We start from the raw sequence: 144,179 nt of genomic DNA on the forward strand, positions 1-144,179 counted from the left end.
TTCCAAGCCCACACCCCTCATTTTTTCCATGGTCCCAACACCAAGCATCCATCTCCCAAATCTTCTGCACACAAATCTGCACTGCACACTCTTTCCAAAAAGCACAGCCTCTCAGGAATGACAAACACTTTGGATTGAATGGGGACAAGATGGAGATGTGGACAACAGCTGTTTTTTCTACCTGGAGAACACTTAGTGGGAAACGTGTCTGCAGCCCTCAACTTTCAAATGTATCTGAGGGAACTGATGAGTTACTCATGCAGACTCATACACTTTTGTTAGCTAACTGTAAGTCAAGGACCAGTGTTTATTGAGGTGACAGTCATATGATACTTACATGGACCACAGTTATATGAACTTTATGTGTACTAACTAATGCATAATCTTTCCAACAATATAATAAGATGGTTACTGTTACTATCCCATTTTCCAGATGAAGAAACTTCATAAAGTCAGATGACCTGTTCAGGATTGAACAGTTACTAAGCAGTAGGGTCATCAGCAGGTCCGCTCTGTGTGCCAAGTCCTACGTTATAGTGGATGAGACCTGGTAAGCTGGCAGTATCTCTACCAAGCTAATGCTGTTGATAGGAAGAGTCCTGACAAAGTCAGGACAGGTTTGGAAAGCAAGGAAAAGAGGAAGAGATGAATTCTGGGAAAGGTTGTCCTCTAGGCAGGAAGATAACAGGAGCAAGGGTGGTAATGGACAGCTAGGAAGATGGGTCCATCAGTACAGCATTTGCTGCATGAGCATGAGACCCTGAGTTCAAGCCCCACCACCCACATAAAGTCAGGAGTCGTGGGATACACTTGGGATCCCAGCACTGGGGAACTGGAGACAAGTAGATCCCTGGCATTTGCTAGCAGGCCAGCCTAGTGGGATCCATGAGACCTGGAGTTTCAACTAGAGACTCTGTCTCAAAACACAAGGTGAACAGCTTCTGAGGAATACCACCCAAGAAGTAGGGTAACAAGCCTCCAAACGCACGTGTACCCATATGCAAGCACACTAGCATACGTATGCGTGCACACACACAAGACACTCAAAGTAGTAGTGGGAGAAAATCCCAAGGAGATGGAAAGAGAGTAATAGAGAAAAGGAGACAGTCAGGTCAGCATTTGGACTCTAATCATACAGAACTGTGAGAATAGAACCAATTACTGAACCCTTCTTCTGTTCCTTCACCTCGAGGGGAAATGAAAGCAGCACCGTAGGATTGAAAGGACTGGATGAGACTGTACGTGTCAAGTGCTCCCAAGCCAGCACCCGGCATCGAGAAAACAAAGCTATTCTTGATAGCCAGGACTCTATCTCAACTGTGACCAAAAGGAAAAAGAAAAAGAGATCCTCTCAGATAGAAGTGTTTTGAAAACTTAGCAATATATGCACATCATTTTTACCAGCCGAAGTCCTTCCAGGAAGAGCAGCCTCCTGCCTCAACTACCTCACACTCCTGCGTCCTGCTTCCGGAGGGGCCCATTTTTCAGCTTCCTGTTTTTTGTGTTTGTCTCTGTGTTTCTTTTATAATATTATTATTTTGCTATACCTCATCATCTTGTGGAGGTTGGGAGGCAGAGGTCAATACTAGGTGTCCTCGGTTGCCCTCCATCTTACTTTATGAGGCAGGGTCTCTTGCTGAACCTGGAGCTCACCGGTTCAGCTAGACTGGCTGGCCAGCAACCCTAGGGACATGCCTGTCACCACATCGTCATTGACTGGGTAATAAGCACACTTCTGCACCCAGCTTCTACATGGGTGCTAGGATCAAATTCAGATCCTGATGTTTTCACGGCAGACATTCACCAGCTGCGCCATCGCCCCAGCCCTTGCCTCCTCCATGTTTCTGGCTAGTCCACTTTACTAATGGCTTTGTCTAATTGTACATCAGCACTCTACCTCTGATCTGCTCCTCCAGAGCTTATCCATGGTCTTTTCTTTGCTCTTTGTGTTTGTTTTTCACACTGTGGCATACGAGAATTCAAACCATTTGCAAGCTTCAAGAACATCGGGCAGGCATGTGCACACCATTCCCCTATATCTTGCAGCTATGTAACCATTTTTAAGTTAGCACTTACTGTCTACAATGTATCCACACACAAGCCATGAGATTCATCACAGTTACAGTTCTTACCTTCACAACTTTGTTTTTCCAAGAGTTAACAGTGACTTGCTTTTTTTCTCTTGATTTTCTACAGATCATTAACTCACCCCAATTCTCTGCCGTGTCATGAATTTCCTATGACTAGGTTTAAATGTATTATAGAATGTACACAATATATTCCAATTGTTTGTTTCCTTAAAAACATACGGAATCAGGCTTGGTTTCCCAAATTATTCTGGAATTTATTTTAAACGCTCTGCAAGTATCCTGGAGCCCTCCTTCACCATCCTGAGAATACCATTTGCCTCTTTGCCATACTTCCTGTGTCTTTATGTCTTTTTTCCTTTAATCTCTCAATTGTTACAGCAAAGAGACAGGATGGGGGATATGAATCCAATGCTTAAGCAGTAGTTTGGACTTCCACACTGGAGGTCCGTTTCTACCCCTAGTTTAATATCTTATCTCCGGAGCCTCGCTGAGCACGCCAATGAGCTTCCGCTGGTACTGCTCTCCTCTCCAATACTTCATCCTCATGTCTATGAAATATCAGTCATACTCCTTGGTTGCCTGGGCACATGAAGATTACTCATCTTGAAAACAGTTCTCAACAGTGTCCTATCTCTTCTTCTTTCACATGCATGCTATCTTCTTTGTCTGAATACCTTCACTTAGTTTTAGGTTTCCTCTGCTCTTTGTATCATTTCTGTTTCCTCTAAGTTCATCTCTCTTCCCCTCTCTTCTGTCCCTATCATAATGGTAAATGGCTCCTGTATGGTTGGAGGAAGTCTGTTAACTCATAGGTTTATTTTTGGAGTCTTTGTGCAGTGTTGGTGGTCTTCCTGTTTAGAAAGGGGATCCAGTATTTGAGACCACAACTAATGTATCTGCAGATCTTTTCTCTTGAGGTAGAAGCTTTGAGATAAGCCAATGTGGTAGCAGGTGACTCAAGGAGGTCTCATCACTCATTCTGGAGACAGAAGTTAACCCACAGGGCAGGGAACAGCATCCTTCTCTCAGCTGTTTGGATACTCTATTCAGCCTCTCCAGAGCTTCAAGCATCTCATGAATTGGAGGGGGGGAGGAGAAGAGGTCTTCTCTTGGAAGAACCAAGGTGGTAGAGTCTAAATGATCAACTGCCTTTCATGAAACTTCCAACCAGCGGTCATACTCACAATCCTATTCCTTACCTGAATCCACATCCAACAAGGCAGTCTCTGCCTCCAATAACCAAATTCGTCATGTTTCTGTCCCTCAAATTACTTCACTTCTTGGCATTCTCCTTCCAAGTGGGCACTTCCATCTTCCTGACATCCACTAAATGAGTTTCCATCAATTCAAGTGTTCTCTGGCCTCCAAAATTCTCTTGTCATCACATCTTCGCCTATAGTTTTATTATTATTATTATTATTTAGAATTTTATGCTTTCTCTTAACCTTAACTATCCTGTCAGTAAATCTGAGAGCTTGCAGAGACAAGGCCGTGTGTCCAGGATGTTGTATTTCTGCATTAAGCCTTCTTTGAGATGCTTTCTAGTGAACGACTTCCATCCTATCCTTGGGAGCATTCTCTCTGGAATGCTAACACATGATCACCACTGATTTATCCAGTGCAATATCAGAGGGAAAAGCCAGTGAGCAGTGTAAACCCTCCAATAAAGCCCAGACCCTGCAATGATGAAGATGCACTTAGGAATCTGGATGGTGGGTCCAAGCACAGAGCAGCCTCGGCAAGTGGCCTCGTGTGCCCCATTTTGGATGACTGACAGAAATTGATGGCGACAATATCGGTAGTGTTCTGATGCTTGGGATGGCCCAAGGACTGGCACGCTCTGTGGCTCTTGGTTTCAACCTTTCTAACATCTTCACACCAGCGCTACCAATTTAGCAAGCCCTGGCCTCATTAGGTATTCAGGCAGCATTTGTTTAGCCCTGGGAATGAAGGGGAATAAGTTTCACGTAGCTTCATCTTAATGAAAGTTTATTATGTTGTAAATCTGATGTAATTTCTAGGGCTTGCCGCTTTGCATGATGGATGCCTTATCTGGCCTAAGAATCATAAGAAGTGACTTCATAATATACTCGCCACAAATCCCAACATTGGATAGACCTACTCTATAAATTTGTTGCTTAAACACTGACACTATTTCCTTTAAAAGTGTGTGTGTGTGTGTGTGTGTGTGTGTGTGTGTGTACATGTAGTCTATACAGTTTGTATACCAGCCATATCCCCCTAGATACAACTTGCACAATTGAAATGGTACAGCTGGGCAGGAGTTTCATGGATGAATTGTTTGAAGAAATGGGGGCTGGTCTCAAAGAAGACGGCTTGAGGTGTACTGAGGCCAGCAGTAACTCAGGAGCAAATGCCTCCCCGGGCCTCAAAGAGTCAGGTGAAAGCAGTCATCAGAATCTGTCACCCAGGGGAGAAGGTTGCATATGGGACCTAGGATCATCTGACAAGGGATGCAAACATATATAACTCCCAGAGAGAAGGAATGGAGCCTCACTCTCCTCAGGCCTGCCATACTGAGCCTTTCTATTGGGCCGGCCAAAGGTGACACTTCCTGGAAAAAGGTGGTAGTGTCACTCATCAAGTATCGCTCAGGATCACCAAGGGAACAGCAGCCAGAGGGACATACGCAGCATGTGTGTATACAGGAACCCGGTGACCTCGGACCTTTAAAAACTAGGGACAGCCAGGTTATGGTAGTACATGCCTTTGATCTCAGCACTTGGGAGGCAGAGGCAGGAGGATCTCTGTGAGTTTGAGGCCAGCATGGACTACAGAGTAAGGACAGCCAGGGCTACACAGAGAAACCCCGTCTTTTTTTTTAAAAAAAAAAAAAAAAAACTAGACCCAATGGAGCCAGAGGTGGGGCAGGTGAATGCCTATGTTGCAAAACAACTTTGCAAGGCGTCTACCATCACAACATTTAATCGTTTGTTTTATGTTCATTTTGTCCACTTGGCTGCCCTCAAGAGGGGAATCTTTGCCTGCAGGCTTAGTCAGGACTGACCTCGGTTTATAAACATCACACCAGTACCCAATCATCCCAATTTCTCAGTCTACAAAATGGGAACATGGGAGAAAGAAATTTAACTTTGTGGCATAAATGACTTCAAAGACTATATAACCTGTCTGCTCACAAACACCCTGACATCAGAAATAAAAAGTTCTGGAAGGTACTTTAAACATTAGTATTTTATTATTATTAGTATGGCTGTTATGGTGAGGCAATGTCAAAATAGTACCTGAGGACCAGAGGTGCGGCCATCTTTGGATCATGGCAGAATAGTGGAGAAGTCCCATTTAAAAAGACAAAAAGAAACAAACAAACAAAAAAAAACAACAACCAGTGCCAGGTAAGAAGTGCACACTCAAAAGCACCGTCTATCCTCTGTGTTTCTTGAGCTTCTAATTTCCTCCGTTTCTCTGTCTCCCTCCCTCACCCTTTCTAGAATGGACACTCAAGCCTGCGGCTGCATCACCACTGAGGTTTTATTATAAAGTACATTTCAAAATCACGGCCTCAAGTCTCAGAAGCAGGGAGGAAGACGTAAACAAGGCCCCTTTCGCCCGCTGAATGACGAATTAAAAGCAGCACTCTGCTGGGCTGCCTCGTCTCTCAGGCACTGCACTCTTACAGCTGGAGTTAAGGCTGGGTCAGCACCTCCATTAGACACCCCTCTTTCCAAGGGTTTATGATCCAGCCGTAAAAATTTGCTCCAGGCCAAAATTTACCATGCAAAAGCCTCATTGCTGGGCCAAACTTAGGGACAAATTGAAAACAGGGAGAAATGGATAGACTATGCTGAGGTTTAAAAAATAATAATAATAATAATGGAAACAACAAAATGCCCTCACTGGTGGTCCATCATTCAAATTCAGAATGGGTCCTGAATTTTTATGGAGACTTCAAATGGCAAAAGAAGATGAGAAAGGGAATTAGCAATGTGTTGTTATTTTGTTTCTCTTGTGGAAATCACTATGGGAACACAGTAGCGCTGCACACAGGTAGCTACTAAAAACCAATTTACATGCTGCTGTGGGTTTGGAAAATCAGCTTACATAATGGTGTGTCTTTCCTGTAATAACTCTTTACATTATGACTCAACAGTGGTAAAATTATAAAAAGATGAGTGTTTATGATCCTGACACGGACACCAATTCTGACCTTTAAAATTATGTCTACGATTCCTCCTCCTTTTGGCCCCTCAAAAGATAGCACACTAGAAGAAAGATGGGTGCTATGCTGACCAACTCCAGAGACAACCTGGACGCCTTCTGGGCCCCCTACACAAATTTAACCCACAAATGTAAGCTCCATGGCCCTATTCTGGTAGTGGATATTAACCTGTACCCTGGGTTTGTTTCCTGGTGTGTTAAATCACACTCAAAAGAACAGACAGTGATCTACAAAGTGAACAATCACGTGATATGTGCCAACAACACGCAGCAGAAATTGTGACTTTCATTTGCAAATCAGGAAAGCAATCCTATATCAGTCTCGTCCATGAATCAGGAATGAAGATGACCCATAATCCCTTCAGGAGTAGAGCAGCTTCCAGAAAGTATCTCTTGGAGCTAAGCTTCCACTTACATACCCATTTCAACTGAGCCTGGAGAATGTTAAGTCCTGAACTTGAGGCCAAGTGTATGGATTGGTAGTTCTCAAATCCAGAATGCTTCAGAACTGTTCCATTCACAAATCTTCTGGTCCCTTAAGTCTGATGTAGGCAGATAATTCACATTCCTTTTAAAGTATTTTTTCCTAAATTAAAGTATTTGTGTGTGTGTGTGTGTGTGTGTGTGTGTGTGTGTGTGTGTGTGTGTATGAGAGAGAAAACACCAGCCATCTTCCTCTCTGGCCCTCTACCTTATTCTCTTTAGTTAGGGTCCCTCACTGAACCTGGAGTTTGCTGCCTACAATTAGGCTGGCTTGCTGGCCAGCAGACCCCAGAAATGAACATCCTGCATGCGCGCGCGCACGCGCGCGCGCGCGCACACACACACACACACACACACACACACACACCTGCCCCAGCACTAGGGTTACAGGCATGTGTAGTCACATCTGGCTTTTTTACACAAGGGCTGGAGATCCAAACTCGGGTCCTCATGGTCACACAGCAAGTGTTCTTTCTTAGTGAGCCATCCTTCCAACCTGGGGATTCGCACTTTTAACATAGCCCACTCAGGTGCTGTGGGGATCATGCTTGGGAACACTTTGCTTAGATCTTTCAGATACCTGTTAATAAAAACCAAAGAGCAAGGGCATGCTGTAAATGGTGTGGGATTCTAGACTGTTGTCTTGCCAGGGCTTCCAGAGCGTCCAGCAAGGCAGTCACTGGAGCCCCCAGAACACTAGTTATGTGATCACCATGTATTTAGCTTGAAAACCTTCTCGTTTACAGATGGAAGAATGCCAGGCGATAAATCAGTGGCAGGGCCCACACAAAGAACCAAAATTCCAGGCTCCCTAATACCGCCATCCAGGTGTGTGCTGACCTATGTCAGCCAATGGGCCATTCTTCATAACATTCAATAATAGCATTTGCTGCCTGCGGCTGGTTTGGAGTGGCATCGGGATGTACCCCACAGGCATCACAAAAGCAGTTGGCTATCATAGCCACAGACTCTCTAGATCTGCTCTATCTACGCTCCCACTTTTATGTCAGGCCATTAAAGGGGGGCCTCAAGAAATGTGACATCAACATGGGAAAACAGGCTTCTCTTTCCTGGAGGAGACGGGGTGACCACATGAGCCCAGTGTCATCTCAGTGAAGCACGCCAAGAAAAATTCCACAGAAATATCTGGGTAGCAATAAACATGATCTTATCTCAACACCGAAATGGAAAAGGGAGCTGGCAACCCTAAATCACACAAGTAATGTGCACTGGAAAAGAAAAGGACAACTGTGGACAAACTCGGAGAAGAAAGTTTTATTAATTCTAAATATGCCTTCCCCCACTGGGTTTACACTAGCATTCCCCCTAATGGGGTCCAGATGCTCCACCAGCCTGTAAGTAGCTACCTAGCAGAAAACAGTAGCTCCCCTCCTTTAAGTTAAAAGGGCGAAGTCGTGGAGCTACAGGCTGATTTACAGTTTAGTTCAATCAGCACCCACAGCTCGAAGGGACGGAGAACTGAGGGCTATGGATGAAGGTGGAAACCCTCACTGGAAAAGGCTGGTGGCTCAAGAGTTAATGCCAACCTTTCCTGTGAATGCAGCCCTCTGTGTAGTAGCTAATGAAGGTAATGAAATATGACATGTAGTTTGGCCCTTGACCATGGAGTGCACCCCCCGCCCCTCTGCGCAGCGAACAAAGCCGAAACAGATGTAGCAACTTCTGTATGGTTTGGGGTTGGCGTCTGTGTAACAGACCAGGTCACCATGCACATTCCCAGAACGTTCACTTCTGACACATGCGGCATTATCTGAGAAGATGCCGCCTTTGTTTGTGAAGTGGGGAGAGAAGAGAGAGATGGCGGGTGCAGCTGGCGGGGGGGGGGGGGGGGGGGCTGGGAGAGGGGGGCGGTTGGGAAGGGGGGTGTGCTTCCAGGGATGGTCAGCCAAATTCCTCTCCTGTTCTTTTCTTTGCCCTGGTTCTCTGCCACCCTATGCCTGTCTGCTTCCTCCTTATTCACTGTGAAATGGCAATACAACAACAAAAACAAACCAGTCTATCTTTCACAAGTGGGGGTAGGGGCGAAGGGGGGAGCCTGGCTTCTATAAGAGAGCCTTAGACAAAGGTAGATTTTGCAAGATGTCTCTTCCATGCTCTGACTCTTTCACTGCCCACAGAAAGACAATGAATGACACCCAGGGATGGGAACTGATTGCTGAAGCTACTTTGGCTGGTCACTATGGACAATGGAAAGGTAGCCAGCCATTCATCAGCAAACACCATCAGTATTTCAGGGTTCCCATGTAGGCTGACATGGCCCAAATGAAAACACGCTTCTGGTGTCTGACTAAAATCATGTTGCTGGGCTCTGTGGTGATACTAATTACAGCTGTCATGTGGCTGGCTCCTTCACCCTTGAGGACCACTGGATGAAGTGGGTGTGTGATATTTCCCCCTCCCCAGGGATCTTAACTGAAGTTATTTTCTTTAAAGAATATATCATCAAGTCTTGACCTAATATGGCATCTTGTTTTTTTTCTCCCCAAAGGATCAGACCTTCAGCAAGTTGAGGAAAAAGAGAAAAGGAAAAGAGAGGAAGAGGAGGAGGAGGAACCTTGGCACAGAGAGCCTGTTTCCAACATTATTTACTATCTTCAGCAGACACTGACACGCACCTTTTGAAAGGGGATACTGTACCTTTAACCTTGAGTTAGAATGCATTCTTAATCTGGGATGCAAGCTGAGGTTCTAAACTAAATAGTCTTTGGGCAGTGACTGGGGGAAGGGTGTGGTTGGATTTATTTATGAGGCGTGTGGAAAATTTTGACATCACAAGCTACGGCCATTATTCACATATTACATGACACAAGATTGGCCCTTTTAATGTAGCAACATCACATAAAAATATGATTTTTGTCCTGTGACAGCAGCCTGATCATGTACTGCTCACCTACCTACCCACTGAAATATAATCTGTTTAGGTCAAAGGCCACAAGAAAGTGATTCAACTGGGTGGCTACAGTCTTCCATAGACTCCAGGAAACTGGATTTGGACAAAGCTCACTAAGTAACTCAAATTATAGGAGGGTGTGGCTGGAGCTCTGGGTGGAAAGGAGAGCCTTCCGAAACAGCCCACAAGCCTAACCCAGGCCCCTTTCAGCACTTCACCGTAGCTGCTCATCGATATCTGGGGAAGAAATTGGGGGGGGGGGACTCCAAGAGGCTCCCAATTTTTACAGTATTCTCACTAAGACACACTTTAGCCCAATCATGCAAAGACACATTGCTAATTAAGAAACCAAGAAAGACTCGGGATAGAGGGTAAAAGACAACACTTTGAGGTTACAAAGTCCTTTGCTCAAAGCATTCTTCTTCCCATTATTGTATTTATGACACCAGACAGTCTTGGTGGAGGTATATGAAGCCCATTTTCCAGACATCAACTAAAGGCCTAAAAGAATGTTTTATCCAGAGCTGGAGAAATAGATGTCTCAGTGGTTAAAAGCATGGACTGCCCTTGCGCAGAGGACCCAGATTCAGTTCCCAGGACCTACAAAATCACAACTATCTGTAACTCCAATGCAGGGGATCTGATGCCCCCTTCTGGCCTCTGCAGGCACTGCACACACGTGGTGCACATACATAAATGCAAGCAAATACACATAAAGAATTTTTAAGTAAATCTTTTAAAATTTTAATTTTAAAAAATTGGTTTATCCAAAGTCATATAAATCAAGTGGCTTCCTAGGTTCTAAAGTTTCCGATGCAACCACTTTTTACATTTTCTCCTTAGCCAATTATTCTGTATCTTCCTTGCATGGTGAAGAAGCTATATAAAGGGTTGTATGTTAGATCCTTCTCTCATTTAAACATGGGTTGTGTGTGATCCAGAAATCTTGTCATACATCTCAAATCTGAACCTGTGCTTTTCAAGTTGAGTAACACCAAGGTGAACCAAGGTTCTCTAATTCCAGTGTCTGGTAAATGAGGAGAGGAAGCCCCTTTGCTCTTTATAAAAATAATAACTTCAGACTAGGGGGAGAGCTTGCTCAGTATAGTGTTAGCCCTGGAAGACTGAGACCTGAGATACCCAATACCCATGTGAAAAGCCTGGTGTGGTTTCTCTGGCTTATAATCCAGCATTAGGAAGAAGGAGACAAGTGGAGTCCTGGAGCTAATGTCTAGCCAAGTCTAGCCTCCTTGACAAATTCCAGACCCATGAGAGACCCTGCCTCAAAAACCAAAATGGAACAACACTGAGGTTGTTCTTGGGCACACATACTCCTGCACCTACGTGCATCTACACATACTCAAATGACATATATCCAGTCTCTAAAACTCCAGCCTTCTTGTTCTCTTCACAAATACATGCATGATAGACGCCTGCATTTTGATTAGCCACAAAGCAGTGAGCTCCTGAAGAGGGACTTGATGGGTGGGGTGGGTGCTAGCTCGAAGATACACATACTCGTGGATAAATGGCCTGTGTGTTGTGAGCTGCTGCCAAAGGGACAGCAAGAATGGGGAGAGGTCTCAGGCTCTGACCCAGCGGGGAGTCTGGGAGGCAGGTCATGCACGCCTGAGCATCTGGCTCAGATACACACGCCAAGAAAATTCAATCCAGAGTCCAAAAAGACTTCTATGACCTTGCTTTGTCTAGGAACTCATGGCTCAAACAGAGCCAATTCATTCCTTGTGTTTAAAGGATCCACCTGCTAACTGCCAAGACAGGCTGTATAATAGCTTGTGTTGCCATATTCAGGGCTAAGATCAGAAAACAATCTCAAGCAAGTAGCAAACTGGAATCTGTGTTTCCTGGCTGTTGCATGGAAACATGGGCTTGGCTGGCAAAGAATGACAGCATCAGTAGAATGCGGTGAGGCACACTTTTAATCCCAGCACTTGGGAGGCAGAGCAGGTGGATCTCTGTGAGACTGAGGCCAGCCTGGTCTACAGAATGAGTTCAGACAAGCTAAGGCTATGCAATAAGATTCTGTCTCAAAAAGGAAAGAAAAGGAAAACAGAGAGTCTATGCTATCAAAACCCTAGTAGTATGGCTGTGAGAGAGGGCTTGGTGGGTAAAATGACCGAGTTCAAATCCCTAGAGCCAACATAAAGCCAGCACAATAGTGCATTTCTGTGCACCCAGTATTCCTACAAAGCAATGGAAAACGGAGACCAGCAACCAAGCAACCCCCTAGCACATAGGCCAGCTGGCCTGGCCTGCACAGTTTTAAACAAGAGACGCATATCAAACAAGGTAGAAGGCAAGGCCACACATCCAAGGTTGTCCTCTGACCTAAGACTCACTCTGTGACATGCTCATGTCCTCACACACAGGAAGGTATCTGCACACATGAACACATACAAAGTTTTTTTTTTTTTTTTAAATTTTGGTCATGCTCATTAAGAATGCCAAGCCGTGCCAAGATGCCCTAAAGTGCAGAGATCACAGCCACTTCTGTTATTTCCAGGATAATCTCTTCCTTGCTTTCATATTGCACACTAGTCCTCCCTAACTCAAAACTCCATGAAGAGCTTCATTTCTTGAACGAACATTAAAGAGTACGAGTGACAAGGTCTTTCTGAACATGGCTAACCTGCAGTGCTACCTAGACCCAAGACCCCTAGACCCCTAGACCCAGGACCCCTTCTACGCACTGGAGGGCTTTGCAATACAGTGCTGATACAGGTTGGACTTTACGTGGCTGCCTACACTTTGCTTCAACAAAATCAGCAGATCCACAGGATTCAACCTAATTCATCTGTGAGTTTTATAAACAGGACACACACAACCCTCACGTGAACTGGCAGAGGGGAAACAGGAGGTCTTGGCGGGTTATTTCTAAGAGAAGGAACTAGACACAGAATGTCATCATCGTATTATATACCAGATACCTAATTTTTGACATCTTCAAAAATGCAAAGGGAAGCATTATTATTTTATTATTTGTGGGAAGCATTATTATTTTATTTGTGTTTGGAAACAATTAAAAATACAGTATAAAATACAACCAGAGCCATTCAGTTTTTGACACAGCCAATGTCAACACAGAGGAAAAGATAAAATCTGAGACAAAGGTACCAAGGGGCTTGAAGTCTCCCGTCACCTAGACTCTAGAAGCCCTGACAATCTGAGAAAGCGATGTGGCTGGTAGTAAAGCAATGACCAATCGTACATTCCTGTGGTTGTCTCTTACGGCCCAGCATCCGAGGAAAACAGCCCAGGCTGTGGAAAATTACAGTTTTCCAATACGAGAGACCAACCACAGCCCTGCAGTTTTCACTTGGGAATGAGCACATGTCACATAGGAAGAGAAATGGCAGAAGGCTCTAGAATTTGCCCAGTGCCACTGGAAGGAGGTAAGGGTCTAACACTGCCATAAGCTGTAGAGAGGCTCAAAAAAGGCTGTGCTTGCCTCCACATATCCTAGTAATTGGTGTGCAAGGCAGGGCATCAGCAGGTCGAGGTCAGCTGGAGGTCACGGCACCTCTGCAGATGGGTTCCATAATAGCCCAGATAATGCATGCTTGAGGGAGAGAGTGGGGGCAGCCACATAAAGAGATAGTAATGGAACCCAAAACTGGCTTATGGCTTGTTCATGAAATCCTGTGGATAATTTTAACCCTTGCCTTACTGGGTCTGTCATGTAACCCTGAGTGCTGAAGAGTTTCCAGGATAAGAAACGAGACACAGAAAGAAACCAGATGCTGCTCCCACATGGGCCGGCCAATGACAGGCAAGTCCTAGCAGCCACCAGAGGCAGACAGTTGGTCCAAACTTCAAAGACCCAGGTGAACCACTGGCCCTGTGACCTGTTCCATAAGGGCAAAGCCTCTGTCAACAGTGTTTCCAGAATGTGACAGGAAACAAAAACTGGGACCCATAAGAGCTAAGGGGTGAAGGTGCAGTGTTGTCCAAAACAAACGGATCTCCTCGAAGTCTGAGGCCCAAGAGACATAGCTCAGTTGGCAGAGTTCTTGCCTAATATGGATGAGTCCCTGGGTTCGATCCCCAGCACAGACTAAAACCAGACGCCATGGCCCATGCCTGTCATCCCAGCACTCAGGAGGTAGAGGGAGGGGAACAGGAGTTCAAGATCATCCCCAGCTACACAGTGAATTCAAGGCCAAGGAAAGCTACATGGGACCCTGTCTCCAAAACCAGAACTACCCAGCTAGGGGACATTACATTCTGTGATAGCATGAGCATGGCTGAAATGTTCTGAGCATGATTCACTGAGTGATGATGACAGATGCCACCTGTTGCAATGGCAGGTACAGGGGAGACTCGGGTCTTTGTGGCTATGGAAGGAAAAGCATGTCAAGGAGCTTGTGCTTTGCTCCAAGCTCTCAGAGTCATCTGAAAATTAGAATAACGTGAATGATTGTGCATATTAAATATGCCAAGAAACAGGGAAAGCTGTGATATTTGAGTTGTTGGTATCACTCAAGCACAGAAATGTTAATGCCATGGTCATCACTACCATAATGTTCAGACCCATCATACATACCATACTGGGTTCTATTTGTGATTTTTCTACTTGTTTATATAACAGAATGGAAAAACAAACAGTCCCTGCCAGCATCTAAAATCTTCTTCAGGCAAAAAATATGCTGCTGTTGTTATTTTATCTTTCTGTGAATGTCACACATAAGCATTACACCTACCTCTTACCACTCCATACTTCTTCCAACTCCTCCTGAGTCCCACCTATCCCTTCCAAATTCATGATTGCTTCTTTAGCTATTATTGTTACAGTAGATAAATGATAGATAGATAGATAGATAGATAGATAGATAGATAGATAGATAGATAGATAGATAGATAGATGACAGATGCACACATGTATATACAACCTACTGAGTCCATTTAGTATTGCTCATATGTACACCTCCATGACTGACTACTTGAGATTGGACAACCTATGCCATTTTCCTAAACCAATATCATTTCTAACTGCAATCTAAATATTTATCCTTATACTCACAGTTAAGTGCAGCTGTCCTAGCCAGAGACTTTCAGACATTAAAATCCCACCTGTGTTTGTAGTCTTGGTGATGGAGAGAGGGGCACATCTCTAGGGCTCACTGGCCAGCCAGCCTAGTAAACCTGGTGAGAGCCATGCCAGTGAAAGACCCTGCTCACAAAACAGAAAGGGAAAAAGGGGTGAAGAGCACCTGAGCAGCAATGCCCAAGTTTGGCTCTAGCCTCCACACATTCATGCACACACATGTGCATGTGCACTTGCTCGCTCTCTCTCTCTCTCTCTCTCTCTCTCTCTCTCTCTCTCTCTCTCTCCCCCTGAAGTTTGGATCACACATTCTTTGGGTTCCTCAAACGATCTGTTAATATGAAGCAATAGAAATACACTAACAGAGTGCAACAGCTTGTCCCTATGTTCCAATATCCCCCAAGCACCAAATGTTTCAGAGCTTCTCATGTGTCTGTTCAGAACCTGTGAGACAAGCCCTTTGGTGACAGGTGACGAGGCAGTCCCGAGTCTAGAAACTCTACGGGGTACCTCTCAGCCTCTTCATTCACAAAAGAACCACAGGCAACTAGCTGGAAGGGCTGGAGTGGAGATTAAATGAGAAATAACCATAATCAGTCCTGAAGATAGTAAGACATCGTGTAAGAGGAGACGCAGCTGTTTCCTTTACAAGATGGCTGTGCTCATAGGTCCATGTTTGGAGATCAGAAGCTCAGGCATTTGTCTGTGGCTATGAGGTGCCTGGGTAGCAGAGGTAGAACTGGGCAGGGCTTCTTTGACGTTCTTTTGAAGCATTCTCATCTACAAATGTGAAAAAAGGAGTGGGGGCTATTCATTTTTATGCTGAAAAACTAGTCCCAGATTTCATGTGTGCTTCGTTTCTTAAAATCCTCTCAAGATGGCAAAGACTCTGCCCAGAGCATGAAGGAACAGGACCCCACTTCCTTGAAGCCCACAAAACAGGTGACAGAGTAGGACAACCCTCAAAAGGGTCTCGAGTCTTTACCCACTAAGAGATGGATTCAGGCTCCTCACTGAAAGAATCAAAGGCTCCAGTGTTGATTGTGTCGGTTACCAAGTGCATACATACTACATACACACACACACACACACACACACACACACACACACACACACACACAAACAACAACAACAATACAACAGCAGCAGCAGCAATAGCTCATACAGCCATCACAGCAGGACTAGGACTCCAGCCTTATAAGCCACAAGCCCTTGCTTATCAGTGGCTGTAATCATGGGGCTGGAGTGCCCTTCATTGGCCCATAAATAATTACTATAATTTATGATCTATTTTTTTTCTTTTCCTCTTTCCCCGTTCTGAAGCCCACCCACAAATTCTACTCATGCCAGCTTAAATCAAAATAATGAAACCTCAGCGCTCCTCCAAGGCTACAGCCCCTGCTGCTCTCTCAGCTGGCTTCTCAGTCTGACAGGACCTGGACCCCATCACCCTCTGAGCTGCCTGGCTGAAGCTGCCCCCAGGTACCCGAGCAGGGGCAGGCAGCATCTCTAAGGCTGAAGTTCACGCTACATTCGCCACCAGGAAGACAAATGTTCCTGTCCTTTTGTACGAGAGCAGACCACAGAGTCGAGACGCTGTGCTCGCCAACAATGATTTCTGATGCAGTGACACCATAAGAGACCCATCAGCTAGAGGGTCTCAGGTCTCCAGCCATTTCCCAGCCCTGGTAGTTACAAACCCAGTGTACCCGCCTTTCCCAGCGCACCCACCACACCCTCTCAGTAATGAGCAGCACCAACAGCAGGGCACTGCCTGGAAACGAATGTTACCACTTAGATTCTAATGAAAGAGAACTTGGAACAAGCTGTACCCAGGTGCTTTTTATTTCTGCTTATAGTCAATTATGGAGCACATGTTCTTAGCAGAATTGTTAAAGAGGGATTTGTTTGTTTTCGTGGGGCTGTGTCTTTTATCCTCACTGGTAAAACAAAATCTTCGTCACAGACGCAGTTCCCCATTCCTGGTACCTTAATGAGTCACACCAGCACAAGGGAAGTCCGTAAGTATTTACTGGGCCAGTTCATATTTTCTGAATGAATAAACAAGGCCGGCCTGCCTAGGAGGAAGGCCGGTTAAAGGGGCATGTGTGAGGGTGGAGACAGATCTTGCCCCACAATTAGATGTTGGTTCCACCACCCAAAAATTAGTCTTTAGATAATTCCAGCAAGCAGGGGGACTAGAAGGCAGGAGATGGAAACAACTGGACATATGGATTCAAGGTTTTACCCTGCAAATATGACCTTCATTGCAAGCATATCACCTCATTCCCCTCCCATTTTCACAGCTGCCAAATAAGTAGAAAAGTCCTGATAATCTTTCGATGAAGGTTTATCATTTATGTGTATGTGTATACATATATGGGGAAGGGTATATGCACATGCATGTGAGTACCTGCAGATTCAGAGAAAGGTGTCACATCCCTCCTGAAACCTAAAGCTACAGGTGCCTGTGAGACAGCCAAAATGTGTGCTGAGAACCAAGTTGTCCTCTGACCTCCACTTATATACATCCTGGCACACACATGCAACACACATATGCAAAATAATATATAAGATATGTATCTAATTTTTTGGAACAGAAAAAGAAACAAGTTCTTCAGGTGCATACGTGGTTGTATAGGTAAGTGAAATATGATTGTGGAAAGAGTTCCATCAAATTACCAGAAACAGGAGTTGGAAGGGTGGTGGGAAGTTAGAGAAAAGGTAGGACATTTCTGAATTTTCTTTGCACATGTTTATATGCCTGGTTAGTCTATCACTTCCTGTAGTCAGAATGTAGTGAAATAATAGTAATAAAATGGAAATGGAAAAACAAGAAAGGCAGGAAATGAAACAACAAAAACTTACACCAAGTTCTAGCTGCTTTATTATAAGAATGTACAGTGGTCCCATGGCACAACAAGGCTACTCCCATGAGGTCGATTCCCAACAAATGTTTGATGAATGAATGAATGAATGAATGAATGCTAAACCTACAAAGACATGTATTAAATGCGCTTAGAGGAAGTTATGACTTGGAGTCCAAGGAAAGCTTTATCCTCACACTTCACTTCTCTGTCCTCTAAAAAAGAACAGATTAGTATTTTATATAATTTACAACCCTCTGAGGCCCTTTAGAAACTTCTAGCATCTGAGAAAATGTGAGTTGCTTCTTGGAAAATACGTGGGTCTTATATAATGCCTGCTCTCACCTGGGCAAACTGCAGCTGCTCCCCTTTCCTTTGGGGAGAAGACTGAACACTTCGCCTTTCTGACATTTGGAATGTTGCTGTAAAGCCATTTTTATTATTTTCTAAACTCTGTGAAGCCATACATGCCCAGATCAGAAAGCATATGCACATGCATACCACATGCCTGTCTCCTTAGTACATGATTATCTGAGGCTTCAGTTCTGAAATCAGTGAGTAACTACCATTAGACTATATGATCTGCTACTTGTCTGACATGGTCTGAGAAAATCTCTCACCCGGAGCTCTATCTTCGCACCTGTGAAACTGTTCAATAAGGATCTGTTTGTGTAGCTGGTGTGCAGGCATGCTGGTGTGTGTGCTGGTGTGCTGGTCTGTGCAGGCATGCTGGTGTGTGTGCAGCTGTGTGTTTTTATCCATTCTGACCACCACCTTCCATCTCTGCACATTGTAGATGCTCAGTCACCAGTCACATAATGAACAGATGGTGAAAATCTGATTGTTATTTATTTAGTGACAAGGTGACAAGCACCTACAAAGTAGGGGACCCTGCTCCAGCACCTGTATTCAGCAGTGGATCAGCTACTCAACACCCCTGTCCCAGGGATCTTCTATTAGAGAGGCCAGCCTCAGACAGATGCACAGATAACATGCCCTTTGTGATGGAGCAGTAGGGAGGACGTCTAGCAAAGTGCAGAAATCAAGGTGGAGGGATAAGGGCACTTCTGGAGGTTGGGTGGTAAGAAACAGTCCCACTGAGAAGTGACATTGGATCAGATGCAGGAATGGAAGAAGAAAGGGAACCAGCCACAAGGGCATTGGCAATCTCTGGTACAGAGCACTAAGATAGGTACATGATGGGCAAGTCTGACAAACAGCCAGGAAGTCCATGCGACATCAACAGAGAGAGAGAGAGAGAGATCAGAGACAACCAGGGAAGGTCCCAGGGAGTCCTGATGCCATCCATGACTTGAGGCCAGATGAGTGTCCTGATTGCTTTGGGGCCATCTGGGGGAAAGAGGAGTTGCTCTCCTGCAAATACACACTCAGGTTTTCACACAAAGGGCAAGCTCCTGGCAGGTGGGGCTAGGGCTGAGTTCTCAGTTTACAATATCCTACATCATCAGCTGAGAAGGTGGGGCACGCAGGACAAGTGTGCCCATTTCATCACTGGCACCTCCATTGAATTCATGCTAGCTTCCTTGATGCCTCCTCTGCTGCTTGTAAATCACCACCTGAACCTTCACGATCAATGCAACATCAATACAAAGATGCTACTTTGGGGAAACAAGGCCCAAAGGAAATGAGGCCAAGATGAGCTATTGGCCTAGGTTCTACTTCCCAAGCCCCTCCAGCCTTGGCCAGCTTCTGACCCTCCATGAGGTCTTGATGGATCCTAGACTAGGTGGAATCCATTATCTCATAGGCAAATTTGAACCTAGTCCAAGCAAATGGCCATGCTCCATCCATCCATTTTACCACCAAGTAGTAGGACAAGGAGGGTGCAAGAAACATCACAAGCTTTTAATCTAAAAACAGAATCAACATGAGCAAAATAACTACAACTAAAAATATTTGTCATAGAACTGTTTTATCAAGTATGCCTAAGTATCCTAGACCATGGGTTTTGAAACAGAAGTTATCCAGTTCGTGGTAGGTGAAACAGTAGTGATAGCTGGTGTCTGAGCTTTGGGCACTTCAAAAGCCAGCTTACATGCCTACATCATTTTTAATACAGCCCTGTTCTTCCTACCTGTGGGTACCTATTGACTCATTTCTCTTCATCTCACCCTTTCTCCATCCTTCCCATCTTCCTCTCCTTTCTCCTTTTATTCCTGAAAATGTTCAGATCTCTAGACATCCAAATTTAGAAAACTTCTAGACTCATGTTTTGTAAATAAGTATGACCATGAAGCTAATGGTACCAATAGACTCTAATAATTGCTCTTTAAAATTGCCTACAGTCCAAAGGAAGACACTCATCTACCCACTTATCCTCTCAAGACACTGACATCTCTTTCTAATATATCCTTTAATGAGGCATCATAACAGGCACAGTGCTCAGATGCACACACCCCTTCATCTTCCCAGAAATCCCTATAAACTTGTTTTTATTGTTGCAGCCATTTTATAACCCATGATAATGTGTTCAAAATCACATTGCCTACAGATGGAGGATCAGGGTTCAAAAGTCAGGTTTAGCCTCCATGCCCAGGATATAATCCTCAAAAACCTACTCCCAACATTAACCCATCTATTGAAGGATAGCAGTAGAGAGACATGACCACCTGAACAGTCCAGTTTCCTCTCAAGAATACTTCAGGATAAAGACTTTGGAAGAAGATGAAGTTATTTAAACGCTACCTATGGCTTGTGGGTATCTTTGCACAGTCCACAATCCCATAAACAACTTCTCCTTTGGGAGATCAATCAAGGAATGAATGTTACAAAGAAACTTTTAATTTTACCCATTCAATGTTCGTAGAAAAAGTGAGAGTGCTTGAGAATTTTGTTTTATGATTGTAACTGTAATGGTTATTGCTGTTAAATGATTTTAAATGCACAAATAAGAGATAGGTGTGAAAACAGATAATGAAAGTGGGACCTCTTGTATATAACTTTCCTGGCTAAGAGAAGATAGATGGTTGGATGAATGAATGAATGCATGGTGGGTGGATGAATGGATAGATTGTGAGTGGGTGGATGGTCAGATGAATGAATGAATGAATTATGGTGGGTAGATGGTGAGTGGGTAGATGATTGGATGGATGAATGAATGTATGGTGAGTGGGCAGATGAATGGGTGGTTGGATGAGTGGATAGACAGATGGACGAACATGTAAATAGATGGCTGGTAGATAGGCAGGCAGATGGATAAATGGATAGGTAAATGAATGGATGGATAGATGGATAGATATACAACCCAAGACTGCCAGACAGATACACAGAGAATCCAGCATCTAATATAAAACCTTTAACTACCAGGAATTCATTCAATGCTGGTTGAATGAAATGAAACTGGATAATTGGAAGATAGCATAGAGTATGGGAGGAACCAAGGTATAAGAGATAAAGCTTGAAACACACACACTGGGTTATGTGCCATGCAACCATGTAAGCTTATTACAGAAGTGGTAGCAAAGGATGTTTTGGCCTGAGTCTTCAAAAATCCAGGAGAAAAAGCAGAATTAAGAGTAGAAATGAGCTCATAACACTCAGAGTATGTAACCCACAAGGGCAACAGCTCAGCATTCTGAGCAGCTTTAGAATAGAACCTGCCAGAAAATGCACTAAGGCCTCAGGACATCCACAAGTCAAGAGGGTCCCAGCAAACCGTCCCTTACAGATGCAGAATGTGCAGCATGGCTCGAGGCATGCTGGGTCTGCTCCATTGTGTCTGTTTCCTGGCGTGGGTCTGCTTTGTGCTCCGGTTGGTTTTGCAATGCATTTTTAAGTACAGTTCATGCAGCATTTCCTAAAGAACCAGGGTTTAATGAAAAGGAGGGAGGAGGCGTCAAGTGGCAGATTCCTGCTCTCCTCAGCTGTCAGATGGAGGTGACCCTGCCACCATCCTAAGGTGCCAGCAGATCTCCCAGGGGGAATTAAAAGGCTCTTTAAGGCTATTCAGGAGGCTGAAACCTCTTGTCAGTGACAGAATCATCCAAGCTGTCTGTAACGCAGGGTCAGCTGCCCAGAGCAGATACAATGCTAGATGAACCCACCTCTGGGAAATGGTATTCCAAATGTGCCTGAAAGCCTGCACATTCCTACAAGGGGAAAAGGTGGCCTGGCCTGCAGGCTCTTTCACGGGACTTTGAGTACTGTCCACGGGGTTGGACAGTCCATCACCCAGTCAGATGCTCTGAGATCTGGCCTTGAGGACACATGGAGTTGTGAACTCCGATCCACCTAGCTCTGTTTCCTGGACCCTTCTTCCACCGAGACAACTTCATCATTTAAATTGTTCACAGAAGTATGTTTACTGGGCGTCAGCGGGACCTGGGTTTGAAAGTAGGTGGGAAGGCTGTGAACCTGGTCTTTTCCCTCATGTTTCTCATGTGAATAGTCCTCAGGACCTGTGGAGTCTGGGCTGCTGAATGTGCTCAGGGAGCAGGAAAGGGGATTTTAGAGTTTCTCTTAGAGTCTTGGTTATCAATTAAAAAAAAAGAAAAGAAAAAGCTCCACCCACTGACATCAATCTGGCCTTGTGTTTCCAGGACTCATTACAGCAGTAGCATCCTTTTTACGTCTGATAGAATGTTCAGCTCTGGTCAGATTATCCCACTACCAAGCTGGACTTTTGTTGCTCTGCTTAGCAGAAATTCAAGGGAATGAACACATTTCCTTACAACCTACATACTGCAACACTTGACCCCACGTCCCTCATAAAAAAAAAAAAAAGGGGGGGGGTGGAGGAGAGCAAGTGGTGTTCTGGAAAGGGGAGGCTGTTGCTGCACAGACAGGCCTCAGGGTGTCTCAGTGGGATTTTGTATCTAAGACCTTGTATTTTCCAGATTGCCCTAATTCATGCCACCGCCTCCCATCCTACATTTAGCACATTGACGCCTAACAAGAGTACTGAGATCTTTGTTTGGAGCCCAGCCCTAAAGACTGTAGAGGTGGCTCAGCAGGTAAGAGCACTGCTTCTGCAAGAATGAGGACCCGAGTTAGAATCTCTAGCCAGGCATGTCGGCCAGCAACAAGTGCTATGGAAGGCAGAGACAGAAGGATTGCTGTGGCTTGCTGGCCAGCAGCCTAGCTCCAGGTTCTGTGCCTGAGGGGAATAAAGTAAATACTCAGAGCAGGCCACCAGACATTCACCTTTGACCTCCATGTGTGTGTACCACCCCCCACACATGTGCATAAGCCACACATACACCTCCAGGGTGTGACCTCTCCAGTTACTGAGCTCTCCATCAGCAGAGCGATCCAAATATAAACTGAGCCGCCGAACCTTCTAACTCTAAGATCTTAGCCAGGCATGGTGACACATGCCTTTAGTCCCAGCACTTGGCAAGAGATCACGTCCCTAGAAATAAAAATAGAAGATTTCATGTTGTAAATCTCCGATGCTCTCCCGCCTCTCCTGGGTGCTCTTGTGTACACTTGCAGGTCCTTTCCTCTCCTTGGCGAAACAAGCACCTTTTCTCTTTATGCTCCCAGTATACCGTTTGAACTTCCCCTATGGCATTGGCCATATTGCTGTACAGCCAATCTCATTTCTTCCTCCTCTACGGAGCCTTGCAGACTGGCTGCCTCCAGGAATCTGGAGTGTAAGCATGTTGGTTTGGGTAATAATCATGTCACAATACACAGACGACAGGGAGATCCCTCTGGCTTACTACAGCCCTCACTACTCCCTGCTTCCTCACCTCTGGTATATTACATATTGATACCATTCGCCTGCCTTCTGATGGGATTTAAGGTTTAAGGGTCAACAGTAGTTAGGATGGTCCCTTTTCTGGTACAGACTTTGTGAGGTGCTTCACAGTATCCAAAACATATCCTCCAGAACAACAGCTCAGTGGATGTTTGATGAATAGATGTCCCAACCAGCGAACACATGGGGACTGCCAGGTAGCCTAGAGATACACTGGACACAAGGATTGCAGGCACGGTGGCATTCCAAGTTCCCGGTACACCGGCTGTGAGTGCCTTGACTCCATCTCTGCGGTTGGTATGGTCTGACCCCGCATCTCACCAGGCAGACCACAGGAAACAATAAGCAGATTCCAATCCTGCTGGCAATGCAGAGCTCTGGGCCTCCCAAGAACCTCCCTTCCACAGACCCAGCCATCTTAACGCCAGCCATCATCCAGTGTGGCTCTGCCAACCCCAGCCGTGAAAACACTGTCCTCAGAATCAATCTCTCTCTGTCTGATTTCTCTCCGCCTGACTCCCTCCTCTGGCCCAGACATTTCTAGTCTGTGTAATCTGCAGCTCGTGCTGGGGGAGGTAGGGTTCCCAAGCAGGCAACTACAATAGCGCCAAGAGCTGCAAGGTAGCCAATCACATGGAACAGTGACCAGGAAAGAGCAGTTGCTGCTTTCTCCTGTCCAGTGACATTCTTCTAGGTTGGTTGGTCATTTCAGTGCTAGGGGTAGAATTCAGGTTTCAGATATGCTAGGCAAGTATACTGTCCCCGAGTTGCACAACTCTGCCCCATCTAATGTTCTGTGTGTGTTTGTGTGTGCTGTATGTCTATGTTCTGGTGTGTGTGTGTGTGTATGTGACTGCAGACACACATATGTACGTGGGGTGTGTGCGTGTGTGTGTAGGCCAGAGATTGACATCAGGTGATTTTCTCTCTCTCTCCACAGACAAAAATCAATTGCTCACACTTATTATCTGTATGAGAACTGCAGTAAGACTAAAAGGTGGCACCCAGCAGAACTTAGCATGGCACTGCCTTCCCACCCTTGGCAAAACCTGGAGCCTTCTGCTCATCCATTTTGGCAATTTTGCCAAATGCACAACCACATGCCCTCTGGGGCGCTCTCCTCACAAGCTCCTTGAGTGGCAGTCATGATTATGGCAGCCACAACTCCCCCAATGATTCCGAAGTCAGCTGCACCGGCTGTCCTGGGGGTTGGGAGGGAAAGTCCCTCACTTGCCCTGCGCTCCAGACTCGGCAATTCTTCCCATAGTCAGGGAATCCTTCCCTGTGTAGGGCACAGATCATGGCTATGAGCTGGTCCCTTGGCAGCTCAGCTCCAGGCAAGATTTGTTCCCTTGTTTGTCTGGAGCTTTGGTTTTAATTTGTAATGTTTGCTTAATCTACTATTAGTTGGGCTGAATTTAATTTAACTCATTGTAGCAATTCATTTCTTTCAATCTTCTATTATTGGGTATCACTCTTAAGTTCTAAGTGATTTTTGCCTTCTCCAGTCATCATGCAGGGGTCTGCTGGCCCTGTTATTCCTCTTTGCAAGTAACATTGGCAATTAAAAACAGGAAGAAGAGAGGGCTAGGGAGTCGAGTGGGATCTGCAGCCTCAAGTTTTTCCATTAGCATCTATTTTTAAATGAAATCAAACAAAGCTTCTCCCTCCTCTGCCCACACTGCAGCCAAATGCCAGATGCCATTACCAGGCAGTCAGACCTTCTAGCTGCAAACTCAAAACCAAGCACACAGCAATTATTAAAAAAAAAAAAAAAAAAAAAAAAAAAAAAAAAAAAACTAAACCAAAACAAAGAGCCAAAGCAACAGTACCTCTAGCTTGGGTAAAGCCATGAATACCACATGGGGGTGGTCACAGCCATTCTTGTGTCAGAAGTTACCATGACTGCTTAAAAAAGTGGCTCAGCAGCTGATAAAGATGACCCCTTCAGACGTATTTAACCGAAAGCATTTCATCATGGAAAGTTTGCATCATGTCAGTTCAACTTGCTCCCAACTCTTGAAAGGGAAGTTTGGGGGTTTTTTTTGTCTTTTTTTAATTACTGCATGTAAAAGTAGGATGATAGTTACCAATTTGGGGCCATCTCTGTATGATAGTAAGAGGGTAAGTGGCAGGTAGCACAGGGGATATGGCTACAAACTTAGAGAAAGGTAAGTGTGCAGAAAGCAAGCCACGGGTGTGAGAGTAAATGGGAGTAAGACTCACTATCTTAGACTCCACCATTATGGCCTATACTATCCCATCCAAGGGGACTTCCTTATTTAGGTCATGACATAAACTATCACACTGTGTCTTTCAAAGCTCCCACTTCTAAATAGGGCAGGCCCTCCTTCAGACATAAGTGAAATAATATGCTTTTTACTGGGGACCAGGGGGACATATGTAGCCAAATCCACCACCTCCCACCCCTGGTAAACCTGAACTTAGCTACATAAGGCTGCGTCAAGATACTCTAGCAAAGGCCTTCAAACACCCAAGCCACATAGCAACCCTTTGATCTGGATCTCTCTGGCCCCCCTCCACATTGCATAGTGCTGGGATCTGCAAGAATATAGAAGGAGGCCAGGCTCAGCTAGTGTTTATGCACATTCTAACTGGCAGACCAAACAACCTCATATGAGACAGCACCATGTCTTTCAACACAGGACTGAGAGACTTGGGGAAGCTACTGCTTTTAAATTAACTGAAGTGGGTAACTCTTGCCTTTCCTGGCTCAGCGTCTATGTCTCCATCTATAAAACAGAGAACAAGTTGGACAGAAAAGACTGAAAATCTGTACCTAGACAATGCATATACATATAAAGCCCATATACATGTGTGTATACACATATACACACACATGTATGAAATGGTAACAAAGTCATCTCTCTTGGTTTTGTTTTCCTACACTGACATACCTGGCTGACTCACTTGTACAGGAGATAAGTAAAATATAATTATAGGCATGATCAAGACACACGAAACATTCATCAGCAATGCTTCTAACATGATCTTACATATCCTTCCAAGGCAAGGCACACAAGAAAGGGTTAAATTGCCATATGCATGGTCTTAGCTACACTTCCTCTGGCTGTGATAAAACACTATGACTGAAAGCACTTAGGGAAAGAAAATCTCATTAGTATTCCAGGTAACAGTCCATCCCTGACGATGTCGGGGCAGGAACTCAAGCAGGGAAGGAACATGGAGGCGGGAACTGAAACAGAAGTGATGGAGGAGTGTGGTTTACTGGCTTGTTCAACCTGCTTTCCTATACAACTTACAAGCAGCTGCCCAGTGATGGCACCACCCTCTGGGCCCACACATATCAATCAGTAGTGAAAGAAATGGCCTACAAACTTGCTTATAGGCAGTCAGAATGGAGGCTTTTTCTCAAGTGCAGTTCCCTCTCCCCAGATAGCTCTAGCTTATGCCCAGCTGACAAACACACACACACACACAACCAGGACATGAATCCTTCAGAAGGCAAGTTGCTTCAGATCTAAATCAAAGGGCAGCAAACTAGACCCATGAGCCAAATTGACTACCTGTTTTTATAAATAAAGTTTTATTGGAAACAGCTATGTGTTCACTTTTGCATGGCTGATAACTGTGTTCACTCTACAAAGCTGAAACAGGGCAATGACAGTATGGTCAGAAGCACTGGAAATATTTACCCTCAGGTATTTTGCTCACTCCTGACCCAAACGGACATCACAGAGAGGAAAGAGGAGAACTGTGAGGAGTGACTGACAGAGGAGGAAGGGAGGAGAAGCAAAGAAACAGGAAGAAGCAGAGAAGCAAGAGCAGCTGGAGGGGAGCTGCTGCTGAGTCTGGAGCAATGGCTGTGAACTTAACAGGAAAGAGGACTCTGCAAAGAGGAAGAAGGAAGTGACCAATGGGTTTAGGGTAGATACCAGCAAACCTGAATGGATGGTTTGGAGTAAAAGAGACAAAATGGGTAGAGACTGGACACGTGGCGTGGAACATTGGACATCTAGAGCTGGAAGGCTGGGCTTGATTCTACAGCCGGTCAGCCATAGTTTAAGTGCTTTGAGAAGGCTTGTGACAGGAACAGAGTGAAGAGAAAAAGCCAGCCAATTTGCTGGTGGTTTCACAGAGTTGGTTTTTTGATTTTTGGTTTTGGTTTTTTAATTTCAGGAGATACTGAAGGTTTTGGTGGTCCAGAAGCTACAGCTCTTGATGTAAGGATAATAGCAAATGAGACAAGAGAGAGACTAACACCATGCCTTGTGGTCCCTGTGTTTGGAGATAAGGATGGAAAGAGGCTCTTCAACCATTCCAGGCTCTTCCAGAAGTCTGAGCCCAGGTCACAGCATGGCCGATGGCTCTGCACGAAGCTCACGCATGTGCAGTGACAGAGAAAGGCATGCATCCAAGTCTCCTGCTCTAAACCCAGCCCAGTGCAATTTTAGGAGAAGCAGTGATTTCACTGACAGCCCCATAGAAGCAATACATTGACTCATGTACCAAATACTCCAGAAAGTGGGCAAGGCAGCCATGAGTGCATCTCAGCAGGGTCCTGTGCTGACAGCCCATCCCCTGTCAGCAGCAATCCTTCAGACCTCTCCAGACTCCTTCTGAAAGACTTCAAGTAAATAGGTGGTTATTATCATCTTTCAACTTTCTCTGTATCTTCCCTTTCATGTTATAGACACCTGTTCATGGCCAGTCTTAAAAAAAAAAAATCACAGTTCTGACAGGTAAATTTTGAAGCTCAAATCAGCTCATCATTTTCTCGTTCTGTCTGCAGAGGCATTCAGATATCTTGGGAGCATCCATTTGGTTCCCTTGCCAACAGGCCCAGGCGCCATGACTCTTACATTACACGGCAGCACACCCTGTCCCTCCCAACTAGAGGCATGTCCTGTTGCAAAGTACTCGCTGAATGTGGCTCTGCAAACCTTGTGGCCAGACACTCATTAGTTCCACATTAGACTGTGCACTCCAAGCAGAGCGCCAAGTCCACCTCACTCTTACTTGATGTACTTGAAGGGCCCCGTGAATTTATGGCAGGATAATGCAGAGCCCAGCACCTATTTATGAGTTGATCATTTGTACCAAACCCCCTCAAAGTGCCAAAGGTTACCATTCAACCCGGGCCTGCACTAATGCCACAGGGAGGCCAACAAAGCCAAATGTATGAAAGTTAAAAGCATTAATAAAAGTGTGACTTATAAATTACTTCATCTTTGTCACCCTTTCTGAAATGGGGTGAGAGAGGCCAGGGTAAATTTATTTTTTAAGTGCTTTCTGAGACCCAAATGGGTCAGGCTTCAGATCCTATAGTCTATAAATCATTTTTTGCAGATCTGGGGGATGCAGCTACATCGTAACATTAACAAATATTGGTTTATTTTTATCATTTGCAACTGTTTATGGTATAGCAGAGATCTTACTGCAGGCACAAACATACAAGCACTATGTGTGTGTGTGTGTGTGTGTGTGTGTGTGTGTGTGTGTGTGTGTGCGCGCGCGCGCAACATAACTAACACTCCTGGTGGCTAGAGACCAAACAGATTTGAGGCAGATTTGAGTTTCCATGGGAGTTCACAGCTAGGCGGTTTTCCTCAGGTGAGCGGACATTAGCTCAGCAAGCTCCTGCCTTGTCCCTTAGTGGGTCGATTCCATACCATGCAAGTTTATGTACAAATGACCTATTCAAGAGATCCTCTTCCCAGCACCCCGACACTAGGTGCAGTCAAGATGCCTGCCTGCAAAGCTGAGCCTAGGGAATTGGGGGGGGGGGATGCACCCCTGGCAAATCAGCTGCTGTTTCTATCAAAGCATTAAACGAGCAGATGTCCATATCTGAGCAGCGGTCCCAGGAAACTTCATTTGGGGTCCCTGCTGGAGCAGCGGAGGACAGTTAACACTCAAGTGCCTCAAAGGGAAGGGATACAGAGAGCCGCGCTGTGGCCAACTGCTTACGGCTCCGCCGCCCTTCCCCAAATTGCACTCTGGATTTGTTTTTCCACTTTAACTGCTCACAATTTGGGTCTTTATCTAACAGACGGAGAAGAGCTGGAAACTGGTTATTCAGCAAAGTTCAAGAGATGCTAAGATTTCATTGAGATAAACAAGGACAAATAACAAATGACTAAAGAACCCTGACTTGAGCTCTGACAGTGATTAACACAGTCAAGCCACACGGGGTAGACTCAATGAAATAATCATGAACTGTAAGTCTTGATTGCAAAGGGGGCTACTCTCCATGCCCCAGCAAGTCACCCACATAACTGGGTGCTCCCTATGTCTGCCAACAAGACAAATGGCATGCCAGGGAGCTGTCATGTCATATGGGGATTGCCAATGGCAGAGTGGTGGCTGGGAGTTCCTTCCCATAGCATGGCCTGGGAAAACAGTCCCCCGGTGACAGCAGTAGGTGAGTCAGGAAGCAGATTTCTCAGCTGCAGTGCTGGGAACTCTCTGAGCTGGGTATTTCAAATACAAACAGGAGGGGAGACGGATTTGTTGACTGTAGAGTACAGAGTGGCAGCCCCCACTTCTTCTGTTAACTAGGTGCTAACTTCAACACCACCGCCTCCAGTTATGACAACCAAAAATCACTGCGGTCATGGCCAAGTGTCCCTGGAGGTGAAAGTCTCCCTTTGAGGATCACTGAGTTAGACCAAAATCTCCCTCCCCTCTCCTCGTGTGTGTGTGTGTGTGTGTGTGTGTGTGTCTGTGTGTCTGTGCACGCACGTGCGTGTGTGTGGTCTGTGTGTGTGCAGGTAAAAGCACCTATACATGTGCTTGGGAAGGCCAGAAGACAACGCCGAGTCTTTTTTCTACCACCCTTTTCCTTATTTCTTTGAGACATGGTTTCTCACTGAACTTGAAGCCCTTTTTTTCCCAGCTAGGCTGGCTGGCCACCAAGCCCCAGCCATCTTCCTTCCTGTCTCCAGCCCCCACCCCACCCCCACCCCCGTTACTGGTGTTACAGGCATATGTGGCCAGATCAAGTTGTTGGGTTTTTCTTATTTTTGTTTGGTTTGGTTTGGGGCGAGTCTGGGCATTCCAACTCAGGCTTGCACAGCCATCCCCTGTCCCGGACTTCCAGAACACGAAGATTGTTTTTTCCTTAAGGATTTCATCCTACCAGCAAATCTTCCTGGGCCATAAATTTTAAGACTTGGGTTCTCCATCTATAACCTTAGACTATTGTGTGCCCTAACCCTGGAAGCCAAGAGGCTTGGCAGGCAGATTGTCCCTGCTAATCCTAACCCCTATAAATGGAAGCAATGAGAAGAGACTTCTAAGGACAGGCATTGGCATGGGTTTCTCCTTCTCCTTGGACCCTTGTGGCTCTGTGACTGCTCTGACCAGAGAAACAGACAGGATGGGCACAGCATCAGAACCAGTGGAACTCTTGACCAGTGTCACACCTTCTGGGAGTGCTCACTCACGAGAGAGTCCCTCTTGGAGTTCAGCTGCCACATTCTCTATGTACATGGGGGTGGGCAGGGGGTGGGGAGGGGGAACGACATGGTTTCAAGTCCTCAACCGGTCCAGTCAAGCCACCAAGCTTGAGGGTACTTGGTTAGACTGTGGCGACTAACTAGGCCATGAACCACACATACTAACTAGGCCATGATATTCCTTATGCTAAAGGTAGCCAGCCATGTTACACTATTGCAGACATTGGCGTGACCAGAGAGCAACTTGGGCAAACGAACAAACAGATCTCAATGCCCTAGTCACTGGGGACTCCATACTTCCCATTTATTATCTCCTTTCATCCTTGTACTCCACGGAGGGGCCAACTACTCTTACAAATCCTCCTTGACAATCTAGTGAACTTACCAGGCCAGAGACACGGTAAGTAGAAAAAGTAGTTCAAAGGCAAACAGTCTGCATCCAAAATCCTAATTACACCACTTAACTCAGGGCAGTTCTGAGACAGAAGGGAAGAAACAGAGAGTTCTACCAAATGAAACACAGAGAATCCCACCAGAGACCTCCATCATGGGGTCACCGATCCCCAGAGTAGTGAACTCTGCATTGTCCTTCCCTGTGGCTGACATAAAGGCTACTCCTGCTCCAGAAATGTGGTCAGTGACATACTTGACTGCCCTTGGTGCCAATTCTAAAGGGACAAGGGAAGAGAAAAATCTACAAGGTCTTGGGGGAAATTCGCCATTAGCCCTTCCAAGGCCTCTGCAACTCTGTTTAACTGCTGTTAAATACCCAACTGAGAGGCCTTAGGCAAATTACAAACTCTTAAGCCCCAGAACCCTTTGCTATATCATGGGAATCCTTCCTAGCCATCACAGCCGGCATGACAAATATTCAGTTATCTCAGCACATCCCTACCGGTGTCAGGTATGGGAACTTGGAAACTGCACCCTGGCTAGGCCCTCTGTCAGCCCTGAATGGCCAGAGGTTTGAGGAAATGAAGTTGTAAAACTTACATTTAGCCTCTGTCAAAATAACTGTGGGCAATGTTAGAGCCATGGTGAGCATAAACACCCATCCCTCCAGCTGTACATGACAGACATGGGAGACAGAGAATGTGTAATGGCTGTAATAGCCATTGTTAACTTGACCACATCTGGAATCAACTAAAACCCAAGAAGCTAGGCACTCCTATGTGGGATTTTCTTGATGGGACCATTTGAGACAGGAATACCCACCCTAAATCTTGGTCATATCTTCTTGTGACAGCACACATAAAAGGTCAGGGAAGAAAAATGGTTCTGCTTTTGCCTGCTTGCCCTCACTCTCACTGACAAGTTCATCTATCCTGCTGCTGAGGCATGCCTTCACTGTTACTAGAACCTACTTCTTCAGGATTCCAACCTCTTGGACTAAACAACTATGGGATTTCCGGCCTTTCCATTGAGAGAGAGCTGTTGCTGGACTAGCTGGGTCACAGCATGTAAGGCACTCTAATAAACTGTATGTATATCCGTTCTATCAGTTCTAGTCCTCAAGAGAACCCTGACTAATACATAATACAGAAGGCAGTTTTAAGAGTGCCAACCTCTGTTGGGAATTTAGCTCAGTGGTAGAGCACTTGCCTAGCAAGAGCAAGGCCCTGGATTCAGTCCTCAGCTCTGAAAAAAAAAAAAAAGAGTGCCGACCTCTATGGGAAATCAAAGGTACTCTTGTCTGAAGTAGACACACAGGGTGACCTTTGCAAAGGTACTGCTTATGTGCTTCTGAGATCTCTGCACATCGTAGATCCAAATACATCTTAAAACGTGGATAGAGGGCATTTCACAAGACCTCATCCGTAGATGAGGAGCTACAAGGCAATTAATGGCTGCTAAGAGAATGAGAACCCATTATATATCAGGGATGAGCCCCCAATAGGTTATCCAGTCCCAAGTGATCAGCCCTGCATACATAGACACACAAGCAACACTAAATGGACTCAGGTTATATTTGTGTGTGTGTGTGTGTGTGTGTGTGTGTGTGTGTGCGCGCGCGTGTGTGTAACAATAATTACAGACAGAGAGGTTAAAGTTCAGAGTGAGTGGGGTGCACAGGAGTAGTTAGAAAGGGTAAGTATGGGCGAAAATAATGTAAATATAGCACTCACGTATGAAATTCTGATTCTCAAGAAAATTAACAAAATAAATGCTTAAGAAAAAAAGACTCTTGTGCCTGACCCAGAGGCTTGGTGGTCCTTTCCCTGGGGAGCATTCGTCCCCCTCCTTGTCTACATTTGCCTTCTAGGATAACTCTGTACCTGGCCCATCACACATCTTCATTGTCCCCAAAATGAGTACACTGGCCCCAGTGCCAGCCCAGGTGAGACTTTTCTATTCTCTGTGTCTTCAAGCATGTGTTTCTCACTCCCTTTAAAGCAGTTTTTGTTTGGAGATTTTTTTCTTTCTGTGGATGAGAATCCAGAATTGGGGCGCTAATCTCCATTCACCGGATCACCCTAGGCTAGAGCTTTCTTCCCTAAAAGCCCAGGAAACGCATGATAGTTCAGTTCCATTAGGCTCTGCCAGCCACCAAGTTCGGCTTTCAAAGGAAAAGCCACTATTCATCTCAAATTCACCATGTTATGACTTTTGTAAAAGGCCCTAAAACACAATTAATAGCACAATTGCATCTTAACTCAGAATTTTCCACTTGGTAGCTTTTCTCAGGTCGGCTGTCCTTGAAAAAGTACCCTTTGCTAGCTTTCTTTTGTAATTAAAAAAAGAAAAAGAAACTAAAGGAAGTTAGAATGCTTGACTCTTGGGTGTTCATGTCCAGTTGAGTTCTGCTCTGCACAGATATTGAAGGCCCCCCAAATAGAAAAGTATCCCCGACTGACATTTCCTGTAAAGTTTGTACCTGAAAGTTGTAGCTAAATTCAATTTGAAAAGAAATCAAATATTTGGATTAAAGTGCACGGATGTGGCAAGACATCACCACAGGATGTTACAGCCGGGCATCACATCTCTCGTAGATACCATGAGACACAGTCAATCCACAATTTTTATTCCTTACTTTAGTGAGAACACCTGTGCCAGCTCTTCAACAGAACACTGGGTCATGAATCAATGAATGAATTCCAATCCCACACTGTTAGCTCATGCATTCATTCTTTTGGCAAACAGAGCACTCCCAATACATCAGTGCCTGGGCTCTATGCAAAGCCACCCTTAAAGATCTAGGTGCCTGGAAAAGGGACAAACAATAACTAGAGAGTCATAAAAGTAAGCAGGAGACTTTATTTGAGTCCAAGGGTGTCAGACCCACATAGCTGAGCACCCATAAATGAGGTTTTACCAAGTTCAGGAAAAACCTCAGTAGGCTAATGTCTTGCTTCAAAAGTTAAGGCCTCATGACTTGAGACTTGGGGGAGGAAACGCAGGCAACAAAACTATAGAGGAGACAGAAAGGCAAACTCCACAGAGAAGCAACCCAGACATGGTACAGTCCTGGGTGCGCTGGCTTTAAGATACACACCCAGGAGAGGTGGTGGACACATAGCTTTTCACAGTAAAGCACTAAATCATGTGGGACAGGGGCTAGACCCCCAAGAACAGTGTCGATTCTAAACAGAATCTAGACAAGGGGTAGATAAGCACAGGCTTCCAGGACAGATTCTGCCCCTGCTTGTTGCTCTAAAGTTATGCTGGAACAAGGCAGACCCCTTCCCCTATGAGATGGTGATGGTATGTTGGCTTCTCCCAAAATCATTTCCTAGGAAAGAATGACACAGAGCTACTGTGCAAGAAGTGAACAGAAAACACGATGCTCCAACCAATTTAGAAAATGTAGGATAAAACAAAGCTGAGCCTGTGAGATGTATCAGTGCCTTTCACTCTTTTTTATGCCCTGGAAATCTTCAGAAGAAAAAGAAACTTACATGGTGAGTATCAGTTTTATTTTATTCTCTCCCCCATTGTCTCATCATGCTGGTGATAAGGAAAACATATTTTAAACAACTCATTTCTGAAGATTATGAAGCCTATTCTTTCTTCCTGATATCCTCCCGAACAAAGTCACAAAGATGTTTCCTTTCACAAATGTCACTAGAGAAAAGGATTGGCTATGGCAAGCTAGAAACCTGTTGGTACCTGGGAGTGAATTCCCAGCCCCCAACCTTTCCAATCCCTCTGATTTAAACCTATGGGCTTTGTTCACATTCCTTATCTCATTTCTGGGATTCCCTGGCTTGTTATTTAAAGCTTCTGGCATTTGCCTCTCCCATATTCGACAAATTGTCAACATCAACAAATTGCACTTGGCTCAAAAACTCTAAATTCAAAGCGTCAGTTTATAAGAAATCAATGCATGTTCTTAACTTCTTGAGCCAACTGTCTTACTGTGTTCTGAATTCTGTATGGCAAATTTCTCTTCTATATTCCAAAAGATGCCCTTTCCTGAATTGGAGCAATATGCAAATTAGCAGCAGCCTACCAGTTCAAAGTCTGAAAGCGATTGGTCACAGTCAAGGCAGCCAGCCGACTTGATCTTCCTGCTTGAAGGTCCCCCCTCCCCCTCATCCCCACCCCCATCCCCTTCTACGGACCAAAGGTGGCACAAGTAGCCAGCTCAGAGTTTAACATTACCCTCAACAGTACAAAGCGTTACAAACCAGGCCAGATAGTGCAAACCTGTAATCCCAGCTACTCAGATGGCTGAGGCAGGAGGATGGAAGGTTCAAGAACTCCCTGAACTACAGAGTAAATTCAAGGTCAACCTGAGCAATGTAGAGAAACCCTGTCTCAAAGTAAAATGTTCATCCTGGCACTCAGGAGGCAGAGGCAGGCAGATCTGAGTTCAAGGCCAGCTAGGTCTACAAAGTGAATTCCAGGACAGCCAGAGCTATACAGAGCATCCCTGTTTAAAAAAAAAAAAAAAAAAAAAAAAAAAAAAAAAAAGGAATAAAAGAAGAAATGTTCAAAAAAAAGTCTGAGGATGTAGCTCTGCAGACGTATCCTTGCTTGGCATGAACAAGGCCCAGAGTTCAAATCCTCTGCATCACAGAAAAAGAAGGAAAGAAAATGAATGTTACATACTCCTCCTTCCCCTTGGACACATTCAAAAGACCCAAGAGAAATCCAATAAACATTTCCAGAAGCAACCAGAAAACATCTCAAACACTCCAGTCCCTTCATGGCAAGCAACCCCCATGGTATTCACAGCCCCGGAGAAATGAGTCGTATTTTCCATTCTCAAGGCTAAAGGGATTTGAAAAGGGCAACAGAAAAATCACACCACTGATGGTGTGCCTCCCTGAAGGCAAAGCCCTATTTCAGAGTCTGGTACTGACAACCAGAAACAGCAGGCCATGTGTCCACTCCAAAATCATCACACTTTGGCTGTGGATCCCTCCAGAGTCGGAGTGGCCCTGGGGGCCTCTGATGAAAGGTGCTAAATAAATTAGTGCTCCCGTTTATTAGAGCAGAAGAAACAGATGGGAATGAGTGAAGTGACAGCTGGAAGGAGGTGGTTTGGGAAGACAGTGTGTGCGGCCCTGGGAGCCTCGTCTCCAGGGTGCCCATTAACATTCCCGGGTGCTGCTTTCTCAGCACCCTGCATGGATGCTACAGCCCTTTGCAAATTCATCCCTCGGCCTTCTTCTCTTCACACACTTAATCTAACACCTAATTATAAAATAATTGGCAATCCCACAAGTTTCTACTGTAAAACTATCCCACCAAGAGTGATTATTTTCAACTCATTGCTCCTTGCATCCATGGGGTGAGGGGAGTGGATGAGGAAATGGGAAGACAGAAGTTTTATTATAAAAGGGCCTTCCTTGAGGCACAAAGACAGGCATCTTGACATCACTTTGAGGACAACCACCGTAGGGAACAGTATAGCAATATGGAACACTACTTGACTCGGGCTAGGCACACACCCCTTGGTTAGTAATGCACCTGACAACCAAGGCCCCTCCCCACCTGCCCCTCTCCTCCCAAGGCGCATAGCAACCCAAGACCCTCCCCACTTGCTTCGAGCTGCATGCATGCGCCACTTCCAACAAAAGACCGAGTTACTCATCCTTGGTGACACCCCCCCGGCTCCGCTGCCATTCAGACTCATCCTAGAACACATGCAGGAACGACAGGCAATAGGCCAATCTGGCCTGCACTGGTTTCGGGTCCATGCACAGTGAGGCGTGTGTATGATGGAAATCAGATGCATGGTGGGTAAGGACCTGGACAGTAGAGGCTTCCACGACTGAAGCTTGCCAACCAAAACAGAGGCCCACTTGTGCCACTCCCTCTAGTAACCAAACTCCTTCTCTTGAACCCCAGAAGAGGAAGCCCCAGACCCGGCCCTGAGTAAGCTCCTGCTCAAGTGGCCCAAGGCTCACTGGCTGCATTTTTCTCATCTGTGCTGTTGCTTTGCTTTTGAATAGTTTTCTTGCTATGTTTCTACCCGTGAACCTTTAATTCCTAGAACAAGACACCAAGAGGGTGAAAACACCTGGTCCAAATGCCCACCATCAGGAACCCATGTGTTTTCCTCCCGCCGAAGCTGCTGGAAGCTGTCTGGGGTTTTGTCTGCTCCTGTTGGGTCCTTGAAACAGTCAGTGTTTGTTCACTGTGTCAGTTTCTGTCCCCTAACTTGCCCAGCCTCCCTCTAAGTCCGTACAAAGTTCCAGCTTATTTGGGACAAATAGACATGCCAAAAAAACAGGTCTATTTCCCAAAAAATCCTAACCTATGGTGAGCTCAAGGCAATGGGCCTCAGGAACCTGCTGTTACCCATCCCTTAAGATGGCGCAGCTGTGAACAGAGGAGTCATGCTAGTTTGCTTTGGATTGCAGTGAGCTTGACCAAAAGCAACGTGGGGAAGGAAGGGTTTGTTTGACTTACCATTGCTAGTCCCCATCCAGGAGGGAAGCTGAGACAGGAACTCAAGCAGGGCAGGAAGCTGGAGGCAGGAACTGCAGCAAAGACCACGGAGGGACGCTGTTTACTAACTGGGTCCCCGTGGCTCGCTCAGCTCCAGTTTGTATACAACTCAGGCCCAACCACCTGCCCAGTGAGGCACCATCAACAGGGCCCTCCCACGTGTGCCATTAATCAAGAAAACGGTCCACAAGCCTACAAGCCAATTTGCCAAATTGCCTACAAGCCAATCTAATGGAGACATTGTATCAGTTGAGGTTCTCTCTTCCCAGATGACTCTAGGATGTGTCAAGTTGTTCAAAAACCTAAGTAGCACAGGGTTAAAATGAGCGCAACACAACTCATCTAGGAAGCAGGGTGTTGTTGTTGCTGCTGTTACTGTTGCTGCTGCTGCTTATGCTGCTGTTGATGTTGCTGTTAGTTTATGAGACTGGGCATCACTATGTAGCCCAGGTAGGTTGTTGCCTGCACCTTCCCTGACCAAGTGCTCGGATTGCAAACACCCAGTACCCACCCCAGAAAAAAATCATCTCTTGATATTTAACTTCTGGCCTATGAGCTAATTTGAAACAGGATCCTTCTTAAGCTTTTATCCAGTGCTGTTGTTGTTTTCGGGGGGGCGGGAGGGGAGAGGGTTCCTTTGCTATTTGCTCACATGCCAGCATTATAAGTCACATAAGTGACTGTCTAGAAAAAGGGCTATTTCTTTGAGGACTGTTGCTAAACCATTTTGTTCACAAATTCTCTCCATCCTACATCAGACCGTAAGTGTTAGAGACTCAAGGTGGTGATTGCAGTAGGAAAAGCGGTATTCAACACTCAAGATTAGCATGCCATGAGCTAAGCAAATGTCCAAAACAGACTTACATGTAGAAAACAGAATGGGCCGGAAGGCCTCCTGCTCAGACAGGGCAGGCAAAGCCTTGAGTCAAGATGTCCCCTTCCTGTGTCACATGTGAGGTGCAGAGGCAGGAACGAGCCAGGGGTCCCTTTATCTTTGTGGGGGCACCTAGAGGACCGATGGAAGGAGTGAAGGCAGACCCCCACTGGATTCAGGGCAGCCTCCCTGGTGAGTCTGAGAAGGGGGGATTCCCTCTGGGCCCTCAAGAAAGCAGTGTTTTCATTTCCTCTGGTCCCTTGAAATGCTCAAGGCTGGGTTTGACCTCGCTTCCTGGGTTACTGCTTTTTCTACATCCAGGCTAGCAGCAAAGTGGAATTGAAAAGGAACATGAAAGAAGACAAAGTGGACCCATGAAAATGAAAAGAAATACACTCCCCGTACATGGGAAAGAAAACAGAGTAGACGAGTATTGATTTCAAGGACATGAAAGGCTTCACTCAAGAAGATGAGAACCGAAGAGGGAGACAGAGAGAAAGCACAGCACAGGGAACTTCCCTTCAGAATAAGGAGCTGCCTGGAGTGTCCCCAAAGCATGCGCTCCACCGCTCCCGTTCCACATTAAACCCATCTGCAGGGCAGCACCCACTGACCAATTGCATGTTTGCGTAGACAGCGAGTAACCAGAGGATGTCACTTAATGTCCACAGCAGAAAACACAGGATGAATGGGTATGAGCTCAATCAATTCAAAGTGAGATTCCCAAACACAAAAATGGGGCATTTGGCAGGTTGAGTGGGGGGATATTTAAATGGAGTGGGGCCTTAAAGCAAGAGAGAACAAATGGTTTTCAAACATGCCTGTAGCCATCTGAGGAGCTCCTGGCAGATGTTCAAGACACATTCCAGGCCAGGAAGAGGATCGCATTGCTCCATCGGCTTTTTCTCTGATGTGGCCATGAGTCAGTTTAGCCAATGAAACATGAGGAGCACTGAGTGGTCACATCAGTGCAGAAACCTGAAACTTTTTTGTGTGTGTGTGTGTGTGGTTCACAAGTCTATTTTTCTGCCTCTGGAATTATTGGAGCCTATATCAAGACAGAACTTCTAAAAGATTAGAATAAGGAGTGGACAGCTGTTCATCATCTATGAAGGATGGATGGGTCACATGAGTAGGCACCGCTTAGAATGTTTGGCATCTTTGAAACAACAGTGGAATCTAGCTTCACCTGGCTGATTGGACACCTCCTGTCATGGTTTAGCTGGGAAGTGCTCTTCCCAAAGGGTCATGTGTTAAACACTGGGCTGTCAACTAACTAATGGGACCTTTGAGATAGACTGGCTAATTGTTGTGGGATATAATTTTAATTAGGCAAAGATCTCTTACATTTGTTTATGCTGAAGAATATTACTTTAACTATGTGAAGGTGTGTTACATTTGTTTCTGCTGCCTTTGTTAATGATGTAAAGATGTATTACATTTGTTTGTGCTGCATTTGTTTAATTATGTAAAGATGTGTTGCATTTGCTTCACCTTGTCTGCCTAAGGCACCTGATTGGTCAAATAAAAAGCTAAATGGTCAATAGCTAGGCAGGAGAGGGGTAGGCAGGGCTGAGGGGCAGAGAGAATAAGTAGGAGGAGAAATCTAGGCTCAAGAAAGAAGAAGAGAATGAAAGAGAAAGAGAGGGACACACCCTGGGCCAGAAGCCAGGCAGCCACCAGCCAGCCAGACACAAGAAGCAGTGAAAGTAAAATATACAGAAGGAAAGAAAAGTAAAAAGCCCTGGGGCTAAATGTAGATGAAGAGGAGCAGGTTAAGTTATAAGAGCTAGTAAAAAGCCCTGGGGCGAAACGTAGATGAAGAGGAGCAGGTTAAGTTATAAGAGCTAGCAAAAAACGAGCCTAAGCTAAGGCCGAGCATTCATAACTAATATTAAGTCCGCATGTCATGATTTGGGAACTGCTTGGTGGCCCCAAAAACAGAAAGCCTGCTGCAGCTCATGAAACTTTGACTTCGTCAATGGATTCACTAACAGGGTCATCATGTGAAGGCATCAGCAAGTGATGCAAACCAGGCAACCAAGCTTGACTGGAGAAAGTAAGTCACTGAAGGAATGTCCTTGCAGATGGTGAATGGACCCCAGGCCCTCTCCATCTCTCAGACTCCCAGCTCTAAGCTACCACAACCTCTCATTACTATGCTCTGCCTCCCCACAGGCCCATAAGCCATGAATCCAGTCAGTTCAGGACTGGCATTTCTAAAACAGCAAGTCTCCTTTAAGTCAATTTGCTCAGGTATCTGGTGACAATTATATAAAACTAAGACACCGTCACAACCCTGAACTGCCATTCACTTTTAACTCTTTGAATGTCATTAATCAAGGCAATGGCACTACGTTTCACTGGCAGATTGTAAACTTCCAGTGTCCATGATCCATTCATCACTAAGGAAAAACCTTAGAATTTCTATGGACTGAATTGCTGGGATAAAGACCCAAACCAACACACCAATGCTGTCTACTTTTCAAACCTATTTGCCTTTTCTCAAAGAGCTCTTTCTTGTACCATGGTTATGCACCTTCTCAGAAACCTAGACACATCAGCTGAAGGACATTTTCATTTCCCAACTCTTACTAATTCCTTTTTCAGCAACAGCAGAGAGATGTCACAGCCCCATAAAACCATGGTGAACTGGGAAGTGACATGCCCAGATCTTTAGCACTGACTACTTGACAATGAGTGCTTTTAATATAAGAGTGTTTAAATGTTGTCTGAATTTACCTTAATTTGGTAAATTGTGAATATATTTATGGTACTCTAAATTATTCCAAAAAACCATTATCTTGAGTTTCCCATTTGGGATGAAATTAGCCTTAGCTATAACCACTATGCATCTTCACTTTGTTTTGAAGTTTTTAGTGTTCTATTGAAATAAAATAAATGATTTTTGATGTGATTATATCTTCTGTCATTTTTAATGGACTCTAATAAAATGATTTGTATGGGTGTATCCTAGGGGAAATGTCACCTCAAAAAAAAAAAAAACACACGTAACACCAATTTAACTTATACATGGTAAAAATTGGTTATATGGGGCTTGAATAATGTTCTACACTCAAGAGAACCCCAGTGAATCTTCACAAGCCTTCCAGCCAGCTAAAAGACACAGCGAGTTTAAAAGACTTTTGCAAAGTACAAAGTGTGAGTTATAGACAGGGTTGACAGATGTTCCCAGGAATGGTTCCCTCCTGTTCCAGATGGGAAAGAGGTGTGTCCAGACATTAGCTACAAGCAAAAGCCATGTGTGCTTTGCCAAGATCTTACAAGTCAACTTCAACCATGGGAGCAGTAGGTCAGGCATAGGTGGGAGGTCTCTGAAGTCACGGGGACACTAAGAAATGTCCTGCGATGTTTCACTGACCTACTAGATCAGTTCAAGTCCTAGTCCGCAGGGAAAGCCTGACACTCAGATAGCAGGGCTAGAAGACTAGTCTGTTGTGGTTTTACCAAAACGGCTCTAAGAGTTCCTGTGCTGAAAATTTTGCCCCCAGCTGGCAGTGGTATTAAAAGGTGACTAGATCATGAGAGTGCTAATAACCTCATCAATTGATCCACCCACTGATGAGCATAGCTGAACAGCATATCAGGAGTGAAGCCTAATCAGAAGAGGCAGGTTTCTGGGACTGTGTCTTTAAATGATATGTCTCATCCCTGCTCGCGCTCTCTCTCTCCCTCTCCCTCTCCCTCTCTCTCCCTCTCCCTCTCCCTCTCCCTTTCCCTCTCTCTCTCTCCTCCCTGGATTTCTCCCCTACTCTTCTGCCATGATGTCTCTATCTTGCCACAGTCTTAAAAGCAATGGTGCCCAGACAACCAACCATGACTGAAACTGTGAGCCAAAGAAGCCTTTCCTTGTTTTTATCAAACATTCCATCACAGTCATGGAAAACTGACTAACAGAGCCCCAGAGACAGCTAAGAAGCTCACTAGAACAAAGTCCTCCCAGGAAGAGGCAAGGAAGAACACACTGTACAGCTGCTTCTAAGCTCTGCGAGGATCTCTAGTTTTCCATGCTGAGCAGGCCAGCTTCACAAAAGCAGAGCAATTGTCAGGTTTATACAGACAGTGAGTTGAGAATACACTCTGGAGTCTTTGGGTTACATTTTCAGAACCTTCCTAAGGGGCTTGGAGTACATACAGAGCTGACAGACTGACAGGTAATCCTTGCATGCCCTTGCCAAGGCAATTACAATAACTGAAAAAGTCAAGTTATCCTGGTGAAAACATCCAGTGTGATCCACATATAGAAGGTAATAAAATGTCCTAGGACAACTTTACTGACCATCACTGTGAGTGTCTCAAGTCATCATAATAAGTGATGCACTCATCCTAATGATTCCTGCTGGTACCCTACTATACATATATGACATCATGATTCTATCATCCTATTGCCCTAAGCCTAATCTTGGAGACCGTGATCCAAACCAGCATTCCAGACAGATGGTCCACATATGTGTCAGGTCCTTCCAATTAGATATATTAGCATTTCCTTGTCCTTTGCCTTCTCAGTACCCCACTTCTACAGACCTCAGGAGCCATCTTCCTATCTCTGTGCCCAAGATAACACTCCTCCACACTCAGCTCCTGTAAACCAGCTCTCCTGACCAAGCATCTGGATAGAACAGGACTTAATTAATCTTGGTCTCTCCATGTCCTGCCCAGAATCTGGCACACAGTAGGCAATCACTATATACAACTTTATGCCATACTAAGAGCTATAAATGACATTAAATAACCAAGATAAGGAGAGAAGCAAAAACAAGGAAAATAGTCACCTTTTCTCCAGTCCCCAAAGTCCCCACCACCACAGGAAAAAACATCAGGGTGCATCTCTTCAGTTGTTCACAGTTACGACTCAGCTCAAAGTCGTGAGGCTAGTTTGTGTCTCATAATGCCCTGGATAGCCACCCCAACCTGATTTCACTTCAATACACAATGAGATTTTCCCAGGACCAATCCCCAGGAATTGGCTGGCTTTTTCTTCAATCACAATAATTTCCTTTGATGGGGAACTGTCTTGTTTTTATCATCTGACAAAGGAGTACTTAATGTTCCCTGTGCTCCAGAGTGTTTTGGCTCTAAAGCACATTCAAGGACAGAAGCATTCTGTGTCTTCAGCAAAAAATGAGGCCAGCCGTGGTTCTTGACAACCCAGGTTAATCCCCACACACTCTGAGCAGGGATTGCAACCACTCGCCACAGGTAAAGTCCTGCAGACCAGAAGCTCTGAATCCAAAACCTGCTTCAGATGGGTAAACTGACATGTTCTTCAGTCTTCCTCCCAGAAAACACTCCCCCGGCAGCCATTTCATTTTCCCACCCAGAATGGAGGAGGCTAGATGAAGGGAAACTTTCTAGAAGAAAGAGAAAGTCTGCCCTTGGTACCCCCGGGAGACTACAGGACAGCAGGGAGGGAGACACGCATGTTCTGACCTTCATTCCCAGGCTGGAGCCCTGAGAGGAGCAGGGAGACAATGAAACTCAGGTTCAGTGGGAAAAGAACATGAAGAAAGAGCTTCCTTCTCATAAAACTCACAATAACAATGAAGCGCTAAGCGGGGGTGCCCCAACTCAACCTGGTGATAGGCAAGATGAGGCAGATGGTCTCAGTTTACCTTTCTATAATCTTCATTCCTTGTATGACAAGGGAAGCGTCTATTGGCTGCTTGCTTAAGCCTGTAGAAGGAACCAGATGTCCTGATGGTCTAGACGATAAGGGAAAGGTCTGTGGAAGCCTGAGGGCCACAGGACGCAGGGGAGATGTCCTAAATTGGGAATCTAAGAACTAGAAAGAAAGATGCTCAGAGTCAGTGCTAGGGAGGACCTGGAGCAGCTGGGAGATCCCTGGCTTGGCCAAGACAAGAGAGAAGGGACCACAGTTTCATAGTGGTAAACTCAAGCCCCACTGACAGCAGAGCCCCGGGAAACCTTGCAATTTCACAACTACGCAAGGCCCTGAATGTATGACCCACTTTCTCCTCTGTCACCATCACTGTGAGTTCAAATGCCTCACACACACACAAGAAGCCTTCTTGGGAAAGAGCATAAGCAAGAGAAGAGACCTAAAGAATAAACTAAGGAAAACTTTCCCCAAGAAACTAGTTCAATCAAACTAGACTTCTCTTTCATTGACGACCAGCAAGTAAGGGTTCCTGGGGGAAGAGCAGATCTTCTATGGATAATTTTTAAAGATTATTTGTTTGTCTAAGTGTAGTAGCACATTCCTATAATCCCAGCACTTGGAAAGCTAAGACAAGGGGACCATGAGTTCAAACTCAGTGTAGGCTACGCAATGAGACCCTGTATCCAAAAAAAAAAAAAAAAAAAAAAAAAAAAGCAACCAAAACCCTACATTTTCTTTGCTCATCATTGTGTGCACAGGTATGGAAATGACTCTAATATTATGCCAAAAGGGATGTAGATAGAAAATAAGGTTTGCATAACATCTCATGGTGAAATTGCCTGATGCTGGCTGCCACACAGCCGGAAGCAGCGGACACGGAGCAGGTCCTTGGTGAGCACCAGGGTCTACAGTAGAAAGGGAACACTTTCCTAGTTCAGGTTCCAAGAATTGCAGGGGTGGGGTGGGGATGGGGAGAGTTGAGGGAGAGGCTCCACTCACTACAGGCTGAGTATCACTCATTCAAAATGCTTGGGACGAAAACGGCTCAGATTTTGGCAGGCAAGCATGCTTTGTATATATTTGCATGTACATAGGGAAATATCATGGGGTTGATAATCAAATCTAAGCATGACATTTATTTACATTCCCCATGTATTCCTTTTACCTGTCACCTGTAAGTAAATATATTACTTTTAATAATTTTGTACACAAAGCCAAGTTTCCTGGTATTGAATTTACATTTGAGGCATTATATGAGTGCTAGAAAAGGTTCAGATTTGGGGAGTGCTCCATCTGTAGTAGGAAGATGGAAGAATTGATCTTTTTTTCCCCTTGATGTGCGGGGTTGGGATGCAGCTGGATTGGTGGCTTATTCTCCTAACGCATGCAAAGCCCTGGGGCTGGTCCCCAGTACTCAATGAACTGTGTGCAGTGGCTACACCTGTATCCTCAGCACTGCAGAGGTGAGGCAGGAGAATTAGGAGTTCAAGGTTATCCTTGGCTACACACTCTGAGGCTGGTCTGGGTTACATGAAACCCTCTCCCAAAACAAACAGAACAAAATCCCTGCCCTGCTTTAATTTCACAGACCTAACCTATCTACATCATCCTTAGGTGGAAGTTCGGGACTATATAGCCATCAGATAGAGACGGGTTAGAATCTTGACACAATGTTCCCACAATGCAGTGTGAGCTCCTACTGCCAAACCACTGCCTCTTCCCTCCCCTAGCTCTTACGGCCCAAGAAAGGCATGGCCCCCACCAAATGAGAGTTAGGCCTTTTGTGACATCTAGGCTTCTAGTTCTCCGCCAGCAGAGCCTCCAGTTCACATGGCAGGGATCCACTGTTCTACTCTTGGGCATGCCTTCAGCAACACAATATGTTCAAAACAAAAGACACCCTGATGGAGTGCATGTTTCTCCCATCCTGTGATTTGGATTTCCTTCTTTGTTTTTGCAGAATTTTTCTAGAATAGGTGTCAATTTACTTTGTAAACATTGCGCTTAATTGTTGGTGAGATTGCAAAGTAACTGGCACGGAGTGCAGTCGTTTTAGACAAGAACAAATCATTTGAATATGGCAGTTAGTGGGGCCCTGAGAACAAAGAATGGAGTTTTATTTAAGGAATAAGTCAATCACGCTGAGCGAAAGACAATGCCAGGGCTCCTTCTGTGTGCAGAGCTGAAAAGCCCAAAGTTTCTCTGTTTTAAGATGTGTGAAGATATTTGGTACAAAGGGCCCGGTTTCAAACATCCATGAAAGAAACGGAGGAAAACTGCTGTGGCTCACAAAGAAACAAAGCCTTTGCCACCAACAAGGAACTGAATCCTATGAAACCAGGTCCTTCAAGATGACAGGGTCAGGTTGTACAGCCGTCCACAAAGCTGGGCAAGTGACACAGAAGTTTAATGTGAACTAACTTAATACACAGCCCATCAAACACATTAGATGCACCAAACAAGGACCCATAAATACTGAAAACATGCAACCATGGCTCAGGAAAGATGGTGTTCCTGGGGCTGGAGAAATAGCCCCAGGGCTAAGAGCACTGGCTGCTCTTACAGAGGACCTGGGTTTAATTCCCAGAACCTACACGGTGGCTCACAACTGTCTGTAACTCCAGTTCCAGGAGATCCAACGCCCTCTTCTGACCTCCAAGGGTACTGTACACATCGCATGGTACACAGACGTACCTGCAGACAAAACAGCCATACACATAAAGTAATGTTTAAAAACTGTTTTAAAAGATAGCACTCTTCAGATAATCTGTTTTCAAACCCCACTTTCCATCCAGATTCTCGATTTTTTTTTTTTTTTTGAGATGGAGAAGATTACTTAAAACAAGATTCCAAACCATCAATCAGTAAACATCCTATAAAAAGCCAGACAGGGCCGGGCGGTGGTGGCGCACGCCTTTAATCCCAGCACTCGGGAGGCAGAGCCAGGCGGATCTCTGTGAGTTCGAGGCCAGCCTGGACTACCAAGTGAGTTCCAGGAAAGGCGCAAAGCTACACAGAGAAACCCTGTCTCGAAAAACCAAAAAAAAAAAAAAAAGCCAGACAGTAAATACTTCGGGTTTGCAGGCCAGGCAGCCTCAGTCCAAGCTATTCAACTCAGCTGTGCCACACTTGAGAACACCACAGAGAAGTGTAAACAGAGAAGTGTGGCTGTGTTCCCATAAAACTTGATGGAGAATAGTATTGTTTAAAAATATATAAAATATATTTTTTAAAAAATTTGAATGTAAAACTTAAGCCATTCCTTGGTGGTACACACCTATAATCCCAGCACTAAGGAAGCTGAGGCAGGAGGATCACAAGTTTGAAGCTAACCTGAGCTACCCAGAAAAAAAAAAGAAAAAGTTGTGTTAAAAGAAATCAGACCAGAGATGGCAAGATGGCCCAACCATGAACAAGTTTGCCTGCAAGCTTTGGGACAGAAGTCTGCTCTCTAGCTCCCACAGAAAAAGGGCCAGGCTGAGCGTTTGTAATCCCAGTTCCAGGAGGATAGAGACAAAAATCCCTGGGGCTCACTGGACAGACAGCCCAACCTAATTGGTGAGCCCCATGGCTAGTGAGAGACTATCAAAGGGGAAAGGGGGGGGTCCCAGTGAATGATGCCTGAAATTGATTGCTGTCCTTCCACATGCGAACCCCATATATAGTGACATACCACAACACACAACACAAACATACTCAAACAGAAAAGGGGGAAAGTTACCCCAGCTGACAGGCCATACAACATCAGGTGGTGGGCTGCCAATAGCCTGTCCTTGTTCTCTAGCCTTCAATGACCGATGGGACACCACTACTACCCAGGCACCCAAAACTGGGCTTCCAGGACACGTTCCAGCAGAGTCGAAGCCTACGGAGATTTGGAACCTGAAGCAACAAGCCCATGAAGCATAGCAGTAGAGAAAGAGGAAAATCAAGACGAAAGCAACGCATGGAAGGAACCACATGTTTAATTCCCAGGCCAGGGAAGAAGTGTGCCATGGAAAGGGTGGAGCAGAACTGCTTTGTTCCTGCCAGGGCTGGAACCTGACTGAAGATGGAGTTTGAGAAATGTGCCGAAGGAGGAAACATTGCATTGCTAGTATGAAGAGAAAACGGAAGGAACAATAAGAAAAGGAGGTCGTGAAGAAAATGAAGGTTAATAATAGAGGAATTATTCTAAATATTACATATATATTCAGGTACATACATTGATAATCTCTTAACAGCCCCATGAGTCATTCTTACCAATCCCACTTTATAAATGAGGAAACTGAGACCTGGGATATGTAACCAGTTCAAGGTATGGATGGGTGGTTATAGAGACCAACAAATCAGTGAGAGGTATGACAGAAAGACAGGTGAGAGACATGACAGGTATTAGATTATACATATGGAAGATATAGATAGATTAGATAGATAGATAGATAGATAGATAGATAGATAGATAGATAGATAGATAGACAGAGTATATGCTAGAGAGAGATATAACAGAGAACATGTATATGAGATATAATAAACAGCAAATATATGGATAGATAAGATGATAGACACATATAGCTAGGTTGATATGCTCTAAATTAGATAGACATGAAACAGATCTCTATGTACCAGAGAACAGAATGATGGCCGACAAAAGATATAAATAGGTACATAGATAATGATAGATATCAAATAAATGATACAGACAGATGATAGGCAAAAAAAAATAGATGATGAAGATAAGTGATGGATATATTTATAGATGATAGATAAGTCATCATGATAGATGAAATTATAGACTATATATGATAGATGATGCATAAGTGATAGATAATACACAGCAGACAATATATGACAGATAAAAGACATAGATGATAGACAAATATGTGATAGGCATGATAGATGCACATTAGACCAAATTGTAGCTACGAACACAGAACACTGAACCACAAACCCTGCTCTCTCTACATGCATGACTTCATGATGGGAAGTTAGGAACAGGCCAGAATACACAAGTCCTCCAGGAGTGAATGACAGCAGGAACTTCCTGCTTTATAAGCAATGGTGCACTCATGCCCTCCACTCCTCGAAGAGGTTGGTCTGAAGGCAGCCTTCTGAAGAAGGTGAGTTTGAAGTCATTTTGAAATGACTGAAGGAACTAAATATTGAAACACGCAGGCAACCGCAGGAGCCCGACTGAGGGCCCGGGAACAGGAAAAACAAAGGTGCAGAGGGGATTTGGAAGTGTGGAGAGGATTTGAAGAGCTAGACATGTTTTCTCTCAGATCTAACGTAGGGACAGATTTTCAAAAGCACGGGTTCTACAAACTGTCTCTCTTTGATATCCTGGAGGAGCTCATTGTTAATGCAAAGGAGCAACTCCGGAGTACCTGCCTCCTCCCAGGCCACCCTACATGGCCACCACAACTGTGGCTGGCTCTCACAATCATGCAGCTGGAACCCAGCTATTCAGAGGTCACCAGAAGCCAGGACAACAATTGACACCAAACTGTATATACGCACAGTATCACTCATTATCTCCAGCTTATACAACTCCAGAATGGGAATTCTGTGAGACTTGGTAGCAAGCTGTACACAGACTTTGAATCAGCAGAACAACTTGGTCCAACAGAACTCCTGAGACCTCTCGCAGAGCCCAGTCTCTTGCCATTTGTCCTTTCTCTCTCAAAATACCATCTTTTTCTTCTCTGTAAGGACAGGGACATCTCCTGCAGATCTATGCCCTTGGTTTTGAGGGAAAACAAGCTAAAAAAACACTTTGAAATTATTCTATACTTTGTCATGGTGGTACTTAACCCATTTCCATGTGTCTGTCAATAATCATGGACTTGGGCACCAAAAATTAATACGACCATATGCAAAGTGTAAGGAAAAAGGATGAGAGGGATAGCAATTAGTAAAGTGCTTGACACGCAAGCATGGCAACCTGAGTTCAAGACCCAAAACCCAGGTAAAAAAAACAAAAGTGTCAGGCGGCAGTGGCACACACCTTTAATCCCAGCACTCGGGAGGCAGAGGCAGGCAGATCTCTGTGAGTTCGAGGCCAGTCTGGTCTACAGAGTGAAATCTAGGACAGGCAGCAAAACTACACGGATAAACCCTGTCTTGAAAAGAAAGAAAGAAAGAAAGAAAGAAAGAAAGAAAGAAAGAAAGAAAGAAAGAAAGAAAGAAAGAAAGAAAGAAAGAAAGAAGAAAAGGTGATTAAAGCCAGGCATAATGATATGCATTTGTAGTTTCATACCTAGGGAGGCAGAGATACCTGCATCCCTGGGGCTCACTGGCCAGTCAGCCTAACCTAATCAGTGAGCAACTCTATCTCAATAATTAAATATGTAAATAAATAAGGCAGATGCATGCTGAGGAACCATATCAGAGGTTGTCCTGTGGCCTCCATGTACACGCATAAACATGGACCTGCACATATCAGCACAACTATGTATGCGTGCACACACACACACACACACACACACACACACACACACACACACACAAGAGAGAGATGGAATAAAAAGAAAATATTGAAATTTTCTCACTGGATATAAAAGTCTGCACGAATAAGCCAATTAGAGCTCTTGCTACTGGGGGACTGGCAAGGCCTATCCTTGTCACTGAACTAGTTCTGGTTTGAGCCTACAACCAGTGGGTTGCAGGCATCAAGCTGTGACGCTGTTTAACCCAAGTGTTCCCCCGAGGCCCTCCTTGGCCGTCTTTCCTCTCCAAGCCACAATTGAGGCTTTGCAAGTGGCCCTATAAACACGCTAATGAATGAATGGACAACTAATTACCTTGTAAATATGCATGAATAAGCACAGCCCAGATTCCTCAGCAGCAAATACCCGGGCGCCCTCTTGCTTCCTGCTTGGGCATGAGAAAACTTGTGACGTGCCTACAAAGGGAAACTGGGAAACTTACCATCCCTGGAGGCTAATCTTTCAACATGGAAAGAATACTAACAGCATCATTAGGGCCCTGTAGAAGATGACTTCAGGCAGAAAGAATGAGACACCCCAAGTTTTACACCACAGCCATCAGTAAGTTCCTGGTTGAAACTTTTTGGCCAGGTATTATTTCTTTATTTTAAAGACATTTTTTTTTCTCTCTCTCTTTTTCTCCATTTGCTGATCTTTGTTTAGAACCCTCTCTTTGGTTCTCAGAGATTTGGGGGCCTTAAAAGATCTAAAGAAGGGGGATCACTCTCTCCTGTCCCAAGAATGATAATGTCACACTCTAGAGGCCCACGTCAAGAGTGAATTAGGGAGATGGGTTACAGCTCAGCTAGGAAAGAGCTTGCTATGGAAGCATGAGGACCTGAATTTGACCTCTGGGAACTCATGTCTAGAAAACAAAAACAAAAACAAACAAAAAATTAGGTATGGCGGAACTTCCTTACAGTTCAAGAACTGGAGAGATGCACAGTCTAGTGGCCGGGGCTCACTAACCAGACAGTCCAGCATAGTCACCAAGCCCCAGGATAGTGTCTCAAAAACAAGGTAGATGGTGCTTGACCAGCAATGCCCAAGGTTGCTCTTTGGCCTCCATACACCTTCGTGTGTATACACAGACACACACACACAGACACAAACAGTGAATTAGGGTGGTTCCTAAAACTAGCTTCCTCACACAGCCCTGGTGTAAAACAATTTCCTAATCCACGTGGAGTCATCCAGTTGGGGGAGTTGAGGAGCCAAGTCCATTAAGAGTATGACTAGAGTTCAGATACTAAAATGAAATTCTAAAACCACCCTTAACTGAGCAAACTTCCACAAAGTATTTAGCTTCCTGAGTCCTCAGTTTATTTATCTGTCCTATGGGACAAGCAAAAACTTCCTAGCAGAGTGAGGAAAGGTTCAAATGACATAATGTATATAAAGTGCCTAGCTCAGTGTCGGACATACCTTTTAACTACTTGATAAGTAGTATTTATCACCCATGGCCACATGAGTGAGACCCAGAGGAACAATAGGCTAATTTTATTTCAATTTACTTCTCCATGTTTCCCTACATATCAGCTGGAACTGGATCTGTGCCCACACTAAGACAACATGAGCGAGAAACCCAGGACCAAAGACGACAGGCCTAGCGAGCCTGATGAGACCAACAGTCATGTATTTCTAATCTCGTTTTTCCCACTGTCTGTGTTCCAGCTCAAATGCAAGGAAAAGGCGATTATGGAACTAGGTCAATGCTACTTGACACCCCAGTGGACAAAAACAAGACCTGGCAACTCCCTGGCTCAGTGACTCCCACAGCATATCCCACCAGACATGCAGGGTATCTCTCTGCCATAGCTTTCTACAATCAACTAAGTTCAAGACATACTCGTGTCCAGAGTGAAATGGATATTTTTAACTGAAAACTAAACACTAGAATTTATTGTGAGGATTTAAGAATCAAACTCTTCCTCGGGAGATGGGACAAGAATCTACTTACCCCGGAGAGGTTATCAACAACAGACCTATGTACTATTCCACCCAAGTCCAACTTAAAGAGATGAGTTCATTGGGCTCTCATGGATATGCAGAGTTCCCAAAGTATGGAATCCAAATGTTCTAGTCCTAAGAACCTCAGGTAAAATTTTAACCTGTACTTCAGGTAAGTTATTAGTTCTCTCCGGGTTTGAGAAAGTATGGTTTCCATGGTTTCATATAAGCTCCTACTTTAAATTTTAAAAAGTAACGGTGTCTCTGGGTTTGGAGTGATTATAAAGAAAAGGCAGTTCTCCTTGGTGTAAAAAAGCTTGCTGAGAATGGATAATCAACAAAGAATACTATACCAGCCATTCCGTGTTTCATCTTCAATGGAACATGAGTGACATTGTCAATGTCCTGGATATGCCAAATCCCAAGTGTTCCTTCAACCTCCCATATAGCACTCTTATTTGAGAAAAGGGGCAAGGAGGAAAGGAAGGAAGGAAGGAAAAATAAGAAAGAAAGAGTTTGCCCCCCAAAATTGGGAGTCCTTGGCTTCCATTGCCAATGGATAAATACCCTGGGGACAAGGACATGGGCAGGAAGAACAATTCAGATCTTGAGTTCTGAAATCAAACTCCATCTCCAACATCTAATAACCTGCATGTTGTTAGGCATGTTGGTGCACATTTCTAAGCCAAACCAAGAGATGTGAGTGCACAGAGGTAAGTGGAATCAGACAGAACAATAAAATGGTTCTTGTTTTTAAAAGTAGGCTTTGCTGGATGTGATCGGCACTCAGTATGGCTTCCTTCTGCAACTAAGTCTGGCCTGGAGCTGCTTTCCCAGGCAGCATCTCTAGGAGAGAATGTTTCCATGTAGGAGCTGCTGAGTAAAGACTCTGGACAAGGAAATGAGGAGAGCAGAAGAGAGGAGAATCACAGCAGAGGAAGAATGTGGTTCTGGATGAGATAGAGCTGCATTCTCACCCCCATAGGACATGAATTTCAGGATAACTTGTGTGGCCATGTCCCCCACCCCCAGCCCCCATGAGGACAGAGAATAGGCTGTCTCCCACTCCACTGCATTCAGTAAACTACAGGACACCAGAGATAAACTCTCAGTGCCTCCTGGCCAATTACCTAGGGAATGTTCTAGATACGAGCAGCAGCCTCCTTTGTAGCAGCTGAGTGGTAGGGGGACAGGAATCCAACCTGCAAAAGGGATCTCAGAGATCATCACCAACACTGACCATGGAGATGTACCAACCACGCCATCAAAACCTAGGACCCTTGCTGAGCATGGTGGCACACATCAGCAATTCCAGCACTTGGAAAGTGGAGGGTAGAGGACAGAGTTCCAAGTCAGAGCTGGAAAAAATGTCCTGGCCTTTAAGGACATTTGCTGCTCTTGCAGAGGACCTAGGTTTGGTTCCCAGAACCCACATAATAGCTCGCAACTGTCTGTAACTCCTGATACAAGGGATCTAATACCCTCCTTCTGGCCTCCATGGGCACCAGGCATGCACACGGTACACATACATACATGCAGGCTAAACACTCATACACATAAAATAAAACGAAAATATTTTTTAAAAGAGTTCCAGGTCATTATTAGCTACACAGAGAACTGGAAGCCAGCCTGAGCTACATGAGAACATATCTCAAAAGAGACCAAAAAAAAAAAAAAAACAACTTCCACCCTACCAATAGCTTTGACCTCTGGGGCAAAACACCAAGCTTTATACTGTCTACAGGATCAGATCATTTCTTCTTTCCTCTTCTTTCAAAACTTTCCCTTTATTGAAATATATTGTGATTAAGCACAGTTATAAAAGACACAACAGCTCCACGTGCTTGTTACAGACTGTCTTGTTGCTGTCAAAACATGGTTACAAACTAGTTTTTTTTTTTCCCTACCAAGAGCTCAAACATGGATTAAAATATAAAGCTCACTACGAGGGGTGGGAACCAACCACTGGAACACAGTCCATAGAACAGAACCTACAAGAAGGCCCAGCAGGGAAGATCATCAAGAGCCCATGTGTTCTCCCAGAGATGGGCCACGTGCTACATGTTCTTGAAGCGTATCATAGGACTGCCTTGGCATCAGGTCATAGGAAGAGGGGAAATCCAGCAGCCTCACCCTCCTGAGGTTAACTTTGTCGTGGCAGCTGCTCTATCTAGTTCATCCTTGGGAGGCAGACACACTCGAGGTTAAATTTTACTTTGATTTGATCCTCAGCACCAACAAGAAATTACCCTGAAACTCAACAGCTAAGTTGGGTTTGGTTTGGTTTTTTTAAGGCTCTGACTTACCTCACCTCATTAAGTCTCCATTTTCTCATTTGCTAAATGGATAAAATAATATCTTTACAAGTTACAAGTAGAACCAGACACGGCAGCAGGAGGAGCCTGTAGCTGAGACTAGAGGATTGAGAGTTCAAGGCAGACCTAGGCTACCTAGTGAGTTGGAGACCAGCCTGGGCTATAAGAGACCCCCTGATTTTAAAGGAAAAAATCCTAGGTGAAACCGAGCTGGTGGTTCATGTCTGTAATCCCGCACTCAGAAGGCTGAGGAGGAATACCACAAGTTTGAGGTTGTCCTGGGATATAGTGTAAAATTCTGTCTTGAAACAATCACAAAATAGTTACAGGTAGAACTTTAAAGTATTTTAAAACTGCTTGAGCTGGGGATGGTAGCAGACATCAATAACTTAGCATTTGGCATGTCCAGGCAAGAAGATCAAGAGCTCAAGGCCAGCCTGGGCTATATGGTGAGCTCCTATCTCAAAGGCCAGCCTGAGCTACATGGTGAGCTCCTATCTCAAAGGCCAGCCTGGGCTACATGGCGAACCCCTATCTCAAAGGTCAGCCTGGGCTACATGGTGAGCTCCTATCTCAAAGGAAGAAAAATAAAAATGTTTAAAAGTCTACTTGGTTTTCTGCTTGGTACATGTTGAGTTTTTTAAAATGTAGCCTGCACTTGTAAGATTCATTCAAAAGTGTCTTTGGCAAGGACACCTGGATCATTATGATGGGCTACCTTCACCACTGTATCAAAACCTACGAACATGGACTATCCTGGCATGTCTTGCTCTTGAAACTGACACTGTGATAGCATTTCTATACTTGATCCGTTTGAGTTTAAATATTTTCTGAAGTCTTGAACCATTCACATCTACAGATCTGCATCCCTGAAATTCCTTCTCGTGCCACCATCTTCCATAATGTTTCCTTTCATCTCTTAGAATTTGCTAATTCTGATGCTCATGGTGATGGGAGATGGGAACTAATGACAATGGATAAGTATGGGGATGTTAAACCCCACACGATCTCTTACTATGAAAACCTGTGCCACCCACCTTCTGTACAACTTACTAATAATATTCTATCAATCCCAAAGTAGCACTGTGTTGATAATGACGTAAACCTACCTTAAGTTCTTCCACCCATAAACAAACCACCCAGCGCTCAGTGTGAGCATAATGCATCTTCCAGCAAAGCAGTTGACGGTCTATCAAGGGACAAATGCACGGAGTCCCAATTAGACTCTATTAAGAGCTAATTACCATACCAGAAAACAGCTTAATGAAGCCAGGCCCCTACTGCAACACCCATAACCCCTCAGCCTGAAACTGCAGGTGCCCAATTCATAGGGAGTCTATGTGTAACCAAAGACACGGGACCTCATTATTTTCCATGGTGGCCATCCTGGCATTTTCAAACTGAAGTAGATATGTCGCTGTAAACCAGTTACCTTTAATTTTTGTTTTATATCATCATTGTACTCTGAACATGTTTTTTTATACTTACACAAATGGGTAGTTCAGACTTGGTGTTTTCGGGAGAGTAAAGAGAGCAGTACAAACTGTTTATGAAAAGGTGACTGTTGGCTGAGCCTGGAGCTCCGCTGGCAGAGTGGCTGGCCCCGAGGAAGCCCTGGGTTTTGTCCTCAGCACTGCACACACTGGGCAGGATGGGCCACTCCTGTAATGCCCGCACTACGGAGGGAGAAACCAGGAGGGTCAACAGTTCAGGAACGCCTCCCTTGGCTGCATAGCCAATAAGAGGCTGGTCCCAGGGGAAGAGAGGAGACAGTGAGATGACTCAGCAGGTAAGGACACTTGTCCCCAAGCCAGAGTCCCTTAGTTCAGAGCCTGGAACCCACACAGTGGAAGGAATCAACTCCTGAGAGTTGTCTTCTTGACCCCACAGGCCATAGCATGTGTGCGCATACATGTCAAAAACAAACAACACTTCCCGTCAAAGACATTGAAGCACTACTGTGATGTTTTGGCACCTGTTCTTTTCAATGAGATTTCTTTCTAGGAGTTTGACCACAGTGAAGCCACAGGCATGCTCCAGCTGGAGAGGGGCATCCAGACACAGGCTCCCGGTGTACAGCACGCAGGCAGGCGAGAATCTCTTAGTCACTAGAATCTCTTAGCAACTGAGTTCCCCACCCCCAGAGAAAGCCCACGTGTGGTTCAAATCCAATGTGGAACAAAAACTAGAAACACAAAGTACCTTAAATTTTTCTGAGAAATTAGCATCAACAGAAAGAAAAACAGCAATTGCCTCTGTGGAAATAGCAACCCCTCCTTGCCCGCAGCCATTTGGATCGGAGATTGTTTGCATTAATAAGGCGTTAGCCTTTTTTCTCTCCCTCTCTCTTGATTGTCAAATGCCAGCCGTTCAATGTCCCACATTTGCCGTGAAATTCAAGGCAATGAGGCTGACAGAATGTAATTTACTCGCATTGAAATATGCCAGGCCCACGATTTGCTTTTGCAGCCTTCCAGGCTGGGGGTCACATTCAATGGCCTTTCTGAACTCTTGGAGAAGAAGCCAACTTCCCTGAGTCACAAACAGCAAGGGTGTGGCAGGTGGGTGGCCACAGGAGCAGATGGCAGAGCCAGCCGCACTGTGACAATTTTGCAGAGGAAGAGCACTCCTGCCAACTTGAAACAAGTGGCTAAGCTCTCCTGGAGTTGTGAATTTGTCCCCTTTTATCGTCTATACCTTAAAATGAATGCAAATTTATAGGTCAAAATGAAACACTCAGATTTATTCATCTCTGGAAAATGTAAACGAGCTGAGAATTTACTAGAGCATAGAACTAAACTGAACTTCATAAATAACCTGAGTGGATAAAACATTTCATCATCATGCTGAAAAATTTTTGAAATGGAAAATAAAAGCCCGGAGAAGTCAGATCGCATAGAAAAAAAGCTTTGAAAAATGGGGAGGGAGAGATTGGGGGCAAGATTTTCCATACATATAAAATAGTTCTGTATTAAAAACCATTTATGGAATTTATGTTCAAGGCCATCTATCATGGAATTATTTGAAACATTAAGAATTTTGGAAGAAAATAAATGCCCAATAACAATGAAATCTGTTAAATAAATTATCAGCCATCTATACAATAGTGCCAATAAAAAAAATTCTACTATAAAAGTGTATTTAATAGCATGGGCAAATATTTCCAACATAATCTTAAATTTAAAAAGCAGTTTTCACCTTGATTGCATAGACTGTGTACTAAAGTGTATGTGTGTATGTGTGTGTGTGCATAAGTATATGTATATATGTGTGCATAAGTGTATGTGCATGAATGTGTGTGTATGTGCACATATCTATATGTATGGATGGAAGAAGAAGAATACAGTCTTTAAAGCTAGCTGTGACTAAATATACTTGGTGAGACTACATTTTATTTTGTGTGTTATTCTCTGATTTAAGAAAATGTTTTATATGAACAATCTATCTTGAGAAGAGAAAGGAAATCATTAGAAATTAAAATAGTCTCACTTCTGAGGAAAATTTAATATGCAGAAGTTTCAACATTTCCTAATCTATATTCCTTTAAGTAACACCCTCCACCCCATGTTGGCAAGAATAAAAAATTCTTAGAAAATCTGGAACACGGATGAGATTAGCAGAGGCCTCCACTCTGAAGGAAAACCCTCACATTTGTTTATATTTTACTTGTGTTTGTGGATATAGCTCGTGTATGCATATATGTTCATGTGTTTGTATGCACACGTGCATTGGGTGCACACAGACAGCTGTGTACCTGCACGTGGAGGTCAGAGGTCATCAGTGTCTTCCTCCATCACTTCCCACATTTCTGAGACTGTATCTCTCACTGCCTGGCTAGCCAGAGAGCCCAGGGACCCATTTGGGTCTGCATCCGCAGCACCGGCATTACAGGCACATGGCACAGCTCCCTGCTCTTTTTTTTTTTTTTTTTTTTTTTTTTTTTGGTTTTTCGAGACAGGGTTTCTCTGTGTAGCTTTGCGCCTTTCCTGGAACTCACTTGGTAGCCCAGGCTGGCCTCAAACTCACAGAGATCTGCCTGGCTCTGCCTCCCGAGTGCTGGGATTAAAGGCGTGCGCCACCACCGCCCGGCTCCCTGCTCTTTTTGTGAGTCCTGGGGATAGGAACTCAGGCCTTCATGCTTGCACCAGCAAGCCCTTTACACACTGGGCCTCCTTCTCAGTTTTGTTCTTGTCTTTTAAACTCACATTTAAAAAATACACCTAGGGCTGGAGAGACTGCTCAGAGGGGAAGAACATTTAAAAAATACACCTAGGGCTGGAGAGACTGCTCAGAGGGGAAGAACATTTAAAAAATACACCTAGGGCTGGAGAGACTGCTCAGAGGTGAAGAGTGCTCGCTGAACAAGGACAAGGACCTGAGTTTGACCTCAGGTGAGAAGCTGAGCACGGACAGACAAACACCCCTATAAACCCAGCACTGTGACCAGCAGAGAAGGAGGATCCCTGGGGCATCTAGCCACCAGACTAGCAGAAAGTGCAAGCTCCAGGTTTAAAGACCCTGTCTCAAACGACAAGGGTTTAAAGTGATAGATGATGACATCTTACGTTCATACACACACACACACACACACACACACACACATTCGCACACCAAAAATACATTTCTATAACTAAAATAAGCCAGCCCCTGATTACTAACACGTTTGAAAAAATCTATTTCGCAATGTCAGTAGCATCTGAGACTATTTTATTTACCAATTAACAAGAGTATGGTTTTCAGAAGTTATTAGGGATGATTGACACTATCAGAGCCCAATCAGAAACACACCCACTCTTCTGCAGTTTATGATAGGTCTTGATCAGCTTGACCCCCACCCCACCCTCTGCCCCAGCAAATGAAAACAGTAATATCTAAGACAGAGACTAACTACACAGTCCTCACAGAACCCAGAAACACGAGAAGGCCTGCCGGGGAAAAAGGTGGACTTACACCATTATTGTCTGGACAGAGGTGAATACAGCTTCCTCTCAACCAGTAAGGAACAAACATCCAACTTATAGTCCAGCCCAAATCATACCAGCTTGACCAATCAGGGAGTAGCACAGACACCAAAACCTGTGGGCAGAAGATAGAAAACGCAGCAAGAGCCTTTCCTACCAATTAAAGGTAGTCAATATTGATTATCTGAGGGATTGCCATGCTCAGAAAGCAAATTAGAAACTCAATACCTGAACTATTCCTAAATGCAGTTATCAACTTCAGAGTTTTATCTCATAAAACCAATTCAGCTTAGAGTTTAATTCTATTAAATTAGGGCTTAGAAATAAAATTTGCTCTAGAATGAATGCATCATTAGCTTTAAAATGCAATATACTGAAACCCAAAATGTGCTGTATTACAGTTTGAAGAATAAGTGAGTAAAGATGGCATCTAAACACACTTTTCCCTAAATACATTTACAAATACAAAAAGCGACGGTCCCTCAAGAATTCATAGAGAATAACCTCTCCCCGGTCCTGCGCTTTGCTTACAGTTTGCTCTTTGCTCTCAGACCTCATAATTCCAAAAAAGAGAGAATTCTATTTCTAAAAAGGCTGGAGTGTGTAAACTCTTTCTCCATTGTTCTACAGTGGAGCCATATAGGCTACATGAGTTGGGGAGGGGCAGGGGGGTTTGTTTTATGATGAGGCCTCACTACGCAGTGCGGGCTGGCCTTGAACTCATGATTCGCCTGCCTCAGCTTCCCACAGTCATGTACCATCATTCCTGGCTAGTTGATGGGCTCCATGGAACAAGGTAAAGAAGACAAAGAGAAACACCATAAAAGAAATTGCCTCTCAAAGCCAGAGCCTTGCACACACCAGGGAAGCACCCCCCCCCCTTTTTTTTAATAAGGCAGAGAATCCCTGAGGGATAGTCAGAAAGAGGGTCCTTTGTCCCTATCTCAGCAGCTGATATCACTGTAAACATCTTGTAGAACTAGATGACGAGACCCTGACCAAACCTAACAAAGGGCTCCTCCTGGGTGCTGCTCCCCAACCTTTACCACAGAAGGGTTGGGGCAAACTAAACAAGAAAATCTGGGTGGTCATACATCTGCTAGGGATATCACAAGGCCAAGAATGGTGAAGAAAACAGAAAGAGGCTGTGACTGTGTCAGGGAACACAAGGAAGACCTTGCGCATTGAAAGCTACACATGCTGGCAAGGCCTGCTGCTGATCTCGATATGGTCCTATACCATATCAGTCCATACATCAAGATGCTCTGATGACAGCAAATGACCCTGAGTCACGTTCTTCAGCCCTCCAGTATCCTGTAATAAAGTCACACAGTCTCAACCACTGTTAGAGAAACCAGCATCACAGTGTCTTAGAAACAGCTGCCATGTGGGCTCGTGTGTCATTTGTGTCTGGAAAGAATTTTAACATGAGAGTGAGGTACAGCTCTCTCAGGAAGGGTGTGCAGGAAGCTTCCACAATGGGAGGAGTTCATTGCTGTGGGATGACTTTCTGTGCGCTGTGAATATGTGTTGCTCTGATTGGTTGATAAGTAAAGCTGCATTGGCCTGTGGCAGGGCAGGATGGAGCCAGGTGGGAAAATCCAGGAGAGATAGTGAAAGAAGAAAGGAGAATGGGAGGAGACACCAAACCACCGTCCAAGGAGCAAGACGTAATGGGACACAGGTAAAACCACGGAACACATGGCGATACATAGATTAATAGTTATGGGTTGAGTTAAGTTATAAGAGCTAGCTAGTAAGAAGCCTGAGTCATAGGCCATATGATTTGCAATTAATATTAAGCCTCTGTGCAATTATTTTATAAGCAGCTGTGGGACCGTGGGGCCAGGTAGGACTGAAGAAACATGGGGCCACAGGGCCCGGAAGGACCAGAGAAACTTACAGAGACAGTTCATGGCCTGAGCTGGTTTTGAAAATAGGGGTTTCAGGTGAATCCTATCAAGTTGATGGAGTTCTCAGTGCCATAATAATGTGCCATTTTCTGTACATTACGAAGCAGGTGGAATGCAGAGCAAAGGAAATCTCACTTCGCTCTGACTTCTGACTACTCACAAACCTAGTCTCCTCCTTTTCAAAGTCTTCTTATGTCTTTCTTTGTACAAACCTAATTAGCTATTGAGAAGAGGGGAAAATACCATCTAAGGGGATGTAAGAGATAGACATCCCTTCCTTTCCCTTGGGGGAAGGTAGCTGAATGGCTAAATAAGAGCATTTCCCAATTTCCCTCAGAATGGGGAGTGATGTTCAAAGGTTCTCTGAGGACAGTTAGTAGATTCCAGGTAAGGACTCATGTCCCCTGCTGTCTGAAGTAAACTTGGGGAATGTCCTTAACCTCTTTGTAAAAATGAGTCATGCAACCACCAACAATGTTGAGAGGCTACAGCTAAGCAGTGTCCTTCCAACGCCCAGGGAACAGTCAAAAGTCAGTCAATTTTATAAATCAAATCTTTGAAGACCCACCAAACAGCTGTCATGTCCTCACTTACAGCCTCTCTCAGCCTGTTAGTCACATGAGAGGAAGGTTTTCAAATTCAACGTCCACAGGCCACTGAGGAGATGTGTGACCTTGAAGAAGTCCTTGACTTCCTCCACCATCCAGCTTCCTTCACTTCTCCGAGGAGTGGAATAGAGGATGGGCTTGTTCCTGATTTGGGAACTTGCAGTTCCAGTGGTGAGCAGCAAAAGAAAGCTGGATAATTAAAGTCTGTACAGTCTCGTGATTCCAGCACTCAAGGGGTAGAGGCTGGGGGATCAGAGTTGAGGCCAGCTGGGGATACACTGTCTAGAAAAGGGGGCGCTGCAGATGTAGTTCAGTAGTAGACTACAATGAGGACTAGCATGTCCAAGGCCTTGGCTTCCATCCTAAGTATTAGAGGGAGAAAGGCATTAAAGAGAAAAGCAACTGTAAGAAAGCAGTTCCCACAACTGCTACAAGCCAGCAAGAGAAAGTCCTGGGAAAGGAGAAAGGGAACAGGGAGAAGCTGACTCATCGGACTTAAGACTTGAAGATAACACTGCTGGAGTCGTCACTGACTTTCAACACAAAACCCTCAGGACATCAGCAAGGTATGCTTTGGGGCTCAGCCTTTCTAGAGTGGCCCAGTCCTGTCTACCAGGGCGTGAAGATAACGTCACAAATATAAAAGCATCCCAGCACATGTCCACTTCATGTGGCTGGAACGGCCTGCTGGCAAACACCAAAGAGACAGGAGCCGCTAATTTAAAAAATCAAATGCAAAGTCGCAGGGCCCGGTTCAAATTGAGTTTGACAGTGAAGGTCATCACATCTTTCCCCTGCTGTTTAAAGACACAGCCTTGATCACCGCCCGATGCAGACAAAGACACCACAAGGAAGACAGGCCGTCCTGAACCAAAATTTCTCAAAGTGCCTTCCCCCAATAGCTTTCTTCTCTACATAAAAAAAGAAAGAAAGCTCACGAATTGCCAAACAACTAACATTCTGAAAAATGAGAAACAGAAATTTCCTTCGTGTGTATCACCACATGAGCAGTAGCCAAAATGTCCTGAGAGGCAGAACGAATCTGCCTCTGCAGCCAATGCTCCTCCAGTGTTCGCAGCTGCTGCCACACTTTCATTTTGTTATCTGCTTCTTCTCCTCTTGCCTCTTTTCTTCCCTTTTGTTAATTTTTCTAGTCCCACCAACCATAAGATGCGGCGAGGCATGTGAGTTTTAAGAAATTGTTCAAACCAGCTGTAAGTTTCATTGTCTGTAAAGAAAATGACTTTGGCCTCCAACATGTGTTTTCAATACAAATGCATCACGTAAAAAGTGAAAGACCTCTTGTCTACTACAGCGATTCGCAAAGAGCCTTTGGGTCTTTACAGAGTGCTCTGACTTGTCGCCCAGTGGGGGTGGGGATGAGATAAAGCAGACGCCCTACCTTCTCTGGGTCTGTTTTCCATTTCTCCCATGCTGTCTCCTGAAGATACTAGCACTTGATAAAAGTTCAGACCCTCTAAAAGGTGCAGAACTGGGCTTGCCATTTCTTTGCAAAGAATGAAAGCCGTTAGTGCAGGGCCAGTGCGATGATTCGGAGGGTAAGAGCACTTGCCCCCAAACCTAACGACCTGGGTTTAATCCCTGGAGTCCACGTCGTGGAAGGAAGAGCAAACTCCCACAAGTTGTCCTCTGACTCCCACACAGCCATGCCTCTACCACACACATGAAAGAGACAGGCAGGAAGAGGGTCAGAGGGGAGAGAGACAGAGAGATGGGGTTGGGGGGCAAGAGGAGAGCACAACTTCATTAAAGTCAGAATAAGCATCAGAAACCCTCTATGTATTGCCACATGTTCCGTGGCTTTACATGTTGCTCCTTGGGCAGCTGGCTGGCATCTTTCTCTCCTTCTTCCTGTCTCTCTCTCTTTGAATTTCCCACCTGCCTCTAAGCTACCTTGCCACAGGCCAAATGGCTTTATTAATCAACCAATCAGAGCAACACAAATTCGCAGTGTACAGAAAGACATTCCCCCATCACTTGCCCTTTTCTGTCTGAACATGGCCACACCCAGCATTTTCTTCACATGCATGCAGGGAATCCAATCTCAGGTCCTCGTGTTGGCACAGCAAGACTATTAGCCCATGAGCCTTCTCCCCAGCACAAGACAAGGGTTTTGTAACTTTCTTATGCGGTGCTTTCTCCTTCCCTAAGTTTCCCAAAGGAATGCCTTCCATTTGGCATGCCCCAAACACCCTCAGGAGCCCACTGCGTGCTTTGTCATCCGGCCCTGGAGCCTCCCACTTTTAACTCACTGTTTGACTTATCACTGACGTCCCCAAGCTTGCACAGGAGCTTCTTCCGCCTTCTGTGTCTGTTTCCTAGAACTGCCAAAATGAGTCCTGGTCAGAACTCAGTTTTAGGCTTGTTTCACTCTCTCGGGGAACCTGGTTGACTCCTCCACACCGGACACTGTGCTCCACACCAAAAGCTACGCACAGAGGTCAAAGTGGAACACACATGAACAGGATACCTACACCATGAATGGCGCATTCAGCCTAGTGAGGAGGTGGACAGAGTGGAGGGAGAGAATAAAAAGGGGACCTGACATAGCCTAGCAGAGGAGTTGTTAGGCACCCCTAGGGAAGGGAGGGGTGCCATGAACTAGAAAGGAAACACATTTGTTCTTTCAACTCCTTTATGAACTCTTTGTTCACCCCTTGAATCTGACATTACATATCACAGGCTTGACCAATAAAAATCTGGCAGAAGTAACAGTACGTGAGCTCTGTGCCCAGGTATTAAGAGTCCTTACAGTTCCTCATGCACTGAATATCTCTGACATCACAGTCAAAAAAAATCCAGGTAGGCTTCCCTATAAACAAGAGGCATTGTAGCAGACAGGGATGGGCATCCTTGTGGTGATATTTTATCTGTGTCCCCCAATAAAGTTTATCTGGGGATCAGAGGGAAAAGCCAGCCACTATAGTAAACATAGAGGTCAGGCAATGGTAGCACACGCCTTTAATCCTATCACTCAGAAGGCAGAGATCTGTCTGGATCTCTGTGAGTTCAAGGCCATACTGGGAACAGAGCCAGGCATGGTGGTACATACCTTTAATCCCAGCACTAACCATAAAGGCCTGGAGGTCTGTACAGACAGACAGGAAGTGACAGAGCTGGACAGGAAGAGGAAGTGATGTAGCTGGGTGAAGAGAAGAAATGAGTTGGCAGAACAGAAAGGCATATAGGTGTGGGTATACGGAAAGTAGGTCTCGTTAGAAGCTGCGGAGTTGGTGAGATGAGGTTAGCTGTGGCTTTTCCTATTCCTCTGACCTCTTAGGTTTTAACCCTGATATCTGGCTCCAGGTTTTTTATTTAATAAGACCTTTTTAAGATTCGTGTTACACATCCCAGCTGTCATTAACTGAGATCTTAGACAAAGAAGCTATTCATTGTCAACACTAGCAATGGGCCATCAGATTGTTGGTCCATGGAATCATAAGCAACTACAGGGTTATTTGTGGGGGTAGCTTGTTACACAGCTAGCACTAGCCAATACAGTTGGGATCCGAAACTGATAAAGAATTAGCCACCTGAAGTGTCTGAGGAAAGAGCAGTCAGGGTAGAGACTAGGAAGAGTAGTATGAGTAGAGACAAAGCACCTGCCCTGCAAATGGGGAGACCAGGGTTCAGATCTCTAACAACCATGTCAATGTGGAGTAGCATGCAAGCCTGCCTGTAATCTTACCACTTGTGTGGCCCAAACAGCAGAACCCCCAAAGTAAGCAAGCTACCTAGACTAGCTGAAGAGGCAAGCTCTGAGTTAAGTCAAGAGACCCTGCCTTAATGGGTGAGGTACAACATGATGGAGGAAGAGACTTAACATCAACTTTTGGCCTCCACAGGCCTGTGCACACACACGTGTGCATGGACACCTCCATGTACACACATGCAAACACATTCACACATCCATATACATCACACACATGTGCAAAGAAAAAAGGAATAGTGTGGCAGAAGCAACTTCCTAAAAGAGGCGCTGTGGAGGTGACATCTGAAGAAACAGAAACAGTGTGATTAGAGTGCTACAAGAGAGGACAAAGCACCCCTGTGATGCCTACAGGTCATGTGTTCCTTCCTACCTGGGTTCCTTAGAGCCAAGACCTCAAATCTCCCCGGTTACTGTCTGATACCCCACAGGGTTTCTTTGCTGTGTGCATGACTGACCACCTCAACATGTTTATTCCCTTCTGCACCCTCACCCTCAGTCCCAGACAACTAGCATAGAGTTCTGAGTCCTGACCGGAAGGCAGTCTACCAGGGCTCAGAGATGCATCAGGTGTGTCTAAGCACATGCCATTGCCCTGGGCATGCTCTCTCACTGTCTCAGCCTTTCTCTAGGTGGTAATGAGGCCCATCACTTCCCTGTAACATGAATCTTAAAAGGTCTTGACAACTTCTCAGCTGGTCCTGTTTCCTCAAACTGGAAGCCTCTGAGTCCTCATCCGAATGGATCTCAGCTGAACTGCTGCTAAAAGCCTAAAAGCTTAAAAAGCCTCTAGTTTCTGGTCCTCACGCCTTATATACTTTTCTGCTTCCTGCCATCACTTCCTGGGATTAAAGGCATGTGTCTTTTCCAAGCAAGACATGAGATCTCAAGTGCTGGGATTAAAGGTATGTGTCACTATGCCTAGCTGTTTCCAGTGTGGCCTTGAACTCACAGAGATCTGGATGGATCTCTCCCTCCAGAATGCTAGAATTAAAGGCCTGTGCTACCACTGCCTGACCTCTATGTTTAATATAGTAGCTATTCTGTTCTCTGACCCCCAGATAAGTTTATTGGGGTGCACAATAATCAACCACACTTCCCCTCCCTCGAATCCCATGTAAGGTCCAGCACCTTGCTGGAGTGTCTGGCCTTGTATTGTTTTGTCTTCATTCTTTCATTGTTTACTCGAGACCCCCAAAAACAGGGAGGAAACAAGAACAATGAAAAACATATATATTTATCAAGAGTTGATCCTTTAAATTTTCAGTTGGCTGTAATAGCTGTATGGGTTGGGCTCCCCTCAAAAGCACAGCTTGACTCAAAGACATAGGAATGGAGAATTTATCTGGGATGTGATAAATTGGATTAAAGGCATGTGTCTGGAAGGACATGGGAGGAGGAAGGGAAGGAAAGAAAACAGAACTTGTGCCTTAGTAAGGAACTGATAGAGCCTTTGCACTGTCCCATCAAGGGCCTAGCAGGTGGAAAGTTAGTCCCCAACTCTACCCAAGTCTCTCCTCGGTCTGGGGCTGGCCTATGCTTAGCCTGGCTATATGCCCACAACCCAGTAATTTCTGCTCCTCTCAAAGGCAATCTCAGAAGAAGGGAGACTGTAGGTCATTTGGAGCTGTTGGTCCTCACAGATGAACTCAAAGATGGACCACAAACTGTGAGGTGAGGCACAGGCAGCCTGCACTGAACCGCTCTGTGGGCTGTGGCAGGCGTCCTACAAGTCATCTTGTGCCTTTTCAAGCCAGTGCTACCGGGTTATTCTGAGCACAGTAGCCAGAGCCTTAGCCTGGATCTGCTTCACTCAGCCATGCATCTCAACATCAGGAAGCATGGGAGAGAATTTACCAACATTCCCCAGAATCCTGGTGATTCTGGACATGACAATCACAACATCCTAGAAGGTCCAGGTAGAGCTTGCTACCCACATCCAAGTCTTTTACCTCCTGGTCAGTCTGGCTATTGAAGATAATAGTTGGAAGACTGATGTCTTTTTAATACTAATCCACATGGCACTTAATTCCTAGCATGTGTGGCATTTATTTAATGAACTACATTAAATATGAAGGTGTCATGGACACCTGTCATTTTTCTAGGTATTCCACCTAACCCTTCCTCTCCCAAGTGCACTCTGATTTTCCACAGAGAACTGTTGCTGCTCTGTTAGGAAAGGTTCCTGGAGCCGGCAGGTCCAGGCCCTTAATTCTCATTGGAGAATCTGTACTGGTCTGTGGCCTGATCTTGACCAATCAAATAGTTTCTAAGACTTCACCTCTTGAGCAAGGAAGAGAAAAATGGAAAAAGTGGAGAGTCTTTCATAGAAACAGCAAGGACAGCCCTACAGATTGTTCCTACTGAGGTTGGTATGAAGCATCTTGTTCAGACCTCCAGCCTCATAGCATCCCTGGCCTCTGGTCCCTAACCCTGCCTCAACCCTGGCTCACCAGCTTCTAAGTAATGCTTGTTGCTCCCTTCCTGTTCCTCCTAATAACCTCCCTTTTGCTGAATTTCCCAGAATCAGCCTCGGCTTGATTCAAGCCTCGGCTGAGTCAAGCTGATGATGAATCTGTAGCTTCCTGTCACCCACCATAGGTGATAGGATTTACACACACACAACACTGCTGGGTGGCATCCCTGCCAGTGCCTACTGCCCCCTTTGGAAGCCAGATGTGACTACAACAAGTGACTATAAAGTTTACTTGCTGGGCACGGGGAACTCTTCAGACAATTGGACAAACCTGAGCACATAAACTAACAGCATACTCTTCATTAAAATGTAGAAGCTATCTCAATTTACTCAGTGCCCTCTAAAGGGTGTCTCTATGGCCTCCCACATACCTCCTCCTTCTCTTCCTCCTCTCCCCTTCTTCTTCCTTTCATTTCTTCCTCCCCCTTCTTTCTCCACTTCCTTTTTAAAAAAATTTATTGTGTGTACATATATATATATGTGTGTGTGTGTGTGTGTGTGTGTGTGTGTGTGTGTGTGTGTGTATAAAATGCCTATGGGTACTCATACCACTGCTTGAGTGTGGAGACCAGAGGGCAACTTTACATAGCCAGGTCTCTCCTTTCACCTTAATGTGAGTTTCAAATTCAAGTCCTCAGTCAAGGCAAATGCTTTCACCTGTGGAGCCATCGTGTGGGCCTGGCCCCCTTCCTCTCCTCCCCATCTTCACCATAATCTTCTTTGTTATCTGCCTCTGGAGTTCTTCTCCTGCCTCTGCCTTCTCCTTCCCTCCTCCTCCCCCTCCTCCCTTTCCTACCTCTTCTCCTTCCCTCCTCCTCCCCCTCTTCCCTTTCCTACCTCTTCTCCTTCCCTCCTCCTCCCCCTCCTCCCCATCTTCTTCCTTTCCCTCCTCTCCTCCCCCTCCTCCCCTTCTCCTCCCCTCCTCTTCCTCCTCCAGTGAGCTTACTCTTCTCTCTTGATCCATCATATGCCTGATGCCCATATTTTTATTTCAATACTCTGCATTATCAGTTTATAATCTAAGGGCTTTCAGCCAGCTATTGATCTGCTTTTCAGAAACACTTTCATTCTTTCTTAGGACTTTATAATCTTCTTTAGACCATTTTTCTCTGCCTTGGAAATTCTATCCTTTGAAAATGGTAAATATTGTCCTGTTAAATTTAAATTAAGATGAAAGGCTCCAGCATTCTAAAGAACCTTATCCAGGTCAGTGTCCTGTAAGAATACATCACATTAACCTCCCCGGTCACCTGACATGTTTCCAGCGCTCTTCTCAAACCTTATCATGGTCAAGACATACATTGATCGTACAACTTTGGAAACACAGTTGGGAGAAGTGCTTCAGATTCGAAGTCTAGCAAGCTACAGGGTGTTTGAGAAAAGACAGCATTTTAAATACAACTCATGAATAAGCAAACAGCCCCTACCACCCAAATCAACTTGAAGAGTAAACACAGAGGGAATGTTTAGTTGAATTTTAGACGTCATTTGACTGGTGAAAAAGGCTGAAACTTATCAGTAGAGAATAAATTATGTCAATACCCCCAAAATGATGCAACTGCAGAGAACTGTCTTCAAGCAAACGTTACCCAGGCAAAGGGTAACTGTTTATGCACCACAGATAAAATACACTACTACAAAGGGCTTTGCCTATGTAAAAGATAACCGGGAGATGCTTTCGAACAGGGAGGATGGATATACATACAGATCTTACTTGCATATTTACAGGACTGTACTTAAGGCTTGTCATGGGAAATGAAAAGGTGCTTATATATACACTGATACTAAAAGAAAAAAAGAAAAAAAGAAAAGTCAATGGTTAACTCATTTGTAGCTGTAACTAAGTCTAATCTCCTGGTGTGGAATAAACATCCAGGGGGCATAAACAGTATTCCTTATGCTTGGGAGGTAAATAGAAGGCAGGGAGCATCTCATGGTTTCTAACCCTGCTTCCTGCAGGCTTGGAGAGAGGCAGAGGGCTCTGCTTGATGCCAGTTTCGTGTAGACAGAGAGAGATCATGGGGCTCTGCCTCCAACAACAAAGTCAATATTCAGTAAACATTTGTTTCATCCAATCAACTCTTGTGTTTTCTTTCCTAGCCCAGCCTCCAAATGGGCATTGGATAGTTCATTCAAGCCTCCTTATTGTCTAGAAGGTAATGTTGAGCTACTTTCTAATACGAAGTGTTTACATGAAGGTCGAATTCTCTTTTCTACCTCCCCCTATAGATTTATTTGTACATCATATTTAGAGATAAAAGTGGGTCTCTGACAACCAGTTTGTACACAATTGAGGTTTGCCGCTACCATTTCGAAGAACTCAGGGACCCAGAGGGAATCTATACCGCTGGGCATCGGACAAGCCAGGTGAGTTAGATATTCCCTGTCAACTCTGAGGCTGAAGGCGATGCCAGCAACAAAGCATCGCCTCCAGCCAACCCTTGGAGCCAGGAAGCAACACTCCACTGAGCAGAGCAGGTCAGACATCTGCTAGGTCACTCGAGGGGAAGACAAGCTACTAGGAAAAGGAAACCACAGCAAGAGCAGAAAGAGGACAGAGCCCAAACAGCCTTCACAGTAACCTTCCCCAAACCCCAAACCAGCTCTGTTTCCTAAGTTGCAGGGGAACCCTCAGAGAAGTAGCCAGCCTTCTCCCTGCAGCTCTTAGACAAGGCTTGACCTGGAAGATGGCATTTGGAAAGGGCTTCACAGCAAACTCCTTTTTCTTTGCTTTGCTCACAAAATCACGGAGGAGAAAATGCATTCTGAGACACAGGCCCCTGTTCAAATCAGGCTCAACGTCAACTCAGGACCTGGGAGTGTTACGGTTTCTCATTAAGTCTTGGTAGCCAGTACCTACCCTCCCCTGTCTTTGCTAGATTTGAACATGAACATGAGCTACCAGGCGGTGGTTCTTATATGGAAGAAAAGCCTGACACATACATACTTGTTCTAAACACTCTGGGTAGACAAACAGCTGTCTCCCCACTCCTTGTTCAGCCTATATGCTCCTTCCCAGACCACCAGGCTCTCTGCAGTTAGAGCAGAATTATATACAACTAGCTAAGAGACACAGGAGGGAGCGATTGAAACTGGATAAGGGTCCAGTAACCCTCTCCTACCGGTCCTTCCATGAGGCACGTCAACAGCCAATAGACCTCACGATGACATGGCTGCTCTGATGGAGATGATGTACTGTTATGCTCAGCCCTATGCAACAATTCTTCACTGCATTCTCCTTAACATTTGTATTTAGTATCCCATAAGATCAACTACAACATTACTAACATTTCCTTTTCATCTTAGAAAAATGTCGCCCATTGGCTCGGCAATGAAGGGAGAACGCCATCCTTGCCGGCCTCCCTTCATCATTGCCCTGTATTTACCAGCGGGCTGAGGATTCCAAGAAGGCCACCCGGCCGATGGAGAAGAATGAGTCTTCAAAATCACTAGTTCCAATTGTTTACCTTATTGCCACAATGCACAGAAAGCCACTTGTTAGCAGAGTCAGCTCTGCACTTGGCACTGCTGTGGCAGATTTGAGCCATCATGTCATAGCCTGCCTAGGAAAGAAGAAATGCTGGGATCTCATGCACCAGGAATGAGCAGCCTATTAAGATCTGAAAAGCTGTCATGCACACTGAAAGGACTTGCATCAGCCACCCAGGATATATTTTAAACTGCCTGTCCACAAGAGAACTTTAATAATGCAGCTTTGCTCTGTCTTGTGAGAGGAGAGGCGATTTTACTTCTTCTATTAACCCAACGTGATTACAATGGCTTATTTCATGGAATATTAAGTTCAAATTCTGCTCCCTAGGAGGACAAGAGAGAGAGAGAGAGAGAGAGAGAGAGAGAGAGAGAGAGAGAGAGAATGTGTGTGTGTGTGTGTGTGTGTGTGTGTGTGTGTGTGCGCGCTTATGGCTTTGCCCAAAATAGCCACAGGACCACGGTACCTTGGTGCTTTAAGGCATCCAAGCCATCATCTACTGTAATTCGATAATGGTGAAGTAAATTAGTGGCCAAATAATAACCTGAAAAATATGAGGAGATGGAAAGCAAATGTTTATCTTCAGAGAGGAACAGCATAGCAACGCCCATGGCCATCTCACACCAATCCCTCTTTCAGAAAACCAAGTCCTTATTGGAAACCTTTGATGGTAGTGGTTTCATTGTGAGATGTAGCTAGGCTAGCCGACCAAATCAATAATCAGCTTGAGAGGCAACACACAGCTCCAAAGCTTCTGAGCTAGAGCGATGTTTAGGGGCATAAAAAAGGGCTTCATCTAAGAATTCCCAAGGAAAACTACATCCCAAGAACTCTTTCAAAGAATAATTGCACTAATGAACAATGGTGGGTCCGTCATAATGGGGGTCACCTGGAATTATCCCTAAGTCCAACTGTAGGATCTTACAGCCAACTTTGTGACTCATATGCTCCTTTTTATTGCAAATGAATAATTGATTGGAATAAGAGCTATGGTTAGCTACCCAATAATCCTAAGAGCCAATAGGTACCCTCCATCTGGTTCCCAGAAACCATGACCAACACTTGCTCTTAATGGCTTCCAGTCTCCATCCAAAATGGTTCCTGTCCTCCAACTAAGTATCATGGAAAATGGGAGATCCTTCCAGGGTAAATAGCAGGAGGCAGGAAGTCCACTCTCCTTGGCTCTCTGCACTATTTGAATCATGCATTAAATGACAGAAGTTGGACAATTATCTTTAAGAAATGTAATTCACATCATTCATGACATGAAACTATTTCTCCATCTGGTGTTCCCATGGACAATGTTAATTTCACAGGATGGGAACCACAAATGCTTAACTATTTGTGGTGGTCATGATGCTGGTAGTGGTGACCAAACTAGCCAGGCCTACACCTCACTTGAAAACATCCAAGTCGTTAGAAAAAAATCCTTTAGATGCATGGGAAATAAAGCCCTCTCAGTCTCTGTATGTGCTTTTTTTCACCTCAATGTGGCATTTTAAGATAAAACAAGGTAAGTGAGCAGACACCAATGGCTCAGAAAAGACTTATTACCTCACGGGTGTGATTTGTCACTATTTTTATTTTTTATAGTGGGGGGAAAAATTACATTTACCTTTAACGTTTTTATTTAAGAAATGCAAATGGTAAATGGAATTATAATCAAAAGTCAATGAACCCGAGGAACGTTGGAAGTGAAATAGAAAGATAGGGCTATGGCTGTGAAAACGGGTGGGGAAACAGCACAGGAGTACAATAACGCTGCTTTCCACTCTCTTTAGCGGAGCCCTCTGTTTGTGGCTCACGTGAGGAAATCATCTGATAAGAAGAGCAGGACTAACGGCAAACGGCAAGCATCCCGTCTCGGTGCGTTTCCTCAGCCCTGACCTTCAGATCAAAATCGTACAGAAATCTGCAAAACCTCCCCATATCCAGCACCCCACACTGCCAACATTTTCAGACACAACAGCCAGGAGGAAGGGAGGAGGGAGAGGGAAAAAAAAGGCAAAAAGAGAAAAGAAAGAAAGGTACAGCTACTGAAAACCAGTTTTTTGCCTTCAGCGTGTGAGGATTAGGGTCAGCTGAACAAGGGGGCTGCTCTCGCCATTTCTTCTGCAAATGTGCATGTGAGCAGGCACGTGTGTAAAGAACACACGTGTGTGTCCATCATTTTTATATGTGTGTACAATCAGGATCGAGTGTGGGGGGAGTTCACAGGAGATATATTATATACATACTGTGTGCATATTTAAGACAGGAAAAAAAAGACTTCAAACGGTAAAAATTTATTGCACTGTGAAATTAGCTAAAATTATGACAACTGTAAGAAAAAAATTATGCGGGCAAAATTTGGGTCTGGTGGAAGAATTCTTTGATGTCTGGATTCCAATTTAACCCCCGACTGAGTTCTAAGAATCAAATGAACAAAGTATATCATACACCCCAAGTCTGCCTGTCAACGCTAGTCATCATTTTTTATTTTATTCTTTCCAGCTGCATGTATTTACAAGACTCTTCTGACATTTCCTCCCCTCAGAATGTACACATTGACTGCTACGGGCAGTTGCCAAATGCATTTGTAAAACAGCTCAGCCCCGTGTTTGTTTATTCATTACGCGTCTCCATCAGTCCCAATAAATATGTACCACTCTAATTTTTTACATTTGCTATTATGTCAGACCTTCGTATATTTGACTTATGTGTTTACGTGCGAATATAAACAACCCACATTTTTAAAATATCTGAAGGACAAGCTGCAAATAAAATGGCGTATTCACATGCAAAAATTCACATCGATGCTCGCCTGACTGTCTAGAATAGAGTCAAAGGATTTTTTTTTTTTTAATGATGAGGGTTAGGCTGGCAGAGTTTTCAAAACATCCCTACTCATACAAATAATGTAAGATTCCTGTCTTGAGCCAACACACTGCTCGCATGTAACTGAACATATGCACAAATGCATGTTTCGCACACGTAAGGATAGCAGTAGTGGGCAACAGTGCTTACACTATACCGCAGAACTGCTTGCCCATACCACACACAAACACAACAGTACCCGGGTATATGCCTATCAAGTGAGCTAAGTCCCCAAATATTTTAAGGCAGTTATAAATATTTAAAATGTTAATAATAAATCTAGGTTGCTTAAAGAATATTTCCAAATAACATGAAATATTTAGTTTCCCCCACCCAACCCATAAAAAGATAAGATTTATCACAAAATGTTTGAGGAATAATCAGCCATTTTGAGCTAATATATTTTAATATTTATACACATGACACATGCTGAATATAAATGATACACTGTGATTTCCCATAGTGTATGGAATTTATACAATTAACTGCGAGATCCAATGGCTTCAAGGCACGTAAGGGGCAAACACAGTTACAAGGTTTCGCTGATTATTGTTATAAATCTTATAAAGCGTAAAAGCATTAAAGTATATTCTGTTTACACCATTCATTACTAAGCACAGCATATAAAAGTAGTATTATTTCTTATTAAAAGATTTATATTTTTCTGGCTTTTTTCTTTTATGAGGTAAATTTATTTGCCAGTATTAAGGGAAAAAAAAAACTTTCTATTTTTCCACCTCCAAATACATGTTTGAAATATATCCTGAGTTTCAATATCAATTTTCTAGTTATTTCTCAAGGGTTATATTTGTGCACAATAATTGCAGCAAACATTCAGGAATTATTCATTTGGTTTCTCCAAAGTGTTTAAATTGAAAAAAAATCAAATAATAAAAGCATGATGGGCCAAACTGCTTATTTTCCATAGATCTGATAGCCATATACATATGTATGCACTTATACATGTCTATTTCAGTACACCATTAATCAACAATGACAAAACCATGTTATCAGTCTATCTATGCTGGACATTAGATGTTTTAATATTCATTTAAACCACGTCAAAAATATATGTGTGATTTTGCTTTTCAGAATAAGAGACTCAAATCTTTCATGGAGATATTTTTCAATGGGTCTCTCTATGCTTTCTTAGCCCTGTATAATGTTTAAATATACCTGTGACCAAAAAAACAAAAACAAAAACAAAAACCCTGCAATGAATTCAGCAACATGCTTCAAACCTTCCAGTGTCTGAATGTTGTTGTTTTGAAAGAAGCCAAAGCCAGAAAGCTCTGAAATGGGAAATGAAAGCATCCCAGCATCTGCCGGCATGATCCAGGACTTGTCCACCCAGGAGGAAAAAGGAACGAACCGGGTTCTACAGCTGCTTCTCAAATCAGCTTTCGTTCCTCAAGTGATTCCCTGCTGCTGAGCCTGAGTTTGTAGGCGGCCAGGAAAAAAATATCCGTAAGATTGATCTACCTCTGAGGGAGAACCTCTGGAGAGACACAGAAGTTTTATCAAACCCATGTACACTTACATCACCTGAGGACCTATTACCTACAGGAACGCTGGTGTGCACATGAGCACAGGCTAATGTCACTAATGTATTTACCTGCATTGAGACACATACAGAGTAAACGCCCTGCCTGGGTCTTGGGGACAGGATCCACAAACATTACCCGGCACAGGTATTCATTAATCTGCATGTCTACATGTGGGAAACAGCAAGATCGGGTCCTTTTCTTTCTGCTTTCTGCTGTAACAACTCTGGTTATCAAAAAGAAGGAATTGCACAAGTAAAGAAATGCTTTCCTTTCATTCCCTACACAGTTCACAAAGGTGGGGGAGAAATTCAGGACCTTTCTTTCCCCCATTCATGTGTCAAATCGGAATGCTGGAAAGAACTGGAAAATACTGCTTCCTCTTGCTGTCCTTCACCATGTAAAGCAAAGGTCTAGATTAAGCTTTGATTCTTGTTTCAAATGGGCCCGGTGTTTTTTCTCAGTCACTCACACACACCCACAAACCCACCAAGTAGCTTTACAGTCCACATCTGGCTTCCAAACTGTCACTCATTTGCAAGCAAAGCAGCTTAAATATTGGAAGCCAATTTGGACTTTAAAAAAAAGCTATGATAGGAGAAATCAAGCTAAATATGAGCCTTGGTAACTTTATTTTCAATAATGACTTTCAAAAAAAAACATAAGGGAGAGAGATCAGCTGGGTGAGTGTAAAAAATTGTTAATCTTAAATTTCTACAAACCGGAATGTCAGAGTAAGCATGTATGGAGCATCAAGCATAACAAAAAGAAGCTAGGTGGGGGGAAGGGGTCCCCCGCACTTGCTTCCTTGAATCCCTCTGAATACATTTCACAATTCATCAGTTTTTGTCTTTCCTGCCTCGAATGAGGACAATCAGACCAGACACCCATTAGATTTTTCATGCAATTTTTTTTTCTTGTTCATGACATGTTGGCAGGGAGGATGGCAATTCTGAAATCTTACCAAATGAGAAAAATGTCAGAAGCTGAACTGACAGCTAGTGGTTACTATGGTGATCGGTGATACTGGAAAAAAAAATAAAATAAAATAAGACTCGGTTAATTCAAAAGGAATCAAGTTGGGTATTTTTAAGCCAGTTGATAGAGATGAGAACTTAATCCTGATATTGGGACATTATCTTTTCCAGCTAACAGCCAAAGACACCATTTAGCTTAAATAATAACTAAATACATAGCTCGTAATCTTGTGATTAAAAATAATGGAAAGAAACGGTATTGATAAATGGAAGTCAAATACTATTACCAAATGACTATCAGAGAAATATAGAGTATATTTAGTACAAAGAGGATTTGGGGTGGGGTTTGTAGGGGAGAAATTTGCAGTTTTAGAAAAATATTTTTATAAGAAAAAGATGGGAGTCTCATGGAAAAAATAAACTTTATGGCATTATAGAGTCAATTAAACACACAGACACATAAGTATAGTATTTTCCTTGTCAAAGTTCATCAAAACAAAAAGAAAGAAATGTAACTCTGTTTCGATCCCAGTTAATATAATCTAATGTCTTTCGTTTTAAAGGGTATTTACAGAAAATCTTACTGTGAGATCTTTTTTCAAGCATATTTATTCTCCATATGATCGGTTCTCTCTTTTGTTGAAATCAAGTTTCATGTACTGGTTGTTTTTCTGAGCCCCTCACTACCAGTCTGCAAACTGGTTCTCTGATAGGAAGAAGAAATCACCCATAGGCACCTTTTTCCAACACCAGGCAAGGACAACAGTGACTGGCTCAATCAGTTACTGCTGTTATTTTTAGGCTCAATGGTCTAAAAGAAGGAAGACTATCATGAAGATAATATTTACAATTAGCTAAAAACATCATTCAATTTTTGGTCTACATATAATATACACAGACTCCAGACAGATGATTTTTGTTAAAGAGAATTTTTAAATAATCAGCTTACAAAGAAGTGAAGTTTGTCAGGGGTCAGTCTAAAAAGAACTCTGCACAGACGGACAATCTCTGCTCTAGAATAAAACTTTATCAAGGCTTTATCATGCCCACACTAAACTATTTAGGATATAATGGGTTAATACCAAAAAGGTGGACTTCAGAAGACCAAAGCAGCTCTCATTTTGAAACAGTGTCATCTGAAAATATTCTATACTTGCATATCTTATCTATAGCCCACACTCCCAGATCTAGCCCATATATTTTTTTCATTTGCTATAGCGACATTAAATTATCTACTGCATCTTTTTTCCTCCTAAATCAAATCTTTTGAGAGTTACAGGTAACTAGCAATAACAAGATTCTTATTTATAACCTCAAGGTAGTATTTAATGCAAGAGAGGGGGTGTTAGTAAGGAAGACTCGGGGGGAAATCATATATATATATATATATATATATATATATATATATATATATATATATATATGCACAGTCCTATTGGCTAAGGGAAGCACTTCACCACTGAACAGACTACAATGCCATCTACTGGGAAAGTGTAGCTCAACCTCATAGTCAAAAGCAAAGCTAGTTTAAAAGGCTGCTAGATAAACTGGAGAGCCACCCAGTCCTTTACCCTTCACAGTTCTAAATAGTAGGAAATACATGTGTGTATCATACACATACACATGTACATATGTATGAATGTGTATGTGTATGAATGAAACATCAGTCCCTACTATAAACCACCGTGTTCTTCCTCTGAGGTCTCCTCCCAGAATTTTTCCTTTTTAATTTTCTACAAAGTCCTGCTGTCTTCAGGTCCCTTCAACTACTCTTCGGTAACAAACCACACCCAGAAAATAGAATCACCAGTGCGTGAGTAACCTTGGGGTCCATTTCTACAATCTGTAGCTTGTGAATTTTACAAGCAGCTTGTGTTACAATCCACTCTGCAGAGGTTTAGTTTTTTGGATTTTTTTTTCTCTGTGTAAAATAACAGCAGGAAAGCCAACCATCCTGGTGCAGTGGGAGGGGGTGAAGAGCCAAGACAGAGAGCCCTGGCCTCCTAAGCATCAGGTCTCTGAACGTTCTTTAACTGGGTGGGATGCAGCGTCCAAGGTGCCTCTTCAAACATCAGCATCTGCCCAGGTTCCAGTTGCTCTCACATTTCTGCCTGCACATCCTTTACTCATCTACACACCTCTCTTTCATTCCGTCCTCCCTGGGACACAGTCTTCAAAAATGAGAAAGAGAAAGGATGTTTAGGACCACCGTTTCTGATTTTGCACACAAAGCTGTTATTGCTAAGGGAAGGGAGCACTAAGAAGCTAGACAAGTCAGCTATACCTCCAACGAAACAAAGCTATGTTCTCACAACTGCTTTGAAAAAAAAAAAAAAGATAAACTCAGTGCACACCCAAAAGTCTCTGACATATCCCAACTGCAGATAAAAATATAAGAAACAGCAGGAATACACAACCTGATGTTAGGGCCAGGAGTTTCTTTACTACAAAGGGTCATCCTATGTAGTATAGGATGACAAACAGAATCTCTGGTCTCCACTCAATAGATGTCACCAGCCCCACCACCACCCCACACACATGGCAATAATGACCAACTAAACTCTCCAGACGCTGCCTGTGGAGGTGGGGTGACAGAACCGCCCCTCCCCACTGGTAACACTACTACAGAACACCATTTAGAGGAACTATTGTCCTGCATGATGTTCTAGCTGACTTTGAGTCATAGTGATGCACAAAACGATGCTTTTTTTTTTTTTAAGAGAAAAGACTGGAATAGAATCGGTGTAAATGGGAGTCCAGAAAGCTGCATCATGTAAATTCTTTTAACTGCAAGACTAACTAGAGATCCCAAAACTTTTCAAATGTCTGCCTGCAAAGTTCTAGCAGTGGGGAGGAAATGGAAGGTCACCTCATGGATGGGAGCTGTTAGACATGTTCTCAGAAGAGCAGGGGGCAAATGTGCCACCATGACAAGGTCTCAGGGAACATCATAGAGAGGAGGTAAGAGATGGGAAAACGTCAGAAGTTATTATTATTATTACTATTATTATTATTTATTCAAAAGTGAAAAGAAAGTAATGTTTAAATATGAACCCTCTTTTGCCCCTAAAATAGGAAGATCCTACCAAGAAGTAACAAAATTTTAATTCCCTAAATTAGGGATATCATTAACAACTTTGTCTTGAATTTTAAAAACAGTATCAGGCTGGAAGAAATAGAAGAATTAGAATCAGGGGAGCCATGGGCAGTACGTTCGGGAAGACTAGAAAGTGGGGGTGTACTCAGGGGTGCAGCAATCACCTAGGTCCCTAGCACAAAAATAAAATACAACAAGCCGTGGGAGAAGACATCAAGATCAGGCACAGAAGAGCACCGATCCGTATTAATCTGAAATGTTTGTGGCCAGGAGTGAGCCCTGCCAGGTACTATGTCTGAGTGTGCGGTGTGTGCTTTCAGTCTCCCCCATCAAATGCTACGCACTTCCAATGTGCCCTGTCAGACGCACACAGCTGCTCCTACTGCCTCCTCAGATCTACCAGAAATCTCTGAGGTTGCCGAGTGGGAAGTTTTCCGCGGGATAGTAATTCTTCTGTGGGATCCACACTGGACAGCTGAGCACCCGTGTCTGATGCTCCTTTTAGCAACATTTCTGTGGGATACGCCAGTAAGACTGAGAATACGTTTTGTACATCTGACATTTTTTTCCCCAATATTCTATAATCTTGCTTTTCCTTGCTGCAGGAGAAGGATGTGTGGGAATCAGAACGAACTGAATAGATGCAAAATATATTCACTCTTTAAAAAAAAAAAAATGCAGTCACTGGTGCCACCTTCTATAAGGCTGGTGGCTTTGTGGAGTGTTTCTTTCTTTGAAAGAACTGGACCACACATACGCCCTCATTCACAGTGACTCTATAGATGAACTGTCTCTGTATTTTTAAAGAAAACTCAGCTTGTGCGGTCTGCTGATAGCTTAGAGAAACTCCTGAACTATTTTCCCATCTCATTCACATAGCGGATGGGGCCACAGTGCAGAGCAGAAAAGCCCCCTGGAAAAGAGTTCCATTTGGTGGTGACATACAGGGAAGTCCCTACGGCGTCTGTGTTGAGTTTCTTAAATGAGGCTGGATCTCTAAGGCAGTGCTCAGGGGTGACACAGACCCAGGAAGTGTTAACTGAAAAAGATCATTCACACACACACACACACACACACACACACACACACACACACACACACACAGGGGCGGGGGGAGCCTATCTTGCTATAACCCTAAGGCAAGTCTTTGGCATCTAAAGAATAAAACATCCATTGCTTCCTAGTCCCCCTTTTGGACATCTTTAACCACACTTTGAAATTTCAAGACTCTTCACATGCTCTTGCTAAGGCTGACTCTCCTAAGTTGGCCTTTACATTTCATTTGTTCACCTTTTTTATTATTTAAAAAAGAACCTGGCCATTACCTTTTATGGCTGTCCAGGAGTGTATCCCTTCAAAGTTCTGTTTTGTTTTGTTGGTTTGGTTTTGGTTTTTTCTGTCCCTTAAAGGGATCACCTGGTCAGCACCCTGTAAATTGCCCCACACCTGACAACCTCCACATCCCTCACCCCCTCCTCTCCAGACAGCAATCCGTCTTTGGCTCCATAGGAGGGGGGGGGGGGGTGCGCACAAACTGCTGGTGGGATCCAAGCTCCTTCAGCGTCTCAACTTTCATCGTCGGTTGCTAAATTAGCTAATGATTAATTAGTTAATGTTTTCAAAGCATTTTGAGGATGAAATGTGTGGCCTGAGTGCTAAGTGTAAAACAGCATTAGTTACCCGACTCCACAAAGAGTAATTAGCTGTGGGTGGAGGTTCCCCCCACACTGATCAATAATGTCCCTGGCATTGTATAGTAGGAGTGTAAGACCCACCTCACGTTTCAAGGCTTTTATGCCCGAGACAGGCAGAAATCCCTACTGTGGCTCATTGCTGGGTAACTCTTGGCTTTCAGTGTGGCTGGAGGGGGACAGTGATGTCATCTATACAGAATGCAGCATTTTTCTGTTGGAAAAAAAAAAAGCTTGAAAGGATTATTTAACAAAGCTAAAAGTAAAACTAACTCTTGGAAAGCGCAACAGAGATGCGATCAGTGAACTTGTGCTTAAGAAGAATTAAGCTTTTAAAGTTTTTTCCCTCCTCTAAAAAGCTCTTTAACGGTGGTTCTCCAGGTGGCCTCTGGATTTATTGTGAGATTTCACTTTGATGGCTATGAGTCCTCATGGGGACCATTATGTCAATAATTTCTACGGCAACATTTTATTCCAGGTACAGAAATGACTTAGAAGATAGAGACAGGGTCTGGAAATTCCAGGATCCTATTTTAAATGGCCCATACCAACCTCTACAGACCGAAAAAAGATAGCTTTCACCATTCCCCCAAGCCTCTTTGCTGCCCAAGCTGAATGCACAGACCTTTCTGTAAAGCTTCTTGGATGCCAAGGGACTGGACAAACGCCTCAGAAAAGTCCAGGACTTTCTTCTGTTCATTTTCCGAGATTTAAATATGTAAGGCCGTGAAGATTATAAAGTTGAGACAGACAAGTGGATACTATCTTTCTGCTGTCTATCAGGGGTCTCAGTCATAAATACTGAAGATTTGGGTCGCTCTCTCTAATGCCTGAGATTATTATTTTTAGCCGAGGTTAAGCAAGCCATAGCCTTCCAGATTAAAGAATATTGCATGGTTTTTGTTTGCGTAAAGGCTGGGGTCTTGCAGCTTGGAAATTTGTTTAGGTTTAGGTTGGCGGCTTTTTTTCCTCCGAGGAGAGCAATTTCAAAATGATACTACAATGCTGACTTTCTGAGACCATCATATAAACACTATTAAGGTGTCAGTCTCCAAAGAGGCAGCATTAACAAATGAGCCTTACCTGCCTAGCAAAGCATACAGACCACTCAGCTTAGAAAATAAAAAGTTAACCTAAACAAAAGGAATTTTACACATGGGAGAATATGTTCCCTGTGTATTCAGAGTCTCCAGGAATGAATTTACATGTCAAACAAATACAATGGCCCAGGAACCACATATATGTATATGTACATGTATATCTATCTGTGTTTCAAACAAGTATATGACAGGTACATACAATGACTCACACACACACACACACACACACACACACACAAAAAAAAAAAAAAAGTATGTATATCAATAGAGCATTTGCTCAACAACAACAAAAACAATTCCGTGTGTGCAGATTCCCAGAAGTAAATATTGGGTACCAATACCCATAAGAGCCTTTTGTATATTCACAAAAATCTATTTGCTAGAAAACAGCAGAACCATCTGGGAGCAAAATGAGAAACTAGCGTAGGGGAGAAAGGGGTCCCACTACCAGAGGACTTCTTCATTTCCTATGAGGGTATAAAAGAGCAGACACTTGAAATAATTTGCAAATAACAGTAACCCAGCTCCTTAATTTTCTTAAATGAGTAGGATTTAGAAGGAGATCTACTCAAGCGAAGGGCAGCTCTTACTTCCAAGGTCCCTCCAAGTGGGTCGGACAAGGTAAGGAAAGAGAAGTGGACAGACAGTCCAGTTTGTGACTGGAAGTTGGAAGTGAGGTTCCTTCGGAGATTTCAAGGATCCTTTAAAATTCTTATCTAAATCAGGTCTTTCTGACTTTCTTTTTCTTAGAATTGAACAAGTGTTTAACTGTATCACGCTGTCACAGCCGTTCCAATACATGAACCGCGCTCGGAGTAACAGCTTTCGGTACACGATTCTGTGCCGAGGAGTTTCCATGCATTGTGATAAAAGCCCTCCGAGTTTGGTACTGCCTGCACGCTGAAAATAAACCCGGCGTTTTTAGATTAGTTTTTTTTTTTTTCATCTGACATGTATGATTTTGGCAAGACAACGGGTGCTTGTGATTCCATACATACTAATCTGAATACAACATCTTAGTTTATTATTTTTTTCAATATTATCTCCCTCTTTGGAGCCAGACAAAAATAAAATTTAAGTTGGTTCAGCAAAGAGGGCCGGAACAACTGTTGTGTAGCTTAAACAAATCATTATCCATGGCCAAATGCTAATGCAATTTTTTCACTTCTACAATATCTTTGTGACAATATATCAAATATCTAAATATTCTATGGGGCAGAGGTCATGCAGTATCACTTGGTGAGAGCTGTTAAAGAAAGAAACGTGGGAAAAGCATGCAGTACAGATTTTTAATTCACTTGTTTTGTTTCAGACTCGGGAACACTTGGTCATTCAGCCCTGAATGGCAGTGGGGTGTTTCCAACCACAGGTGACTGACTATCCCTGAAATCGCCACCACAGTGTCTGACTTCAGCTGTCCCTTCCAGAAATGTTTCCTATAGGAAAAACCCAGAAATTACAAAGTGTTTTTATCTGAACCAGAATAAACAGACAAAACAAAGAATAATCACGTCTCCTTCCAAATGAAAAGGAGTGTTTGTCTGAACAGCTTTAAATGAAATACCCACATGCCATTGTTTCAGCCACTGTGAAGGGAATGACTGTGACCTCGCTTATTGTCCTCTGTCACAGCGAAATCTTCCTCTGTGGCAGCTGCCTACACAGTCTCCAAGTCACCACCTTTTCCAGGTTGCCTGGAATCCTTCCCTCTTGCTGCCTGAGCCCCTGAAATGAGTGGACTCGGTGTTAGTCCCTTGGAGTGCTGCTCTGTTCTTTAAATTTTAATAACAAACAGAGACACCTCCTGTCTCTTTATATTCCACAGACCCTCCCTCTTTTCTGCAAACTGAAGGCTGTTGTTGAAAGGATTGAAAACCTGGAAAGAGTTTGGGGTGGACTGGCCAACCCCCTTTCATGTCCTTCAGATGTTTACAATCTAGCACCTTTCTGAAGACAAAGATGGAGGGGGGCTATTTTTCCCTTTGACTGAAGGGTGAGACAGGGGGGTATTAAAAACTGATCAATGTAATTTTTTTCTCAGAAGTATTTGCACATCTGTGAAATAATGTAATTTCTTTACAAAAAAAAAACTTTTTATATGACATTCATGATTATAGCCTGATCTGGAGAATTACTCAAATATAAAATTAAATGTTCAGAAACTGGCTGTGCTGTGGATGGCTGGGCTTGCCCCAGCTGTGCATCAAACTTATGCGATTCTATTAAAAGTCTAAAACTCAGACTTGCTAGATTGCAGTGAATCCCAAAAAAAGAGGAAATGGTGTTTTAGAAGGAAATGTGAGGACCTACTTCTTTTTGGTTTCGTTTTCTTTGAATGTGCCTCCAGGGGCCTGAAGAGACTCCAGCTAACTGTTCAAAACCAATAACAACAACAACAATGGACAGAGGAGGGCCCCAGCAGGATGACAGCGGCTGATAAAGCAGGGAGCCCCTTGTGTTATCACAGGGTTCAGAACAATCTGTGACTCGGAGAAAGTTCCGAACCTTCAAAGTTAATTCTTTTGTTCCAGTGAAATTGCTTCAGTTTTAACATGAGCCATCTGTCATTTCTCCTTGGCTGCTGTATTCCACACGGCTTTCATTCAGTTCTCACTCTAGACCCCCTATCCCCCAACACTTGGACCCAAACTGCTCTTTGGACTGATAGGAATCCACCTCCTTGGGCACAGTCTTTAAGAAGCCAACTCTCCCTGACCCCAGAGTACTGGACAGTTTTTCTTCTTGTGTACATGATCCTGCAAGGTCCCCTCGGAATCCATCTGCCTCTTAGAGATTTCAATGCGGTTTTCCTCACATCCAACCTCATCCCGTGTCTTGCACCACCAACTCGAGGTAATGTATCAATGATATAGAATATAATAGAGACCCCAGAAAATAAAAGACGTTTACATCCCTTTGAAGTTATAAACCTAGCCCTAAAGTCCAAAGTCTGCTACTCACCACATCTGGTTCTTTTAATAAAATGAATTTCTAAAATATTTACTGGTTTAAAAATAAGCCAGAACCTTTTATGAGTTAATACTATTCAATTTTAAGTGGAAAGAAAAACACAATTCTCAATAATTTTATGGCAGGAATTAATAGCCAGATGATCTCAGGATGGAGAAAAGGGGGTAAGAAAGGGATATGTGGTTACTGTTCTGAAAACCAGGCAACGACTGAAAGCAGGGGATATTGTTTATGCTGCCGAAGACAGACAGACTTTAATAACACTTAACAGAACGATACACATAATGATCTCAGAAAGCACTTCTCCAGCCTCATCCATCATGCCGAGGAGAAAATGAAGCCTTCGACAGCATTAGGAATTATTCTGGATCTTGTCAGTAATTCTCAGCGTCTCTCCACTATCACAACACAATGTGCGTGTGTGAGAGACACTGACCATTAATCTACACAAGGTTCCAGGTGTGTGTGTGTGTGTGTGTGTGTGTGTGTGTGTGTGTGAGAGAGAGAGAGAGAGAGAGAGAGAGAGAGAGAGAGAGAGAGAGAGAGAGAGAGGGGAAGAGACTGACAACAGCATGCAGAGAATGTATTACCCCTTCCATGGAGGAACGGCACCCATGAAACCACGCTAAATAAGCCAAAGGAAACTAGAAAACTACATGGGTAGAGAAACAGGACCTTAAGAAATCAAAATGTTTTCTGTCAAAAATGAAAGAGAACAAGGCAATGAATGTGCCCAGTGCAGTGCTCTAGCTAGGCCACTCACCAACTGTAAATGTCATAGCCAGGGAGCCAGCCCCTCCCTGATGAAAAGTTTCTATGAAGTTGCAACACACTGTCAGCATCCCTACGTAATAAGACCTTATGTGATGAGAAAATGATGGGTTTCCCTTTGCTGCTGCAAAGACATGCAAAAAGGTCTACTTTCTGTCCTTCAGCCGAGCATCAGACTGAGCACCTGGGCTGCTTGCTTCCCTGGGCTGTTGGTTCGTTCACTGTAAAGTTCTCATTGATTCAGACAGGGTGGGGGAGAGGGGCAGGAGAATCGCAGAATTATTAAATAACCAGTTTATTCACAGATACATCTGGCTTTGACAGCGTATCACTGGTAAAACCAATTTGAATTCCCAGTTCTCCTGAGAAAACAAGCAACAGCTTGAGAAGCAGCCTCCTCGAAGTGAACTCTGCTCTCCCGTGGCCTGGTGGCCACCCTAAAAGAGACTCCCTTCCCAAAGAAAAAGCTTATAAATATCTGCAAGACAAATTCTCCCAACGTTCATCTGAGTCCACTCCCAGCTGATCTCTCTACACGCTCTGCAAAGGCGAACGTGTGGGGCTGGCCAGGTTATGATAAATTAGAATGATTTAACTTCCAGAATCATCAGCTCCACACAGCACGCTCCTGTGGGAACTCTGGGAGCTAGTCAACAGTAACACCCGAAAGCAAAGTGTGCTCTTGTCCGATGAGTGTATTGCTGAAGAGGGGGTGAGATAGAGGGGGTGCAGCGGAGGAGGGCCAGAAGGAAGCCAAAGGAAGAGCGGGGGAGGGAGAGGAGAAATGCAGCAATAAAAATACACAAGTGAGGAAATGCCATTATCAGCTACTAGGAAGTTCAAGGTCATCTGAAGTATCAGCCAGGACCTTTCTTTTTGATGGAGTAAGCTGAAATACAATGAACGAAAGCCCTTGGAAACTGGCCTTTACTGATAAACAGTTATGTCTCATTTTCAACAATCAAAATTTGAAAGACTGTTTAAAAAAAAAAAAAAGAACTTTCCTGCCTCTTGAGTAGCCAATTCAAGAGCAAAGACATATGTTAAGTATTCAGTTTAGGCTGAGATGTGTGACCCGGCATCCCTTATCCCCAGTTGGAAAAAGAGATTATTATTCACGAGGGACAAATGCACTGCAGGATTAAACCCAGCTCCCAGGAAGTGGATGCAGCCTGGTCCCTCCCCTCCATCTCCACCCCAGCCCACCTTCCCTGCCTCCCCTCACCCCACCCTGCCTCTCCCCCCCACCCCCGCCCCCGCCATCCCCAGTGCAAGCTATAAAGCAGAAATGTCACTCGGAGCTTCATCGAGGCCTGGCAGTGGACAGATATTTATACTGAATAATGCTCACGTCAGAAATGAGTAAAACCAGGTTTAAAATTGAGGTTTTCACAAAATAATGAAGAGGAAATGTCACGCTGGCAGCGGTAACGGCATAAATTGTGCTTATTTATTCGTTATCCTTTCTTTCCTCCCCTTCCTCCGTGGAAACGTGATTTTTATTTTTCACGATCTACTTGCATGAAACGGAATGGAGCTTTCACTCTGGTCCTTGCTTTCTCGGAGCCCAAGACCAGAGACAAAGATGATCTTTAAAGATTTAAAAACACAGCCGTAATAAAGAATGCAGCCAGAACACATTTCCTTCTAGATTTCAGTTCAAAGAGACAAGGTAAATATGATTCGCCCAAACAAAATTACCTGCAGCTTTAACTTTTACCTTATCTAATTGAACTACAGAGAAAATATCAGGGAAAAATGTCACTTGCCCAACAGTAAATACACTGCTGGGAGCAAGGGGGGGGGGCAGTGGGGGGGCGCACGGAATGCAGACCATGAACAAAACAACGAGAGAGAAGACACTTGTGCTCGAGGTTCCTAGGGGCAGCTTTCCTGGGAGATACTGGGGGCCAGTTCCCACTAGTAATGACTAAGACAAAACAGGGTGGGGTTTACCTCGGTAGTCTAATCAAAGGGCATGCAGCTGTCAGGCTCAGAAAGAAGGCCCACAAAGACCCCTGTTTTCTCTCACACACTCTCCATCACCTCCACACCCCAAAATAAAACTTCAGCCAACTCTGGCATCTGGCAGCAAGCCTGTAAACCCAGCGCTAAGATAAGGACCGATCTGCTCATCACACACCTCCAGGCTCGGCCATCTAATAGGAACAAATTGGCAATGACTGCCCAAGCTAGTAACACAGGCCTACTGATTTGTAGATTGATACGGACGCCTAATGATCCCCTTGGGCAGATCAATAGTAACAATCCTCATGGCTGCCTTTCTTCTTTATTGGCATAGGAGACTAAGGCAGGGAGAAAGCAGGATGCTGTGGAGGCCACGGCCTACTTGGGGAAAGAAAGGAGAATAAGGATACAGGTGTTGAAGTCGTAGGGCCAGGACTCAGAACTTTCACTGCCCTGCTCCATCACACATTATGTGGCAGGTAAAGGGTATAAGAATGGGAGTCGATGTGCTTTGCTGCTAATAGTGTCTGGGTGTGGCATCCACTGGGACCTGGTTTATAGTTATCATAACTGGGTAAGAGAAGAGAGATGTCAGAAACCCAGCTCACCTCCAAAAGATGGACGTGGGGGACAGGAAACAGCTCTGACGGCAGCAGCTGAGAGAAGGGAGGACCCAGGATGCTTGCGTCTTAGGAGAACTGCGGTTGGGATGAATCTGAAGTAGCTATGATCAACAAGGACCAGTAACGCCCGGCTTTACTTTAAACACGACAGAAAGAAGGCAAACGCATCCTCCGCTGTGTTGTCTGAACATTTTTAAGACACCCATCTGCCTCCCGCAGGCCGGAAGGTCAGATGGCTCTCACATCCGTGCTGTTCCCCGGCACCCTCTGCCCTTCTTAGCATAGCACCTGAGCGGGTCTCCGTGAACTTGACCCTGCTGCTTCGCACTGATGATTCTCCTTCCTTCTGCCTGCCGACTCCACCCCCACCCCGGAGTCCGGGCTTGTTTTCCATCTGTGTATTATTCTTTGTGAATAAAATTATCCAATTAGGAAATCCATTTAAAGCCCTTAACAATAACAAGGGAGGGGGAAAAAAAAACTAATGGAGTTGCTTTGGATTTTCTTTTTCAATAAATTAATGGTAGTGACGTCTGTGAATTCCTGAGTGCTCGTGTATACCATTGGGGCTACTGCAATAAGGACAATTAGTTCCAAGTTGCTACACCGGTTTCCTATACCTTAGGAAGTCCAAGGTGCAGGACACCAGAAGGAGCTAAAGGAAACTTAGAGGCTCACAGGATGAATGTGATTGAAATAAAGCTCCAACTCTGAAAATCTTTGGAGTTTGTATTTATATTCTTTTTTTATTTTCTTTTTAATCATACACACATTTTTTTAAAAGGAAGGGAAAAGACTCTCTCCTTTCCCCCATTTGCAACTACTGCATGCACGTTTTCAGGTGCTGCAAACAAACCAGGCAGAAGGAGGAGGGGGACGACGTCCCATTTTTGCTGCTTTTCGGACCTGCAACCCAGCCGCCCGGCGATCTGCTTTGTTCGCAATCAGCCTCGTTTGGTTTTGTTATTAAAGGGAGATAACACTGAATGCCAGAGATGAAATTGTGTTTCCTCTATTGTCGATGGTGAAAACCTTTGCCACCCTACCAATATAGTGAAAGATTCTCTCTCTCTTTCCTCTCTCTCTCTCTCTCTCTCTCTCTCTCTCTGCCTTCTCATAATAAAAATGTTTTTAATCTCCTTTCCCCTCCTTTTTTTTTGCATACTCAAAACCAGAACTGCAGCCACATAAAAGGCCCTGTGCTCCAGCTTTCTGTGTAATATTACAAATTAGTCATCTTCTCTTTCCTGGAGGTTGCATCGTCCTTTTCAAATAAAAGCGAACGCCAGAGCGGTGTTAGATTTTGACAGTGAAGGGTTTGCACTGATGGACCAAATAATCACGTGCACTGGGGGGGGGCTCTGGCACTGACCACTTAAAATTCAAATTTCACACTAACGCTAAGTGTAATCAGCTCAATCAGCACCATCACCATCATCATCATCACAATAAAAAAAAGATGCGTTCCCAGAGCCGGTGACATCAATCAACCACGGTGCAGATCAGAAGCGGTGCTCCCCTCTTGCTGGCTCACTCTGGCTGTCTGACACTGGTTCCCCCCTCCCCACCTCGCTGCCCCCCCACCTCACCCCCAGCTTGGGAGAAGTGATCACATTTAATTCATTACATCATTATGTCATCCCCATCCTAATCTCTGCCCTCACACCTCCGCCACTTTGACATGCAAATGAGCTAGGGAAAAAAAGCCACACATTAATATAAAAAAGTCACAGCAATCTTGTCATGATTTCCTCCCTCCCAGCCCCACAACACACTCCCTCCAATCTCCACCTCCCCCCCCCCCATCTCTCTTTCCAGCACGCTGTGCTGGCGATCAGAGGAAACAACAGCAATCTGTTGAAGATCAGACGCTGAGACAGGGAGGTGGGGGGGAGATACAACACATACACGTGTCGGCAACGCAAGCGGCCAGGAGTCCCATTTGCATATTCACATGAGTTCCATTCTCAGATTGCTTAAGCAGGGAAGAAGAAGTTAGGTGGCCCCCCCCACCCCCAGCCACCCTCCCAGATCCAGAGAGAGACAGCTACTGGGGGAGAGCACATGAACGCAGGGAAAGGGGGGTGGATATGAAGAGGGAGGGAGAAGGCAGAGAGGGAGACACACCAGCAAGAGACAGAGAGAGGGGGAAGAAAAGAAAAAAAAGAAAAGAAAGACTTTCACATCTACCTTACCTCAGCTAGCCTGCTTTCTGTGGCTCTCAAAAGGAATCCCCTGTGGTTCCTTTACAATTTTTGAGACCCATCCTTCAGGGTCTCTCTCCTTCCCCTCTCTCTCTCTCTCTCTCTCTCTCTCTCTCTCTCTCTCTCTCTCTCTTTCTTCCTCCTCCTCCTCTCTCTGTGTTGTGACTGGGTTTTAAAAAAAAATAAAAAAAGACAACTCCATGTTGAGCTCCAGTCAAGGAGGCATCTTGAAGTCCAGGGCTTACTGGGGGCGGGAAGAGAGGAGGAGGGTCATAGCTAATGCCTTACAAAGGAGAACCTGGGCTCTGCTTCAAAACATCCCCCTCGCACAGTGACTGACAAAGGCAAAAATATAGGGACTCCATATATACATGGAGACATCTGTACGTTTCCACCAGTCTCCCAGATGCCCGGAATATTCAGATTGTGGGGTGAACATATGTAAAACAATTAGGAGTCCCTTCAGGAAACCCCATGGCAGACCCACTTGGCTTGCTGATTGCAGAGGGAGCCAGGCAGCCAGGGGCTTTATTTGCTGAATCACATTTGTGGTAATACCTGGGTAATAATAAAAGACGGGCTGGAGATGGGGGTTTCAGCTGCCGCCGTGGATTTACCAGCTTTGATCACTTTTCAGCAGTACTTTCCTAGTAATGAAAATGTGTGAACATGTCCGCAGATTTCTCTGAGTTTTTTTCCCTCTCCCTCTTGAAATAACTAAAAAGAAAAGAGAGGAAAAGGAGGGAGAGATGGGAGAGAGATTATAATGTAATATATATCTACAAACTAATAATAAAAGCCATCTCTATATATTCTTTATGAAGAGCAAGATTGGTATGAACTGAAAACACGGAAGGACCGATGCAGACACATCTGATTTCCTAGTGGCCTACTGTATAACATTACCCTAATTGACTTTATTAGCTCTGGTGAGATGCCGCCAGCCCTCCAAGGAACCTGCCTTGGAGGACAGCGACACACAGCACTGAGGAGCTGCAGCTGATACCAAGAAATTAAGTACTGTTCTATTAAAGTGAAAGGAATAAAAAACATTTTCAAAACACAGTGAACAGTGCGGAGTTGAGATCTATCTATCAACCAGTTTATTTCAACCAGGAAAAAAAAAAAAGACATCATATGTCTGAGGAACCTTTAACAGGAATCTGATTCTGAAAATTGGCCGGGGGGGTTACGTTTGCAAATTGTTTTGCAGCATCAATCATAAACTTAAATGCTATGAACAGTGTTAAGCTGAAACGGGGAGCAAATACTCTTTTGGTGAACGTGTAAGTCCTGTACAACATATGCAAGTGGACATTCACCAACTAATGTGGGCATTATAGAGAGCAGGATAAGTTTAGAGTAATGTCAATATAGAGATTACAGTGTGTGTGTGTGTGTGTGTGTGTGTGTGTGTGTGTGTGTACACAGACAGGAGGACCCAAAGGCAGGTCATTATCTAAATGAACACACATGTACGTACAGGAAATTAGCATTCTGTATCTACAACTGATGTGAAGGAGGAAGGGAGAGAGGGAGGGAAGAAAGAAGGGAGGGATGGGAGGAAGGAAGGATGTTAAAAAGATGTTACCCTTTATAGTAATAAAGAACTTGGGAGTCAGTGCCTGGGTGTGGTGACAAAAAAAATGCTAAAATATGAATTGTTTCTTTATCTACAACAGAATTCTTGGTAGATACACATGAGAAAGAAATGAATTTATCTGTGTCTCTCACAGAAACCAGGAAAAGAGACTTTTTTTTTAATGATCTTGGTCTGAATTTGAAGAGGGAAGAAGGTAATGTTACAGCTCTGACCCCAGTACTTGGGCTACAGCTCTGCTCCAAACTGATGAAAAATATCTATGACAAGACTCATCACCAAGTCTCTGAAATAAAAAGAAAGAGAAAATAGCCACAACATTAGACCCAGCAACGTTATATTTCAATATTATCATATGAATTAAATGTAATCCTTGAAGCGACCAGTCCCTGGGGTCACATATTAGGCGTCCCCTCACAGCCCCCACCTCCCCCTTTTTTTTTTATTTAATAGAGGTCACCCAGGCTGAAAAGCAAAACCCAAATGAAAAGCATCTTCGGTGTGCTTATAACACGAGCGGCAAGGGGTCAGACAGCGTCTTGTACGGCCTCATAAAAAATACATAACCAGACAGCCTAATAGTATTTCTTTGCATTCATTTTTGGATGGAGAATGGGAGCTGGGGGCTGGGGCTGGGGAGGAGAAGGGGTGAGGTGCTGAGCTATGATGGAAAAAATCAAAGACAGCACAGAAGTGCGTGTGTAAAAGGGGGTGGTTAGCTAACCCTTTTCTTCTGTGAAAAGCTGAGAAGCGTGGGTCGTGGTGTGATTGATTTACACTATCCTATGGATTTATAATGTTCTAAAATGGGACTGATCTTGATTTTTGAAGACAGTAAAAGGTGTAGGCATGTGTATCTATATTCCTTCTTATTTCCTTTGGCTGGTCCTGTTAATTGGAAGCTGAACTACTACGCTGGATTCTGTTCCCAGTTCTCTCTCTCTCTCTCTCTCTCTCTCTCTCTCTCTCTCTCTCTCTCTCTCTCTCTCTGTGTGTGTGTGTGTGTGTGTGTGTGTGTGTGTGTGTGTGTGAGCATGCGTGCATGTATGTTTCACCAGTGTAAATATTCATTTAGCTATATATTTATAAACGCTTATTCAGGGGTGAATTCTACAAATGAAACAAATAATGAGAAGTGGAGCATGGCCAGGATTTCTGTTTTAGCGACACGATGTAAAGACGGAGAAACTACCAGGGGAGAAGAATGGGCAGTTATGGGGAAGGGAAGAGCAGGGCTGGACTCAGAACAAGAATAGCACATTGGAGGAGAAGTGAAAAAAAATAGCCGTAAACGCTAGGAAGATGAGAGGTCCCTGAGATCTATTCCTTCCCCTCCCCCTCACTTCTTTCTTCCCAAATATAGTCCAGGCAGAGTGGTCCTGCTGGGGGGAGATGGAGGCAGAGAGGCGACCCTGCACTGACCAGTCTGTTAGAACTAATAAGCTGTCCTCCTAAGCCACTCCACGGACATTAGAGTCTCGTAGAGATCCCTCTCTTTGTTATTGCCCATCCTCAGCTGGAAATTTACAACTCCTTTGCATCATTAGAGAGACAGCCTGCATCCTCTATGGGGCAGAGAAGATTTGGTAGAGATAAATAACTCCGCATTATTTTTATTTAAATGTTATGTTTGTACTCAGTAGTTCAGATATTAAAAATCGACGATTTTACAACATAGCTACGTGAATAATCTGCTGGTGGGGATCCCACTGAGATAGTAAACACGTAAGGAAGGAAGCCTGGCTTTATATTTTTGAGCTCTCTTTCCTCTTCCCCTCCCCTCACTGCACGGCTGGGGTGTGGGTTGGACAGGGGAGGTCAGGGAATAAGAACTATCATCCAAAGGTATTTGTTTGGGGTTAGTATGTTCAGTGTGACATTGGATTATTCATGGATATCACCAATAAAGTTTCCATAAATGATACTTATTCTGTAAGCTTGTGTCCCATTTAGAACCTTGTGGCTCTTAATAATAGCTAAGGGGTATAAATGTTTAGGTTATTTCCATAATGTTTTTAAGGATGCCATTTCATGTTCTCTTAATAACTTGGTTTTCTGTTAAGAACATGTTATTTGCAAGTCCTAAAGAGATAGAGAAGACAGGCACTATCAGCTTCCACCCAGGTTAGTTTCCTGGAAATGTAATAATAAATAAATAAATAAATAAATAAATAAATAAATAAATAAATAAATAAATAAATAAATAAATAGAAAGGCTTGTTTATGGCATGCCCCAAGAGCAAAAGTGTTTCTTAGAACTTTAGACAAAAGTCTTCCAACAAATGGCTTTCTTCCAAGATAGTTCATATGCCAATGTCAGAAATGGATCTTTCTAAATAGTGACCATAGGAACAGTTGACCAAAGAGTGTTAATTGGTAGTGAGCAGGCATAGGGAATAGTCTGTGACCTGCAAGCTTGGGTGCTGCAAACACTGGTTACTCAGGGCCCAGTTTTGTAGATGATGGTTTAAGAACAGCCAGAGTATCTCCCCAGATCTTACCGGCAGGTCCTTCCCTAGAACTTTGCACAGGTGCCATGTGGCCCCATGGAGAATGCAGAGGCTGTGAAAACTGGGAGAGAGAAATGCTAGAGAGGAAAGTAACTGTTGGTCAGGTTGTTGTTCTCTGAATGATTCTAAAACTGGAGCCAAGAACTGTCAACACAGAGAACCAAGGGATGCTTCTATTTCATCAAGACATGCAATCCGGACAGCAGAGCTTTCTAATCTCCTGGTCTTTGATGACTTCTTCTTCTATGCTGATTTCCTTTCCACTGTGTATCATACATAACAAAGCACAATGCCTTACCAACACAAAGCCTTCCACTCTACTGGAAGCAATGGATTGATTTAAAATAGTCTCCACCACCCCCTAAATGATGTCATAATCTTGAGTTGGATGATAACACAACTTGACAAATTTAACAATGAAGAGGAAGGACTGCAAATCAATAAACATATGCTGGACCAATGGACAGTCAACAATCAATCAACTGGAGAAATTACAAACTGCAGGGAAACCAGCGTGACCCAACCAACTTGGGAAATGGACACATCTTGAGTTCTGTTGAACTAGCTATCTGACATCACAATACTATGATGAACTCTATTTATTCTTCAATCTAAATTTGTAGGGATTGTTTATACTATTGGGGGTTAATTTCTGTGCACTGAATGTCAGCCACTTCAGGGTACCTTCCAGATTCTTCTATCATCATGTAAGCCCATTTAGTTGATGTCTAGCTTCCAACAAATGATCATGACTTCTATATTGTTCAAGGCAAAGTGGATAATTGCTGTAGGGGACTTAGACACAATTGTAACTAGAAAATTAGCATATGTAAAGGAAGACATCTCATGAGTTGGCATCTTCAAAAAAGATGTCTAAAGAGTAATGAGATGAGCTTCCTTCCATCTGCTGACCAGCAGCTTTACAACATCATACATACTGTGGAGCAAATTCACTGTTGGGCCTACTAGTTGAAAACTAGCTTGGGCAAAATGCTAAATGGTATAGTCAAAACCCATGAATGCTGCCATAGAGTCAGGGGTCCTGGGCTTTGGCACTACTGTATGAACTTGATAGTTTCATTGTATCTCTCTTGCCTCCAATTTCCTTATGCCAACAATGAACACTCATCAACATTATCATCAGTTTCCATTTCTTTACAAAAATAAGTAAAATAATACATGAAATACTCTTCCCTTCTACAATGGAAGGGGCCAAGAGCCTCCTGGCATATGTGAATAAAGTCTGGGGTCAGTGAAGATAAGTTGCAGATCTTCTGATCCTAGCCCATTGGTCATTAAGGTTCCTTAACCACTGTATAATTGATCCTCAACTCCTTTGGCTATCATGCAACACAATACATAATGACCAGGATGTTTGGTTAACCAAAAGTCAAACTAGGGGGGTTAACGAAACAGGATTTTATGAGACTAAAATAGTAATAATTGTACCAACAGTTTAGTAAGTTTGTAGGACACACTTATTGATCAAAAGTCTTCAGTTAGTGTGTGTGTAAGTTCAGATACACACATTCCACTGAGTACTGTGGAGGTCAGAGGACAACTTTTTGGAGCTAGTTCTCTCCTTCCAATGAGGGTTCTGGGACTCAAACTCAGGTTGTAGGGCAAGCACTTTTATGCACTGAGCCATCTTGCATACCCACAAAGTCTTATATAGCATCCATACTCATTTGCTATTTGAAAGGATGCTGAAGTGTATATATATCCACATACACATACATACACACACAATTATACCCAGTGTGGATTTTTCTGGGAATTTTCAGTCAAAATTATTTCTTTGGAGAAGGGAAAACCCAAACTCCGATGTCATCATTTAAGTCACAAACATCAGGATTATAAAAATAAATACATTTTTATAGCATAAGAATCTAAGAAATTTAAATATCAGATCATGAGAGCAATTTTCCTCTTTTTATGTTAATCCACATTTCAATTCCAAAGTTACACTGTGAAAATAATGTCATTTTTCCATTTATTTTTTATCAATTCATACTTTTACTTTTATGACTTCTCTTATGTAGATTTTTCAAATATTTATCATTCCTCAAATGAAGAAAGGCAAAGTGTGTTTTTATATACTCTCATTAGTGATTATGTTAAAATAAAATGTATAATGCAGTTCTTAATAATGTACTGATCTAAGATTAAAGTTTTTGCTTAAAATTACCTCTTCATAATATATCATGCAAAAATGATGAGCTGATTTTAAAAATTCCTAAGAGGGTTGACAACATTATAAATTACTATGAAAATGATCCATGGGTCAAAAGGGTTGGAGATGCTGATCTCAGGGGTCTATTTCAGCTCCACAGGTCTCTATTTTAAATGAGACACCTCTGACTTTTCTAAATTAGTGGAAAGTAAGCTCACGGAGACTGCCAAGTCCCCCAACCGTCCTACTTACTTCTTTCAATTCACCTGAACAGAACAAATCATGCCTGAAAACTTAAACACATGAAAATATGGAAATGTGGGAAATAGATAAATGCATTTCAAATGTGAGTTTAGCCACTGTGCCTTCTCCTTCCTCATTATGGATTTGCTGGCTTGGCCATTGATTTTATTCAAAGTGCCATTTCAGCTTAAATTTGGAGGTGGGGGTGGAATAGATCACTCAGTCTGTAAAGGGTTCACTGCCCAGGCATGAGGACCTGAGTCTGGATCCTCAGACCCAATGTAAAAAAGCTGGGCAGGATGGCAGCTGCTTGTAGTACCAGCACTGGGGAAGCAGAGACAGGAAGCGTCCTGGAGTTCTCCGGCCAGCTAGTCTAGCCTAGTCAGCAAGCAGTGAGTCCCAGTGAGAGATTCTGTCTCAAAAGGAAACAAGATAACGGTGGTGTAGCATCCACACACCACTACACGCTGCTCGTGAACTGGATTTAATATGTACCAAGATTCCTAGCCAGCTCTTCAGTGACGCCATTCCAGTAACCCAGTCTCAAGATACTCATCCCTTTGAACTCATAGGTCAGAGTAGAAGAGGTAACCCTGTCCACTAACAGGGGCACTGGGAGCTGGTGAGTTCTGAACAAGAGAGTTTTAATCAACAAATACCATCCATCAACAATCCAGGTTCTAGAAAAGACTGGACTGTAATTAGCCCTGGAGTCCAATGATATATTGACGGGAAATTTTTCAGATTTTGTAAGCCACACAGTCTTTATCCCAACTGTTTAACTGCCCTTGTGGTGAGAAAGAATAGTTCAACAATACATAAATCATTGAGCATGGCTGTGTTCCAGTAAAACTTTACATATAAAACAAGCAGTAGGCAAGACTCAGCCTACTGGTCAACCCCTGATCTACAATAACTTTTTAATACAATTAAAATATGGAGAAAATGGCACTATCCACTAAAAGTGGGACAATTGGAGAGGCTTGTAAATGCTGGTACATGAGGATTTTAATCTGTATGATTTGGATTTGGGGGAAGGGGTCCATGCTCAGCATGTGGTTAAGTTTTGTTCCTTCAAAATGAAGTAAACACAAACAATAGCAATTCTCCTTGCTTGTTCTCAATTTCACTGTCCATGGTTTAGACACCACAGTTACCCATAGTCCAAAAAATCTTCAGTGAAATTTTCCAGAATAAATTCATAAGGCTTAATTGTGTACGGTTCTAGACACCATGGTGCAATTATGAGCCACCACACTCCACCCTTTCCTTAGTACATCTACAAGCCCGACCCCATGGGTAGGGATTATCAGACTGAGCATTCACCTGTTGCACGGCCTATGTTGCAGTGACTAACCCTTACAGAGTGGCCTAACTCCCTGTCACCACATGCATGCCATCTGCTTCAGTCCACTTCATCACACAAATAGTATACCATCTCATCGCATCACAAGAAACAGCTCAATGAGGTATTTTAAGAGACCTGCTGTCCAAATAACTTTGATCATAGTGCACTGTTATGTTTGTTCTCTTTTATTTGTTCCTGTTAATTTGTTATCCTACCTAATTACAATTAAGCTTTAGCAAAGATACATGTATATATAAAGAAAAGTGCCTAGCCATGGTATAAGGTGTCCACTGAGGGAATTTAAAATATATTTCCCATGATAAAGATTACCATACCTTGCTCTCTCAAGGTACAGATCGGCCATGTGAAGCCTGTTTTGTAGATAAGGAAATCCAAGCTTCCAGACCTTAGCTTTTCCAGTGTTTCTGAGATGGCACTAACTTTCAGAGTTTCTGACATGTCTGATTGCTGCATCAAATTATAGTATCCCTTAAAACACATTCATGGCCAGGCATGACGGTTCACATCTGTAATCCCAGCAATCAAGAGAAAGAGACAAAAGAATTGTAGCAAGTTCCAGACCAACTTGCCGCCATAGCAAATTCCAGGCCAGCCACAACTACATAGCAAGACACTAAAAATGTGTTCTCAAAAACCCAAACCAAGCACATGCACATACACACACATATACAATTATACATACACGCAACATGTCTTGAAAACAAACCAATGTCGTTAGGGGTGTTGGTGAGAAGCTTAAGAAACAACCAAAAGTAGCAACAACTTAAGCCAAGTTCTGAAGTACTGATTGACAAAATGGGCTTAAAGAGCTGTGGGTTCAACTAAACCATTTGCAAAAATATCTCCATTTAAAATGAGAAGGGGTGGGCATGGAGCCAGGGAGACAGCTCAGTGGGTCAAAGTGTTTTCCACTCAAACACCAGTACCAGAGTTTGAATCACCAGTACCCATTTAAATGGTACTGGTGGGTGGCCACTTAGAACCCCAGCACATGAGATGTCAACAGGGAATCTGGGGACCAAAGTGGCAAGCTACACTAGATCAATCAGTGAGCACAGTGTCCAAAGGAGAGATCCTGCCTCATAAATAAGATGGAGAGAGGTCAAGGAAGACCTTTAGCATCAACCTCTAAGCTCTACATGCACACCCTCATCCACACAGTCATACATACCACCTACCTATACACGAGAGATTACAGTACTCTTTGCAACAAAGATGACTGTTTGTCCTTCAGAACATCAATTCTGTGTGTGGTCAGATCACAGACATGTCCATTCTACAGTGGAAGCCCCTCCCATTTTCACTCTCTTTTAAACTTTTCATTACATGTATTCATTGTGTATACGTGCACACTCATACGCACATGTATGCTTTGTTGATGTGTAGAGTTTGGAGGACAACTTGTAGGAGTCGGTTCACACCATTCACCATGTAGGTCCCAGGGATCAAATAGAAGTCATCAGGCTTGACTGCAAATGCCTTAGCCTTACAAGCCATCTTATTGTCCCCATCTCTACTTCACTTTTTATCTCTGCCTCACCGTGCATCCAAGTACAATAGCCACATGCTACTCTAAAGCTTTACACAAATCAAAGCCCCACACATAAAACAATCATATCACGTCTATCATGGCATTCACATGGAATTCTTTATACTATAGTGACAAAATCTCTCTTGGCAGTGATAATTACCATTCAAGAGCTGTTTTCATAAAATAAGACGCAGATTGTTAAGTTATTTAATAAACTGAGTGTTTGATTTAGCATCATGAGAAGACAGTGGGGTCAGTTGATGTATCTTAGTTTATTTTCTATTGGTGTGACAAAGATCATGACCAAAAGGAACTTGGGAACGAACAGGTTTGTCTGGCTTACAGTTTACAGTCCATCATCATCAGAGGAAGCCAAGGCCACAGGGGATCCTTGCTTCCCGGCTTGCTCTTCATGTCTTGTTCAGATTGCTTTCATATAGCAACCAGGACCAGCAGCCCAGGAGTGATACTGCCCACAGTGGGAAGAGTCCTCCAACATCACTCATTAATCAAGGATACACTCCCCCCCCCCAGACTTGCCTATAGGCCCGTCTGATGGAGGCATTGTCTCATTCCCCCTTCCCAGAAGCTTGCAGAAAGTTGACAAAAAAAAAAAAAAAGAACTACTCAGCACAGATGTGTACCTTAATAGTTTGACCTCTAATGGGGGAGGAGGGAGCAAAGGCTGACTTATTCTGTGATGTGTATTTGCCAAATGACTGCTTAAGGCATTGTAGGAATGCAGACTTGTGGAAGGGAAAATGAAGAAAAACAGTGGCAAAACCACGACATCACAGGGCACACATCAGCAACACAGGCAACCAGACTCCAGAGAACCTTTGTGTTAATGGCCCCATTGTGATCTTCCTAGTGGGTACGTGTATGTGCAATGGGGTGGGAGACTGCACGCACTGATAAACACATAAAAGTCAGGGAAGAACAACCTGTGTTCTGCTCTGTCGCTCTCTGCCTATGCCCTTGACACAAGAGCCCTCTAGTGGAACCGGAGCTAGCCTGGCAGCCATCAAGCCCCAGAGATCCTCCTGCCTCTGCCCAGCACAGCACAGCAGTTATAGGTATGCGTACCAGGCCCCCCTTCTTTATATGGGTGCTGAAGATTTGAACTCCAGTCCACATGCTCTCACAGCAAACACTCACATGCCATTGCTCCAGCCCTAATTCTCCAATTTTAAATTAGTAGTGGGACTCTAATCTGTATTTCTAAGGACCTGACAATTTATTTTCAATAAGCAGGGAGAATAACAGGGAGGAATTTTTCATTTAAGAGCACTTCCTAATTTCGCAACACTGTATTCTAGGGTGCACTATTCAACTGATAGGCCCATCAAAATGATGGATCAGTGATTTGGAGTGAAGCCAGATATAAAAGGAAAAAATAACCACAATAATGAAAATTATTAAATTGATAATCCCATCAGGCTCAAAAATCCAAAGAATCAACTTAATAAGTAAGACACCAAATAGGAAAAACGCAGTTTCTTCTACAATTAAATCCAGCAGCAGCACCTTGGTTCCGCAAATATCACACAAGACATTAAATTAATGTTGCTAATTTGAACTTTAATGCATTTTATAGTAAATTTATATAGAAATCTGTAAATCTAGCTCAGTTTTACAGCTGGATAAAAGCTAAATGCATAGGAAATTAATACCTAATTCAGTGTTTGCCCAAACTTAAATAATATGCTAGGTAAAAATCACTAAAAATAATTTCCATCAATTCCAGGAACCTAAGGACATTTCTGTTTTAAGAAACATTACCTTTATAAGAACCAGATGGGTTCCTACAAAGAACTGGAGGTGCCCAACTCCATCCTACCAGGATTCCTTATGCTGCTGGAATGGAAGGAGACTTCTTGGAGCCATGGAGGCTGGCTCATTAAAAGTTGTACTTGGCATGGCTCTTCAGCTGCCCTGAAATAGTCTTGACAACAGGTAGAATCTTTTTGGCATATCTCTGGATCCCAAAGGACCCCCTTGCCCAGTGCATATGTCTCCTGTATCTAAATGATGATAAGCATTGCCTGATATTCACAAACGAAGACCACAGAACAAGATGAAATTAGTATTACTTTGTAACTTTAGATAAACTCAGCTCAGTGCGATTCACTTCTATGTATACAAGCACTTATTAGGTAAAAGACATTTATGAGGCATTAAGGACTGGCAGCTAAATTAAGTTACAGTCTATGCTAAAATGCAGAAGCAATGTTATTCAGGCTATCCGGTGACTTCTATGACGTTTTAAGTGCTGGCCTGGGGCTGAGGCTCAGAGCTAGGGAGTTCGTCTAGCGCTAGCAAGGCCTTGTTCCCCATAACCAGCACTGAAGGGAAAAAAGAATCTGGTAAATTCTGCTCCTATAGGAGATGGCACACACGGCATTTTCATAAGAATTTGGCCTCAAATTGTTAACCCTTGGAAATGGCATGTGTAGTTCATTCAAGTAAGCACACAGAGGCCCAGGACCACAGGGCAAACAGACGGATGCTGGCATCAGGTTAATTCTCTACCTGGCTGCCCTCCTACCAGGTCATTTTTCCTGGTCCTCCTAACATCCAATTGATCGCCATTGATTTGGGTTGCTTCATTCGGAGCTGTAGCTAGAGATGGCTACTTCATCGCTTGTCATTTTCATTTGGTTTCAATAGAATCCACTCAAAATAGGTCATAAAATTAAATAACTTAAAATCCAGCTATGGGTTAATCAGACTTCTGCTTCAGAAAAAAAAATAGATCCTATTTTTAAAAAATTAATAAGAAGAAAAGAAGGAAAGAAAAAAAACCTTGGAAATGAAGTCAGAACTTCATTTCCCTGGATTATACTTTGTAGCACATTGACTTATTAAATATTAAACATTTCTGATAAAACATCAATATTCTTTGTTTTACATCAGAATTCTCCTGCCTGTAAAATGTCACCGCCACATCTTCCTTCTCTCTCTCTCTTTACATTGTGATATTGACAAAATGAAAATGGGATCACTATATTTTTGGCCCTCTGCAGAGTGGCTGGTACCAAAATTATGTGGCCCCATCTAAAAGATGTTTTCTCTGAGCACTGCCATCCCATTTGGCAGGTCCCCTCCAGCAATCAAGGAGCGTGGGGAACAGATGGAGGCCCGCAGAGCGGAGTAGGGATGGCAAAGACATTTCAATGATGAGCCGTGGGAGAAGGAGACGAAGCTAGAAACTGGAGTTAAACTCCAGATGGACGCAGGGTTGGGGGTTAGAAGAGGAAATAATCAGTGGATGAATGGAAAGGAGGGAATGGGATATGGGAGGAGAATAAAATGCAAGAGACACAAAGGGCCATGGTCATCAACGATGGGCCCTCCATTTGAGGACTGGCACAAATAGATTTTTATCTCAATATGCAGGCTGCTCCACGTATGAGCTCTTTAAAGATTTGTCTTTATTACTTTTAAATATTTATGTGCATTTATTTAATGTGTATATGTGTGTGCCTGAGTGCATGTGTGTGTACCCTGTTTAGACATGATCCCATGGCAGCCAGATCCTCTGAAAATGGAGTTACAGGCAGTTGTGAGCTGCCATGTGGGTGCTGGGAATGAACCTGGGTTCTCTGTAAACACAGTAAGCACTCTTAACCACTGAGCTATCTCTCCAGTCCCCACCTTTTTCAAAATTATGTGTAGGTGTGTGTCTCTGCTTGTGGGTATATGCACATGAGTGCATATGCAGGTGTGTGTCCCTGCTGTGGGTATATGCACATGTGTGCATGTGCAGGTGTGTGTCTCTGCTTGTGTGTATATGCACATGTGTGCATGTGCAGGTGTGTGTCTCTGCTTGTGGGTATATGTACACGTATGCATGTGCAGGTGTGTGTCTCGGCTTGTGTGTATATGCACATGTGTGCATGTGCAGGTGTGTGTCCCTGCTGTGGATATATGCACATGAGTGCAAGTGCCCTGGGGGGCCAGAGGTGTCAGATCCCCTGGAACTGGAATTACAGATGGTTGGGAGCCACCTGATGTGGGTACTCAGAACTGAACTTGGTTCCTCTGTGAGAGAAGCAAGTACTCTTAACACTGAGCCATCTTTCCAGCCCATGGATGGATTTTCAGAAGATGAGATCTCGACCTGGGAAGTTGTATCCTAACAGGAAGACCACTGAGCATCAGAGAGTTCAAAAGTCTTCTGAAGTACTCTGCAAAACTTGGGTGTGTGTGTGTGAGTGTGTGTGTGAGTGTGTGTGTGTGTGTGTGTGTGTGTGTGTGTGTGTGTGTGTAGAGTACAGAGCTTCCAGTTATCAGAGAATCCATGATTTCAAGTAAATTAAGAATTCCCACTCTAGAAGCAAATTCATATCTGTCTACCTCCCTCAGACAGGATCCGGAAGAACACAGTGACTTTTAGGAATGATTTTCCATGCAGCTGTCCTGACCAATCTTGAGACTCATGTGAAATCAATCACAGGTCATTGACTGTATGGAAAGCATGGTCACATTCACCAGGACGAAAACTTTGCCTTAACTACCCACAGTAAGCACAACATGCAAATAGATACTTTCAGTGGCATTTTGATCAAAACAAATATACTCTACAGAGTTGAGTCAAAGTGTTGTCCAGTCCAGAAAAGCTACCTGAAACTTCTTTCTCTAGTAGCTACCCAAAGACATTGGGGTAAGACCTGACTACACAGCTCTCCTAAGTTTGGGGATTGCTTGTAATAGACTGCCATTTCAACAACTCACTAGAAGCCTTTCACCTCATAACAAACAGTATTTCTGTCAATGATGGATCACCTGCACCAAATGATACCATAACATTATATTGCCCAGAAACAAAGAAAACATCTTAGTTTGTGTAAATGACTCCAGGATGTTGGCACAAGGATAAAACTTACCAATAATGTCTTTCTCACAGTAGATCTTCATCATTAAGCGACATGTGATTATTTTTATATTGGTCCAGGAAACAGATGATACTAGTTAACTTGTATTCTCTATACTGTTTCCCTGTCTTCTCGGACCATACCCTGAACTACCCTCAGTAGACCTGACCCCAAACAAGTGTTTGTTGTCAGCACTTAACTCCTACCCACAAACACACATGCTTACACACCAAGAGGTGGCATGCCTAGCCAAGGTTTTGAAAACCAGATGTGGATAATAAAAACGGTACCTTTCTAATTTTGTTTCATCTTGAGCTCTGAGACATTGTGGGGCAATCTCATTCCTTCATTTTGTGCTAGCTGATACCCTGAAGCTCTCTTGGAGACCCCATTTAGTATTATTTGACAGCATCCTTCCCAAAGAAACCCCCTAGAACAGTAGAGTAGGTATATATCAGCCATACAGACCCATCAGCTCTTTTGCGTGCCAAACTAAACCAGCTTTCAGCACTGCTGGAGCCCTCTCCGAAGCGTGTGCACATATTAAATGCCTAGACCTTTCAAATGTTTGAACAGGAGATTAAGGCTTGGATTTCACACTCTCGCCAATTTGAAATATTCATGTGAAAAGAGACCGGGGATGAGATAGCCGAGAGTTCTCATCAGGAAATATTTGATGACATCAGAAAAACCTCTGCTAACCTGCAAGTACTTCCTACCAGTGTGTACCAGCCAAGAACAAAGCTCCTTCTCTGCAGAAATGCAGACGGGAACCAGACAACTTCTAGCTAGAGAAACAAATCTAAATTGCACATGAAAACATTATTGTTTGGGCTCCTGAAATCATTCAACTGTGACGTTTTTCAAATTTAAATTTTCCTTGACCAGAAACCCCACTCAACTAAACTGTAGGTAGAAATGACTAGCATCAAATCCAAAGGACAGGAATGACTCTACCAGTGTGTTATTGAGTCACCTCAGCAAAGGCCTCCTTCTTGTGTGCTTTCATTGAACCATGAAGACGTCCCTTTCTGCTCCCACTCCTCTGTGTCACACTGTTGCTCTGTGGAGAGAATCTAACAGCAGCCAGAAGACAGTATCTGGTTTAATGAGCTTTGTGTGTGTACAAGTGTTTGTCTGCATATGTTTATATGTACCACATGCGTGCTTAGTACCTTGGAGGTCTGAAAATGGCATTATATCCCCTGGAAGAGGAGTTACAGAGGTTCGTAAACCATCATGTGGGTGCTGAGGACTGAACCCGGGGCCTCTAAAGAGACAAATGCTCTTCAGTGCTGAGCCATCTCTCCAGTCCTAATGGTATCTCTTTTGGAGATCTGAGAATTTCCACACATTGATCATTTCTCTATTTTATACAACCAGTCATCAGATTCCATTGAAATTCCCTTTTTTGTTTCAAGCTGTTGAAACATTTGTTTCAAATTTATTTGAATTTTTTTCATTTTTTTTTTTACTATCCATGAGGTTTATTCACTTATTTGTTTATAAGGCTTCATAACTGGCCTAAGAAATTATTCATATAATATTTGTGTCAATACATATATTTTTATTCTCAAGTAGTATCCAAAACCACTTTCTCACATTTTCTTCTGGGACCTTCTATAGTTTCTTCCTTTTTATTTCTCAGTACCTTGTCCTGTTTTCCAATCTTGAAGGAGAAATTACCTTATTTTTCTCTTTAAGGATTCAAATGGAAATATTTTCCCAATTCAAAATCAACTCACAGGTGTGATATAAAAACTATAAATGCCATATTTAACATCACAAGCTGAGCTATCCAAGGAATCATGACAGGAATCCTCCAACATTGTGAGGAATGGGAAAAGTGACTAGGTTTTGTGCTGTCTGAGTGACCTCGTTCTTTCTGGGCTGTGCCGCTGGGTCACTTCTCATAGCATGCAAAAATGCTTGTGTTAAGGAGACGGCCATCTTTTTTTATTTATTTTATAATTAATTTAATTTTACATATCAGCCACGGATTCCCCTATCCTCCCTCCTCCCACTCCCCAGCCTTCCCCCCCAATCTACCCACATTCCCCCCTCCTCCAAGGCAAGGTCTCCTCTGGGTCTGCCTCAACTGAAGCTACCCGGAGATGGTCATCTTTAAAGAGCTAATCCTTTCACACATCGCGGCTGTAAGGGGACAACAGCCCAGTGGAAAGGTGGAAACCCAAGGGCTTCCCACGCAGAAACAAAGAAATGAGTTGGTAAGCATGAAAAAGGAAATGGGGTGGGCACAAACGAGAGAAAAAAGGAGAAGGGACCAGGCAGCAAGAGGACAGACATTAGCAGAGAAAGGGAGTCAAAAACCTCTGTTAATTAACCAGGGTCTTTCCAAAATACAGACACATGATAATGTCACTGAGCTATCCGTAATCACTGCAGATTTTGTAAAAGAAAAAAAAAAGTTGTTCCAACACGTTTTTTTATGAGCGGGATGGAGGGAAATGAAGTCAAATGAAGACTGGGATATGGATGGCGCTGTGAACTGCAGAGAGCAGAGCCAAAGCCAGGCAGGGGCTGGGGAGCTGCTGGCTCAGCTGGCAAAGTGCTTACTCTGCGTGCACGAGGACCCCAGTCCAGATGCCAGAGCCTGATGGAAGGAGCAGAGCATGTCTGCAGCCGACAGGAAGACAGGACGACCCCTAGTTGCTGCTGGCCAGCGAGTCCAGCCTAATGGCTGATCTCTAAGTTCAGTGAGAGAATCAGCCTCAAAAAATATAGTGGAGAGGAACTGAGGAGGACTCCTGATGTTGACCATACATTCAGATGCAAACATACACAGATACACACACGCCAAGGCTAGGTGGAGTGTGGTTAATGTAAGTATCAGAAATTCACTGGAAATACACACTTAGATCTCAGAATGCGCCCCACCCCCAAGCTAACCACATTTCCAGACGATTTCTAGATTTTCCTCAGTATGTATTGTTGAGCCAAAGAACTGAGGGGTCAGGGAGATGACTCCGCAGGTCCAAGTACTTTCTCTGACAGCGAGAGGACGTGGGTTCAAATCCTAGCAGCCATATAAGAAGCCAGGCATGCACACTGTGTCTGCAACCTCAGTATCTGAAGACGGAGACAGAGGGACCCCCAGTGTTCACTGGTCACCAGTCCAGCCTGATTGATGAACTCCAGGATCAATGAGAGACACTGTCTCAAGGGAGGTAGATGGTGTTCCTGAGGATATCCTTCAGCTTATGCAGAGAGAGAGAGAGAGAGAGAGAGAGAGAGAGAGAGAGAGAGAGAGAGAGAATAAATAAGTAAATAGGATGAAGTGACAATCAGTTGACTTCTCTCTTTGTGCCTTTGACCTTCCCTCTTAGCCTTATCTAAATCAACAGCTCCTTCACTCCAACCAAAGTATGCCCCCCTCCCCGCAACCTAAAGTGTAGGTCAGTCCAGCTGTGTCCTTGCCTCTTATCACACATTTGAATGTCTCCTCTCAGATCTGTGAGGTGCTCCATTTCTTATTAGCACCATGGAGAAGTGGAAAAGCCTGGTCTTCATTGACTTTGGCCATGGTAGTCTTTGATGAGGATGTTCCTGAACTGAGAAAAGTCCCTGGTCACCAAGAGCAGCATGGCTTTTAACCAGGGGCAATCAGGTTGACCTCAGGTCCGGAATTCACAGTACAAAATCAAAGCATGTATGAGCAGTGTGATCCCTGAACCAACTGTGTACCCCAGACCTACACCCACCCTGACAGAGCACTGCAAAACCCACTATTTCTTTTTGATCAATCTCTCAATAGAATTGGACCCCAGCTTACGGCTGAAAATGAGAAATAAATTTATTATGGTTTCTGTCCCGTGTATTCCCTCGTACTTCTTGCTTATAATAATATGGAGATAAAGATTCATTGTGTGTGTAAAATTGGCTTTCCGACAAATTCCATTGCTCTTGAAATAAAAATAAGATTCCCAGGGTAAGAAGAAAAAAAAAACAGTAATATATGTGCGAAAGAAAACAACCAAAATGGGAGGAAATAATACAGAAAGAAAACAATAACCACCCCTAAGGCTCCGCATTCCCGACCTTGGCTCTGTTTTCCCTGTGAATTGAGAGTTAGATGGGTTGGAATTGCACTGTGGCTTCTCTCTGGATAAAGCCATAACGGAGAGACAAGGTGTTGGCCCGGGCGCCTCCCCTATCAGCGTCATTGGCAGCAGGTCAAGTGTAGGAAATACAGGGGCTGGTGTGGGAAAGGACCTTAGACCTGTCCACGGAGCTAGCCAGAGAGGAAGGAATCCTGGAAGCTCAGTAGAAGAGCCAGGATGCTCTGCCCTCTGGTCAGGACATTCAGAGCCTTGCGTGGCAGGCTTGGGTGCACACCATGCTTAACCACCCTTTTATAGACTAGGAACCGGAAGCTGGCAGGAGTATGAGGAAACAGAGAGAAAAGGTAACCAATGGGCGCTCTGCAGAGGTGGGCCCTTTCCTCAACACCTCAGAATAACCAATGGGCACTCTGCAGAGGTGGGCCCTTTCCTAAACAGCACCTCTGGAGCACGGTCTGGAGCTCTTGATATATTCGTCTGTCAGCTGAGTCTTAGAATTTCTGGGGCTGGAGAGATGGTTCAGTGGTTAAGAGCACTGGCTGCTCTTCCAGACAATCCAGACTCATTTCGGAGCTCCCACATAGCAGCTCACAACCATCTGTAACACCAGTGCCAAGGGATTTGACACTCTCTTCTGCCCTCCGTGGGCACCAGACATACACATGGTGCACTGTCACATCCATACACAGAAGATAATAAAAAATAATTTTTAAAAACTTGTTTTTGAAAAGGAGTTCTAAAGATCCTTCATTAGGCTTCCCCACCTATGCTGGGCATATGGAAGAGGCAATTTAAATAGAAAATGTGATTTTTTATTTTTACTGACTTATGTCAGTGTACAAAGGTGGGCATGTTTGTAGGTGGTCCTTGTGGGGTGTGCACACATGTGTAAGCAAGAGGACAACACTGGGTGTCAGTTCTTAGGTATTGTCCACTTTAATATATATAATATATAAGTATATATTATATATATATATATTATTATACGTGTGTGTGTGTATATATACACATATATATGGTCTCTCCTTGTCCTGCATCTGGCCCCACAGGCAAGGCTGGCCAGCCACTGAGCCCCAAGGACTTGCCTGATTTGGCTTCCCCACACACGTCAGTCTGCTCAGTTTGGGGTTTTGTTTTGTGTGTGGGGGTTCTGTGGATGGAACTCCAGTCTTCCTGTTTAAACAGCCATCACTTTACTGAGAGCTATCTCCCCACCCCTGGAGGTTTTCATTTCTTTGGATTTCTTTGAATCTACTTTCAACTGCAGAAGTCAAGCAATATAGTAATGATTTAACTATGCATCCAGGATTACCAAAGGAAGAAAAGGTGATGGGCATTTGTCATTTGGAGGGATCAAATGAAGACTCTCCTGATCTTTTCCTGTACCAAAGGGCGTCGAGGAAAAGGTCAGAGAGAGGAGCTATGAACACTCGAGGTGGCGCTTCATGCCCCGGCCCTCTCCTCCCCTCCGTGTGTCTGCTGGAATAGATGAAGTATAGTTCTGGAGAGTAAATGATGCTTTTAAATAAGGGGACCTCTGACCAGGAAGCATAGTCACCCCCACATTGCTTGCAAACTCTGACTGCATTTGCACTTTTATGAACTCCCAAAGATATCAGGGATCTCAGGAGACATGACAGGCAGATCTGCCTGAGACAAAGGGCTATGCAGTGTATGAGTCCATTTACAGAAAATGCCTAAAGGAGGCAAATCCAGAAACACAGGAAGCAGAATAACAATTGCTTGAAGCTTAGAGGATAAAAGTTGTGGTTTGAGGTACCTGAGTGCCAATGGCTGGGAGTTTTCTTATGTTGGATGTTGAGCATGCCATGACGCTCATACCGCTCTGTGACTGTACCAAAAGCCACTTATGTGTGTACTTAAAATGGGTAAATCATATTGTACATGAATTACATGTCAAGAAAGCTGTTGTTATTACTTGACCTATCAGAAATGTACAAGTCAGCCCCTCTAGAGGAAAGCAAGATCTGGAGAATCGTCAGAGCTGACCCAGTGGATAGAATGGCAGAGACAATAACTACAGAACCTCCTTCTTTATCAAGGCAAATCCCACAGGGAAAGCAACATCTTTGAGCCTATAATGACTTGGGTTGAAATTCGCCATCTTACCCGGACCAAAGACCATTAGGTTGTGCTGACCAGAAACTTTCATTAGCTTCTGTGGTACCTTCGCTTCTAGATATCAAAGCCATCCTCAGCTAAAGCCAATGATAGGAGCTATAAGGTTCACACAGTGGTTAACTCTTAAAAGAAATCTATTTAGCATGCTTTCTGGTAGACAGTGCCTGCCCCTCCCCAGGCAGAAATTGCACAGTATTATCATAGTGTGCTTTCGGTTTTATTAAGGCTGGAGTAATTGTTAAAAGTTACACAGTATCTGTCATAACCATATGTTTTTTTCCATATGGATAAAATTGCTTTGGAGTTTGCCTCTGGAATAAATTTAAGCACCAGTAAATTGATGGCGATTTAAAATAAATAAATACATGTAAGTATTTTTTTTTAACTAAGCATGAAAGTATCAAAATTCAGATGATGATCCTTTACAGGTAGCCTCAAGGAAAAAAATTTTCTGTGCACACATCACTATGAAATGGCAAGCTCAAGATTCCCTTTCTTGTCTGGTGAAAAGGCATCAGAGAATCTCCAAGTTCGGTGGCATATACCCATCATCTCAGTTCTGGGGAGGTCGACTCAGGAGGATCATGTGCTTTAGATCAGCCTGGCTGGTTACACGGTGAGGTCTAGGCCAACCTAAGCTATACAGTAAGACACTGTCTCTAAATGACACAAAACCAAATGCATAAAGAAGAAGAGAGGAAAGGTATTGGAGTGGGGAACAGACAGAAGACCTTGAAAAGGTAGTGATGTTGTATAAGTACCATGTGCTAACCAATTGTGCCACTCAATCATCCAATTCCTAAGGTTCCAACACCCTCACACAGACGTACATGCAGGCAAAACACCAATACATGTAAAAATAAGTAAAATCTTTTAAAAAATGGTAGTGATGTGACATGAAGTTGAACCAATTTTACCACCTTCTTTATAAGCAGACCAGAGCAATAGGCAGATGCCTCACAACGATTTTCATTTTCTTTTTTTTGTTCATCTCCATCAAAGCCCAGGCAGTGTGATTCACATTCACCCCTCTGTCTGCACACAAAAAAACCTTCAACTTTCAACATTTCAGTTCCACAGATAGTTTTAGGGTGTTATCAATTAAACAAACAGATTTTCCTCCCAGTGTAGGATGTGGGCTTCAAGATAGTTCTGATTTATATGCAGCGGGGTGGGAGAAGATGGGAGAGAAGATGGAAGGAGGGACTCTGAATTACGACTTTATCAGGACCACAGGGAAATGTCATCGGGTTACAGCTCTATAGAATCCAGCATGTGGGTAGACAGTCAATGGGGAAGACACCAAGACTGATAGCAAACAGACTCACGTGTGTTCGCTCCCTTGTCAGTCTGAGAGAAAAAAAAAAGGGAAAGAATATGGAAGCCGTGGAAACTTTATATACACAAACATCTTCCCATTGGGTAAGGACTCCTGCTAAGCTATGAATCCTGAAATATTTCCTTCTAAAGACAAAATTAGAAAGGGAAAGCAAGGCACCGGGTTTTACTGTCTCCACAAAGCTCCGACAGCAACCATTTACAGTTTTCTCCCGGCTCGTCCTCTGCACCCACCCCACAGTGCCTGCCTCTCCAGCTGCCACTCTTCCTCTCTTTCCTAATAACTTCCCATCATGTTAGTTCATGCCTAATATAAAATGGTGGTATGTGGAGGAATTTTAAAAAGAAAATGAGAGGGGGGGGGAGGAAAAGAGAGGCAATATGATTAGGAAGAAGACAGGAGAAAGAGAGAGATTGAGAGAGATGGAGAGAATGTCAGCGCCTGGCGCTGGCATTTGCCTATTTAAATGCAGTCCTGCAGCCCTGACTGAGCTGAGTTATGAATTTCTGATCAGATAACTGATAGGTTATGGGAGGGGGTATAATCCCATTGAGAAAGCCTTTGCCTCTAAGCAGGTCCAAGTAATTGCCTGCCCTTGAGAGACAGCCCCCTTACATTACCCTTTGTATGAATGTGTGTCCATGTCCATGTGTATGTTTGTGTGCATGCATGTATGTGTGTGTGTGTGTACAGCTTCCCACACACATGCACATATACACATACTTTCCCTTTCTTTAAAAAAAGTCGAAATCATCATTTTATGATGACAAATACGTATTAATAATTGATGGTTGCTCGTATCAAAAAGCAGGCTATCCCTCAGCAAATCAGACAGGGTCACCAAGTAAACCACAGTCTTCCTTTGCTCACTAAGTGACTTCTCTGCTTCACCCACCTCAGTCTGTTATCCACGTTGATGACCCGACAGCAATGTGGGAAGACTGGGGGAAACAGACAACACCGTGCTTACACCACGTGCTGTGGCTTGCTTCCTGGTCGGTATTCTGCCTGTAGCTTCAAAGCAGGAGAGGCGCACACAATGGATCATGTGTTGCATGTACAATACTTGAAGAAACCAGACTTCCTATTCCTATACATGGGAAACAGACTTGAAGTCGTTTTGTGCAATCATGGCAGCCGACCATGAGTCCAGCTGCCATTAACCATTACACTAAGAGATTTACAGGTTCATTGAAACCTAGGTAACATGGTATTAAGTGTAGAGTGAGGAGTCCACAGGGGCTCCTGGCTATGGCACAGTAAAGTTAGAAGCTGTAAACCTGGAATGGGAGCTGCTGAGGTCCAGGGTATTGACTGCCCCTACATCAGCTGCAGACATGCACAAAAGACCAGGGCCAATCTAACACATGTGGGGAACGGGGGGCGGTGGAGCATTTCAAGTCCTCTGAGTGCAGTGGGTAGAATAACAGAGAAAGGTGTTTGGGAACGAAAGGGTAAGCACTGTCATCACATTTAAAGAACAGCAGTTGGAACTCACCCCGGCCCCGTTTTGATATGACACATCTTAGGATGTGCGCAGCATCTCATGCTCTTGTTTGCCTTCTCTGGCCAGGAGGAGGCTTCTGACATTCAATCGAAAGGGGAAGGAACCTTACTGACCTGCAAACTGATTTGCCTGGCAGTACAGGTACCTTCCTGGCAGAAGCCAGTGCCCCTACAAACCCGGATCCTGTTATGCCATTTGGGGGAAGGGGTGTTGAAACAACATCCCATCGAGACTTAGGTAGGTATGGCTTCCAAAACCAAAATCCACCATGCCTATCAATACCATCCCACTGTCAAAATGCCCTGCTCCTCTTTATATCCCACATACATGTCGAGGTAATTTCTGTCTTCCTTATTCTATGCTGTAGTGGATCCATTAAGCAAATATGGATGGTAGGCAGGGGTGGGGTATAATCTGAGAGTGCAAATTATTACCTGATTTAGATTCATTACGGGCAGCCCTGCTGTCTGCATCTCACCAGCTCTTCAGAATGGGGAACTTGCCGAGATAGAGTATTATGTAAATCTTTCTGTCACAGATTATTGCCTCTATACATGACTTCCACAACGCACATTCCACAGTGCACATCTGCTTTCCTTGCGTACTTACTACACACACACACACACACACACACACACACACACACACGCACACGCACACGCACACGCACACACACACACACACACACACACACGTGCGCGCACACACGCACGCATGCAGTGTTTCTGGTTTTTTAACCTTCTTCTTTGCCATTCCCCTGCTTCCTCCAACACTCATTATGGGGGAAATTACCTCCAACAGGAGGCTACTGCTTTCCTTCCATCCAATTTGCATAATTGCTGTTTTGTTGCTTTTGCCGTTTTAAGTGGATCCGCTGCTCCCCAGAGGGAAGTGCGGATGGTGAAATTAGCTGGAGCTCCACTCCAGGTTATGAGTACAAGGGTGAGCCTGTGGGGCATTCTGGGTCACTCCGGATCACCAGCATACAAGTGATTGCCAAGGATTACAGCTAAGGTTTTCAGCGATGGCCAACAACCCAGGTCAAATACACAGGCCAAGGACAGTGGAGATGGCTCAGTCTTAGTCTCTCAAGCACGAGGACCTGAGTCTGAGTCCCAGAACCCACATAAAAGTACAGGCCTGGTGATGCACACAGCCCTGGGAAGGCAGAGGCAGCAAGACCCTTGGGCTCACTGATCATCCAGCCTAGGTGGTGAGCTCCAGGTAACTAAGAGAACCTGTCTCAGAAAATAGATGGATGGCTCCAGGGATGTGACAGTGAGTGGTCAATTATATCCTGCACATACACACCACATTCATGTGCGCACACACACACACACACACACACACACACACACACACACACATCATGGGCTACTAAGAACCACAGAAAGTGCTAGCTTTGAATCAGTGCCTTGTGAGTTTTCTGTAACGTATTGTATCTGACACAGCTCTGGGTGCATCTGCTAAAGGGGGACTGTGGGAGAAAGCCAGCCTGTCCAGACATTCTCTCTCTGCTTCCTGGCAGCCTTAAAGTAAGCCACTTGGTGACAGCCTAGAACTTCTGAGACAGTGAGCCAAAATCGTTTCTTCCTCCTTGTCCTGTTGAAGTATTTTGTCTCAGCAGCTCTAAGTCTGACTAATATGAATACAAAAACAAAAACAAAAAACAAATAAACAATAACAAAAAAACAGGAAGCTACCTTATTTGGCAGAAAAAAAAAACTGTAAATGAAAGCAACTTCTGAAAAATGCAACATTTTAAGGCCTTTTCTTTGTGCCATTCCCATGTGAGAGTAAGAGATATAGAAACATCCCTTTTCATCTTAAGTGTGGATATATCACACACTCAGAGTAGTATAAACCACACATGTGTATTTGAAAGAAAATCTTATAACATATATCGTGTAACCTCCAGGCAGATTCAGAAGATGAGTTTGCCTGAAATGTTCTCCCTAAGAACCTCTGCCCCCCACCCAGCAGTTCCCTGAGATGGACTCTCGCCATGATCCCATCCTGCTTGCAACCTTGTAAGTGATGTCTACCCTTTCATTTATGAACTCGGCCTACCTGTGTGCTTCTATCTACCTCTACATTATCTATTCCTTGCTTTATCCTTACACCAACAAGACACTCCATTTTGCCTGTTTCATGCTAATGGGCTTGTGATTCTTCAGTGTTTTTTCAACGTAAGTTCACCCAGAACAGGGAAGAGGACTCAGTAGTAAGGTGGCCACCAAACAAACATAAACAGCTGAGTTCAGATATGCAGAACCAACATAGAGAGTCAGCATGGAGACAGAGCGATGCCTAAAACTCATTGGCCAGTAAGTCTATCCAGGTCAATGAGCTGAAGGCTGGATGAGAAATTCTGTCTCAAAAAAAAAAGGTAAAAAGTCACCAAGAAAGGACAGCTAGCAACAACCTCAGGCTTACACACTTACAGACCTACATACCCACATGCACAAGTACGCATGTAACACAATACACAATACTACACACATACACACCAACAAAAGGTTACTCATTATGACATCAGTAATATAGCACAATCATTTTTCTTACTGTGTAGTATTTCATTTCATGAATCTACTAATCTTTTTGGTCTATTTCTACTCTTGAGGAATGTTTTGAGTATTTCTAGTATAAGGCTATTATAAACAATGCTACTGAGAACATTCTTGTTGATGTCTCACATTCAAGGCTTCCTTTTGGTTATGTAGGCCAAGAATGGAGACACAGTGTCCTAGTACATAAGTAGGTTAAGCTTTATCAAGGAAACCCAACTTTTTCAATGGCTGTCTAATTGACATTCTCTTTAACAAATTTCCCAACATGTTCACCTTTGCCAACTTATAAAAACATGGCTAGATACTCAGTATATAAACTCAGGATTTTCTGGTTTTAATTTTTATGTGAGAGAAGTCAAACATTTTATATATGTATTTCCTGGCTGATTGGTTTTGTTCTTTTGTGGGGGTTCCCAGATTTCCCATCTATTATGTGTTTGGACACTACTCTTTGGCCAGTTGTGTATATTGCAAATATCCCTCTCTGGATGGATGTTTTCCTTCACATTATCTTTTCCTTTTCAGTGATGGGGACTGAACACAGGGGCTCACACATACAAGGCAAGCACTGTACACTGAGTTACATCCCTGCCCTGTTTGCTTTTCTTGTGGTATCTTATAATAAATACAAGTTAGTAGTTTCAATGGCTTGCTAGTCTATTTATCCTTTATGCTGGGATTTGTGCCTCATTTAAGATACTTCCCTCCATCTGAGGAAACAAAGAGATTCTCCTCAGCTATCTGCTAAATGGTTCACCACTTTGCCAGTTACATCTTTATGTTTTGACTCCACTTAGAACTGGTCATCTCAAACACTAGGAACTGAGTAACCAATCACATTTCTTCTTTCATACAGATGAACAACTGTCACCATTTATTAAAAAGTCTTTCCCTTCCTCACTGATGAGCCAATCAGACAGAGAGACATACCGACTGCTTGTATTTCTGGTTGCTATTGTGTTCTATAAAGTCCATGAGTTAATAACTACCTGATGGCTACACCAGCTTGAAGTGTAGGTGGGCCAAGAATGCATCCTGACATACAGCAAGATATTCCCTGATATATTTCCTTTGAAACCTCTTGGAACTACTCCACTCTTCACATTTTTGCAAATGTACAATTCTTGTTTTCCAGTTGAGATCATGGTCAGAACCATACAGGAGCTTCAGGTCATTTTAGGCATCAGAGAATTCTGCTGAGCCTCATTCCTGGTTTCTTGATATTTTTATATTCTTGGAAATTGTCTGTTTTTTATTTTAATTCATTTTCTGTTTGTTGCTAATTTAAAGATACACAGTCCATTTTTCTATATTGATTTTTGTTTCTGGAAACTCTGCTAGATTTTACACATTTTAATAATTTGTCCAATGATTCTTTTCCATTGTCTAAATCTACAATCAGATCATCTGTGAAAAATGACACTTTTATCTATTCCTTTCCAATTCTGGGTTTCTTTTCTTGCTTTTTCCTACAGTGCTACACTAAAACACCCAGTACAAGGGAATGGAGTTAAAGGAAGTGGTGTCTTAAAAATAACTTTTTTTCCCCATTATTTGTCTGTAAGAATGATGTTTATTTTACAAGTTTTTACATATTAATGTGATCACTCACAAGGAATGTTCTTTCTAACCTACATTCCTGACAATTTTAAATGACTATAATGACCTTTGTCAAAAAATGTTTCTGAATCTATAAAACGTGATCCTATTATTTTTCTTCTTTAAATAATTACATAGAAGCCCAGTATGACCATGACTATAGTCTTGACTACTAGGAGGCTGGAGGATGACAAGTTGGAGACCTATCCAGGAGCCTGAAAAGACTCTACCCTCAAAATAAAATCGAAAGAGCCGTGGCAGCAGCTCATCGATAGAGCACTTGTCTGTCACACACGGGAATACAGGGTCAATCTCAGTATGCCAATAGGAATAATGGAACAATCAGTAAATTACATATTAACTGATTTTCTAATTAAACCAACATGTGTTCTAGGAACAAGCCCAAGTCATTCAATAATATTCATTGTATGAAATGCTGCATCTGAGCTGAGGATGTAGCTCAGGTAGTAGGATGTTAGGATGCTTGCTTAGTACTCACAGGTCCCTGGGTTCATCCCCGTCGCTGCATAAACAGCCTTTGGGGACAAAGGTCTGGAAACACAGCACTTGGGAGGCTTAGACAGGAGAATCAAAAGCCCAGGGTCATCCTTGGCTACATAACAAGTTCAAGGCCAGCCTGGGATGCATGAAACACTGTCTCAAAAAGCAATTATAAACCAATCAATCAATAAGTAGTTGGATTTGTGTTCGTCACCTCTCCAGTGCTGTGACAAAATACCTGAGAGTGTCACTGAAGGGAAGAAAGAGTCACCTTGGCTCACGACGTCAGTCCGTGGCTGGTTGGTCCCACTGTTCAGATCTGTGACAAAGCACAAACATCATGGCGGAGAGGCCTGGTGGGAAACCGCTGCTTGCCTCACGGTGGCCAGAAATAGAGTGGAAGAGCGACAAGTGGGAGTTTTCAATGGCAGCCAAACCTTTCCCCTGTGGCCCCTCACATGGCACATCAGGCCGTGACAGTTCGGCTTACTAACCTTTTGTTCTTGATTTTGCATCTGTGTTTCAGAGAAAGGTAGACTTTAATTGTCTTTTGTTGTTGTTGTTGTTGTTGTTGTTGTTGTTGTTGTTCTGTGAGATCTCGGTATCAAGATCTCATGCCAGCCAGCTTGACAAAATGAGTTGCAATGCTTCCAACACTTTGGGGTTGGAATGAGGTAACTGCTAGGGGACAGGAGACTGTGGTACTTTGCCTACTTCAAGCCCACTTCCTGTTCTGCTCTTCTTTTTCCTGTGAGAATTACTCAAGGTCCAGACAAAGGACACTGTACCACTGAACAGGAAAGAAAAGAAAAAACACAGACCTGTTAACAGGGCATGAAGAAATTGTCAACTAGCTAACTGAAAGAGAAAAATAATTCCAATCTAACAAGCAAATGTTTTCTACTCTGGAATTGGGAGAATAAGGCAAAAAGGTCAGGATCGTGAGAGTAAGGAGTCTGTGGGAAAGGCTAACTTCGGGACTTTAAAAAGGGTCTTAGACGGCCAGCCCCAGTGTACCGAGGGAGATACAAGGAAATTGCTTCTGAAGACACCAGAGCGATGCAAAGTGGATTTATTACCACTGCAGAAAGAAGTGTCCCTGGACAGTTACAGTACAGTGCTGAAATGATAGTGACAGGGACAGAAATGTTGCAGGAGTCTCACTAGAAGCAGAGCATCCAAAGGACATTACTTCCTCCTCTCTACCCCTTCCATATCCTTCTCCGGGGTCCCCAGTGGCAGAATATACAGAGAAGCCTGCTGGCAAAGCAAAAATGCACCTTGCAGAGAGCTCCTGCCCTAGAATCACGAAACAGGATATGTAAGGTTGGGTTTACAGCCAAAAGATAATCGCTTCATAAATGGCACACTACTAAATATATTGATGCTTGCCAGAATAGACGAGCTAGTGATGGAGAAGCCAAGGCCATCACTGAGAATCACACAGCATGGCTGAGCATCTCGATGATGCATCTGGGTTTCCGGAGCCCAATGTGGAGGCCTTCACTATTGCTCTTCTCCCATTACAGTGTTAGAACATTGCCAAGTGAGAACAAATGCTCCACATCCACACCCTGTGTGTGAGACACTCACCTTTTCCCATCCAGGATGAAGTATTGATTGTAGTATTAAGGCAATTCCACGTAGTTAAAAGAGAGCTTTATACTGTGGGGTAACTTACAAGTAAAGGGATAGGTTACAGGGTCCAGGAAAGGTGTAGCTCAGTCTAGCAGTGTTCTCTGGAGAACTCTGCTCGTTCTACCTCCAGTGTCCAGGATCAAGGAACCAAGAGAGCCGGCACATCCGGGTCTGGGGTCTTAAGGGCTCCTGTCTTGGCCCCACCTTGTAGGCATGACAGTTACTGAAGCCTCAATGGGGGTAGTACTTCCAGGCCAAAGCTGGAACAGCTACCCACTACAATGAAGTGTCTCTCATTCCTTTACATTGAGGCTTGAATATCATCAGGTCTGATGGAAGCTTTAGTTAGTGGAAGATTAACAGCATGATGCATTTAGAGGCTCAGAGAGTACTTCACCTTCACCTTCAAAGGAATCAAATGCAAACCTGTGCACTGGCCTCATAGGAAAAGACAGATCCCACAGGAAGAGGCCCCATTAGTCTCAGTATTTTGAGCCATTCCACATGAGATCATAAACGTGCAAAGTCACCCCAGCCCACCTAGACTCAATCAAGCCAGCACCAACATCATTCCTCATAAGTGTAATGATTGATTACTCACTGTAATCTATTACCATACATAGCTAAGAAGTATTAGGGTTCACCACTCAGTGGATGGGAATGAAGCCATATCATTGTCAATCAAGCTAAATTCCTGTTCTTATTCCATAGACTGACAGCATCCTGTGCTTCCTTTTCAAAGCTTCTCACCCACCCACTCACCCCTCTAAAACATTTCTGATACTCTCATCACAGATCACTTGTCCCTTGAAGAGTAGCAAAGCCATGTGAGTGAATATTGCCATGGTCATTGCTCTTGGGGTCCACTGGGAGAAAGCTAACACTTGGATCAAGCACACTTTCTCCAGACATTCCAAGAGTTGCCATCTCTGAGTGCTCCCAAAACTATGAGCTCTGGTTAAAAAATGGCCAAACCTTCCTCTCCCTAACTCCATGCTCTAACTTTCCCATGGGCACTCATAAGTCCAGATTCCCCAAATCACAGAATAGCAAACTTCGTGTTCCACTTCCATTTGTAAAACTAAAAAAAAAGTAGCACACGTTTGAGTGAGTCAGAAAGAGTTTTCTAGAACATGGTTATGTTATCCCACCCACAAATTGAAATAGAATAGTGATATTGTCTCTTTTCAGATTTTTCGACTGTCACTTCCTGGGACAGATCACTGGCTCCATGTCACCCAGTATGGATGTATGAGTCAAAGTAAAACAAGAAAACAGGACCACTCTGGTAATCTCACACAGAACTGAACATGCTCCAAATGGCATGTTCTGCTTCTTTAAGAAGTAGAGCAGTGAAAATTGCCCAGTCTGTAAATTGCTCTTCATGTAAGCCTGAAGACCTGAGTTTGATTCCCAGCACCCAATTAAAAGGCCACTGTGGTTTTGCACATTTGTAACACAGCACTGGGGAGGCAGAAATAGATCCCAGGGGGCTCACTGACCAGCTAGTCTAGTCTAGTGAGTGAGTTCCAGGTCTCTGGGAGATGCTGTCTCAAAAAACAAAGTGAATGGTTCCTAAGGCACAACAGGAAGGCTGACCTTTGGCCTCCATATCCATGTGCACACAGGCACCCATGCACCTGCGTACACACACCCTAATACATTCGGGTGTGCCTGCACACACACACACACACACACACACACACACACACACACACACACACTCTATTCCATAGATGTGTATGGCTGCTGGGAGAAACGATGATGGAGAATGAAAATGAAAAGCAGTCCTCTTCTCCCCATAGTCAGTTCTGGTCTCTGAGGAAGGTCACAAATTATTATAAGTAGAAGGCAGTGAACAAAATAATTGAGACAAGTCACTTCAAAGTCCAGGTGTCCCTCGCATATATAATAAGAGGACATAGCAGGTGAGAATGGCATTTTGGAAATGGCTCACAAGTGACTGGCACAATGGCATTCAATTGGAGGGGGCGGTAGATACATGCCTGTGAGGACATTACCACCAACCACAACATATCCATCACCTCAAAAGACTAACCCGTTAGCTATGAACGACTTACACATTCAGCAGGAAGCCACAGAAGTAGAACTGAGAGTCTCAGAGATGCTTTGCTGAGCTTCCTCCATCTTGAATAATCACTACACAACAGCAGACCCAGGACTTAACATTGACCCAATGAGTGTGTACAATGCTCTGTTCCCATGATCAAGTCTGTGCTGAAATTGTACTGATTTTTCCCATCATGCAGAGCTCTTCTACTTCTCTTGCCTTTTCAAGTACATTTATGACTATTCATTCTTATTGAGAAAAATATTGCCAAGGGTTTATAGCAAGTGCATTAAACATATATTAGTATCAACCTCAGGAGAGCTGGTGCCTTTTCTGCGTCAACTCCTTGAATCCATGAATATGGTATATCTCTCATTTATTTAGATCTCTGGCTTCCTTCATCAATGTTTTAGAGCTTTCAACATCTAAGTTCTACATTTTGCATTAGATGCCTACCTAAACATTTTTTTATAAATTACTAAAGGATGGTTTTTGTTGTCATTTTATGGGTGATTTGTTTGTTTCTTTGTGATAATAGGAATCAAACCCGGGGTTTTATGCATGAGAGGCAAATACTCTTCTGCACTATTATCCTCAGCCCTATCAGATGACTTTTGGAGAAGTTTTAAGTTTACAAGGGGAAAAAAATGAGTGGAACTACAGAGTTCTCATACATCCCCTGACCTGACCCCTCTGCCATTTCGTTAGTCTTGTCATGTTAGCACTTTATGAATGAATGTTAGTGTTGTGCTACATTGTTACTGTGCATGAGCCAATACTAACATGTTATCTAAAATCCACAGTCTACACTAGCATCCACTCTTCATGGTGTACCTGCAGTGGGTCGGTTTTCAACCAATATATCCACTATTATAGTAATTTCTGCACCCTAAAATCCTACGTGTTCCAGCCACTCATCCCGCCCTTCCTTCCTCATTCCCTCAACCCTACCACCTGCTTACATTCTGCTACCTTATAGCTTTTCATTTCCAAGAATATCATATTGTTGAATTATATGCTATGTATCTTTTCAGATCAATTTCTTTCACTTAGAAATGTATGCTCAAAGTTTCTTCTAGACTTCTTATAGCTTGAAGGCTCTGTTTTTACTGTTGTCATTGATGACATTCTTTATATGGGTACACTACAGTTCATTTAACCATGCACTTTCTAATTGAGGTTACATGCAAGTTTAAATAACCAAGCATAAACCTGCTATAATCACGCATGTGTGAGTTTTTGTATAAATGTCGATTTTTCAACTCACTTGGGTAAATACCATGCTGTGTGATTGCTGGATTGTGTGACAAGAGTATGTTCAGTTTTGAAGAAAAGAAACTGCCAATCTTTCTTCAGTCTGTCTGCACCCTTCTGCATTCCCACTAGAAGCGAATGGGAGGTCCTGGTGTTCTACACTCTTGCGTCAGCATTTAATGTTACCTATTTAAGATTTTAGCCATAGATGTGTAGAGGGAGGAGGTCACTGTGGTTTTAACTGGCAATTCCTAAGCAACCTTCCCAAATGACACTGAGCATATCTGTGTATGAGCTTTGGTGAAGTAGTTCTAGATGCCAATTTTTAATGGGGTCATTTCCTTTGGTATTGTGGTATCCTAAACATTCTTCACAAATTTGGGTATCAGACTATTTGGGGGCAAATGTTATTCCTGTTCATGATTTGTCTTTTCATTCTCTCCGTGCCATTGTTTGTGTTGCATTTGCCTGCATAGGCTGCTACTGCATAGAAATGCAATTGATGTGTTTGATTGCATCTAGATGCCTTGCAGTATTCATTCACTAGTTCTAGAGAGTTTGAACAACTATTTCGTCTATAAAGGTCACAAGTTGTACTTCCTGCTTTCTGAATTATATACTTTTTACATTTTATTTCTTTTTTTTTCCTTTGTTAACCCCAAGAATTTATTACCATGGTACTGAGCAGCAGCAGAGCAGGGCGGAGGTGGGGGCGGGGGACAGGCGTCCTTGCCTTTTCCCGACCATGGGGAAAGCATCCAGTCTTTACACATGAGATAGCTGTCAACCTCTTGTAGCTGCTGTCAGAAGATGACCCTCTTTCTTCACAGTTGTATCAGGCTGATTTTTAAGTCACAAATACGCACTGAATTTGCTTGCATGGCCAGCATGTGGATTAATCATAATACAATTATCTTCTCCAACCTATTATTATCACAGATCAGGTTTACTTTAAATTTTCATCCTGTATTCTTAGAATGACTCTGTGTATGATTCTACTTGTCTCCTGCCGCATTTGCTTGGTATCTTAAGCTTGTATCTTTGTCCAGGCGTGATGCTGAGCTGTAATATTTCCTTCCCCTTTCTTCAGGGAGTCCTGTCTTTAGGTTGGCTACCACGGCACCACTGGCTCATAATTGTTGCTTCCCTTTTCTAATTTTTAAAGGTTTGTGAGTAATTGGAGTTAATTCTTCATATATTTTAACAGAGTTATGAAGTGAAACTATCAGAACCTGGATATTTTTCCTTTTCAGAAGAAAAAAAAAACATAAATTCAATTTCCTGAAGAGTTAAAGAACTATTCAGATTACCCATTTTATGATGAGACTTAGCAGTTTGTTGCCAAATTTGTGTGTACAAAATTATTTCTACTATTTTCTTCTTCTCAGGTTGTTATCTGAGGACACGGTGGTACCCCTGCTTCTCCTTAGATATTACTAATTTGTGTATTCTCTCCTTCTTCCTTCATCTGTCATGCTGGAACTTTGTTGATTTTATTGATTTTTCTCAATGAAGCAGTTTTTTGTGGTATTGATTTTCTCTACTCTACTGCTTTTTGTTGCATTGATTTTTTTTTGTTCAAATCTTTATTACTTCCTTTTTGCTTTGGATTTCTCTTAGGCTTCTTTTTCCAGTTCATTGAAGTGGGAGCTCAAGTCCTGAGACTCCATCTTTTTATAACAATATGAGCATTTAGTGCTATAACTTTGCCTCTCAGAATCGCCTTAGCTAGATGCTCTGTTACCGTGGGTTATGGTACTATTCCCACTTATTTCCTTGTAGCTATTAATATAGATTAATTAATATACAATTAATGATAGATGTGGCTTAGTTTTTGAGTGGTGAATGTCCTGTCTTCTTTCTGTCCAGTTACTGACTTCTCCTTTGATTTCACAGTGAGCAAACAATATTTGCTAATTTAACTCTCTTGCATTTGCTGAGGTTTGTACTGTAGCCCAGGACATGGTCCATCTTACCATCTATTCCATGGGTGATTCAAAGTACGAACATTCTGTTATCACTGGGTAGTGCTCCATAACGGCAACCAAAGCCTATTGGCTAATGGTGTTTGCTTTGTCTTCTGTACTTATGCTGTCTTCGGCATGTTCCAGGAAAGGTATTGATTTCTCCAATTGTAACTGTCAGCTCATCTATTTCTCCCTTCTGTCCTGGTACCTCCGCCACTGGGTTGCTTACTACATACACACCAAGGAACACTGGGTCTTTCTTTTGTGATTTTTGTAGTCTCTCTCAGCTATACTAATTCGGCTATTTGATTTATATTGGCATGGTATATCTTTGCTGATCCTGCTGCTTTCAATTTGCCCACATGATATTCCAGTAAGTCTCTTCTAGACGACATACACTCAGGCAAAGCAGATTTTCAAATTCAACTCTGCCGATCTCTGCCTTTTACCTGTATGTTTAAACTGTTTATATTTAGTATAATTATTGACATGTTCAGACTTGGTCTTATATTTTCTTTAGTCTGTTTCCCCCACACCCCCTGGGTCATTATGATTTCCCTGGTTTTGTCTTGCCCATGTTCATCTCAACTGTACATGCCTGCAGATTCTCGTCCTTTGCCCAACCTGGGAGTTTGAAATGCTTCTTCAGTCAGTCCCATCTCTATTCTGGATTCCTCCCAGAACATTAGTGGCTTGGATGTCAGATCACCTTCCATTCACTCAAATGTCTCTGAAGCCCTTTTTTCAGGTCTCCATTCTCCATTTTTCTGATTGGCTAGCTTCTACACATTCTTTTCCCAAATGTACCAGCTCCTTTGTCTTCCCTCTCCATCCTTCTGTCGGGCCCATCCATTGAGTTTTTATTTTCTTTACCTTAGTTTCTAGTTCTAAAGGTTTCATTTGGTTCATTTTTCTACATTGATACTTTGTTTCTTTGTTCACACTTGGCCATTGAAGGAGTTTCAGGATATCCCCTTCCTATCCTTGTCAGAGTTCAGCCCTCCGACTCACCTCAATAGTGTCATTTTCATCTCATTTAAGGGGAGAGGTTTATGGTTCATTTAAGGTTCTTACCATGAATAACTTTTACTGCTACCTGGATATTTTGCATGGTATAAGACTCTAGACTATGTTTAAGTCATCTGGATTAACAAGCCACTTTAATACCACACCAACAGAGGAAAAGAGATGATATCTTGATATTGTCACCACATGAGGAAAAAAGTACGAATATTCTGCTTTGTCTCTCAGCTCTTGCCTTTCTTCATTTTGTTTCACTTCTTCTTTCATTCCTTCTTTTTTGCCTTCCTTCCTCCATTTCCTTCTGTTTCTCTCCTTCCTTTCCTGCATTTCAGAAGGTCTCACCATGGCAGCTTAGACTCGAGACTCACTCCAGCAGCTCAGACTGGCCTCACTTGAGCGCTGGCAGTGCTGGTTCTTCAGACGCGGGTCACATGACCAGCCCTATAGGTTTGTTGTTGTTGTTGTTGCTGCTGAGCATATGAATTAAGACTTTCCACCTGTCTCCAATGCCATTCTGCTTGGACAGAGACTCACTGCTTCCCAACGGCCTCCTCCTTCTCACTTTCCAACACCCTGCTACCGTGGGCACTGGAGGGAATTCTTATGCTCTGTTGTGCATCCTTCATCACCATCTTAATGAGGACTAGGGTAAAGTGGGAGTCCAGCTCCCCATGTGGTTTTCACTGGTGACAAGGAGTCTAACTCATTATATCTTCACAAGGCAGAAGTACCAGCCCTTCCCTGACCTTTGCCAGTGGGGGTAAGGGAAAGTCAGATATCTATGATGTAGTTAGTATCTGACCGGGTTTGAACAGAGTTGTTTCCAACTTCATATGATGAAACTCCACCCTCAGGACCTCAGACAGTCACCATATTTGAATGTAGAATTAAAACAGAGGTAATCCATGAAAATAACACCACAATGGAGAACTGTAACTCAAAATGACTGGCATCCTTATTCACAAAGGTACAAGATGGGGGTGGACACACACACACACACACAGAGGGAAGACACCGGAAAGAAACCCCCAACAACTCAAGGAGAGGTGGGCCTGAGGTGGGCCCTTCCCTCACAGGCCTCAGGAGGAACCAGCTATCTGGAAGATTGACTTTGGACTTCCAGCCCCCAAACACTAAGACAACGAATTTCCGATAGGCTGCCTGCTCACCAGCGCTTTGTTGTAGCAGCTCTAGAAAATGGACCCGCCTTGCAAATGTCCTTGACTGCTCCTTTGGCTGGACAAGGCAGTCTTTTCTCGGCTCCCCCTTTTCCTCTGTGCCCATTGACATTGCTAGGTCACTAGTTTCCACACTTTCCACTCTGAGATGTAGGAAGCCAAAGGAAAATAGAAGAAACCAATTACCACGCCTGTCTGTGAATCCCAGGGTCTTTACTCTGTCTTCTTTCTTCTCTGTACTTTTCAGAGTCTTTCCCAAGACTGTTACATATATCAGATAGATAGATAGATAGATAGATAGATAGATAGATAGATAGATAGTAGATAGATAGATAGTAGATAGATAGATAGATAGATAGTCTGATTGATTGATTGATTGATTGATTTAAATGCCTTGGGGTTTTATCTGTACTCATTAGGAGTAGCCAAAACATGTTTCCACTTCCTTTTTCCACAAATGAAAGTTCCATAACATCACTCTGCCAGGGGAAGCAGGTAGGCTAACTACAGATCTTCATCTCTCCCTCCTCTCCTACAAGTCCAATCCCCCAGTCTCATCCCTAGCTCTGAAGCAGACCACTTGCTGCAGCCTCCCTTTCCCCCTGCCTCCATCTCCAGTGAACACAGATCTTGCTCCAAACTGCCCCCACCCACACTCACTGCTTTAACCCAGCCCCTAATCTGGCAGGCAATCCCTGGGAACTCACAGGTCACTCTAGCCAGGATAGCATATAAACTAACTGCGGATCTTCACCTCGCCCTCCATTCTTTCAAGTCCAGTCTCCCAGTCTCATCCCCAGCTCTGTAGCAGACCTCCTACTGTGGCCTCTCATCGCTCTCTGACCCCATTCCCACCAGAATAACTAAGCAGATCCTGGTGGAATACCCTACTTTTCTCCCTCCTGTGAAACCTCTAAGCACCCCCCTCTCCTAGCCCATCCCCATTCCTAAATGTCAGCTCCCAATATCTAGAAACACATTTTACCAATCTAAGGAAAGAGATATAAGAAGTATACAGAACACCAAATAGATTGGACCAGAAAAAAAAAAAGTCCCCTTGGCACATAATAACTAAAACACTAAACATGCAGAACAAAGAAAGAATATTAAAAGCTGCGAGGGGGTGGGGGGTGGGGGGTGGGGGAGGGCCAAGTAACATATAAAGGTAGACCTATTAGAATCACATCTAACTTCTTAATGGAGATTCTAAAAGCCAGAAGTGTTTGAACATATGTTCTACAGATTCTAAAAGATCACACATGCCAGCCCAGACTATATCCAGAAAAACTTTCAATCTCAATAGACGAAGAAAATAAGATACTCCATGATAAAAACCAAACTTAAGCAATGTCTTTCTACAAATCCAGCACTACACAAGGCACTAGAAGGAAAACTCCAACCTAAAGAGGTCAACTACACCCAAGAAAATACCAGGAGTAAATAATCCCATGCCTGAAAATCAAAAGAGGGGAAACGTACACACCATCACCACCACAACAACAAAATACCAAGAATTAACAAACACCACTCATTGATCTCTCTCAACATCAGTGTTCTCAATTCCCCAATAAGAAGATACAAACTAACACAATATTTGCAAAAACAGAATTCATCTGCCCCATCCAAGAAATAGATATCACCTCAGGGTAAAAGGATGGAAAAAGATATTCCAAGCAACTGGACCTAAAGAGCAAGCTAGTGTAGCCATTTTAATATCTGCCAAAGTAGACTTCAAACCAAAATGAATCAGAAGATATGGGGAAGGATACTATACAATCAACAAAGGAAAAGTCCACCAAGAGGACATTTACAACATCTCAGCATCTATGTACCAAACACAAGGGCACACAAGTCCATGAAAGAAGCACTACTACAGCTTAAATCACACATTGACCCACTCACGCTGATAGTGGGAGACTTCAATACCCCACTCTTGCCAACAGACAGATCATCCAGACAAAAATATAAACAGAGAAATACTGGAGCTAACTGATACTATAAACCAAAGGGACCTAACAGGCTTATAGAACATTTCACCCAAACACTAAAGAATATACCTTCTTCTCAACACCTCATGGAACTTTCTCCAAACTGATCACATACTTGGACACAAAGTAAGTCTCAACAGATAGAAGAAAATTAAAATAACCCCGTGTATCCTATCTGACCACCATGGATTAAAGCTGATATCAACAATAACAGAAATGACAGAAATCCTACAAACTCATAGAAATGGAAAAACTTCCTACTGAATGACTACTGGGTCAAGAAAGAAATAAAGAAATACGTTAAAGACTTTCTAGAATTAAATAAAAACAAATACACAACAGTCAAATTTATGGGACACAATGAAGATGGTTCTAAGATCATAGCACTAAGTGCCTACATAAAGAAGAAGAAAAAAATGGAGAGATCTCATACTAGCAACTAACAGCATACCTGAGAGTTCTAGAACAAAAAGAAGATATCACACCTAAAAGAAACAGAAATTATCAAACTCGGGTTTAAAATCAATAAAATAGAAACAAACAAACAAAATAATACAAAGAATCAATGAAACAAAGAGTTGGTTCTTTGAGAAAATCAGTAAGATAGACAAGCCTTTATCCAAATTAACTAAAAGGCAGAGAGAGAATATCCAAATTAAGAAAATGAGAAATGTAAAATAGGACCTAACAACAGATACCAAGGAAAGCCAGAGAATCATAAGAACATACTTTAAAAACCTGCACTCCACCAAATTGTAAAACTAAAAGAAATGGATAATTTTCTCCATACATACCATTTACCAAAGTTAAATCAAGATCAGATAAGCAATTTAAACAGACCTATCCATATATAACCCCTAGTGAAATAGAAGAAGTAACTAAAGGTCTCTCAACCCCTGCCCCCCAAAAAAGGGGTAGGGAGCCGATGGTTTTAGTGCAGAATTCTCCCAGATTTTCAAAAAAGAGTTAATGCCAATACTCATCAAACTATTCCACAAAATAGGAACAGGAGGAACATCACCCAATTCATTTTACAAGGCCGTGGCTACCCTGATACCCAAACCACATAAAGACCCAATGAACAAAGGAATTATAGGCCAATTTCCCTTATGAACACAGATACAAAAATTCTCAATAAAATACTTACAAACTAAATCCAAGTACACATCGAAAATATCATCCATCGTGATCAAGTAGGCTTCATCCCAGAGATGCAAAGATATTTTAACATATGCAAATCAATAAATATAAAATAACATATAAACTAACAGAATGACAAAAATACATAATAATCTCATTAGATGCAGAAAAGGCCTTTGACAAAATCCTACACCCCTTCATGATAAAAATCCTGTAGACATTAGTGATACAAAGCATATACCTCAACATAATAAAGTTTACAGCAAACCCAAAGCCAACATCAACTTAAGTGGAGAAAAACTCAAAGCAATTTCACTAATATCAGGAAGAAAACAAGGTTGTTGACTCTCTTCATACCCATTCAATACAGTACTTGAAGTCTTAGCTAGAGCAATAAGACAACTGAAGGAAATCTAGGGGATACAAATTGGAAAGGAAGAAGTCAAAGTATCTTTATTTGCAGATGATGTAATTCTATACATAGGTGACCTTAAAACTTCCGTTGGGAAATTCCTACAGCTGATAAACACTTTCAGCAAATCAGCTGGATACAAAATTAACTCACAAAAACATCAGTAGCCCTCCTATATACAAACAACAAATGAACATCGATAGTGTAGCAGAAACCAGAGGCCTCGAACCAGACCAATGATTCTTTGCAATGAACACTTGCAAGTAAAGCTATGTGGACAAAAGGGTTCACTGTATGACTCAGTATGTCACACTGCAGCTTCTATGGCAAAAATTTTTCCTTTTTTATTTTCTTTTTTTCTCTTAAATTTTATTTTATTGGAGGGGTGTTGCAAGGGCAGAGAGTGGATATGAAGGGATAGAAAAATGAATGGGATCGAGATGCATAATGTGAAAGACACAAAAAATAAATAGTTTAAAAATAAAGAAATCAGGGAAGTAACACCTTTCACAATAGCCTCAAATAATATGAAATATCTTGGGGTAACTCTAATCAAACAAGTGAAATACTTGTATGATTAAAAAAATTTGAGACACTGAAGAAAGAAACCGAAGAAGATGTCAGAATATGGAAAGATCTCTCATGCTCTTTGATGAGTAGGATTAATAGAGTAAAAATGGCCAGCTTACCAAAAGCAATCTACAGATGCAGTGTAATCCCCACCAAAGTCCCAACAATTCTTTACAAATCTTGAAAGGACAATTTAATTTCCAGCTTCATATAAACACACACACACACACACACACACACACACACACACACACACACAAACAGAATAGCTAAAACAACCCTGAATGATAAAAAGAACTTCTTATTCTTATTCTTATTCTTATTCTTATTCTTATTCTTATTCTTATTCTTATTCTTATTCTTAGGGATATCACTATCCCTAATTTTTAAGTTTGTACACAAAGTTATAGTAATGAAGCTTGAAATGCACACTGGAAACAAAAGCATCTTCAACAAATGCTGCTGGTCAAACTGGATGTCTGCATGTAGAAGGATATAAGTAGATCTACACTTATCACCCTGCACAGAACTCAACTCCAAATAGATCAAAGACCTCAACATAAAACCAGACACACTGAACCTGATAGAAGAGAAAAATAGGGAACTCATTGGCACAGGAAAAAACTTTCTGAACAGAACATCATTAACACAGGCACTAAGATCACAAGTAATAAAGGGGACCTCATGAAACTGAAAAGCTTCTGCATGGCAGAGGACACTGTCATTTGAGCAAAACATCAGCCTACAGAATGGGAAAAGATTTTTACCAACTATACATCAAATAGAGTATAGGTTCTCAATTTGTGTGTCATGAAATTTGTGTGTCTCAATTTGTGTGACCCTTTCATAGGGGTCAACTAAGAACATAAGAAAACACAGATATTTACATTATGATTTATAAAAGTAGAAAAATTAAAGTTATGAAGTAGCAATGAAAATAATTTTAAGGTTGGGGGTCACCACAACATAAGGAACTGAATTAAAGGGTCACAGCTTAGGGAGGTTGGAAACCACTGCAATAGAGGGCTAATATCTAAAATATATAAAGAACTAGGAAAACTAGATATCAAGAAAACAACCCAATTAAGAGTGGGGTACAGATCTAAACAGAAAAGTCTCGAAAGAGGAAACTCAAATGTCTAAGAAATTTTTAAAGAAATGCTCAACATCCTTAGCCATCAGGGAAATGCATATCAAAATTACTTTGTGATATCTTACACCTATCAGAATGTCTAAGATCAATAAAACAAGTGACAGCTCATGCTGATAAGGATGTGGAGTAAGGAAAAACACTCATCCATTGCTGGTGGGGGTAAACTTGTGCAGTCACTATGGAAATCAGTTATGGCTGTTTTTCAGGAAGATGGGAGTCTATCCATCTCAAGATGCAGCTATACTACTCTTGGACATATACCCAAAGGATGCTTCATCCTACCACAGAGACATTTGCTCAACCATGTTCATTGCTGCTCTATTCATAATAGCCAAAAATGTAAACAACTTAGATGTCCATCAACAGAAGAATGGATAAAGAAAATGTGGTACATTTACATGATTGAATACTGCTCAGCCATTAAAAAGAAGAAATCATGAAATTCTCAGGTAAATGTGTAGAGCTAGAAAAAAAATCCACTCAAGTAAGGTAACCCAGACACAGAAGGACAGATATGGTATGTATTCACTTATATGTGGATATTAGCTGTTAAGTCAATGCTAACCAAACTACAGTTCATAGATCCACAGAAGTTAGGTATTGAATAAGGGATTGAGGGTATAGATAGATCTCCCTAGGAAAGGGAAATAAAATAGATAGTTATGAATGGATGGTATGCCTGGAATTGGAGTACCAAGTAGGGAAGGGGGAGGAAGAGGGGAACAAGAGGGATATGGTGAAAGTATAGCTAAAATTTGGGGCCATTTGAGAAGTCGTATGGAAACCTAATATATTGTGGAACAATCTTTGTATACTGTAAATATGTATTACTCTCACGGGTTAATAAAGATCTGACTGGCCTATAGCTGGACTGGAAGAGATTGGGTGGGAGAGCCAGACAAGGAGGACACTGGGAAGAAGAAGAAGAAGAAGAAGAAGAAGAAGAAGAAGAAGAAGAAGAAGGGCAGAGTCTGAGGAGTTGCCAGCAGACACAGAGGAAGCAGCAGATGAGCATGCTGTACTGAGAAAAGGTACCACCATGTGGCAGAGGGTTTATAAGAAATATGGGTTTATTTAGTTGTAAGAGCTAGTTAGTAACAAGTCTAAGCTATCGGCCGATCATTTATAATTAATATTGAGTTTCCATGTTGGTTATTTGGGAATAACAAGCAGGTGGGAAAGAAAAATTCACCTACGATAATACAGCAGAAGCTTCCTAAAACATATACATATGTGAAGGAAGTCTAAATGAAGTCACAAAATAATAGTGGAGACAGAGCACTAACTGGACATCTCTTGTTACCAAATAAAACTTCCATTTCCAGGATTGGTTACATCTAATTGAGTTGTTGGCCAAAGGCTTCCCATGGGAATCCCCAAACAAACCAGGCTGTTGCCAAGACTATAGTTTGTTCTCCACAAACTGATGGCAGGGCCCCTTTGCTGAAGACAACACCTATACAACTCATTGAACATGAAGAAGTCAAGCTGGTTCTACATAGAGCCTTTTCCTCTATGTTCTAGCATCTTTGGTACAGGAAGATACTCTGGATGCTCTCAAAAGAGAAATATAAACACCAAGCCAGCCACAAACCCTTTGATCTACAATCTGCCCTGCCTACAAGATATGCTAGTGTAATGGTGGCACAAAGCTTATGGGAGTAACCAACCAATATCTGACTTGACTTAAGGCCCACTCCGCAAGATGGAACCCATACTCGACACTGCTTGTGTGACCAAGAACCTGAGATTAGATAGCCCAGGAACCTAGGGTAAAACCTAATACTTCTGTTCTGGGAGGCAGGGGTGGGAGGTGTGAGTGGGGATAGCAATAAATTATTCCTAATGACATTCTGCTATACTTGATCAGTGCCTTGTTCAGCCATTATCAGAGAAGCTTCCTCCTGCAGCTGATGGGAACAAATACAGAGACCCATAGCCAGACATTATGTAGAGAGTGAGAGACCTTGAACACCCATCCCTAAATAAGATGTCTCCACCAAATACCCTGCCCCTCAGGGCTCAGGGAACCCTGCAGAAGAGGATGCAGAAAGAGTGTAAGAGCCAGAGGGGATGGAGGATACCAAGGAAACACGGCCCTCTGAATTGACAGGATCAACTCACATATGAGCTCACAGAGACTGAGACAGTGTGCACAGGGCCTGCACATGTCTGCACCAGATGGGCCCTAGAGCTGACAGAATTAGACACACACACCCATCCCTAACCCAGAAGTAATCTCCAGTTGATAATCACTTGAAAATGAAAATTTAGTTTCCTCCAAGGGAGTCTCACTGGGGAAACAAACTATTCTTAAGGGTAGACTGCATGCCCAGCAGTAGATGGCCAATCCAACCATCTACTGATGAGTTTGTTGAGAAGACAAATTCAACACCATCTTAAAAGGTTCATTCTCTCAGAATGTTAAGTTAAGGCTTTTTTCTTTTTTTAATTTTATCCTATTATTTATTTATAATAAGATGTCATGAACTTTTTTTCAGTTGTCAGAAAAAAATACTTCCAGATTTTATTTACATTTCTAAAATGTTATAATTTAACATTTCTTCTCTCTTTTTACCCTACAGGTTCTTTGCGTATGTATCATGGCTTCTAGTTTAGTGTTTGGTATAGGATTCCTGAGTGTATGAACAAGTAGATCTCTGTTTCTCGTGCCTTTTCTTAGACTCTTTTCCTTCCTTTTGTTTGTTTTTACCATTTCTGATGCATTTTTATCTTTTTATTATTTTATTTTATTATTATCCTCAGAAGCCTGTTTGTTTTCTAATATGAGACAAAAAGGGAGTGGATCCAGATGGGAGGGGAGGTGGGGAGAAACTGGGAGGGGTAGAAAGAAGGAAAACTGTAATAAGGATATATTATGAGAGAAAAAAATCTATTTTCAATAAAAGAAAAATGTGTAAACCACACAGAAGAAAAAAAGTATAAGAATATGTATGTACTAGAAAGCAAACTAAAATTTTACTGTGTTACTATAAGAGTTTTATTTTAATCATAGAAAACAATAGATTATATACTTTTCTTCATTTTTAAGTAATATTACACTTTTTAACACTAAATTATAACATTTTAGAGATGTAAATAAGCTCTAGAAGTATTTTTTTCTGACAACTAAAAAAGGAAGTTCATGCCTTTTTTATGTCTGGTTAATATAAAGATATTCAAGAATGTAAATATATTGAGGAAAGGGACTATTTGAGCTTTTATCTTAGAGAAAGAATTCTGTCATGCCTCATCTCAGGATGGCTCCACATCACCAGAAAGAAAGAGCTGAGATTGAGGGAAGATCACTAATTATCTGCACTGCATTCTTCTACTCATCTATTATAAAAATGCCACAGATTCTAGGACACAGCTTGTTGGGCTTCTAGGCCATTTCTCTCTTGGTCTCACTGGAGGTCAGAACCATGAGGTAGGCAGGAATGGTCATTCCCAACTTAGAGTTGAGACCTGGTGAGACTCAGGGTGATGGAGGATCCCCAAGTTTATGCTTGGCCAGCGTATTTTAAAAATGGTGTTCAACTTTGGACACTTCTGGTATTCTCAGACAAGAGACTCAAAAAAATATATAGATAACCCATCCCAGCAGTAGTATTGAGCACATACTATGGTTTTTACAATAGATCATAGAGATGCGTGTGTGTGTGTGTGCGCGCGCGCGCGCGCACGCGCGCGCGCGCGCATGTGTTAGGACTCACCTGTTTGGAAGTCTGAGATCCAATGAGAAAACAGCCAAGTATTGCAGAAGCAATAACACAAAGCACAAGGGAACATGTGACAAGAAATGTCGACAATGTGCTGTCAGAGATGGTTTCTGACCGGAAGATGACTTCAGAGCTCAAAATAATTATTTATTGAAAAATCCATTCGGAGCACAAACCCTCACAAGAACTGTACACAGCATTAGTGACTACTGCCCCTTTCAAAGACACAGAACTGAAGGCAAGCAGGGCTAAGTTATTTGCTCAAAGGCACGTAGCCAACATGTGGACTACAATTCAGACAGGTGTACCTCATGCCAAGGCCAGCAGTCCCATATGGTCTTTGCAAAGAGAAAAAGAAATCATTAGGAGACTGTGGGGGGGTGTCTCATAAGATCCAAAGTTTGTAAGAGCAACTAGGCCCAGAAAGGGACTAACATGAGAAAGAGGAATGCTGCCAGAGACCCTAGTGGTCCCTTCTTTATCCTTCCCCTCGGCTCCTCACTGAATTCTTTGCTCTAGGGAACCATACCTCTTTCCACAGTTCCCACAGTGGGTAGAGATGGGGATGTAGCATCTACTGAATCTGCATGGTTCACATTGACCCACTTAAAGAATACACAGCTGGTTCTGTCTGGGTTCTAGCTCCTAATTTCCAGGAAAGAGTATTTTTAGGTCAGTGGGTATGTATGTTCCCTCACGCAAACAAAAATTTGTGGAGAGAAGGCAGCTGGTCAAATGAAGACTATATTGTCATTCATAGAGGGAGATATATCCTATAGCAAGGTTGGATTCTCACTAAGCAAGGAATGTGTATCTTCCAGAGAGTATCCTCAGCTTTGTATCATCCAACCACTGATGAAGTTCTTACTACCAATGGCCGGAATTTATCTCCTCCGGGTTAGGGTTAAGTGAGAATCACAGGGAACTTGGTGGGAGAGAACAAAATTTAAGAAAAACGTATTTGTTACTACTGCTCTCTGGTCCCACCCTCACCAGTGTTCAATTCTCCTGCAATTAAAGTTATATATACAGAAAGACTTTACATGGATTATACGGGAAACTAGAAACAAGAATTATGAACTTAGCTGTGCTCTGATTGGACATAGACATGAATGAAGAATAAATGAACAGATTAAAAATTAAAAATTATATTGACACTTCCCATCTTTTCTTTCATTAACCAGTATAATCGGGTTAGTATGTGACATGTGGAGTGGTGTGCGTGAGTGTGTGTGTGTGTGTGTGTGCCATTTGATATATAAAATTTAGGATCAAATTTAAACCTTAAAAGTAGTTTCTCCATTGAGAGTCAACTCTTGGGACTGAAGAGATGACTCATACATAGGTCAAGAGCATTGCTGCTCTTACACAGGACCAGATGAGTTCCCAGCATCCACCTGGCAACTTCAAACCTCCTGTAATTCTAGTTCCAGGGGATCCAATGCCCTCTTCTGGCCTCCACCAGCCCATGCACTGTCTCCTTGCTGTTCAACACTGGACTAGAGGGAATTCTAGTTCATGCACTGAGAAAATAAAATGAATTAAAAGCTATAAACATAGTCCAGAAAAGCAGTAATGATCTTTTCTTTATGAGCAGGAGATAGCAGTATGTACAGATAAATTCCAAACAAAATCAGAGATAAAATACGTAAAGTCAGCATGAACTTTGAACTGGCAAGATGGCTCAAGAGGTAAGAGAGCTTGCCATGAAACATGACGACCTGTGAGTCCCATTCCTGGAGGGTACATGGTGGAAGTAGAGAACTGACTCTCACAGATTGTCCTCTGACCTCCATAGGTGCAGCCTACACACACACACACACACACACCAATACCAACAACAACAACAACAACACTACCATTGCCATTACCACACACCACCACCACCATCACTAACAACAACAACAACAATACCATCACCACCACCAACACCACCATCACTACTACCAACAACAACAACAACACTACCACTGCCATCACCACACACCACCATCACTACCACACACCACCAACAACAACAACAACGACACTACCATTGCCATCACCACACACCACCACCACCACCACCACCATCACTACCAACAACACCATCACTACCACTGCCATCACCACACACCACCATCGCTACCACCAACAACAACAACAACATCACTACCAACAACAACACCATCACTACCAACAACAACAACGACACTACCATTGCCATCACCACACACCACCACCACCATCACTACCACCACCACCAACAACAACATCACTACCAACAACAACACCACCACTACCACCAACACCATCACTATCAACAACACCATCACTACCACCACCACAACTACCACCAACACCATCACTACCAACAACAACAACAACACTACCACCAACAACAACAACAACACCATCACTACCACCCAAATAATAAAAAAAAATGCAAAAAAAAAAATTTTAAGATAAACTTTATAGATTCCTTTACAGCAGTAACCATTAGTTTTTACAAGTAATACTTTCAAAGAAACTCCATGACTGCTCTTTTAGCATTATGGCTATTCAAAAGCCCTGAGGGGAACCTTATTTCATAACAACTATATCCTGAATGGGCATGTTCTGAGGCTTATTGATCTCATAAGTCATAGGGAGAGTCTCTGTGGACTCGGGACTTCAAACTCTACCAAAAACCTTTAGCTTAGTCCAAAGCAAGAGGCAGCAAAGAGGGACAGTGTGACCCTGGATGCAGCCCCAGGTGAAGCACTCCCCATTAGTGCTCAGAGATTAGGACAAGCAAGGAGAGAAGTGAAACCCGAGACTGCAGCACCAAATGACAGGCCCCTGGATGAAAGTGCCTCCTGGCTACAGAAATAAGAGCATCTTGGGCTGGAGAGGCGGCTCAGCAGTTGAAAGCGCTTGTTGTGCAAGCATGAGGACCAGCCAGGATCCCAATGTTAGCATCAACGTAAAAGCTGGGCACAGTCCCATGTCTGCCTGGAAGCCCAGCGCTGAGGAGCAGAGACAGCATGAGTTCTAGGGCTCGATGCTGGTCCAACCGAAAACCATGAGCTCCGAGCTCAGCAAGAGACCCTGCCCCAAGGAAACAGGGCAGAGAGGGACAGGGACATTCATCTCCCTGCCCTGTCCTCACCAGCATGCACATCATACACATACATGTCCCGACACCACACACACACACACACACACACACACACACACACACACACCTCAACCAGAAATAAATAAATAAATAAAGCCTGATGAGATGGCTCAGTGGGTAAAGGAGCTTTCCACCCAGTCTGGTGATCTCATGACCCACATGGTAGAGAGAGAGAGAAACGACTCCCCAAAACTGTCCTTTGAACTACATGTGTGCACACAAACAACACACACACATATGCAAAATATAATAATAATAAGTGTTCAAAAAGGAGAAAAATAGATAATAAGTAATTGTTTGAAGTGAATCTTTACCGAAGATGTAGACTGACAAGATCCAAAGGACTACCACTGTTTCAGATGATTACATGAACTCACAAGAAGAGTAACACTACAGAAGGCAAGACACAGTAAACAAAGACCACAGGAACCACAAATGTGGGAAACCACACTGGGCATAAACATTGAGACTTTCATAACAGAAGGAAGAACAGCTATGGATAAAGTGTCTAAAATATACAACAGGGGCAGCTATGCACTAGTCCAGTGGTTCTCAACCTTCCTAACACTGCGACCTACTGGTTGAGAACCACTGCACCATTAGCCGGAAAAGAAATCCACTTCCAGTGGTATCCAAGGGAACTGAAGGAGGTACACATCGATGGGTAGATATCCCATGTTCATGGAGTGGAAGACCTCTCCTAACATTCAAATGTTAGCCAACCCAATGGGACCTGTTGAGGTCTCAGACTTTCTGATTTGACAAGTGTTTAGAGAGCCACAGTAATTGGATCACTGTGCTGCTGGCATAAGGGCAGGGGCCCAAGCAGATGGGATAGGATAAAGGGCCAGAAAGACACTCACATATATGGTTAGGTGTTTCTGATAAGGTGCTTAGATCACTCAAGGGTAGTCTTCAACAAACGCTGCTGTGAAAACTAGGGATCTGCATCCAAAATAACTCAGCTGGACTCTTACTTTATACCATAGGCAGAAATTAACTCAAAATGGAACAAAGTACTAAATGTAAGGCCTTAGAGTGTGAAGCCCTTAAAAGAAAATGGAAAGGAAGAGTCTCAAGATTCTGCATTTAGCAAGGACTTACTGAATGTGATACCAAAAGCACACACCACAGTATCAAGGTGTGTGTGTGTGTGTGTGTGTGTGTGTGTTACATGTTGAGCTCAGAGAACTTGTAGAACTTGATTCCCTCTTTCCATCATATGAATCCTGGAGATCAAACTCAGGTCATCAGGCTTCACAGAAAGTACCCTTACCACTGAACCATCTTGCCAGCCCTTCCACAGCTTCTAGGAATCTGAACTCATGTCCTCACCCTAGCATAGCAAGCACTTTACACACTGATCCAACTGCCCAGCCACACCACAGTTATGTTGAATGAATTATTACCTGCATGCAGTGGTATCCATGAATCTCAAAAACGCATTGTTAGACTAAAATGTGAAGAAATACACAGAAGAATTCGTCCTGGATAAGCCTGTTTGCATAGAATGCCAAAATAATGCAAATTGAAAATCAGCCACTGCTTGTGGGCACAGTTTATATGTCAATGTGCATATAAAATCAAAGGAATAATTAATAGATGATACTGGCTGGCAACTCCCAAGGAATTGGGCAAGGCATATATGTATAAATAAAGCAGGTCATGGGTGTTCAACATGTTATGTGTATGTAGGTTGTACATATACACTATCTCACATTCTTTTACATGAAAACATATTTCACGATTCAAAAGACTTAACTTCACCCATAGTCATTTATACTATATTATAGTCCTCTGCATGAGGTAGAAGAGAAATACATATTCATGAGGTCTCCCTAAGATTTTGGACTTGCTAAGGTTTAATGGGTAATAATTTAGGGCATAAGGCCTACCCTCAAGGAGATCATGGTGAGTAACAGACATCTGTCAAACTCTAGTAAAGCTGCCAATCATATCAGACAAAGGGGCAAGCACAATTCCACAACGATTGTGTTGTTTCTATAAGAAATGGCCCCCACAGGTTGGACCACTTGGTTCCTAGCCGGGGCCGCCATTTTTGAAAGGCTCTAGAACCTTTAGGAGTGGACTCTCACTAAAGAGAGCAGTAATGTCATGCTTCACTTCCTCTTCACTTCCTGTTCTCCTGGCTGTAAGAGGGGGGGCGTGGGGAGGGGGGGGTGTCTCCCTGCTCACACTCCCAGTGCCATACAGCAGCTGTCAACACTCCTTCCTCACCACAGTGGACTGTATCCCCTTAAACAGTGAGACAAAGTCAGTGTTTCCTTCCCCAAGCTGCTTTGAAATGCTGGCAGTCACTTGCTGATTTTATCAAATGAATGCATCAACTTCGGGTGGTAGTTTGGTTACAGCCTTGCAATTCAGAATGTGGTCCTTGGGCCGAATACCTCAGCATCACTTGGGAATCTGTTAGGAAAACAGAATCCTGAGCTCCCTCCTAAGGTAAGATTCCTCATATAATAAGATCCCCGGGTATTCCATGCATATCTTATTCTGAAAAGCATTGTGTGGAGTATTTATCCTGTATTTATTTGATAGTCAGTCCATGCATACCTTATTCTGAAAAGCGTTGTGGGGGATATTTATCCTGTATTTATTTAAGTAGAAAAAGCCATCTAAAAATGCTGTCTCAAAAGTCCCTGAAATCTCCAACTTGGCTACCCTTTCCCTGGTGATTGGTTATCTTTTTACTTATAGATGCCATGTGTCATATGGTATATAATGCATTTATTATTACATATACATATAAAGAAAATATATTATCACATTTGGACCCCCGGATTCAAACTACTCCCACCATCCATCTTTCACATAATCCATCTGACCGTGGATTATACGTGCAATGTGTAAAAAGACCACATTGTCTTAGTCAGCACAGTCACCCCAAACCCCTTAGTCACAGTTTGGCTTTCTATAGTTGCAATCATCATGGGCAACTACAGTGTGAGACTATCAAA

The sequence above is a fragment of the Peromyscus eremicus genome, chromosome 5 (genome assembly GCF_949786415.1).
Source record: "Peromyscus eremicus chromosome 5, PerEre_H2_v1, whole genome shotgun sequence".
In the NCBI taxonomy this organism is placed as follows: domain Eukaryota; kingdom Metazoa; phylum Chordata; class Mammalia; order Rodentia; family Cricetidae; genus Peromyscus; species Peromyscus eremicus.